The 144,179-nt window shown below is 40.3% G+C and overlaps 1 protein-coding gene and 2 long non-coding RNA genes across 7 annotated transcripts; 2 read left to right on the forward strand and 1 right to left on the reverse strand.

Annotated features, from left to right (window-relative positions):
- Positions 1-26,706: 26,706 nt before the first annotated feature.
- On the forward strand, positions 26,707-32,482 carry LOC138106672 (uncharacterized). Its single transcript, XR_011149062.1, has 3 exons — positions 26,707-26,791; positions 27,540-27,623; positions 32,395-32,482. It is a non-coding gene; the product is annotated as an uncharacterized lncRNA (long non-coding RNA).
- STAC (SH3 and cysteine rich domain) lies at positions 29,607-100,890 on the reverse strand. 2 transcript variants are annotated; one of them, XM_069007655.1, is made up of 11 exons: positions 100,641-100,890; positions 77,148-77,421; positions 57,757-57,857; positions 55,522-55,603; positions 53,988-54,103; positions 49,566-49,647; positions 45,294-45,358; positions 44,299-44,387; positions 41,023-41,074; positions 40,760-40,897; positions 29,607-32,611 (listed from the first exon to the last, which is right to left on the reverse strand). In XM_069007655.1, exons 1-11 carry the CDS (start codon positions 100,755-100,757, stop codon positions 32,513-32,515), a joined length of 1,215 nt encoding a protein of 404 aa, XP_068863756.1. In that variant the 5' UTR covers positions 100,758-100,890; the 3' UTR covers positions 29,607-32,512. The 2 variants fall into 2 exon arrangements, with proteins under 2 accessions (XP_068863756.1, XP_068863757.1); XM_069007656.1 differs by lacking the exon at positions 100,641-100,890 and adding an exon at positions 83,389-83,667.
- Positions 83,812-86,633, forward strand: LOC138106671 (uncharacterized). Of its 4 annotated transcripts, none has more exons than XR_011149058.1 (4): positions 83,812-83,934; positions 84,499-84,625; positions 85,506-85,726; positions 86,004-86,633. It is a non-coding gene; the product is annotated as an uncharacterized lncRNA (long non-coding RNA). The 4 variants fall into 4 exon arrangements; XR_011149061.1 differs by having other exon boundaries at positions 85,522-85,726; XR_011149060.1 differs by lacking the exon at positions 84,499-84,625.
- Positions 100,891-144,179: the final 43,289 nt, after the last annotated feature.

Here is a 144,179-nt window from a genome sequence, read left to right on the forward strand (position 1 = left end):
GCATCTGGCAGGTGCCAGCAGAGTTAGAGAAGGGAATAAAGCTGCTCTGTGGAGGTAGGTACCCAGATGTTAGGCAGTGAGACCTGGATTCCCCTCCACAGCTAGAAGGAAAGAGGATGAAAGGATGAGCTGGCAAAGGAAACCTCCTGGTGTACAATGTGCCTGACACCTGTGTGTTTCCGAATGTGGCCGATTTAACTGCCTGCTAGACACTCTCCACCTCCTTCCTCTGGGTAACAAATCAGGTTAAGACCTGGTTTGTACTGCCATAGACTGGAGTGAGAGAATTTGATACTGGTACCAAGAAAAAGAGAGTTAAAAACAAACACCATTTAAGTTACAGTGATGTTTTTAGATGGTATATTTTTTTGATGGTGGTAACCCAGATGTCTATTAAAAAGTAGAATATAATGCTCTCTAAAAATACCAAGTAGTCAAAACTATCACACTCACTGAATTACATTACTAGTAGCACCCCACACTACCATTACAATACTTGCCACGAAGCTGATCATACATACACTTTAATAACTATTATTATGTCTGCTACTGAAACTCTAGGCACACTGTGCTTATACTGGAGTTTTTTAATAAGGTTGAAGAATATTTGAGTCATTCAGAGCAGACATTCTGTACTAACTGTGGAGGAATTTCTAATGAACTGTTTCCTGATGAAACTTGAAGGCTTCTAACAAACAGACATTCACACTCTCTGACATAATTTTATAACTCCTCAAAACTTCTCTGTCATCTAGGCAATGGAGAACACTGATCTGGTAGTGTTTACATTCTTTATTCCCCCCTAACTGAATCTTCTGGTACCCATTTCATCTTATTCCAACTCTTAGCTTTTTTTTTTTTTTCTTGATATGTGAATGGAACAGTCCAGGAAAGCCCTAGAGATGGATCTTGGGTCAGGCACATGCTCTGATAATTTTGGTACCGTCAGTAGTATTGTGAACATTTTATGCTTTTCCACTAATGCATCCTAATTTACTGCATGACTGACATAAACTCCTACTCTCCACCCTCTGTTGAGGTCATCAGTAGGACTCTTCTTTAGCACTGGTTTTATTCTTATTAGCTGGCAAAGTCTAAAATTCAAGATTCCCTTTTAAAAGATTCCCTGCTGTTTTGTAATGATAACAAAAGCCACTTGGGCTGTAGAACCAGAAGATTATGTGACAATGTACTACAACCCAGACCCAGACAAGACACTGGTTGTTGCTCTAACAACATCTGAGACTCTCCACCTCTCCAGACTGACTGTGTGGTCTTACATAGCATTTGTTTCACTTATTCCTACTAAAGACCCAAAGTCAGATGTATTTCTCTCAAATGCAAAGCATTCAAAACCCTTGGGAGACTAAATCAGGGATCTAATTTGGACACTGAACACAGGCCAGTCAGAGGAACCATTAAGTAAATGTCTCCTCAGCACTCCATGGAACCAAAATCCAGCAAAGATGATGGAGAAAAAGTGTTAAAAAAAAGTCTCCATATTTCTTTTATTGGACCTAATTCAATGTCTACTTTTGTTTCCAAATTCTAGGTTAAGACAGAAGAAGAAACAGTAATGTGGGTGTGGATAAAACTCCAGATTTGCCTCTGTTCCAGTGGGTACTCAAGCCTGTTTAAGACAAAGTTGTTTCCACAAAACACTTATTATATGCTCCAATAACGGAGCAAATGCAGCTGCATTAGTGTGGTCCTTTGTCTGGGTGAAATAGTTCTGTCAAGATTAGCTTGGGATCATATAATTTCAGTGTTTACTGAACCTGGGATGAAGGTAGGAAATTGCCTCCATGCTGCTCCTTTGCCCTGTATGGCCTTTGAGTTGTGCTCTGTCTTCAAGGTGTAGCAGCTTCAGGCTCTAATTTCCCTTCCTGCCCTTGCTTGACTAAAGCTTGGCCCTGATTTAAACAAGGCAAGGTGCTGTCATTAATGCAGCTGCCTATTGATGTCGATGACATGGGTAGTTTATTCTGCAGATGGTATTCAGAGTGGCATTGACTTTTGGTTTGCTCTCAGCACCCCATCCATCAGCTGAGCACTGCATCAGCAATGCTCTGACACTTACTAAATTTAGAGCTGTTGGGATTTTTTAGACAACTTCATCTATTTTGGTGGCTTACAGAAAATATGCTTTTGTCTTACCGACAAAACAACTACTCTGTTTTTGTCTGCTTGAACATCTTTGGGAGGAGGAAAGGGCAGGACAGGATTGCATTCTTAGGCAGAAGTACACAGGCCAGGTGAGTGAGACAGAAGCCAGATTAGTGCACCCCATTGATGTTTGCCTGTCTTAAGGCAAGAGGATTGTGGGGTAAAACTTTTAGAAGGTCTGGATATATCTCTTGATGACTTGACTTCAAGGTGAAGAGAATTTTCTAAAAACTGAGGAATGGAAATAGTTGAAGCCAGGGAGATGCAGAGATGTAGTTTGCTAAGCAAGGAGAAGGGAAGCAGAGCATGAGAGCCTTTTCTGTAATTTGAGAGTGAGCTTAACTGGATCCTCTGTTTTAGGATGAAGCCTCCCAAGTTACTCAGTGACAGCTTTGCACTAGAGATGCTCTTCTTTCCCTGACTCTTTCTTTCTTTATGTGCTTTCCTTATTTCAGTCAGAAATGACCAAAAGAACAACACAAGGTCCCAGGCAAGTAAACCCTTGAACAAATCTATGTGCCAGGCGGTACCTGCACCCCAGCCTCTTGTGCCGCTCCTGGAGCTGCATCCATGCTGCTCCATCTGTTCAGCTGCCCTCTGACAGCCCTTCTCTCTTCTCATGCTCATCCTCCCTGCTGCTCAGTGGCCTCGCATCTGTGCTGTGTCAGTCCCGCTCTCACCAGCAGTCCCCCAACAGATGTTCCCTTTCCAGTTTGTTAGCTGGGGTGGGGAAAGGTCACTGCTGCGGCAAAGCAGGGAGGGAGACAAGGGATGTTATCTCTGACAGCTGTCCCTGCTTCTCTTCTCTATGGGGTCTGGCCAGTCAGGACAATGGGAAGAGCTGTGCATCTGGGATCAGGCAGCCAATCCACCTGTCCCTTTCTCTGCCTTGAACATGGGTTAGCTGAGGTCTAGGAGACAAATATGCTGTTGGTGCAGGCACTGGGATTGCTGTGAACAGAGAGATTTGTGGATTTCCTTGCATGTGCCAAAGCAGACAACTGAGTCATTTCTCATCCTGACTTCCCAGCCTTTTTCTGCCCCTTTATTACATATTTTGTAGGTTCTCCAAGCGGCCAACCTTCTTTGGATATACACGTTAATGGGATGGCATCACATTCTGGCTGCAAGTGCCTCCTATCACAAAGATTTGCCCTCTTCAGTTTAGTCCCTATGGAAATGAGTCTGTGTGAGCACACTCTCAGAGGATGTGTCCGCCTACCTAAAAATTCTGTGCCAGCATCAGTCATATCTGACAGAGGTGTATTTGTCTCAAAGATCAAAATGTCCTACAAGACTTATGAAAGTGTCTTGTGGAGGAGAGTGGTGCATTCACAGAGGAGAGGCTTGTGCTACACTGGCATCAGAGATACACTAAGGTAAAGAGACACTGGAAACACTGTTCATGGGAATTACTTCTAGAGTGGAGTCACTGCCATTTAGGCAAGAGGGGGTATTTCCTGATGACATGCTTACTTTCCTCTGCATTTATTTATAATATTGCTTATAGTAGTTACTTTTGTTTTGGTGTTACAAGGTGGCAAAGATGGAAGAACGCATTTTCAGTGCTGTTTAAAACCAAACACTAAAACCAAAGCACTCATGGGCTAAAGTAATACAGGCCTTGCATGCTCCCTGCAAAGGCAAGTTTGGTTTAATGGAACATTCAAACCGTGTTTGGTGTGTTTTATCTAAATACAGGAGTTCTGCAAAGGAGCCCACAGACTAAGGCATGAGTATAACTGGGAACAGCTTGAATTCAGAAGCTTGTGGATAGCCCCCTCTTGCATCTGTCATCTGACCGCCAGTTCTATTTTTTCTGTAACATATAAGGTGATCTACTGCATTGTGGCTTAGCATCTCTTTGACTTTTCAGGTCATCAAAGACCTCTGCCAGCACCTCTGGATTATACAGATGAACCAGGGAGCACATGAGCCTCCTGGTGGCTGGTGCTACAGAGCGGTCATGCATTAAATAGGAGCTTAATGGGGTTCCTATAGTCTGTACGGACATGCAAGAATGTAACACTGGCCTTCTCTGAGTGCTTTGTGCATTATGATCTGTTATTAATTTTTCCATCTGCCTGACTTACCCTCATGAGACCTCCGGCTCCCTGGCCCTCCTCCCTGCTGTACTGCTCTCTAGCCAAGCACTGACTCTCAGGCTGTGCCATGTGGGATCATGTCCACCATGAAATTGCAAGCATTTGGGCCCAGCACCAGGGTAGGAAGGTGAGGACTGAAGAGGAGACCAGGACAGAAGGCTGTGTTTCACTCCTGGCACCGGTGCAGATGTGCTGTACCTCCAGTGACACATTTTCTCCTTTGCCTTGCTGGGGAGACACAGTGCAGTGGGTACTGCTACTGTCTCTGGGAAGGAAGATGTGGCTCCTGGGATGTCTGATCCAGCTGGGATGAGGATCCACAGGGAAAGTGAGAGCAATGGGGAAATGAACTGCAACTCCAGCAGTGCTCAGTAGCAGCTCAGAAGAAGCAGATTTTCCTTCTCACATAAGCTGCATACGATGTGTGCCTTTCCTTTTGCTAACTGTAAAACAGAGAAACAGAGAAACAGAGAAACAGAGAAACAGAGAAACAGAGAAACAGACATTGGGGATTGCACTGATTCTCAGTTTGACAAATTCCCATTTTCCAATGGAAGCATATATAATTCCTAGAATTTGTAACCAGCTGCACTGCTGTCTGCTATTTTCAATTTCCTTCCCATGATGTGGAAGTGCACCCTGCAGATGTGCTTTCATCTATTCCTTAAAGTGAGTGAGTATATCTCACTGTAAATTAGCCAGACTTTTTGCAATTTGTCTTTTGGAAATGATCTTTAGTCTTTTATATATGGCCCTTAGCTGCAAAACACTCTTAAATCTTTGTCAAATAGGTAATAATGAAGAGAATACATTTTTATGGCACATGGACCTTCTGACTGCAGCACAAAGTTATCTCTTACCCTCCAATGTTCCTGCAGTACATTGAGCTGTCAATCATCAAATGACCTGAAGAGAAAAAGGGAGACAAAGAAGCTGAGGAAAATTCTGATACATCAGTGAAAAATGTGCTTAATGGCAAACTAAATTAACAGTATATGCTTAATTTGGATCTACTAAAATTGATGTTTTCCAAAGACACATCCCTGCATTGAAAAATTCACATGCAGTAGAATCTTCCTCTTTTTAGCTGTCTCTACAGGTGTACACCTACATCCTTATCCATCTCACAGCTTTAGTGTCCCCTTGGACATTGTGGATGCTGTGGTACCCGTGGAGAACAGCACAGCACATCTCCACAGGGTCTGCCTTCACCTGAAGAAGGTGTTGCAGGTGGGAGAGGCACCAAAGGGGATGTGCAGAAGCCAACAGCAATGAGAGCATTCATTGGTGTTGACCAGCTGGTGGCTGCTGAGGGCTGCAGCAGCCAAAGTCAGCTGAGAGCTGCTACGTGTGGGTGGGTATTGGGGCTTTGGCAAAAGCATGAGGCAGACAGATGCTGACAGAGATGTTGAGAACAAGCACGGATGTGCCTGTTTCTGACAGAACACAGATTTTTAGAGGTATTGCAACTGGGCTTTATTTCCAAGCACCAGATTCAAGATAGTCTTGTCTCCAAGTTGTCCAAGAAGGACTTTTGCAGGACTGATTTTGGCCAGTGAGTGAGGCAAATGAGAGGTGTTGAAACATCCCAGAACAGGTTGTTTGTTTTGGCTCACATTAAGGTGCCCTGCTGTTAATATGAAGGGTCATCCCATACCTTTCATGTCCTATTGGGAATTTCACTGAAGAAGCTGTGTTTCTGTGAAGATGAGATGACCATAGAGCACTTCAGACCCTGTCTTGTGATGGATGCTCATTTTCTGAGTGTCCACAGGAGACAAAGAACCTCTTCATGCTCCACAAAAGTTCTGTGCTGGAATTTCCCTCTTTCATCTAAACCAGTCTGATGCCCTCTTGACAGGCTCCAGAAACAACCTGAAGTCCACATCTGGTCAGTGAAGAGGAAGATCAGCAGTTTCAGCCTCCAGGTCTCTCAGTAAGGTGCACGAGTGGGACTTATTTTTCTCTTCTCAAAGTGTCATATAAAATGTTTCTCACTCACATGCAGTATTTCATACATAACTCACAGTTTGTACATATGTCAGTAACCCTTTAGATTCCCAAAACTGAAATACATCTTTTTCTGACAATGTGTGCTGCCATCAGTACCCTATTTTAGTATTGTAGGATTCCTCTGAAGGATCAGTTCTGTGGAAAATCTGGTTTCTGTGTTTAAGAAATCACTGAAGCACGTGCTGTGAAAGTGCACACATTATTTCATGGGCAGGAAAACAGGGAAGGAAAATATTAGCTCACACTTTGAGTCTTGTAGAGAAGTCGGCCTGTGGTTTCCTTCTCTTTGCTCGTGAACCTGACTCATCTGTAAGTACAAAGTTAATTACTGTCTTTATATGGACAAGCCTCAGATCAATCTCTCTGTTCCAGACCCATCTGCTTGTGTCCAAATGAAATTTCAGCCTGTCTGTCTGGCATTTCCTCTCGATGTGTCACCCCCGGCTCCAGTTCAAGAAAGCTAAAACTCAGCTGTTCATCCTTCATCACAACTCTTAGCTGTTATCAACAATCTCTCCCTCTTTTGGGGCAGCTCTGCTGTTTGATAGGTTGCCTATATCTTGTATTTTTCCAAATATTTTGAATTTTCTGCTTGTTCTTTCCATCTTCACATTTAGAAGATACTTCTTAAGCATCCAGAAAAGTGATCTTTAATCTTTTGTTGAATCTCCCAATAAAACTCTCTTTTGTAGGAGGCAAAAAAACCCCTCAAAAAACCAAACAACAAAAAAAGGCAAGCACCTCATGAATACCTACAATTACTAGTGCTTCCTTTCCTAAGCTGAGGTTCAAATTATTCAGATTTTTTCTGAAATTTGCTAATATTGCTGTTTGAGCAAGAAGCTGGCACTTTTAAAAGCAGTGTGGTTTGGAATGGAGAACAGTCCCATGATTTTCACTGTAAATCCAACTACTGTTTTGATAGCAAGAGGTTTAATTCCTCTTCAAAGGCCTCCCATGGCAAGAGTTTGTCTTTTGGATGGCAACAAAAGCACAAAATCAGAGTGCAGAAAACAACAGCTCCCCATCTGAAATCAGTCCTTCAGATCCCTGCACTGAGCTATGATTTGGCATCCTTCTCTGGCTGGGCAAGGGAGCTCTGCAGTTGTATTAGATCTGTGTCGCGTGCCTCTGAATTTGTATGTTTTTTCCTTGTATGGGGCTTTGTGGCTACAGCTACAATTTGCAAAGATCAGTGTTTTCTAATTCACTAATTTGCTTGTTGCTGTTTCCATGGTGCTCTCATTTGGCAGGCAGGGAGCACTCTTAACAAGTGCACTGAAGTCAAGCTGGAATTAATTTTTGCTTCTCTCTGTTTCCTTTCCTTATCCCTCCAGTGGAGAGGTGTGGAAAGGGTCAGCAGAGTATTTATTCCAGTTTGATGGGAAGTAACTGAAGCTGGAAAAGGGGCACTCCTGCCTTCGCCAACACATCCTTTCTCCCATCCTACAGCAAGCATGTCCTGGGGTAAGAAGGAGGGTGAACCTTCCCACACTGACCTAATCCTGATGGATGAACTCTGGTGATGGAGAGGGAAGGCACAGCAGAGGTGGCAAGAAACATGTCGATGAGGCATGGCAGACAGGTGTGATGTTGATCCGGAAAACAAGGAGGTGCCCCTGTGAGCACAGACTCAGGGCAGGAAGCAGACACAAGCCCCTGCCCCCAGAGTGTGTCTGTGCATCTTCTGGGTCTGAGGTGGTCCCCCATGAGTCTACGGAAAGGCAATTAAGACAACCTGGTTAAGAAACCTGTTTCATTCCTACTGTTGATGTCAGAGCATTTACCCCCTGCAAAGGTTATTTTACTAAAATGGACATTAAAATAATTTTTTGCACACAAATCCTGAGTTTTCCAATTACAGAACAAAATAAGGTGTAATGCTGTCATACTATCAGAACTAAAATACCCACTGGTAAGACGACTGCAACAGATCTAAATCCCTGTGCTTTCATTCTGACCAATGTGTATATTTCTCCTTAAGTACTCTTTGCTCTGTTTCCTCATTGACCTTTTTTCCTTTTCTCTACATCTGCAAATACCATTTATTTTTTTTCAATCAAACTTCTAAATTCACTTCTGTAGTACACTGCCACAGTGTCCTGGCTCTCAAAACACCAGATATGGGCAGAATCTGCCTGGAAAGCTATCTAATGGAAAAGAACAGCAGAGCCAGGGCAGTGATCATTCCCTTGCACTCAGAACTGGTGTGGCCTCACTTTGAATCCTGTGTCCAGTGCTGGGCCCTGACTACAAGAAAGACATTGAAGTGCTGGAGTGTGTCCAGAGAAGGGCAACAGAGCTGGGGAAGACTCTGGAGAAAAAGTCTGATGAGTAGAGGTTGAGAGAGCTGGGGTTGCTTAGCCTGGAGAAAAAGAAACTCAGGGCGACCTTATTGTCCTCTGAAAATACTTGAAAGGAGGTGGTAGTGAGGTGAGGATCTGTCTCTTCTCCCAAGTAACAAGCAACAGGACAATAGGGCATGCAGCTTGAGGTCAAGCTGCACCAGATTGGATAAGATTGGATATTAGGAAAAATTTCTTCACTGAGAGGCTGCTCTGACATTGGAACAAGCTGGCCAGGGAAGTGGTGGAATTGCCATTCCTGAAAGTGTTCAATAAATGTCTATCTGTGGCACTTAGGGACATGGTTTAGTGGTGGACTTGGCAGTGCTGGGTTAATGGTTGACCTTGATGATCTTAGAGGACTTTTGCAACCTTAATGATTCTACAACTCTGCCATCTCTCAGCTTCATGTTTCTGCTTGCTGTCGTCACCCAGAACTCACAGCTGGTTTATCAAGTTTCTGTCCAGGTGACAGTGCTCACATCCAAAGAAATTTGAACTGACTTTAACAGTGAGATTTTGTGACATGGTATTAGATGCTTTGCAAAATCACTGGATATCAGAGTTGCTCTTCTGCCATCTTTCATACAATTTTTAAAAAATATTCCTTTTTATCTACTCTCTTGATTATTCTATTTGCCTAGGGTCTTCCTTTCCTTCCTTTCATTCTTCTGAGACCTGCCTTGAGGTTATTGTAAGTGTGGATTCTCTGCCCCTCCCTCACTTGTTTTAAAAGAGTCAAATAATAATGACTGTGTTATGTTATAACGTTTATTTGTTTAATAAATATATAAGAGAATTTGTTAAATACACAGTACATGTTGCTAAGTCAACTGCACACCTTGTAGCACAATCCTTAATTATGTAAATAATCACCCCACAAATAGTCTCTTTGGGTTCAACAGCAGTACATGGACAACGGAGGATTTCTTATTAAACATTTAAAATTGGGTCCAATGCACAACATAATGAGACTGTATTATGGTAATGATGCCTGCCAAGGTAAAAATAGGAGAGGCAGATGGTAGGGAAGAGAAAAATGCTGAATATTTATCCCATTAACAGTGTGAACCAGTTTGAGTCTTAAAATGAGGGCAGGGAGAAACAGCATTGTAAATCTTTTTCCTTGGGGGGATCAGTTTCAGGTTTTCTTGGTCATTAATTCCAATAGCAGCAGTATCTTCTCTTCTATTATGAATAATACCACATGAATGCTTACAGGTTCCTATTTTCAGTTTAGTTCCTATGATCAAATCTCTATTCCAATTCCATGTACTTATTTCTATTAAAAAAAGCGAATCAACAGTGAAGGTAACTGAAGCCTTCCATTAAGAAGCTAGCAATATAGCCCTTTCTCTTGCAAATTTGATTTTCTTGATAGCAGTCTCCATTCTGCTGCTCCCTTCTTGAACAGAATTCTTCTGGGAGGTGGAGAGGAGCCAGAGAATGACAACTCTCTTCAGGTTTTCACTTTAAGATCTCATTGAAATGGGATTTGTGAAGTTTATGAGATACTCAGTTAATTTTCTGGGTTGACCAGTGTCACTCTGCAAGTAATGTGGTCTGTCTAGCCAAGGTAATTAGTTCTCTGTACAGGGAATGAATATGAAACTTTGAAACCCAAGCTCTAAGCAGAGTGCAGGATCACTGTGAAAAGGAGCAGTGGGGATATATAATTTCACTGGACTGTATTACTTCAGACAGCATCAAATAAACTGATGGTGAGAAACACAAGACTGAAAATGGGGTAACCTCATGGTATGCAGATCTCAGATGGAGAAGAGCAAGAATCTTGCCTTGTTTTCTTTCATGTCTTCATGAACACTCAGACTCCTGGTTCTTCTTTCTGTTGCCCCTTTTAAATTGAGTCTTTGTTGTAATGCTAGGTTTAGTTTAGCAAGCTGCAGCTTTCCCTGAGAGCTCAGCGGAGCTGCTTAGGGCAGTGCGACCATTTTCGCTCTCCCGTAGTCCTTTTCGGACGGCCCCATGGTTTTGCTCCAGCAGCTATCAGCCTTACAACACAGTGATGGCAAAGGAGGTGAGAAAGGTCTCCCCATGAGGGTTTCAGAGGATCTTTTAATAATTACATCTTGTCCCAGAGACCCCCAGAGGAAGAGAGATCTCTTGGTCAGGGAGCAGGGGGGGTTTCTCAGGGCGCAAGGGTGGTGCATGGGCAGAGTGGGGGTACAGGAACCAATAGGGAGAGCGCAAGGGAGTGGCCAGGGCTAGGGGCAGGGGAAAATGGTGTGGGGGGGAAATGTGAAAGGCATTTAATAAATGAATCAGTGTGAAATACAACACCACAAGTCTTCTCCCACCCTGTGATTATTGAAGAACTGCATTGCCTTGTGCTGCAAAACAGGGAAGATCTAACCTCTTCTGGTTTCTGCCCACCATTCCTGGTCAGTTCTTCCCTTTCAACAAGCCAAGTGGCTGCACTGTGACAGAAGCCTCTGACAGAGCAACTTTTGAGTCTCCTTTTCCAATAGGACTGCTTGGTTACCTCTATAGAGTTTGTTCAAGGTCCAGCAGGTGCAAGACCTGTTAAAGACTGAGGATATTCACCACAGCACAGTGGTTTAAATCCAACAGTCACAGTGCCTGAGAAGAATTGATGTGAAAGTTTTACCAGGATTTTGTCTGAGCTGAAGAATGTGAAATTGAAGGGGAGGACAATTAATAGGTGTTAGGAGCATTACAACAATAATTAGAAATATTAGAAGCCCTGTACAAAATAAATGAATTGACACTATACCAAAGATTGCTTTTAAATCAAACTGTTTTTTATTAACTATATTTTAAAATGTATCATATAGCAAAAAGTGTGAATCTGATTATTGTATAAGTGCCATAAATAACTTTCAGTTCTTGAAAGCTGCTCAGTTTCCTTAAGTGAAGTATTCCCATCTTATTTCAGGAAAATAAAGGTTTCCATTTATTTTTTTATCTCTTGCTCTGTAAGCTAGATTTTCTTCTTATTTGTGCAGATGCAGGTCTATTGCAGTCAGAAAGACTGCATTTTATCCAGAAGTATAAAACAGTTGCATTAAATGCACTTGATAGTAAAAGAAAGCTTCTGCCATGCCCTGTCTGTTTCCATTATCTTACACTCTCCTCTCTATGGTAAAATAATTTCTTGACTGCACATAGATTGTAAATATCTAATATATTCTGCACTAACTTACATCTTCAGGGATGTAATTTTTTTTCAAAAGCATTTTAGGGAAAGCAGGGATGCAATTAGGCATACAGTTTGATTGTGACTGAGTGACTTAAAGTGGTCAAATTTTACAGTACCTAATGTCTGTGTGAGGCCAATCAGCCCTAAATTAGTCCTTCTGTGGGACCTTTCATGCCAAGATTAGTCTTAGAGCAAGTATTTATTTGTTCCTGATCATCTAAAAGCTTACGTGCTTTCTCAGTAGAAGAGGCCGATAATGTTGTGGACCACAGCAAGGCATGAAGTTTGGCTCCCTGAAAGGGTCTGGGAAACTGGAGACTTGGAAACTTTAAGGTGAATTGCTGGTTTAGAATTTTTTTCAATGCCTTGGTCATTTGAGACATCACTTTATCTCCCTTGCTTTTTTTTAATTTCCTTTAGTCTCCCTCTCTTTCTCTTACATAAAAGCAAAGGAAAAGGGCCACAAAGGGCTATGGCTCAGTTTCTCGATGAGGCAGGTTGGATTAACAGGAGAAATGAAAGAGCCTTGTGCCTTGTTCCTCCTTTTCATAAACAGCTGAAAATTAAATCACACGTATTCTTGGTTTTCAATAGCCAAACCTGAAATGACAGATTTCCATCAGGCTTAGTTTGTTTACTGGTGCATAGACCACGATGTTTGGAGGTCATGTTGTGAACAGACTTTGCCTTGAAACTGATGCGTATCTCACACTCACTGCTTCTTTACAGTGAAGAGATGGAAGATCAGCATTTGAATTGAACAATGTCTTGTATTTCAAGTAACCCTACCCTGCAGAGAGTTTCTTGTCTGTATTTCAATAGGCTGATTATTATTACTGAAGGCTGCCAAGACAGTAAAGTTTGTGGATGTGCTCCTGCTTGTCAGAATGAAAGAAGAGGACCATGTTCCGCTTCCATTTTTCTAGGCTTGTACTATGGCTCACAGTGACACAGACACAGCGACTGAGATATTTGGAATAATAAAATAAGAGAGTGTCAGCACCAGGTCACTGGGAGTGGGAGACTGTGTTGCTGAGGGGTCTTATGTACAAATTCAAGCAAATGTTAAGATCTGAGGAGAGATGCAAATATGTACTCAAGATCTGTGTATGACCTATGGCATGAACTGAGCACGTAAAGAAAATTCATGTTATAGTTAAGATCCCAAATTCACTGTTTACCTACTACATGCCAGCATGCTAAATGTTATTTGCTATTTGTATGCAAATATGTGATAGAACACAGTGGTGCAAGCCCATATGATCATGGTCTAATTGTTGTTAGTCCAGGGTCTCTAAATCTTGTGAATAAAACAGGTTAAGTATAATTTCTAATTGTTTTTGCTGTTGCCCCATGAAGTAGCCTCTAGGAGCATTAGGCTAATTTGTGCTATCTCCTATAATGGACAATGAAGTAAATTTATGGGTAGAAAAGCAGTCCTAGTTTGACTTCCCTTCCCTGAATGCAACATTCATTCTTCCTCCCTTTCAGGAGTGAAGAACAAAGTGCTGTACAGCAGCTTCTTGCTGATGTCAGAGCTCACAACAGTTATGTCTGCAGCCTAGTGAGGCAAGTTTTTTGTCCCATTTGCACAAATCCCAGCTACTAAGGAAAGGTAAGATAATGCTTTAATTATTATTATGTTATATTCAGAAACACCTCTGTTAATAGAAACAAACTGAGCCAATGTGATGAGGGAGATACAAGACAAGATAAGCCTGGTAAGTCACAATGATCTTGTTTCTAGTCGTGTTTCAAAGATTTCTGTCACTGTGAACCTGAAAAGACACATCTATACTTTCAAAGGCTTTGGATAAAGGTCGGGTCATGATGTCAGAAATGTGTGGGTGTTTCAGGGAACCAACACAATTCAAAGGACACATTAAAACATGTTTTTAACTATGTGGGACCTGCTTCCCCATTCCCATATGTGTAGTAGATCAATATTAGCTCCTCTACAGTCAATAGAGCTCACTGATGTAAAACTGCTGTGTGCATGCTCTTAATGATTCATAGTTTTGAATCCTGGCCAGTTCTATAATTCAACCCTCGCAAAAGCAAACAACCTCCTGCCAATCTGCCCTTTCTTCTCTCATCTTGTTATTTGTTAGGCGTCTGTAGCCCATTAGCTGGCTTACTATGGTATTAATAAGTGATATAATTATTCATAGCCAGATCTGCTGATAAGAAATCAAAAGCTCTGGTAAACAACTGACTATTTTTCTTCCATGACATCAACAACAAAGTCAAACAGGGTACTGGAAAAAGGATAATTCCCAGGACCATGCTAAAAGATTGCATAGCTATGTAGAGGAGGAGAAAAGCTGCTTTCAAAGTATTGATCAGGGATGTTCTGTGACAGGATGTTTCTGTCTGAAAAGCTGCTTTCAAAGCATTGATCAGGGATGTTCTGTGACACCACCGTGTCTTCTGCTCCCACCAATGACATATAAACTCATATGGCTGATCACTCCATGCCAGGTCTGGCCAGCAAGGGAACCTGTCTGATCCCACCACTTTTCCTCCATAAAACCAGTGCCTCAGGGTATAGGAGAGTACAAGTGTCTACTGGATTAATTTCTGGTACTTCCCTCCAGTGCCAGTCTTGCAAGTGCTTGCTGCCCCTCCCTGGCTAGGAGATTGCATTTTGGAGAAGCTCTTTGCATATTATAGGACTGGCTGAGCAGGTGTCTGTCAGCACCCAGGGCTGCTTCTCACAGCCACTGACTCATGTGCCACTCATGGTGTCATGGACGCAATCCCCACAGTTAGAATATGTGTGGTTTGAAATACGTGTGTGTTTTACATCAGATATGCTTTACATTATTGTGATTTCTCTGGTTTTGTTAGGGTTGTGTCACCAAACCCTTCCCCTCCTTCCCTTCCTTTCCCAATGACTGCCTGACTATTAACTGGTTGCAAGGATGAGATTAACTGTGGTTAGACAATTAAAAGCTGTCGTTAATGCTGGTGTAGCGGGTTCAGTTCGTAAACTGGGCAGAAACACCAGTTAAGTGTAGTGGTTTGGTTCAAAATATCCGTAACTTACTTATTTTCCTTCTGTGAGATAAGAATTGGGAGAAAGCAAAGCAGGCACAAAACTTAAAAGAATATAAAGAAGTTTATTAACAGACCTAAAAGAGAGAAAAAAAAATCAGACCACACCTTCAGAACACCTCTCCTTGCCCCACCTTTCTCCCTTCTCCCACTAACAATGTAAAAACACAACACTTGAGATTTTCAGTCAGTTTACCACCTCTATAATAATCCCTTTTTTTCAGTTCACTTAGGGAGAGGAGTCTCTCTTGCTCATGCTATGGAGACATCTCCACAAGAAACAATTCTCTCATGGCTTCAGTGTCACACTGAGACAGTCGCCTGGGTTGGTTCTCTGCTCACGTGTGAAAGTCCCTTCCCTCGTCTTACAGCTTTCCCCACAACTGCTTTCGAGGGTCCAATCTTGAGCTAATGGGGTACCATTTTAAGGATGAGCTGTTCAGAAGCAAAAGGTTCTCTTCATCTATCTCTGGGAGCGTCTTCATCTCTAGGAACAGAGGTCATCTTCTTCCCTGGGAGCAAGGGTCTTCATCACTTTCATCTCTCTCTGTTCAAGCTTCTCATCAAATCACAGCTACTTCAACATTTGCTTGTTTCAGCACAGGTACTTTTGATCACAATTGCAATTTGAACGCTCCACCCCCCATGCTTTTATGATACTACAACGGGTACTCTGATGTATCATAGTCCATCACCATAGCTTTACAACAGAATGTCAGCTTCTAGGCTTGAAGCATCTCCTCTTTCTCCTCTCTCAGGATTTCAGCTCTTCCTTCTTCACTGACTTTGGTGTCTTTATGGTGTTTTCTTCACGTGCCCTCACCCTTCCTTTTCTTTTGACTTGGTAGAGGATGGACGTCTGCAGGCTTCATCTGTTCTGGAGGAAATTTACAACACTAAAAGGGTTAATCTCACCCGGGCCCTGCAGCTGGAATTCGCTTATCGCTCTTGGTCACACGATCTTTGCAGGGCAGCGGCCTCAGATAAATTTCAGCCGCACTGGGTGAGGGCCGGCCTGGCCGAGCTGCGCTGCTGGCCCGCCTGCATGGAGCAGGGCCGCGGATGGAACAGGGCCGTGTGGCTCTGGGGTGGCTGTTTCCCAGACGGCCCGACCTGCACTGAGGGGGCTGCACCGGGTGTCCAGCGAGCAGAAGCGGCTGAGATCTTCAGCCAAGCCGCGCCATGGCCGACCTGGCCGGGCTGCGCCGAGCAGGGCCCGGCCTGGCCCTGCTGGGCCGTGCCGCGGGCCTTCCCAGTTACCTGTCCAAAGGCCGGAAGCAAGAGAGCTTTTCCGGGCTCTGTTCATTCTTAAATGTGGATCACAGAGGCATGTCAAGCTTCTTAAGTGGCTTTAAAAAAGTTGCCAATATTCAAACTAGCCAGTTGATTGGTTCTATTGTGTCTAGAGGAAGCTGTAATCACCTCTTTGTAAAGAATCACTTCCGTGACTGATGGAGCCCTCTTTAACTAAAACCCCAAACTGTGCTAAACCATGGCAGCTGGGCACTCTTGGGCAGCTTTTCTTGACAAAGTAAGTGCCATTTTTAACATTTAAAATCATTTAAACTCCTTGTTCCTTTTTGTTTCTTTGAATGCTCTGAATAGCATAGTGCAAAGACACTTACAGGGAAACACCTCTCAGTGATTGACTCCCATTTTATGTTTCAGGTTAATAACAGTGATTTTCAATAATAGGTCAGAGGTTAAGTTCTGACATGACCCTTACACCATGTCTCACATTTCCTAGGTTATTCGTGGTCTTGCAGTGTAACTGCTTTTTTGAGGCTAGTAGCTTCTGTGCAGAATGAAGATAGTTTTCTAAGTCTTCTCTTTGTCAAATTCTATCATTCTTCTGCCATCTTTTCCAATCAGTCAGTTACCCTTGCTTCTCAAAACATAGGTCTGAATTTTTCTCGTCTTTGAGTTCTTCATGCTTTTTATGTCTTCTTTGGATGAAAGAACTTGTCACTGGCCTTGGCCTTGCTCTCTGAAAGCAAAAACACCAGGTGAAAAAAATTACTCAGAAACCATCTTTTTGATGAGTTTCTGAGTAACTGTCTTGCTGAAAGTAATTTTTGATGTGTCTGGCATCATTTTTTATGCCTTTTCCAGCACTAGGTTTTTCAGCACCTAAATTGCAACTAGTTCTGTAGTTGGTATTCAACTTCTCTCTGTTGCGTGCACAGGTAGCACAATCTCCCTGATAGCAGGTCACATGCTTATTTTTTAAATGTGTCCTAGGATCTATTATTAAATCCTTAGGGCTTCCTGCTCAAACTTCTGTTTTGCTAGGTGGGAAACCTGTAGAACTTACATTCTTTTCAGTGAGTTCTAGGATATGACTGTCCTGATCTGAAGGTCTGTGGTATCTCTAAAGGTATGTCTGGGAGACATCTTGTGTCTGTGGGCATGTTTGAATGGGTCTGTTTCCAGGTGATTCACCTGCTTGTGAGTATCTTTTGTCATGACTTTCCAAAAAGATTAGAGCTGTATTTGCCTAGTACTGAACTGGGACTTCAGCATCAACATTAGCAGTTCTTAATAAAACTTCTGTTGAACAGACATACTCTGAAAACTCCTCTCTCCCAATCCTGACCATCCTAGATCTTAACCTGGTATCTTCAGCACAGAATTTTCATTTACAGAACATAAAAAATGAAAATCAAAGGATAAGGAGAAATCTAGAATAACTTTTTAGGTGTTGTAATTTGTTCCATGTCAGTTTCTACTAGTTTCTAGTTATCCGTCTGTTAATATCAGCAAGTGCATCCTTTATTGGAGAACCAGAGGGAGTACTTAGCAAAGGATTGCTTTCACTTTGTTGCACTATAGTACCTCCATAAACAAGGACAGAGATTTGATGGTGTCCTTGGGCTGGCATCCTTTTTTCCCAGAACATATCTTCTCCGATAGACCTGACTTGTAAACGCATTCTTCTCTAGTGACAATCTACACAGCATCACCCTCACCCTGGCTGTAACATCTTAGGTGGGCATATATGAACTTCATTGGGTACAATATGTTTTTCTTTCAGGAATAAATACATATGCATTCACCTTAAACATTCTAATTATTAACGATGATGTTTCATTAATGTATCTCTTCTCGTCTTGAAATTTTAAGCTTTTTCGCAAATGCATGAATCTCCATCTCTTCCTTCTCTGCCTCTTCCATCGTACCTGCTTTGAAAAATAAATTTCTTAATCCATCTTGTTTAATTCTTGCTCTGCTCTTTAACTCTTTTCAATGCTATAACACAGGCAGTGAGAGGTCAGATTCTATTCTCTGTGAGTGTTTCAGCTGTCATCAAGAGAAGCAGGATTAGGACCTGTTTAGTCTGAACCATGACAAAACTTTTGCCTACACAAAACCCTGATGGCACCTCTGGGACTTCACTCGATGGGGATGAAGGCCATCATATTAAAAGTAAGGATGGAGAACAAGTATTTAATTTATTCCTCTCGGATTCAACTCTTCAGGAAAATAGAGGGCATTGTCAGTGTTATTTTTGCTCTCAGTTGTTTCAAGGGTGATCAAAGCTGAAGTGCTATATGCACTTGCTCAGAGAAGAATATAACCTGTTCTGTGGGCTTTTCTGTGGTATTGATTTAACAAAAGATGTCTGTCAAGTGGGAGGGTGAGTGGGTGGGCCAACACGAGATGACTTTCCTGGGCACATATATCCTAGCATTTCTGAGAAGAGTTTTTGCAGCTCATTTCTGAGTATGAAAAACAAGGCAGAATGAAAGGGCACGTGGCCTGCCCAGTGAAAGGCATATATGGCTAAAGATAACAAACAACGTATGAGTTGCCTGGGTTTAGGCTTCAATGTTGTGGCAATTTGGGTGTGAAATCTTATCAGCTCTTACAATAACATCTGATTATTTTTTTCTAGAAGGACACTTATGTTCTGGAAAAGCCATTATGAAGTTATTGTTTTATTTTAATTTAATTTAAAACTGTCCACCCTTTTATAACATCAGCCTCTGCATCTTACTACTGAGTGATAGTCATTTGGGAAAAAAAAGAGGCCTGATAATTAACTTAGTTTTGTGTGTTTATCTACAGAGCCAGTACAGCAGCAAGAGATTTGAGAGGACTGTTCCTTCTGTTTGTTTGCCTTCCACTTGCCAAACGTGCCATCTCTTCTGTTGTCCAAAGGAAGCAGCAGAGGTGGTAAGTCATGCTCTGCTCAGCTCCTGCATTGTGCTCTGCATGTTTATTCCATTCAGTATGAAATACTGGAAGTAAGAAAAAGTCTTTTCCTTAAAACAGGGCAAAGTTTGCACAAATATTTATTAGTTGTAAGCAGTGCTTGAAGTAACGTGATGCCATAAGAGACCCCACCTGACAAATAGGAAGTTCATAGTAAGAACTTCGAGATATTCAGTAAAAAAACCCAAACAAAAAAAACTATCAAAAAACAACATTAACAAAGTTGTGGTACTTGTACCACAGATGTCTTTACTGTGGGGGCAAAGCTGGACTTTGGCTTTCCTCCCCAAGGAATGTGTGTGGCAGGGCTTGGACCCACTACATCCAGAGCAAACAGGAGGTTTTCTGGATGGGAATGGGTTGCAGTGCTGAGGCCTGAATCATAGTGGAGTTGCAGTGGATGTTTGTCCTTGCAGGATGCAGGTGGGCAGAGCTGGCTGGTAGTCTGGGACTGCTTATCAGAGGACTAAAGACAAGTGGATGGTGGAAAAAAAATACAAGTCTCAGATCCTCAAGTACCAGCCTACCTGCACTTGGTAACAGGTGGCCTCATGCTGCTCTTTAATTATTTGACTCTTCCTTGAGGATGCTAGAAAGATAAAGCATGTCCACAACCCACTGCCAGGGGTTAGACAACAGGCTGAAACTTACCCTGAGTCATCTCATTTGTATGCTCCAGCCTTGTCGGTCTATTGCATTATTTATTCCTGTGGCTTTTCCCCTTTAATTTCACTTTTCAGAAGCTCAATTTTCTCTAGCTATCATTCTGTGTTGTGCTGTATCATGAGTCATGCCCCATATACTGAGCAGTAATAGTGCATGTGAAGAGAATTGTACCAGCCAACATATCCGAAGAAAACATCATTTTTGAAAAGTGGAATCTGCCATGTTGCAGCAGAGCTAGTTTCAAGCTCCCAATCTTAATGAAATTGCTACCTGAACTTTTTTTCCCTAGATGTATTTGCAGTTCTTTGAGATTTATTTCCAGTTCCTGAAAATGTGATACATGTGATTACAGCAGCCTTAAAAGACATCACAGATCATTGCAGAACAATTCTTCTCTGAAGCCAGCAGGACTGTAATTTGTATAATGTCCACTAAATGACAGCCCAGTGTGTGTAAACCTCAGTCACAGCTGCTTTGGGTGTTATCACTCTTTCAAGACTTAGAATGAGCCAAGTCATGCATAAATGGTGTTTATCTTTGCATTGCAAATATATCTGAGAGCTTATGATGAACTTCTCCAATTTCCTCAAGATGGATGCTTTAGATCAACCTGGCTCCACATGCTCTAGCCTAGGAGCTGAACAGGATATTTATGCAAAAAATTATTATTGCACCAAATACTGAACTTTGAATAGAAGTCATCAAAGATGGATCAAAATTGGTCTTTTATTCAGCAGGAATTAAGAAGTCATAGCTGGATTCTTCACACATGTAGCAGAGGAACCTCTTGTCAGCTCCAAGAGGTGGGTAGATGCCTTTTTATTAAGCCATTCACAACTCAAAGGGGACCCTTTCAGTTGCTTTTTTTTTTTTTTTTTAAATGAAGGTGAAAGGGAGAGTAATGACTAATTTACCTGGAAACCACCACTCTGGGACCAAAGTCTGCTCCAAGAGGTAACTTTCAATAGGCCCTAACCTTTTGATGGTTGCATGCAAGGATTCACTAAGAGATGCACATTCAGGACACGATGAAGGTGAAAAGATGAACACTTAGTCGTGGTTGCCTCTACTCTAGTTTAAAGACTGTGAGTTATTCAGTAACAGGCAGGAGAGAAATTCTGAAATTGTGGCTGTCTCTGAAATAAAATTTCAGTCCTGTCTCCTTCTTTCTTCTAGTTAGAAACAATTCATAGTCAGCCGATAATATTAGTGAATTTAATTTTTCCTCCTGGAAACCTTTCCCTTTCTCAAGTTTCCTCTGAGACCAAAGGGGGTTTTTTTTGGCAGCTGCTTCAATGGAAATTTTGGATTGTGACTGCAGCATAGTGTGTTTTCCCTGTGTTGCACCAGACCTTGGCTGAAAATTCAAATAATCTTCACAGGGAAGAATAGCAGACCCTGCAAACATACACCACCTAACCCTGTAGCCCTACAGCATCTTTAAACATCTAAGAAGCAACATCCATTTCCATGTTAATTTTTTTTTAATGCCATGTTCTTACAGAAATGGCACTTTGTAGAAGCTGAAGTTGGGATTTTTTGAGCTTCCAACTCAAAATATGCCATCGGGAAATTTTTTGCATTTTGCAGGGGTATGGTACATCAAGTTTATGTAGTAGAGAATGTATTGAGCTTAATGAAGAGGTAGAAGTAAGCCATGTGAAAACTGATTGCAATTAAAATATTGTATGCTGGTCAAGTCTTATCTCCCAATGACTTTTATGAATGCAGGCTTTTAATTGGTGAACATGGTAAAAAGCCTTTAATCCCCAGTTGTTCTTAACGTAAGATTTTTCAGAGGAAAGGCCTCATAGGAATCTTTTTGGTATTTTTAGATTGTGGGCAGGTTTTATTGTGTTGTGTTGGCTCTTCAAAGCAGTCTGTTTCCTCAGTTTTTTGGCACCTCCTTCAGAAAGGACATAAAAGCAGGAGGTGTTGCAGTCATTTTGCCTGCCCAGTAAAAACCTCACTTTGAGTCTGCAGCAAATCTGGGAGAGGTGAGTGGTCAGCAGGAGCTGCCCAGTGCGTCCTTTATACAGAGGAAAGCTTGTGTGAAGAGAAGGATGGTGGAATTGTTGACAGCTGTGCCAAAAGCATAGGATGAATAAAATCAGCAAAAGATAAAATGAGAGCTCGTGCAAGTCAGCAGCTGCAGAATTCCAGGATATATACCTGCAGTGTCTCTGGAGTCTAACTGGAAGAGAAAACTTTGTCGCAGACGTGCATAATGCAATTGCTGCCTGAAGCATTCTTCTTTGGGAGCCTCAAAATGCTGCTGTTTGGCTCCCACTGCTTTACCTGTGTAGTACTGACACAGCTAACAATTAGGAAGAAAGGCAGAGCCAGAGGTTTCCAGCTGAATGAAACAATAAATAAACTGGGATTATCACAATAAACTTTTTTCTCCATTCTTTTACTGTGTTTTCTTTTTACTTTATAACTAATTTTCTACTTTCCATCTTCATCAGCTAAGATTCCTCACTCAATTTTTCTTAATACCAGTCCAAATCTGTCGCCTATCACCTGCTACTTACTTTTGAATGAAGAGTCTGTCCCTATTTTACTCATTTCAATTAATTGTCATGCTTAAATGATCTTCTCCAATCCTCTCTAACCCCAAGGCAACTCCTATCTGCTGTCTTGAGAGGTGATTAATGACTTTCCATTCCTGGAACCAATGTGAAAGACAAAAGAGAAATAAGACAACCAAGAAAAGACTCTCTTTTCTAACCTTTCTTTCACCTCAATCATTTCAGGAAGGAAGACAAGAAGGGTAATAAATGTTTCACTCTTCTTCAAGGAACATCAAATCTGTTGGTGCCCAGTGTTAATTACTTGAAAAAATATTTAAATGAGGGAACACAGCTTGGAAAGGTAAAGTTCTTTTCTCTTGTCAAGTTGGACTGGTAGCACAAAACAGATTTCTGTGCCTGTTGACACTGTTAACACCACCTTCTTTTAAGCTCTTATGTTGCTCCCCACAATCCAGACAAGCCTAAGAGCAAGAGCAACACTTTTTGTGGGTGTAATTTTAGAGACAATCTAATTCAGTCTACAGTGATTTATAGAGCACTAGTTGCTGCCCAGTGTCTGTCTTGTGGTAGCACTTTGGACTCTAGAGGTACAACACTCAAAGTACTTTACAGTCTTAACTCACTTACCTTGTCCCATGTTTAATGGATTTTTATCACCCTTGTCCACAGCCTTCAGTAGCATGGATGATCACAGATCCAAACATCACACAGAATACAACCGTTGTTGTGATATTCCACACAGGAAGCAGGGAATTAAATTGATCCATCAAGTCTTCTTGCTTCCCTTCGTCTTCTCTAGGGCAAAATCAAGCACCTAAACAAATCCTGCCTATTTTAGTGATGACCTGTTATGTTGGGTATTTTTGCAAGTGCTTGACTGTGATTTGACAATCACCTGTGGCTTTTACATACTTGAAGGCTCCTTGTTCCGTTCCCTCTATGGTGAGAGCTGCCTATGTTCCTCAGCACCACATAATCTGATCGGCTGAATGTCAGCTGGGCCCTCCCTCCTACAATAAACTCAAACCCATGGTTAACTAGCTTATTTCTCGGCCTGCAGATGAGCAGAGAATCACCATTCCCCAGCAGCTCTGTTGTCCTGGGGTGATGTTACGAAGCCACTTTATTCCTTAACCATCCGCTCAATGCCCAAGGACGCTGTGCCTTTAAGCTGGACCCGGGGCCAGGGGAGCGAGTGCGGGGCACTTTAATGGCTCAGCCCAAGGGCTGAGGGAGTGCGCCGGGAGCGCCGTGCTGCTCTTTGGGTTTTTTTTGTGATCCGGATAGCTGGGAAAAGGTTCTATTGGGTTTTTTTCTTGTTCTTTTTCCCTTCCCTCTCCCTTGCCTCACTGCCTCCCTTCCCTCCTCGCCGGTCCGGGGAGCCTGCGGGGGTGGCCCCGGCTGGTCCGAGCCCGTGTGTCTGTTCCCTCTCCGGGAATTTGTTTTATTTTTATCCTGTTCTACCCTGTTTTGTTTGTGTGTTAACAAACTGTTTGTTTTTTCTACTTTCACTTGCTGTGACCCGTTTGTCTTACTGGTGGAGGAAAAGGGGAGGCCCTTTTCCCTTCGGAGCAGACACTCTGGAGTGTTTCCTCCTGAAGTTTTGTCTCCAAAACTGAGACATCTTTGCAAAACTGGTGATTCTGTTTTGGGAATAAGGGACTTGTGGTGACGTAATATATTGAAGACAGATTCTCAGAATGCAGGAATGGCATACTTACTTTACTTAAGAGCCATTTATGTCCCTGTTTACAGTTCCTACCACTGTGTAAGGGAAGCCTCGAGCATGGCTTTGGTATCACCTACACTTATTTGATTTTACTCAAAACAGTTCTTTTAATATTAGTCTGTATCTGGTGTGCTAAGGGGTGGATGACATAAGCTAGTTAATAGGTGTCACTAATAGAGCAATGAACCCTAAAAGTAACATCTGTCTCATCCTACTCAGGCTCTCAGATGATAATTACATCACCTGCTACATATCTCATTAGCACTGTCAGCTCTTCCTTCCTTGGCTCCCAAGACAGTGGGGGTGGGGGGAAGGCAAGGCATTTATCCTATCTGTGTTTGGATTTCCACTAAGCGGGTGCTGAGTCTTTATCTTTTTGTAGGGAGACTCAGCGACTACAACATTACATTGTATGCTGCTCTGTCTAATTGTCAGGTCCTTGCTTGACTGGTCTGAGATCAAGACCACGGTGACATTGCTTAAAAGAGGGTGAAATCTTACTTACAGAAGGGCAGTATCTTTGAAAGCTGGGTGGTATTACTCTGAAGGGCCAGGGGGTATCATCCTGATCTTTAAGTGAAAACGTGCAAAGACCACTACCTGCTGATGCCGGCTTTCAAAAAAGGATTTTCAGGGGCTGAGGATGATCTGGTTTAGTCTGGAGGTGGAACCACCATGAGAGCAAAAATGTCTGTTCCTACTACGTTTACCACCCAGTGGTGCACTGATCTGGCAGGCAGAGTTCACTCACAGAGACAGCGCTGAAGGCAAGAGGCTCCTTTGATGCCTCTGGCCTGCTGCAGATTGTTTCATTAATTGCTAGCATTAAATGTGACTAGTGAGCTAAATCTATGAGGGGTATAATTGGAGCACTGAAGCAGGAAGACTTCTTAAAAAGCACTTAAAACTGAAGAAATTAAGGTGCTTCCTTCTCAGTTAACAGACTTCATGTAGCTGAAGTTTGAGGGGTGAGTACAGTGCAGTCAGATAAAGAACTGTGTGTCTGCTCCAGCATCTGATCCCTCAGCTGATGGTAATTGGGTTTGTGTGTTGGGGGTGCATTATGCAGAGAAGCAGACTATTTTTACAACTTTTACTAATGTCACATGAGCTAACATAAAGGCCACTGGGATTTTTGAGAAACCAAGCTATAGCATCATGACCTGTGAATACAATATGGGCAAACCTGAGTGGGTGCTGCCTGACCCCAGACTGGGAAGTGGTGCTTTCTGCACAGCTAATTGACCCCGCACTCCAGCCCTGCTGCAGGGTAGCTGAGACCTAGCCTACAAACAAGGCTTTGTTGTCTGCATGTAGATACAGGTAGGCCCAGCCTGCCAGCTTTTATTTGAACAAATTGCGGGTAAGAGTGCAGGATACAGAAGTTGTCCCAGTTAACATTGCGTGCAGGCTTGCATGTCCCATTGCAGTCCTTGTACTTGGGTGGAGAATCAGCATAGGTTCTTTGTGGTGTCTCTGGGATCTTCAGAGAGCAGAGCCTTGCAAGTGATGTGGAGGATAGCAGTGCTTTTGGTGCTGCAGTCTTCAGGAAAAAAATGTCCCTATTCCAGTCTGGGTATGTGGGAGCTTTTGCACTCCTAAGGAAAACTGTAAGAAATGCCTTAGCATCCAATGAAGATTTAAATACAGGAATGGAACTAATTTTCTGTTCTTTCCATAAAACACCTGTGAGTTAGTTCGGGATGTCAGTAAAGCACATATGCCTGCCAGTTGTACTAATAATGTGTATTACAGTAACCTCTAGAAGCCACAGGACTGTATGCATCTCTACAGGAAAACTACAGCAGGCAGTTTAAAAGCTGCAGGTATAAGATGAGGGATACGAGTAAGCTATTAATTTTGTCTTGGACTATTTTTGTGTATTTAGCATTATATTTTACATGGTAAAATGCTACAAACTAAATAAATACCAATAACACTCCCCCCACCCCTCCTTGCTCCAGTGGGCTTTTCTAGACTGTCACACCACAGTAGTAGCTATCAGTTTAGCTAATAGTACTTAGATGAATTACTTTGTCCATATGGCTGTGCCAGCCATATTCAGCCCTGGCTGAGATACAGGTACACCAGTGGGGCTGGATGATGTTGCTGTACCTTGGGTAATATATGCAGAAAGCATCACCTGTGGCAGAAGGAGAAAAGCCAGGAGGGGAGACCTTTGCAAGACTGAGCAGAAAGACACAAGGCAACAGCTGATTAGGATGTGGAGTGAGTGAAGGAGAAAGCAGGAGAGGTTTGCATTCACTTTGCATTTCTTGAGCCAAGATGTGGACATAAAGTACTTTTTAAAGAATGAAGTACACATAAAGAACGTGGATGGGCTAAAACCAGAAGTTGTTCTTCCATGTTTACTATGATTCATGCAACGCTTGGGCTTAGAGACACAGACTTGTTCCAAAGGCTCAAAATAAGGTAGGTTTCTCCCTTCCATCCTTCATCATGTGGAAGTGGACCCTGTCCATCCCCTGTGCTGGTGGGGATGGGGCTCACAGAAGGCCCACATCCCTTTGAAAGATGCTTTTTCAAATGGTTCATAGATGTCTATGTGGGAAGGCTGCTGAGCCAGGGCCAATGCCAGACTTGCCTTTCTTGGGACAACTAGCTTGACAGCAAATATTTAACAGAGCAAATGCTTTGCAAGGGCCTGAAAAGTTTTTCCTGGCAGGAACAGAGTGGGACTCGTTGGGTGTAAAATGAGGATGGCTGGTGAGAAAGGTGCTGGAACCTGCCCAGACAGAGAAGGACCAGCAGCAGAAGAGGTGAGTGACACCTCTCAGGGAGGCACAAAGAACAACCATTTTTTGCAGTGCGGTTTGCAATACTGTAGGGGCATGCAGGAAGGCCAGACTCCAAGGTTTTGGAGACTGCTGCCAGCAACTGAACTGGCTTGAAATGAAGAGTGGCTGGAAAGACAGTGGCTGAAACGAAGAGTGGCTGGCTCAGTTGGCATAGGGTGGATAGTCTGGAAAGAGCCCAGAGGTCTGCTTTGTAATTGTGCCCATGCACCTGCAGTGCTGCCTTGGAAGAGAGCAAGGGGTGGGATGTGCTGCTGTGGCCACCCCGACTGGCCCTGCTGGGGAGAGAGGGCTACATGGAACAAACAACACGCATTGAAGGGTTTGCTTCAGTACCACTGCTGCACTGTTTCGGTTAAACATTGAATTTTACCTACGGCTATGTCTCATTCTTTCCTGTTTGTGATGCAAAGCTGAAACAACTCTCTCGGTCTCTCAGTTTTGTGTTGTCAGCCTCTGACCCCATCAGCAGGCAAACTGCTGGTAGCATAGTAATTATCCAGACGTTGATTTACTTCATTCTAACGAAGGTGGATTTAGGCGTGCTTCTCACAGTGTGCATGTGTGACTGATTAGCACTTTTTAAGGCCTCCTGGCTTCCTCTCCTTCAGGCATCCCAGGAGAAGTTATTCCTTATTTTCAATATCTCATTATTGTGAGGCACCTGGGTCAAAGCAGTATGATTTACATGATGTTCTGACAATGTTTTCAGGCTGCTACTTTGTACATGGCATGCAGTCCTCTCTTTGCCTGATGAACGACGTGCACTTCAGTGAGCATCTAGACTCTGCTCAAGGTATTGCATTATTTCTAGTTCAGCTGCTGCAACTCTGGCTTTCTACATTATTTACGTTGTCTAAAACAGATAAAACTTCTAGACTTTGTCCATCTAGCTGCCTGTCTCTGTACTTACTGGGCACCATCCACCACAGTAACTTGGTGCTGAGCACAGTAAGATAAGGAAAAATTCAGTCATGACAGATTTTTTAAGGGCATGTACTCTTGCAGTTGGGTTGATGTTAATGAATGCAAGATACACGTATGTATTTACACATGCATGTGTTGCTTTTATGTGCATGAATAAAATAAGAAATTAATTTAATCTTATTTGATTGAGCAAATGACATTAATGTAGGCAAGTTCTGTGAGGAGTTTCTTGGGCCACTCAGGAGATGGATGTACATGCTGACCTGCAGCAGTCCTACTAAAGTTTTTCAGGGCCTCTTTTGTATCAACCCTGCCAAGTGTTCATTCTCTAGGCACATAACCATTTTCTATATAAAGGATGGTTTTAAAAATAACTCTCATGTACCTCTTAGATCCAGATGCTCTTTTTAGCCGTGGAAAACTCAACATTGTGGTGACACATATTCCCACTGGGGAAAATATTTATTCTCCTTGCTTTGCAAAATGTAGTGTGCAAAATATGGATGATAATTTGGGACCACATTTATTATGAAATGGCTCAAATATGAAATGAAACACTTGTGTTAGTCTGATCCTATTTGTAGTAGAGCAAAGTACAGAAGGAGTATGCATGGGAATATCATTTGCACTCTTCCCTCCTTTTATTTTATGTGTGTTATTTAGGAAGCCACCCTTACCCACCAGCCAGTAAAGGAAATTCTATAGATAGAAAAAGGGAGAAAAATGCACCTCTTTTCTTATTTCTAATAGTAATCATGACCAATAACTTCAGAGGTACTGTAAAAAATATGAGATATATGGCAGTCAGATGTTATCTGGTACAGATATATAACTAGATCAGACAAATTACATCATAGGTTTTTGGGAGAACAGTAACATTGATTAACCTTTTGCGAGATAATGATCTTTAGTCCCTGTGGCATTCAAGGATTCTTTTTTCCTTTGGATTTAAATGGGATAAGATTGAGATGGCATACTCCATTTATTCAGCATCCTTTATGGAAAGAAAGATGTCTTTTAAATGCTCAATAAATCAGACTTGTCTGCACATATTTAAAGTAAATGAGTTGGGTTCATTTTACAAAGACATCTGTCTAGTTCCATTTTAGAAAACCTACATGGTCTCCAGTGGCTTCTTTAGAAAGTTGCAGCTCTTCCAAATCTCCCATGTCACTTTCTGCTGACCCTGTGCAGGTTCCTCTGATGGCACCGAGTGCTATATCCAGTCAACTGAATCTCAACAAATAATTAGAGAAAAGGCCTGTAAGCAATTCTAAAGGTATCCAGTGTTTGTAGGCATAAGTGTGGTAGTTCCTCTGGGGCAGTGAATCCATAGCTGAATAGTGTTGTGCTGCAGCACTCATCTGCAGATGGAGTGACTGAGTCAAAATGGCCTGGTGTAGAAAGAGGTCATAGCAAACTGAGATACTGTGTTATTTACTGATGGGAGAAGATCATGATTCAGGCAGCTCATTCTCAGTTCACATTGGTCAACTGTTCCTAGCACTTATGAAAATGTTCTAGAGCCAGTTTTATGCTGTGATGAGATGTTGAATGGGTAAAACTACTTTCTGATATGCCTGAAACAAATGTTCAGGGTGGCCCCACCACACAACTTCCCTCTGAGTTACATGTTACATGTTACATATATTGCAGGAATACTTTAGAAATGGTTTGCTAAATGTGGCAAATGCAAGTGCTGTAAATTTTAAATGGAAATGCTCAGTAGCAGCTATTGCTGATGGGTTTAGTGAATGTTCTTCAAAGTGGGTAACTGAAGATTCCATAGTCTGATGCAAGAAAGCTAAGACACATACACTTCTATTCTCCTTCCAACTATCACATAGTCTTTATTGAGCAGAATATTAAATTAAATCTGAGCAGCATTTATCTCCTAAAATTCAATTTTTCTGAGCATATGTCAGATAAAATCCATTCCATCTTCTGTCTGATTTTTAACTGCTTGCTAACACAGTACCTACTGCAAACTGCATATGGTAGTAGAAAAAGTGATGAGATACTTGTCTGGATTCAGAGTAAGGCATCCAAAATAAATTTGAGTAAAATGACCTTAATTTAGCAAAGTACTTCAGCTTTAAGCATGGAAATAGCCAATGAATCACATGCTTAAAGTAAGACTCACGTATGATATGTGCTTCTTGCTAAATTAGGCATAAATTACATCTACATATTGAACAGCAGCAAAAGCCCAGTAAAAAGACATAACCAACCAACCAAAACCACAAAGAAAAGATAAACATGAAAGCTTTGGTTCAGAAGCAATGGTTCCTCAGATATAATGCAGTCCACATAAGGCCTGTTTTGTTTTTACTCAGTCACTTTATTATTTATTGCTCAGTATCAAAAGGAATCAAACTGACATTGATTAAAGGCCATTGTGATTTGTAGGTAATATTCATATAATTCTTTGAATAGTATGATGCACATTGTAGGAATAAATCAAAGTCATAGAAGACTGAAAAAGGGGGAATCACAGTATGATGCAATCATGTAAACAGTAGCACATATGTATAGATTAAAATAGATTTTCTTTTGTCCACTTGACAGGCCTGATCAAAGATAGGAAATACTTTAATTGTAATAAACACTTGAGTTTTTCCTTTGAGCGGGTGAATATATTAAAAAAATAATCCTATAAAGCAGAGTGGATTAATACGTCTCTACTGCTTTTCCTCCTGATCCTTAAGTCTTATCAGAATCCTCTCCCACTGAGTTTATTGGTTACTTAGGAAAATGAGCTGAGCAAATGTTGTTTGAAGTGGAAAAAAAGCCTGCTGATATTCCCACAGAAAATATGAAATCAGATACTTTTGATCAGCCAGGAATTTGTCAATAATTGGTATGGACCAGTTACATTACAAAGGGCCATGTTTCAGGAGCTGACAGCCCTGCAACTTCTTCTGCAATTAAATCATACATAAGAGCTGCAAAACATATCTTTAAGAGGCTGAAGACCAATCTGCTCTGAGAACTTCTGGTCAAGGGTAGAGTTCCCCTGGATTTTATAAGGCTTTGAGCAAGATCAGCTATTCAAATAGGGCAACTCAGCTACTGAGACCTGGACTATGCAACACAGATTCCAACTGCCTCAATATATGGGAAAAGGACCAGTAACTGCTTTTTTAGAAAGAGCATCATCTTTGCAAAGGCCTATACTAGCCTGGCATGCAGTATCAGGATTTAGGACACCAATTTGTGGTTAATCACAGAAAAGACAGGCATTCAGTTTCAAGCTAGTCAAAGAAGGCATGAATTCAGCAGGGAGCTTTAGGATAGGGCTTAATCTCTACGTCATAATACATGCTAAGCTGTTTAAGTGTATTTGGTGCAATTACATCCAATTAAATACTTGGAAATTAGGTTCCCTGTCTTCAAATATCATAGGGTTCCTGCTCTACAGCAGAACTGGCACTGACTGACTTGTGTAATTTGGTCAAGACCCACAGGTCTTACAGACTGCTCCCCAGTACCAAAAGGTTCCTATGCCTGAAACACGTTTGAAGATGGGGGCTTATATGGACAAAACAGGGATGTCTGCACAGTCTCACTAGCATAGAAAAGACTCAGGGGATGACCATGGTGGTTTATGCCAAGGAAGAATTTATGTTGGTGTATTTACTGCTGAATCTGCAAAACTTCTGTTTAGCAAATAGAGAAGGGAGCTTTGGTGTGTGAACACACCACAAAGACACTCAGTGCCTTTCTGTCAGAAGTTCTGCGTTTTGATAATTACAGACTTCAGTCCTGTGTGCAGCCTAATGTCCTTTCCTAACATTTTCAGTCTTCCAGTGGGTTAGATAACTGTTTTATTTTTTATAAATAGGATTAATATATAAAATGTTTTAAGTGCAATAAACACAGAAAAATATAAAATGTTTCGAGCTTGTGGCTGTCTCCCAGCACTTTGCCCATTTTCTGTATCACCAGATAAAGGTGAAGGAAACAGAGAGCGATGCTTCCAACCAGGCTTGTGAATCCAAGGACCAGCTATTTTTGTGACCTATGAGAGCAGCCAACACACACCCAACATACGCTGAGAGCTTTTGTTCATATACAGAGAAAACAAAGGACACACACGTTCGCTACTCTTTCCTATGGGAAGATTGCACAGAAAGAGAAAGTTGCCAGCTTCCAGGGCACAGTGCATTTCTTGAACTGACATTCACACGGTGTATCCAAACTGATTTGTTATGAGACTAAACACCAGGACTAAACGCTTAAACTTGGTTGGTATTGGGGACAAAACTGTAGAACCACAGCCACACTTTACTACAAGCATTGGACTGTAGTACAAGGACAGTTTGAACTGTATTTTCCCCCCTCCCCCAAAACACACACTTCAAACAAGAAAGCAGTCCAACAGTTTTCTAAGACACAAGAACAGGACGCGAGTTTAGTCCTTCAGAACGAGCTGTCTGTCTCCATCAGGGCTGTAGCAGCCATCTTGCACCAGAGATCAGCCCACGCTTTTTCCCCCCCCTTACCTTATTCCTGTTAGTATCCAAGGACCTCTCATTTCCCTGGTGTTTTCTGACTACGTTTTCTTTCAAACATTCAACTTTTCTTATTTTTAGTGTTGCTGTGGCAGTCTAAATGTCTTTTTCTTCTTGTTGTTGCAGTTTTGTCACTATTTCCCTGAACATCTGCAAGACAGCCCATCTGGGTTGACACAGTGTGAGATGAGCAGACAGGCATTGCCAACAAAGGGCTCCTACTGCAGTGAGTGGGCTGTTGGAATCAGATGTTTTCTAAGACATCTATGGGAACAAAGCCTTTCTTCTTCCCGCTGTATACTTTGATAAAGCCATCGTGTTCCTTTTCAGAAGTCACACAAATCTGAATACAAAAAAGATATGAAAATGTTAAACTCTTTGCCATGATCAAAGAGACAAATTATTCCAGGGTATTTATCAGGTAGGTTAGACATCCCGCTAGTTATTTCTGTAAGTAGAACAATCCCTGTTGGACTCTCACTACTTTGATAAGAATCTCAAACTCATATATTTAGAGAGTTACCTTTTCCCTGTCTCCCTGAAGTGCCACATATACATGAGAGACATTAAAATTGTGAAGAACTTTGTGGTGGATAAAAGATTTTGAAACTTGAATTATGACTTCAGCCTACTGTAATGATCATGCTTTAGTTTGTTTATGAGAGGAATGAGTATTTCAGATCATGAGCTATCTGACTCCCTCAATACCTGGTGGCAAAAAGTAATTGTGTGTCACTTGCAGCGGCTGACCTGAATGCAGGCATATTCTCTTTTGCATGTTAAAGGCCTCGTCACTTCTCAGATGGGCAGAGGATTATGTTATTTACTCAGCCCTTGCACCTACAGGTGCCTGTTTTGGATACCAAAATGTGTGACCTGAATCCAGCTCTGTGAGCATGTTTCCATAACACCTACTCCACAGGGAAGCAGTTGTGAAATCATGTGGTCTTTATAATAGCACAAATATTACATTGTGGTAAAGGTTTGCATTTCCTCATGACCTTTGTGATTTCAGGCATTTCTGCTTTAAGGCCCTTCTTGAAACATCTGGTAATGGCCGAACCATTTGAAAGCATAGTGGCACAGGCACTTTAGACTGGGCACAGCACCACACCAAATAAAGAATTGTTTTCAAATGTCTGTGCCAAAGAACTATATATTTCCTACTAGTCAAACAAGGTTAAAATATAGCTGGAAAACTGACAGTCCTATTGAGACCACTCCACAATCTGATTTCTCATGATGTCAGTGCCAGCCCTCGATCTAACACTCATCTCTGTCTGATAAGTATTTGCAATGTTTATTTACAATAATTCAGAGGATATGAAATGAACAAAAATATCTCCAAAGTGTTCTTGGATAAATCCATTTCAGCATGACTATTATGGGTGACACCTAAATACCACATCTAAATTCTGGGCCAGCTTGTCCTGTTGTTGCATACATAAAATTTATTAGCAACACTAGTGTTGCCAGAGGGAAATGAAATGTCATAAGAAGGAGGTGAAGCTGCTTCATATTTGCCACCTCCAGTATTTGGAAATAGGGAGGTGGATCTCTTTACCTGCAAACAAAGTTTTGGAAAGTAAATGGACTCATTAATTTTCTTACTTAACCTGCGTACTCAACACTAACTGAATTGGATCCCTGGGGCAGAATGACTGAGCACACCAACAGGGCTGACATGCAATTAGAAAGAATAATGTATTGTTGTTTGGACTAAACCACATGGAAAGTGTGGGACCGGTCTAGAATTGATGCTGTCTAGTTTAGGTTCTGTTGCAAAACAGCCCAACTCATTTATGTCATGAATCCCCAGCACAGCATCTGCTTCCTCTGCAGTCACATCACCATTCAAAACAGAGAGGTGCAAAGCACATGGACATGGAACGGTGTTTCTAGCTACTGCTCCATGTTGGTCTCTGTCTGAGAAAGACACAATGAGAAAAGAAAGCCTGCAAAGGAGCACAAGGCTAAGGATGGCCAAGTATGGAAGACTAGCCAAGAGTGGGAAAGAGCACTAGATGAAAAGCTCCACTTCTCAGTTGATTCCTACTGCCGTGTGCCTTTGCACCTTCTCCTGCATCTAGACCTGGCTGGTTAATAAGAATGATTCCTATTAACACCACTGTGTTTTTCTCTTAACTGAAGATGTCTGCAAGATATCTAGCTTTTTGATAGGATCCCAAGAATAATCACATCTCCAGCAGGTCTACATTGCTCACTAACCCTGATGCATTTTTTTGCTTAACCTCTCTGGTGCTGTGCAGAACATATTGGAAGAATGGAGTGCTTTTCCCTGTTGTCTCATATTGTCAGCAGAATGATTTGTGGACAAAAGAAAAATACTGAGTTTTCTGAAAACTGTGTTTCTTTGTTTTTGGAGTGAAAAATAGGGCAGATTTCTTCTTTTTTCAGTGGTGTGGGGTATTATTATTTTTTTTTCTGTTGATGGTTTGAGTGCTCCTTGCATATCAATGAGAGTGCTTTGCTACAGCAATACATTTAGATTTTCACTGGGCATGAGGAGTACAATGCCTTTATGTAAGAACTCTCACTCTACATACCAATACATAGGTCTGAATTCTCCCAAATTCCAGCTGAAATTCTCTCATACTAAGACACGAAGCCTTTCATGTGCCAGATCCCAGATGGCAGAGTTTTTTCCCACTACTTTCCAAGGAAGGGGAGGGTTCAGGGGCAGAGTAAGCTTGGCCACAATATGCCACACTTTCATAATCCTGTGTGACTCAGGAGGTCTCCTGGGTCTGTGACAGCTGCTGGAACTTTGCAAAGCCCTGGAGCTGCTCCAAATTCTGCAGTTTTCAGAGCAGACTGAATAAAACACCATCTATGGCCACTTTTGCTCTCATCCCTTTATGAATGCTGCCAAGGATATCAACCAAAAGTTGTAGCCTGGGGATTTGGCTCTTGAATTTCTTACATGGGTGTAAATCCAGAGTAATCCCAGATGAGGGCATGGTAGCATCCAGAGTTTTGGATCCCACCCAATGAATCAGCTGTTGTTGAGGATCAGCCCTGATGAGAGATGGCAAAGATGATGGTTGTGAAGGCACGAGGTGCCACACGTACTGACAGGTGGTCATTGTTTTCTGTATAAAGTTGGAAACTGCTTAAAATGGCAGCTACTCAGGCTGGCATGTTTTGTGGGGCAGGCCACTGGCCTGACTAGAAAACTGAGCCAGAGCAGCCACTCTCCAGTGAATTTGGTAGGAACACAAAGGGGGAGAGTTGGGTTTTTCCCCCTGCATTCTGGCTCAAGAGATTAGTAGTGGAGTAAGCCACAGGATAAGAAACCACAATTCAGGCGGTTTCTCACTCAACAAGTTATCTTCAGAACTATCTGAAAGTGGGATCTAATATTTTAAAGTTACTTCCCCATTCTTTCGTCTCATTTTCTTTAAAAAATACTCAAAACACTAAAAACAGAACAAACAAATGTTCAGATTGTGGCTGTTGTCTGAACTTGTCAACATCTTCCCTGAGAATTTTTTATCTGTCAGTCAGCCCTGAAGCAGGTGGGGGAGATGAGCAATTAGGAAATTGTCCTTCAAGCTGTATGGTCATTAATACTTTCCTGTTCTTCTAAGTCCGGTGCTTTGAATTTGGGCTGAAGTGGCCAGTTCTCTTTTTCTGGGAGTAATTTTGAACTTGCTGTAACTTTTTGCAGCTGTCTTCTTTCCTCCACATAATTAACCTATCTGTCAGCCACAGACTGGTTCTGATGAAACAGGGCCTTGGTTATGAGGGCAGTACAGTTTCAAGAGCTGTCCTGGAGCCCGCAGACAGTGCCAGGTCAAGAGGTCTGCAAGTTCAAGTCTTCTGTTTGCAAGAATGACAGCACAGGGACACTGTGAGCTTCTACATCTGCTGCTGCCAGTGCACTGAAGTCCTTGCCTGTGTGAGCCTTGTGGATGGAAATGATAAGCAGTTCAGTTTCCATACCCATTCATTTATAGTGAAAACGGTGATGAACGGTTTTATGTCAGTTGTTTCACTGGCTTTTGGACCAAGAACACCGGTTTGTTTTACCTATGTCACTTAGGGTTTTAAAGAAGACCTGGACTGAAGTGCATGCATAATGATCTGTGCCCTTGTTTTGGACTCTTGCAAATTTTGTGTGCTACTCAGCATCCCTGAATGAATGGGGACACCAATCCTTTCTCAGTAAGACTGATGTCAATGGAAATCAGACATAGCTGGAGAAAGACCCTGTTCCTTTTCAGCCTGGCTGTGAAGTGCAGCACTTTGAGCTGGGGAGCACATGAAGAACTGCAACATCACTTTCAGTGCTGAGTTTGCCTTTTAAGTGATTTAATTTGAATGCGTAAGTCACTGTGATGAAACTGATTTTCAAAGGCAGCTGAGTCATGCTCTTAGAAGCTCAGCTTCTTTTACAGTATCCCAAAAAATATGGGGACATAAAGTAACTCCTAGAAGATGAGGTGAAAGGCCAGGTAGCAAAAAAGCATCCAGGCTAATCAGAAAACCTGAGAGACGTGGATTTCTGAGTCTGCAGACCTGTTCTCCAATCCTGCCTTATTAAGCCTAGCCTTGTGGATATGTGACATTTATAAAACACCCATCATGAAATGGATCTGTTGCACTGACTTTTATGTAAACTCACAGTGCATATCTGGATGAGGCAAAGGGTTCCTGATTCCCAGTTTGTTACAAATGCCACAGTTTGGGCATTTCTGTTGCCCATGATCACTTGTGCAATTTAAAATCAATTGTGTTTAATTACAAAAAGCCCATCTCTAAAGTAATTTGTATTAGTGTGACTGTAGATGTCAGATGCAGCCAGGAAAGGGTGTGAGTAGCTATTTTTTTCAAAGTAAAAGCAGACATTCAAACAGCAGATTATTCTGACTTCTTTAAAAGTGATGAACAAATACCTTAAAGACATTTTAAGAGATGCTTTTCTAACTATTGATGATGTATTAGATATTGTGATTTTTTTTCTTTTGTGAACAGAGGTCAAATCAGAGCCTGCTGTCATGCAAAGAAGTATTTGTATAATGTATGGTAATGAATTTGGGTAGTCTAGGGCAGAAGTTACAGGCTGGAGAAAATGTTATATATACAACAAATGTTATATATACTATATATATATATATATATATATATATACAAGTAAAATCAATCAGAGTTGGAAATTATGCAGTTCATATTGTTTTTGAGACAGCTTAAAAGTGTGGAAGGCTACAGAAACTGGCGGGGTTTGGTTTCCTTATTGATAATCTTGCTTTACTTATGTGAAGGACTATGCCTGCTTACCCCCTACAGATCCCTGATTGAGCCCTGTGGTGCCCAGTCATCTTCTGAATTGGTTTTAAGACACAAAAATCTGTCAGTGAACCCTAAACTCCAAGATGTTGGTGTCTCTGAAGCAGTACACTTTTTCTCCTCCAGGCTGGGTTTCATATTGCATAGTGAAATTTGCAAGGGATCCTTTGTGAAGACTAGCTCATGCACATTGCTCAAGATGGGTGAACAAATTGTGTGGTTATTCTTCAGCCCTCTCCTTGAATATTGGCTTTGCCAAAAAGGTTTGCATGAAGCTGAAACTCCAAATGGTATTTCCAAGGCATGAAACTGCCAAACGATTCCAGAAAAATCTCACTCACTGTGCCTCAAACTTTGAAAATATCTCTGCTTGCCTAAAACGGCTTTTCTTCGGGTAGTCATGTGGCTTTGTTGGTTAATGTATTGCCTCTTGCCTTACGAGAGTAGACTCACTCTCTACCCGGAAAAATTCACATAGGGCATTATGGGGACAGAGACCTGAAGGATAAACCATGGAAGGTATCAAGCAAAATAAAGAAAATTCATATTATTGTCACTGGATAAGTTTTTCTGTTAGTATATCATCCTTGTCTTCGTTGTCAGAATGGTTCTGTACTCTTGTTAGATTGCACAGAAAGTGACTCAGTGAAGTGACTTTGCCATACTACCGTCAGAGGAATTTGTTAGACCAGTTAATGAGTTTTTCTAGCTAAAGAGAGATTTGACGGGAATTAGTAGTGATGAATAATCTCCCCTTCTTGCTAATCTGGAAGAAGTCAGTGCTTTGCACATAGTAGATACATTGCACTCACAGCACTCTGAACACTGTGCCCAGAGACAGGTAAAATGGCTGATGACATCCCACAGAAATTCCCAATAGAACAAAGACAAACAAAAATTCTGCCAAAGTTTTCCCACAACTCCCATTCAGATGACTTTTTTGTTTCATGCCTTCCCCGATTGCACCTCTCTTTCTGCTTCACATGGAAAACAATGGAGAACTAAAGGACGGAAAATAAGAGAAATGGCTGAAGAAAGAAGAAAGGAAATTTGACTTTGGAAAGATAAATTTTTAAAGTAAAAAATTCCCAATAATAATTAAAATGTTTTTCACAGCAAGAGTTTTTCCACAGTGAAGGCAGAGTTGTTCTCTTATAAGAAAAATACAAAAAATTATGCCCTATATGGAGGGACAGCAGGAAGCAGATGAATGCCCATGGCCTCACTGTGGCCATCCCACCTGGAAATTACCCAAAATGGCCTTCAAGCTACTTAAATGTTCCCCTTTTGCATAATTAGTGTGAGAGTGGGGAAGGGTCTGTTTGCTGTGCTACTTTCCTCTCATGTCTCTGCATTCATGTGTTTGTGCAGTCTGGTCTCTGCCCCCTGTTTCACAACAAATATTTATTTCTTTCTTCCACTGTAGCCTCTCCCACCTCAAACGAGCACCCGACAGCATTCATATTCGCCTCAGCATTTCTGCGGGCTTGAGATAGAGATGAAAAAGTTTTCTAAAAAAAAAGGAGATATTAGAGAGACAGGCTAGATTCATCCCTTTCTTTACCTCCTGTCTTCCCAGAGATGATGAGGCACCCCTGACTATGAGATCCCTTTGTGAGGTTATTATGAAATAGGGACAAGAGGAAGGTCCTTGTGTTTAGATGAAGCTGCCAGACCTGCCCACTTGGAAACTGTGGTTTTGTGAGAATTGAGGCAAGAAAATGGGCTCTCCCTGCTTGCAGCAGTAGCCACGCTGACAGAAATGATCTGGTATGCCCACTAATGAGAAGTGACGCAGATCTTGACCATTCCCTCATGCTGGCATGCCATATTCCAACACTACCATTTCCTACCTTTGCCCTTGTGTATTGCTTATTTTAGAACACAAAGCCTCCAAAGGCTCTTGTTCTGCTTTGGTAATATTTCTTTTGTCTGTGTGCACAGACAGAAAAAAATTAAAAGAGATGTTGGGTTAAAAGAATGTAAGAACTTTCTTTCTAGCAGCTGCAGGGCTGCCCAATGTACTGTGTGTATAGGGCCAGCTAAAATATATTCTGGTCACTGTTTTTGTGTGCCTTCCTTAAAAACTGTGTGCGTGCACCCAAGGATTGTTAGCACTTGTATGTTTTGCTATGCCACAAATCAGCAGCAGCAAAGCTGTAAGTTAATCTTATCCTCCAATGGAGTGAAGTGTTAAAGAAGTTCTGCATGGAAAAATCCATGGCCCAGAAGTCAGTGGCTGTCCAGGTGCTGTAAGGCAAACCCTTTCTGGTGATATGACACAGTTGTCACAGGAAAGGAAAGACCTAATGATGTGGAAGAACATTAGGCCTCACAAGATGCAGTGAGAAAAATCTACCTTTTTACTGCATCCAGGTGTCAGAGAACTCAAGCTGTGCATCACCCTTAGTATGTCATCCTCCTATTTACATGAGCTTATGCCACAAATCTGTCCCTTAATGCATGTTTTGAGTCTTAGCTTGTGCCTAGTGAACCCACCTGAAGGACACAAAGTAGAAGGAGCTGCTCTAAATACACCAGGGTGAATGGACCCTGCAAGTCCTCATTGTATGTGGTGTTCTTTAGCTCACAGGAGCACTTATAGTTTAGGATATAATATGGCCTGTAGAGAGGGTATGGAAGTGGTGGCACAAAAAGTTAAGGATTAAATATACCTTGCAACTGGCGAAGAAGAGTTACATTTAGGATTTACAGCTTTGTGTGATGCTGTCTTAACTCTGTTCCTGTTGAAGCAAAAACAACGGGCTGTGTTTAGATCTTTAGGTAAGTTAAGGTCTGAGGAGGGAGCCAGTGTCTTTTATTAGATTAGCTCTAATAGTGAGGAGAAAACCAGATCATTTTTCAGGCACACAAGGTCTACTGCTAAGACTCTGTGTTCATCGCTTTTGAAGTCAGGACGAGAGTGTGAAATATGTAAATTATCACTATGAATGTCTGTGACACTGAAAATTCAGGCTATGTTAGGAATTGAGTATGTGTTTGCACAAGGCAACCACTGCTCTTAACTGTCTACTAGACACTGTTGCCATACAAATAATAAATCTTGCAAAATTGCAGTGAAAAAATCTGCCGGTCCTCATCTTGCACAATTTTCCCTCCAGTTATTGGTAAGACTGCTGGATGCTCTAGTCCAGTGAGGGTCCAGCACAGAGGATCTTACCTGGTTCTCTTTCAGAGTTATCTGTCCCTGTTCCTTGCAGCCAATGAATGTCCTGATACACCTGTAAATCTTCTCATTTTGTTGCACTCTCTGAACAAAGTTAGCAGGAAAAAATCCAATTCTGTCATCAATTCTCCCCTGTGAAGAAAACATATTGATAGTAAAAGATTGCTAACTGTAGCAGCTTTAATACAAATTCAGTATTGAAAACAAGATATTTTTCCATGTGGAAAGAAAACAGATAGAAAATGACTAGCACATACCTTCCACCAGTCTTCATTAGAGTCTTCCAGAAGAGTGATCATATCCCCTGGCCTGTAATTAGAAAAGGAATAATATGTAAGTTGACTCTTAATTGTCATGTTGAATCAGCTTCCAAAATTCCCTTCTAATAGGAAGGCAGTCCTTCCATGGTTATTTTGTCTGAGCATTCATGGCAGGTAGGCTCAATAAGGTGGCAAGGTGTACTTCAGTCACACATGGTAATGTAGAAAGAGAGCCTCTGTGTCTTGGGGCTAGATCTTTATTTTGAGGCAACATCTGTGAACTGGAAGTTTTGCTTCTTGTTTATTAAGAGGCTGTTTAAAATACAGTCCCTACTTGTTAAAGGCATTATGGCTTGGCTTTAAGACATTTCACACTGTTGGGACACACTACTTCATCATCTGTGTTTTCAAGCTGTGATTGCAGAAGGAAGGCAGCAGGAAAATATTTTACTGACAAAGGCAATTAGTCAGCAGGGATATAATTCTGCCCAAGAATGTATTTTTGATTTGAATGGGACATATTTACCTTTATAATGTGTGGTGCTGGGTTGTAATTGCCAAGTATCAGCATCCAGCTGACTAGTTCCAAAGCAGACCTAGGAGGATAATTTGACTGGAAACACTAATAGCAAAATTTGCTAAGCTGATTTTGTGCAGGTAGTTGAACAGTTATTTGACCTTTTTCCCCCCACTGGTGGCACTTCATCAACATTCCTATGTAATTATTATAGTGGTATGTTGTAGAAAGTAAGTGGGAGACCATTTCCAAAGGGATTAACTCCAGAAAGGTCTGTCTATTTGATAACAGACATTTCTTGGACCTTAATAAAATTAATTGTTGACCCCTATTTATTCAGCTTTCCCTGTTAGGTTCACTGTAGTGTTGAGGTATCAGCAGAAGAGCCTGAAAACACATCTGGAGCATATGATGTATAACAGGTCTAATTTAACATGCTCCTTAAGAGCATGCATAGAAAATGTGGCTCTTTCTAGGACATCATTGGAGCCCTTAGACTGAAAGGAAAACCACTTTCAACAAAAAGGATTAAGAGAGCCTTGTCCCCCAGTAGTCTTCAGCCTGGTTGTTAGAAAAATAACCCAGAAAATATAAATTCATTTGGCTGTCAGAGAAAGATGTCAACTGAACCTAAAGTCTCTCCCTGTCACTTGTCTGAGCACTGAGAACTGTAGATTGAAGACCTGCTGATTTTGCTGATTTTTTTTCTAGGAGAGAGCTGATATTGATGTCTTTAATCTCCAAAAAGATTCAAAATATAAATCCAAGCTGGACCTGTTATTCTTGCTGCCTAGATTTAGGCTACTAGTCCACTTGGTTCTTTCTACTGGTTGAAATCAGTCAGGTCTCATCTTTTCCTTCTGTAAATCACAACCCTGGATAAATTGTCTGCTCTAATTCAGTGATCTAGATTTGAGGAGGTGGCAAGATAGGTGCTCGTGTAGGTCCTTTCCAGCTGTTCTGTTGTGTTCTATTCTATTCATTGCAGTGTCTGAAACATGGGGTTGCTTGTCTTCAGGATTCTCTATTGTAATAATAGGCCATCTCTTAGAATAAGTGTATTACTGCAATGCCCTACTTTACTAATGCCAGAGCATTGGAAAATCTGACTGGCTCCTCCTGCTGTTAGGGAAGAAATCCAGGTTGTGGTAAATTCGAATTTCAGCTGAAATCAGGGCTACACATCTCCACTGCAGTAATCTGACATGGTATCCTCTCAGAGATGAGCCGGGAACTGCAGAAATCTGCCCTAATTCTTCCTCTCAGCTCAGGTCCTTCCCCTGCTATTTGCCTTTGTTATGATGGAGCTGATCAATGCCTGGCTGGTTACCAGCTCAGGTTCCCAGGACAGTACTTGTCAGTCTTGACAACACTGCTCTGCAGAACCCACCTCCAGCACCTCAGCTATGTTAAATGGGAACTCCTGCAACTGAGCTGAATCCTGCCTAGCTCTGCAGTAACAAAACAACATTACCAGCTATTGGGTATCCCTCATGGAACAGTGTTAACACGTACATTACTGAATTTCTGACCATGGGATGACAAACAGTGGTGCTGTGGCTGAGTAATGCCAGTTTAAAACCTAGCTGGTATCCCTGGAAAGAGCCTGGTATCCCCTGAAACAGCACATTTCAGACCACAGGCTGCTTTTTCCCCTAAAATGAGGGACAGGAGAATTTTGAAGGATGATGTATTCTCTGGATTTCTGTGTCTGGATGAGGATGGTAGTCCAGTTCAGGCTTGTCTGAGAGGTGTTCTATTTAATAGAAGAAATGTGCAAGATGGAATACACTCCTAAAGAGCAGGATGCAAAATGGAATCCCTCAAGCAGAATAGCTGGCAAGTTGCACTAAAGGTTACTATATACTGTGGTTATTTCCTAAGGAGCTGACATTCCTAAAATAATGATCAGGAAATGCCAGCAAAGCAGAATGATAGGAGAACTTTTAATTTCTTAATTGCACCCTTTAGTTCCAGAGCAGTGAGAAGGCACAGCTGGGAACAGGAAAAAATACTTTCAGTGTTGCAGATGCAACAAGAGGAGAGGAGCATTTCTCTGGCAATTCCCTAAATTTTGTGGCACATACATGATTATTTTGATAGAGAGGATGCCTTGAAGATAGCTGACATTTCACAGTAAGAACGCTAGAAAGACCATTCAAAATGTGAGTAGCATGAGCAAAATAATTTCAGTGAAAGAAAAGCTGTCATTTTCCTTCAGCAGGCTTGGATTAAACCTTGTAATGAATCCAAGCAACTGATGCAGAACGGAGGAAGTAAGTGCTAAAAATAGCAATTAACAAGGTTATTTTGCAAAACTCTCATGTGAAAACACTGCCATCCAGCAGCTGGACATCATTCTCTTTTTTCAGACATAATTGAATAAGAGGGAGGATCAAACAGGACTGGTAAATCTTTTAGCAATAGCATGAGACCTGGTGGAGAATTCCTAGCTGAAAACTTCTGATTGAAAAACAAAGCAACTGAAAGCCAGAACATTTTATAGCTGAAAGCCATCTTGCTCCTAAAGTGATATAAGTGTTTTTGAAACTTTCAATCTATTGTATCCTTGCCAAAAGAATTGGTCATCAGTTTTTTTTAACTGTGAGAATATCTTTTGATCTATAAGTGGTTACTTCTATAAAAATGTGTATTGAAAGTGTCAGAAGAAACCCTCCCTTCCCCAAAGTCATATATAACCATATGACCATCAGTGCAAATGGGTCAAATCAACTAAAAAATATTTTGGGGTTTACCTCATCTCCAAGTCTTCATTTTCTTGTGGTACAAATTTGTACAAGGCAACATAGGTGTTCATTTGTAACGTGCTTTTATAAAATGGTCCCTTTAAGAAAAAAGAGAAAGAGAAAATTTAAGTATCTGCTCTGTAAAGGAATTTGGTTCGCTTTGTTAGAGACAGAGGAACCAGAACCTGATCTTACAATAAATTAGCCAGAATTATCTCACTGTTTCACAGCTTGGAGGACTGTGGCCCAGGTACATTGCAGGCCATTAAGGCAGTAACTATCTTAATTTAGAAATAAGATTATTTGAACTCCAAGATCAAATTCCAGGCTTCCAAAGAACACAAGCAGAAATTTGCATAGGCTGGTCTTTGGGATGAGGTATTAAAAATGAGTCTGCCTTTTCTCTCTCTGTGGTATGTATGGCTCTTATGAGCCCAGTAGTGTATTATTGGTATTATATAAGGTGTCTAGTCTACAGTCTTCATTACAGATGGAGTTAGAATTGTACAGTGCACAGGTCCAAATTCAGAGCAGGAGAATCACTTTCTTAAAGTGACTTTAATGTGTGAAAGCTTTTTGTGCTGGGTTTTCAACAGAGAAGACTGGCTACTGTTTCTCCTTGCTTTTTCCACTATTAATCTGGGGGAAAAAAAGAAAAAGCAGCTAAAACAAACACTAAATAATTTTCCAAATGAAGTCTGTGATTTTTGCATTACAGCAGTTTTATTGTAATTACTTGGCCTGCACACTGGATCTTTTGTGTTCCCAAATCAATTTGCAATAAGCAGAAAAACATAAAAGTGACCACAAAGGATAAACCAAAAGCCATCTAGTACTGTATATTGTGCTCAGCTGTGGCCAGTGTCCCAGAAATGGTATAAGAACACAACAGTCAGGTATCAGTGGTCCAGCAGACCTACTCGAGGTCCTCAGCTAGCCATAAAAACAAGAATTTTACTTGACTTCCCATTACCATTGCATCTTCACAAAATGTATGCTCATACCGGGGAATGTATGCTTTTTGGTTCTTCTCCAAAGTGTTCTGTTCCATTTTCGGAGTATGTAAACACTGAAATAAACAAAACACATGACATTTTAGGAGTAGTTAAAGACTCTTCACCTTAACAGGATCCCCTTGATTTTGTTGATCTCTTCCCTTTCTCCCTTATTTTCTTTGATTCCTTGTGGTCTCCTCTGAACCCTTCCACACCCAACAAAACCACATATGCCTTTGGCACGTGACACAATCTCTGTCCTCAAGAATTTAAAAGTGTAACAAATAAACCCTTTTGATCAGATGAATATACACAAGTACAGCACTACAAACAGAACTTAGCTACTAGAAGTGTGTTACTATTTAAAGTCCAGCTATTTAAAATGTGTTTTTCTCACATTGAGTGCTGTATTTTCATGTTTAGGATAAGCAGTATTTCCATGTTAAAGCACCTGAAAAAGCTGATGATCATATACGAGCAATACTGGGGAAGTTTGTATGCAAAACCCCTTCCTTCCCCTCTTCAACCTCTATCTCTAAGCGTTTGATAGCCTTCTTTGGTCCCTTTCTCCGATAGTCCATGCCTGGTGTGCACTGGATACACTGCTTCTCTCTCTGAATTTACAGGAGGTACCTGAATTGCTTTTAAATCAGGATGGGTAAACTCAGACACAAGCCTGTAGATGTCAAAATTTGTTTTTAAGTTACTAAATCAGAAACTCATGGAATAAGACAACAGTCACAGCACCTAACACACCTGATAGATAACCAGTTACCTGCTATTGTAATTCATTCATGAGCTGACTGACACCTGTCCTCAGTTATCTCCCTAGAAAAAACACAGTGGCTTTATCATTTTGACTGAATTCCCCCTTCACATTTTAAGAATTGCCCAGTGTTTTTTGCTTCTGGGTAAAGTCTGAATATGATTTTAATAGCTGGAGTCTTTGAGCAGCTAGAACCATCAGTGTCTTCTCCTACCATTTACCTCAATAGGTGTTTTGAGCAGAAGCTGAACTTTGTAATGTCTAACAATTTGGAAATCTCCAAAGTGGTAGTATCAGGCTGACTGGGGGCATTTTCTTTTTGTTTCTCTGTCATACAGTTACATGCATTCAGGGGAAAAAGTATCCAGGGAACACCAAACTGCTGAATTTTGCTCCTCTGCTCTTTCACTCGCTCATCCTTTCTTTTATTAACACGTATTTCTGGGACTAGTCTACATGGTAGCTGACAACCTAACAGAGTCTGTGGAGAAGCTTTTTGAGGGAAATAGTAAGGTTCTTTGATAGTAGAGAGTTGTACGTGGATATTGAAAAACAAGACAGTGTTCTTGTAACAGATAAAAGACAAGTGAAATGGCAGCCACAATATGCATGAGAAAGATTTTGTGCAAAGTGACAGGCATTCATGGGCACACACATCTTCTCTGACAAAATAGAAGATAATCTTGTAGTCATAAAGTTCAATGTGTGAATGTGAAGGGAGCATGTGAGCTGATACCTGCCACATTTAACCTGAAAATGTCACAAGCTGTGTCTGGCTGTCCTGACTGCAGTGGACCTGGGGCCTCAATACACTCCTCACCAGCTCCTGTTGCAGAGGGACTCTGACCCTGCAGACCGTCAGATGTACCAGAAGGAAAAACTTAGAAATAAACCTAATTTCCTTTATCATTAATGCAGGGGTGTATATATATGTCTAGCATTGGTATGAAGGGGTTTAAAGTGCTGCTATTACGGCTTGGCAGTGTTTAAGTCCTACGCAAATCACTATGCTTTGTTTTTCATGTCCAGAGGAAAAGGAGTTAGAAGGCAAATTGAAGACATTCTGGTGAATACTGAGTTGGGTAATTAGGAATCTTTTGCACTTGCAAAAAGTCATTCACCAGATGAAGTAAATGTACTTCAGCATCATGTCTGGAGTAATTCCTGTTCGGTGACAGAAAATAAAGCAAGTTACTAATGTACAGCCTCATGAACTGTGGAGCTGACCCAGCACGCGTGGATGGAGCTGAACTGTACCCTTGTATGGCTGAGAAGTGCTCACCAAAACCGGGTTTACAGGGAGGACATCCCATATTTGACTCAAGGGGAAAGTGCTCAAATCATTGTTGATAACAGGCTCATAGATGTCACCTAAAGTACATTTTGGCTTTTGGGACTTCCGTTACAGATGGCAATTCACAGCAGTGAAAGAGTGTAACTGGCTTAGAGGAGGCTGAAGGGCTGGAAATTAGGTATGCCATCTCACAGTTGTAAACTGGGAAGCTTTGCTTCATAGGATTTACACCAGGGCCTGAATGAAAGTGTCTCCCCTTGAAGCTGTTGTCATAGGAGTTCTACACGGGCAATTACATGGCCACATGTGCTGGGTCCTTTCACCCTTCTGCAGGCTGTCTTTTCTGCTGTTGCCCTTTACTGAATAGCATCAGACATACATTTTCCTAAATACTTATTTGCTGAGGACAGTATTTTAATAGGAAAAAACCCAAAGAACACAAACCCAACTGGAAAGGACCTGAGTCATCAAGGCATTAATGTGGAACCTCCTGATAAAAAGGCAGTGGACAACTGAGGAGAAAGGAGTCATGAGTCACTCTAACAATATTTTGAATGTACTTTGTTAAATTTTTAATCTATGTTCAGTTCATGGTCTCTGGATGTTAATAGGAAGCACTTGAATCTGAAAGCCATAGAGGTATGTCATTCATATCTCCACACAACAGAAATCCATCTACTTTCATATTTGTTTGTCCTAGCAGCAGCAGACAAAAAAAAAAAAGGTAAAAACCAGGGATTTTTACACTTTGAAAAGGATTTTACCATTTCCATAGCTTGTGCAAACAGTGCAGGCAGTTTATTAAAAATCTACCAAGAGGAAATTTTTGGAGTGACTGATGCATAATTTATAGCCTGAACCTCTGAAGGATGGATTGTAAAAAAGCCAGTGCTGATCAAAGGAATCGTTAATGTGCCGCAGAAGTTATTTGGTGGTTTGACACATGCTGAGTTTTTAAACTAATCTCTTTAAGTAAGTTCCTTGAATGCCTTTCTGTGCATTCAGTGAATACAGATCTCAGAGAAAAAAAGTTTCTTTGAGTTTCAGAAATGAAACTATTGACTTCCAAAGAAATAAAAACTTATCTGAACACTCAAACAGGGTTGATTTAATCTCAGGTGGGCGGGATTAAACAATGTGGTACAGACTGAATTTTCTTTAACCAGGTCAGGTCAACTTGCACTTGCAAGACAGAAAACCTAACAAAATTTTCAGGAGAAATCAGATAACATGGATGAGATGTTCACAAAATGAGAGGAAGGAAATGACTGAACACAGTGAGGAGAGGTGATAGGACCAAGAGGGGAGGAAAGCAATAAGGAGTTAGCATAATATGTAAACAGAGAGCTGAAGCTGGCATTTCACCTACATGAATTGGTAGCAGTACGTAAGGAGCACGGGGGGGTGGCACGAAGAAGATAGGTATGCTCAGTGTGGTTTGTTTTTGTTCTGTATATCTTGTGAGATTCAGCAAAGGAGATTTCAAGTGCTGCTAGAGAAGCTGCTCTGATGGTTTGGGCCTGAAGTTGTGCTTAGCAATAATATTTTTGTTTATGACTTCCTCCACCATGACTGAATTCAAGAACAGGGTAACAAACACCAGCTCTTAGTGGCTGAGATTTCATTACTAAGATCTCGATGCTATGATGGTTTTCAAATCTCATCATGCCAATGCTGTAAGAGACATTACTTTTGTACTGCAAATCAAACAAAGGAATTGGGCCATTAACATTACTGGGCACATACTACAGTTGTATTGAGAAGTTGCAATTACAATCAAAATTCATTGTGTTGTATATTTTACAGACACACAGATCTTTTATGATTTGTTTTCTCTCCCAAAGAGATTATTATATACAAAATCATGCAGAAAAATCAAACATATGGAAAAGAAAGAAAGTATTACTTTTGTTCCACTTTGCCAATGTGGAAGTGAAACATGTTAAGTCTAGAGTTACAATCATGAAGTAAAGACAGGAGATAGGGAATGGACCTGAATCTTGTGCAGTGGCGGCTCTGAACACACCAAATTAAGAAAAGTGGTGGCTTCAATTTCATCTGAATGGCAAAAAGCATTCCCCAGATTCTTGCACCAACTCACCTCCTGCTTTGAAAACCAGAATGGCTGCTAAAACATGGACATGCCATAACCCCCCATGTGAAACAGGCAGTACACAGGCCTTTACACCTGAAGGTGCTGTTTTGGCTCGGCATCACTCACCACTGTTGCTGCGTTTCCTGCTCATGTCAAGGCTGCCTGCAGAACTATTGCCTTCCTCCGGAACTTCTACCAGGTCAGCTGTCTGCAGGGACAGAAACAGCAAATGAGATGGGATAAGCCAGAAAAAGGGAGTGATGAAGTGAAATAAAACTACAGCAAGGGTCTTTGGGAAATGCGGTACTTGAGTGGCGTCAGAGCAGAGCAGAGTCAGCCTAATGGGATGGAAGGAAACATTGGGTCTGGTGATGCACAGGACATACCTACTGCACAGTGAGCAGAGAAAGCCCAGAAAAAACCACCAGACCAAGTTTACAGTCTGGAGCACAAAAGATTTCTGCAGTATAAAATAAAGTGAAAGTTAAGGAAAAAAGGATTATGCTAAGCAATGTGGTTCTCTGTACAAAACAGAGGGGGCATGAGGGAATTTGCAGGTTCTGCAGGTATACTAAATAGCTATCTACCAAGGAGACTGAACATTAGTTGAAACTACTGACTTTTAATATATTAGTCCTGAATACATTATTCAGTAAGATAACTGTAATGTAAGGATCATTTTCATTTTGTTAAAAAGCTGTAAAAGAAAGAGCTGGAGTGCAATGGAGTTGATGAAGTGAATCTTTAAATATCTGTCCTCACTTTCTTTTTAAACAGTCATCTGGCCAGTATGGTTAGGGAAATTGAAACCTAAGTGTTGCTTTTAGAATTAGTATGATTTCTTCTTTGTACCATATTAATGTCAATCATGATTAGGGACCCAGTGTTCTAGGGTATAGGAAAACGTGGGATGACATAATCTTAAGCCTCAGAAGTATATCCTGCATATGGCACCAGATTCCTTGGCTGGGTAGTCAGCTTCTCCTTGTATAGCCCAACAGGAATGAGGAGCTGCTACAACAACTCTGTGTGAGTCTGACCTTAGCAAAACTTCAGTTACTGAGCTCTCTACATTTTTGATAATGAGAAAAAACCCAAAGATTGAACTCGAGTCAGGTGCTTTCTCTAATTTGAAGAACTGTGAATACTTACATTTCTCCTAAGCTTTATTTATTTCTAGTTATAACTAGTAATATCTAGTTAAATCTAGTTATTTCTAGATTTAAAATAATAAGAAGGATTTAATGTTATTGTATGGCACTTTACAATTGTACTGTACACATAGCTCGTTCTATTGCTTTGCAGAGCTTTGCCTACATCACAGGAACATTCACTGTTTTTGTTCAGGGAGCAGAATCTGAATTGCTTTACAGATTGTATACGTTGGGGTTTTTTTCCTTTTACAAGTATTGACAAAAAAGTTGTTTTTAGAAAGTACTTCCACAGTTTTATTTCTCCTATTTAGAACTTTCCTAGCTGCTTCTGCATCCAAGGAAACTAATGAACAAAGAGGTTGAAAGTAGATTTGTTCCATAGGTGTCTTGTGGCTATCTTGTTTCCCTTGCTATTTTAAGAACCCTCTACTTTGCTGCTCTGTTGCTCCTTGTTTTTAGACCCTGCCTTTTGCAGCAGGTCATGTTTGTCTTGCATCTTGCCCAAATAGTTCACCCGAGGATGAGAAGGTACTGCAGTAGCAAAGTTTACACAGAGACAATGTAGAGCATATCTATGGATTCTGGTTGCTGGGTGGAGAAGAGAAAGACTGGCTTTGTTGAAAAGAGTAAGTCCCAGCTATGTTTCAGCTCATTGCTACAACATATTCCTCAGTTTTCATAGACTAGCTTCGTTATTGCTGATTAGCAGTTAATGTCATTTTGTTAGGTTCTAGTGCATATGGGATGTGTTCTGACTGTCTCTTCAGTATGTACCTCATCCAAAACCTTCTGAGGTAACCTCAGTTACCCTTAATGATTTTTCACTCAAGGACTACATGACAAATGGTCTAATAGAAATGATAGAGGTGCAAAGGTGCTTTTGAGAGGAGCTGATCCACAAAAAGCTAACAAGAACTAGATTCACATTTACATCACCTCAAGTGCCTTTTTGTTTAAATGTGGGTTGCAAAAGCACAGTTTTGAAGCAAGCAGTAGGTAGTAAATCTGGAGCATATGGCCACTTTCTTTTATGGGAAATGCAGAATCCGGGCGGAAAAATCAGTGAGTACGTCCACACAGCTCAGTCGTGTTAAAAATACTTTGGCTAGTTTAGAGGAAGGTGGTTGTCTCTACTCTCTGCAGAGACATGAACTGTGTGCAGTATGGAAGCTTCATGGCTTCCTAGGCCAGTCACCTATGCTTTTCACCACCTTCAGCAGGAGCAGCTCTGCTGTGCTGACCTGGAGCAAATCCTTCAACAGCTTGCACACCACCTTCAAGGTGGAGTAGTATCCCAGGTGTCCCTGTGTCCCTGGTGTCCCTGGTTAGGTGATATGGCAGAACCTTGAAGCACATTCCATCTCCCAGGCCTGGGACACAGCATAGCCTCACAGCTGCATTGCTGCTTCTTCTTGGAGGGGAGCAGAGCAGCCCAGAAGTGAGGATCACTGGGGAAAGGCCTCAGTCCCTCTGAGTTACTAACTACACGTGCTTCTCAGGCCTCTGTGCCACATCCCTGTGGCAGTCACTGGTCAGTACCCACTCCCAGGTCACAAGTCAATTTTAAACCACCACGGCCCCATAATTTTGTTCAGGGTTGTGTCTAAGCTGTTTTTTATCCTTGTCTCAATCCACAGTCTTGTGCTGGCAAAATTTATGGTTTCTCAAGTCTGTTTATTCAATTCTATAATGTTTTCTATTTCCTGTATGCTGACACGTTATATTCTCTCTCAGCTTCAATACCCTGGAGAAATTCCTGTAATGAACTTGCATTCTTAAATTCTACACCCACACCTCACCTAGTTATGATCAGCTCCCTAGGGTAAACTGACACAGCATTAGTGATTTCTATGCTTGAGTTGTCATTTATAATTCAACATAAAATTTATTGATTTAGAAAGCAATAATTACATTTGTAGAAATTTTGTTTCAAAGGAAATTAAATAATTGAAAGAAATAAATGTAATAACAATGCGGCAGGTGGTAGAGTCACTTTGGGTTTTAAAAAAGAATGAGAATTAGCAAATTCCTTTTAAGACACAAATAGGGGTGGATAGAGGACATGTGCCTTAATAAATCCCTTGCAGATTTCACTTAGTTCTTGCTTAAATTAATTTGTCTTCTTTCCCATCTGACATGAATTGATGTCTGTTTAGAGTCCACCTGAGATTATAGGTCAGCCATGTGAGTGAGCATGCATTTAAATGCCAGAGAAATGTTGTACCAAACATACACAGATATTAGCATGACTTGATATTAAGCATATAAGTATTTGCTTTGAGATCTGGAGACCAAGTCTCATCATGTCTTTGTGCCTGGTGATTTTTATTCTGAGATGAGCGCAGAAGAGATTGTCAGATACTGTGGGTCTGATCTTTAGAGATGACAATCAGCTTTAGCCTCCAGTGGATTCAGGTGTGATTTTCTTTTTTTGTTTATTATGTTTTGGGGGTGGAGGAGGGGTGGAGTGGGGAGGATCTCTTGGGAATGGAAGAGAACCCCAAACATAGGCATAAGTGCCTGTTTATGAGAGGCTGAGAGGGTGGAAAATGTTCTTTCAACACCATGAAGGAGCTCCTGATCTCATGGATCCCAATACTGAGATAAATAACCATTTCTGTAAGGATGAAATTGGCAATTGTTACTGTTGAACAGGGTATGGATAGAGCAAATGCAGGACATAGCTTCCCTTTTTCTTCCCCACTTCTCCTGTCATGGTCCTGAAGAAAGTGACTTATGATTGGAGAGAGCGAATGACAAACATAGCATGAAGGTTAAAACATCCCTGTCTGCATACAACAACCTGAGCACACCTGTCTGTATTTGGGGTTTGAGAGAAGCCCCCATCTGTAATACCTCCCTCATGATTTTGCACTGGACAGGGGTGGAGGTCCCAGTCTATTGCCTTATGGCAGTAGCAATGTCTTAATTTTGTCTGGGCTTGTACTGGGGTCATGCACTTCTAAATCTAGGCTCTGAGGACTCCTAACTCATCATTATCACTTCTGTGAAGGGCAAATGGCCACCATCAACAACAGGCACTATGCATCTACTCCAGCCTGACAGTTCCATATCTCTGTTACACTTCTCTATGGATATGCAAAAAAAAAAAAAAAAAAAAAGATTACTATTTCCTTTTCCAATCGGATGAAAACGGCTTACTAATTTAATTAGTACTTTTCCCTTTTCCCCAAGAGTCATCTAAAAGATACATAAAACTTGAATTTGCAAAAATAACAAGTTTTCTGGTCTCTGTATGGAAGCTGAGAGTAAGATTTTAGGGTTTATTTTACAGTTTTAAATACAAATTTTGTGAACTCTGATACAAACTCATGTGAATGAGTATCTGTTGCTCCTCCAGAAAGAAAATAGAAGAAAGATGTGGGATACTTACAGAGTTTCTGTTGGGAGAGTCAGAGCCACTGCCAGAACTTCCCTTTTTGGTTTTCTGGGCTAAAGAAGTCCCAAAGCGGAGAGTTTCATACACGGGGTCAACCTTATTTCCACAGGCTGCAACAGAAGGAGCAAAACATGCATCAATCAATACCTTGAGGGTATTTCTGGTCATTTCCTGCATAACTTGGAGCAACACCTGCCTCTACCAACATGTACATATGCTTAGACACAAGTTGGGACACTATCTTGATAAAAAGTGAGTGTGGAACTTAGTGGAATTGCTATCAATTTTCTGTTGCCTCTCTACTCCCATAAAGATCATCCTCTTCTCATACTGGCTCTTGAATTCTTGGCCATCACCTTGTCTCTCTTCATCTGTCATTCTCCTTCCCTAATCATCACTGGTGCTGCCTGTGTGGAGGTAGGAAGACAAAGTACCAGGAAGTTCTAATTCATGTTTGTCTACAAGTGAGTTCTTGGATTGCTCTCAACAGCGGGTCTCCCTCATAGCTAGCCACAAAAATCATCTCCCATGAAAGAGAAATGGATGTCTTCAAAGGGCACATGCAAATTCAGTCCAAACTCTCTTCTATATCTTGCATTCTTAGACCTCAACCTCTCTCACAAGGCAGTGGGCATGTAGAATACGGTACCTTTGTAGCACTATGTAGAAGGAGAGAAGTTTTATCCAAAATCTGAGAAAATACAAGAGATTTTGGATTTTTATTAGAGCAAAGCACACCTTATCTTTTAGCCAGAGTTTATTCAAAATGTTTCTATTCTGATAAAAATGATGGGTGTTTTTTAGAAAGAGAAACTTAGATGAAATCCTTGTAATTAATTTTTTTTTAACTGCTGACAGTAACAATGCAAATGTTATCAGACAAGTAGTTTTAAACTGCCTGCCTAGTTTTAGCTTTCATTTTTTGTACTTCCAGCTTTGCCTGGTTAGAGTATCGGTGGGTAAAAATATTTACGAGAATAAACTTAACTTCTCCATTTCAAAATGTTTATTTTCAGAAGTTTGGTATTACAGTGAGGAAAAAGTGGTCTCTCAAGTACTTAGAAAATGTGTAGACATGATAAATAAGGAAAAATATGAGGAAAGTAAAAAGTGTGGATGAAAAAGGACAGGAACCTAGCAGCATCCCTCAAAAGCCAGACCAGTGATTTGAATGCCCCCTGCTGTTTCGATGTCCCTGTCTTTTATCGGTTTCTTCCCAGCTCTGACCTTCATCTCAATATTCCAGTGTTTCTCCACTTCCAAGTTCCTACCTTGATCTCAGGTAGTTGTTATTATAAACAGTGTAATTGCTAAGAGGTATGTGTACAGGGTTTTGAGTGAAAGATACAATAGACACACCCTCTCCTCTTCCAGCTTTGTATCTTTGAAGGGGTCCTTTCCTGAGATGGAAGAAGGGCATCCAGTCACCGAAAGGAGCTGGAAGGCTGCTGACCAAGGTTGGAGTCTGCTGCTGCTGTTGCAGAGCACTGCCAAAAGAATACTGAATGGAAAAGCAATCAAAACCTACCAATAGGCATCACTTCTTTGATGCAGCCAAACTGTTCATGAATGAGTAGTGGTGAGCTGTAGTACCGTCGAAATCCCTTCGGCTGGAGGGAGATAAAACAAAACCAAATGAAGTGCATTGCATGCCTTGATTGATGAAGTAGAAATAGCCTCAGCTCTTTGGTTAATGGTGGAACATTGTGGTGAGGCTGGAAATTTGCCTCATGTTGTTCAGTCACTGTGAGGTTTAGAGATCAGAGATTTATTTGATTTTTCTCCTAGAAAAAACACAATTACCCATATTTATCTGGGAGGAGGGGCTAATTTTCAGCTCCCCTTTTTCTTTTGTCTTACACAAAAGCAGCCCTCATTAATTACAGCAGAAGTGCTGAATCATTAGAGGTTCTGGGAAACTTCCCTCTCCCTATCTTCTTATATAACGTGAATTTCATTGTGTTGTATTAGACATGTGATTATCCTTCCCCACCCTAACTCCAAATCCTCATGTTCCCACACAAGCACTTGTGAAACCCAAGGAATTTAAAACCTTTCTATAGGTTTTTCTAAGGTTTACTGCTGTGTGACTGCAGCTTCCACTGCTTTATTTTTTTTCTGTCTTCTAAGGTCAAAAAACTCTCCAAGCTGTTACCAGATATCCCCACAGTGTCCACTTGTAGAGAAATGCACTGTAACGACTCAAGCTATACCATTAAAGAATACCAAAATATGGCAAATAATAGTGGCCCATACCACTCTAAAAAACATATATCAATTCAGGCAAATGCTCAGTACTCAAAATGAATGCCTTTGTGGCATTGGAGCTGCACAAATGGTCTCTCTGATTTCTAATGTCTGCAGGCTGTGAGAACTTCTAGTCATGATGAGAAGCAGGGAAGATTCACAGAGATATGTGTATTTTCCATATCCTCATTCCAGTGTACGTCGAAACCTGATAGACAACTAGTTCTTTAGGTAAGGATCTGCAGAAAAGACTAAAAAAGAATGAGATGACTGATAAACTTGGAGTCTTAGAGGAATAAATTCCAGATTCTTCGGCCTTGGTTTACCCCCAAGCTAGATTGAGACAGAGTATGAGCATGAGCTCACAAAACTTCTGACTTTGCTGACAACTTCCTGATGTAAATTTGGTCTCTACTCTTCTGTTTTTGTAAACTGGTAACCACAAGAGCTGAGGCTGGAATCAAGAAATGCATGAATCGATTAACACGATGTAATATTTGCCTTGTCCAGGGCTTGTCATTCAGCTCTTCACAGACCAACTGTTTATACCAGAATGCCTCACACTAGAATTATGATTATGGTTTAGATACCTAAAGACTTGCCTCAGGGATATAAACAACAGTAGCTTTCAGTGAACACTCTTGGAGAGAAAAGATCTTTCCAGTGAAAGGTGAGGTTTGTAGCCATTTTGAAGTCAATGCCTGCGTTTTTCCATCACTTAACATAGTGAAACTCTTTGGTTTTAGCTCATAGTTGTCTCAAGTGCCTTCAAGTTGCAACAAATCTGAGAACATCTGCAACATGAATATATGTATTCAGTTTTCACATTCTAGCTGGTATTTTTCCAAGTTCCTTTTCCAAAAGTAACCAAAAAGAACCATATTCCCATAACAGTCAACACGGTGGGTTAGAATTGTCTCAGATACAATGTGCTGCCATTACCAGTCATGAGATTTTACTGCTCAGAAGGCAACCCAGGCACTAATGTGCTGTGTCCATACAGAGGCAGGCTCCTCCCAGCCCCTCCTGCTGAGAGATTACTTCAAACTCTGTAGTGTCTTACTGTGAAATATCCTTTGGTTTTCTTTTTAAGGGGAATTATGTTTTTTTATTCAAGCTCTAACAGTGGAGAAAACAATAAAACATAATTTGAAGGATTTTCGATTTGTTAAACTCCACTGAAATATTATGATTAATTTATAGCATTCTTTGAGAGGTTTGCAGCAAGCACAGTTGAAATCAAGGTAATTAAATCTGTTAGCTAGCTAAATTTGTATTCTGTAACTGTATTTTCACATCCGTAAAGCAGACCAGATTTGTGCTTTGGTTTTGTTTGTGTTCTTGTGCAGCAGCAATTGCCCAAATTCACAACAGGGCACCACCTGTCCTCACTTTTCCTGCCTCAGTAGAGTGATCTGGTGTGGGTTCTGTTAACGTGGCAGCTAAAGGCACACGTGGAGTTCAGGCACACAAAGGAAATGGCTCCAGCACAAGCTGCCCTGAGCTGCTCACTTACCAGCTTGCCCATGCAACGCTGCTGTCCGATACTGTCTGCACACTTGTGGTGGATGCTCATCTTACAAGCCTTACAGCGCAGTCCGTGCTTAGCGTTCATCCCTGGGAAATGCACGGGAATGATTGAATTAGACAAAATCAATAGTTTCCATCCATTTAAGCAAGTGACCTGAAAGAACTGATGAGGACAGTTGCAGTAGAGCAAATATTGACAGCATTCTTTGCCTTACCTAGTTTTTAAAATGCACATTTGTACACGCATTTTCTTTACAGCCTCTCCATTTTAGCCATTTGTCCCCCAGGCTCTTTCCCAGGCTGTTGGTGCCTTTAGATACGTATTAGATTATGATCTGCTCTATGATAATCTGACCAACAGTGTCTCTGCCTCATGAACACCAAGCAAAACCCCTTTGTCCTTTTGAAAGATCTTGGCATGGCTGTGCATGGCTGAGGGAGCCACTGAAGGAGCACCCAGGCTCTGGGGAGCCAAGCCATCAGTGGAGGCCCAGGTTGTGTGGGTGAGAGGTAGCTCCAGGGGTATGTGAGAGGGTTAAGCCAGCTCCCTTGCCATTGCCCACCCACAGGCTAACACATTCCTGTTTATGTGGTTTCTTTTTCCTGTGTGGTTACACTGGATTAGTGTGCTGTGAGGATTTTTTCAGTTCTAGTTTCTTCTCAATTACACATGCTCAAAACAATACTGACAATTGCTCCCAGGGACTGCTTCTCTCACCATCCTCTGCTCAGAGGGTGCAGGAAGGGCTCCTTGCATGTCCCTGAATGGGGCAGTGAGGGTGCCATGAGTTTGACTGTGCTCTCTTTCCTTGCCTGTGGAAGAGTTATTTGTCACAGGTAGGGGAGCTACAGGAGAAATTTTGCTTTACAGATGCGGATTTCTTCCACTTGGCCTACAGAAGTTCTGCATTATCTTCAGTATGGACCTACTTCTAAATGACAGACCCAAGACTGCTTGCTTGCAGGCAGGAACAGTCACTTTTATTCATACAGCCAGTGATGCTGCAGTAGCTCTTAAATCCCTACAGGACTGTGTAAACAGAACAAGTAAACAACAGATCTGTTCATTAGTATCTAATGTGAGAGTGAGTATGAAACAAGGTAGTAAAAAACCCCAAAAAACTCTCGACATTTTAACCAGCCCTCATTAGTCAGACATGACAGGAATATTAGTCAGAAGGATCCTGCATCTGAAAGTACTCATGTAGCTCATTGGTTATTTGAGTAGTCAACACCACGTACATGCTGCCAGTTTCATTCAGTGAATGCTACCTTCAAAGACAAAGAAACACTTCAGGGAAGGTTTCATCATGTTGGTGCCGAAACCCAAGCCTTAGGTTCCACTTTCAGAGGAAGGGGTGTCTGAAGTGGCCACTTTCAATCCAGATAAGGCAGGCTGAGGTAGCCACGGGTGGTTTCAGTGAACCAGGCTCAGCTGTTTCACTTGTGTGCTTCCTGTAGGATAGGGAACTGAGATCCTCCCCACCTTCTTATAGAGACTGCTGGAGAGATAGGGACTGAATGGGGTTGAGTGTGGGGTGTGCCCTAGGGACTTCCATAGACTGGGGTCAGTGCCTGCTCCCCACTTGTTGCACCTTTCAGCCACCTCTCAGTGTGTGCAGACATCCTTTCTAGCCTCTTTTCTGGGGTCTTTTTTCCTAGCTTTCTTAGAAGAACACATGCCTGTTTGTTGGGTTTCTTTTTCCTGCATGGTTGCACTTGGATTAGTGTGCTGTGAGGATTTTTTCAGTTACAGTTTCTTTTCAATTACACATGCCCAAACCAATATTGACTTCTGCGGCTTTGTGCTTTTGTTACTGATGATGAAATGATGAATCACCCTTCCTGGTGATCAACAATTGGCACTAAGAAAAGTAGTTCCCTCACAGTTTTTCATTATAATTATAGGGCAGAATGAAAAAAAGGAAAATGACATCACAGTTGGCCCAGTGCTTACACTGGGTCTAATTCTCCTCTCATGATGGTCTGTAGTAGCATAACTCTTACTTGCTGTACAAAATGACTTCTAAAATTTAGCTGTGAAAAGGCAGACAGTCTCACAGTCTTTCCTGCTGGCTATGTTATGCTCTTCCAGCTATTTTAGTGTTAACTTTACAAGGTGCATATTGGTCCTTACATGTAATAACCATGTGATCACAGAATACACACATTTGTCAAAACAATTGTGTGTCCAAATGATGAGCAAAATGAATGTGAAGCATTTGTGCTGCTTTCAAAAATCAGACCCCAACTTCTTCAGAATAATCTGTGGTCATGTGAAAATGAGTAAGAGAATTACAAATGAACCACACTGTATTTCCATTGCTGAATGCCATATTTTTTATGAGTAGCTAAGTAGTGGCTTCAAAGAGAAGAAAAGTATTTCAGTCACACACTTGAGTCTACAAGAAGTTTTTGTAAATCAAATTGAAATCCCTGTAACTACCAAAAGCTCCAATATTCAATCCATTTTCACTTATAACTACTTGGTTTATGATGGGACTAGCTTGGAAAAAAATTTCCTTGTGTCTCCCTGCCTCTCACTGAGGAATAACTAAGGAGCTCGGAGAAGAAGCATTTATGCTGTGTTTACACTTAACCACCATATCTCAAGCTCTGAAAATGGCATTTCTACAAGACACATCTTTTTTTTCCACAGAATAATTTTTTCTTCCATTTCTTATCCCTATTACACTAAATAAAACCACCTCGGAGAACCATGGCTAAGCCAGTGTCGAGACTGGTGCATGCCAGGAATCAGACAAATACATACTGGCAGTGTATCTGACCCAAAAGTTCCTCAGATTCAGAACTGAGGCACAATCACAGCTCACATCACGATGAAGAGATCACGTTCAGTACAGGTGCAAATGAGACCAGGGCTTGACTCATGGAACCAATTTCTGGCCTCCCATTTAGGCAGATGTCTGAATGGGGCTGGTTTTGGGAGACATCTGGGTAGTTTGAAATAGGAGAAAAGCAGACAGAACATGGATCTTGCAAGGAAGTTATTTAAAGCTGAGTGCATATAGTGAGGGTTCTACAGTCATGTACCAGTATAAGAGAATTATTTCATTATGCGTAAAGTAGTGGCACAGGATATAGCAATGTATTGAAACATTATTTTCCAATAAACTCCCCCAGAGAGCATAAGAAAGTTAGGAATTATGTCTGAAACATACATTAAATAATAGAAAATAAGTGGCATTAATGACTCATAAAGATAAAAAAAAAGGCACTGACAAAGATAGTAATAATAATAGCAATAGCTACAACAACACAATAGGGCAGACTATTTGAGGATAATTTCACTTCACTGCCATAGGGTACCAAGCCTTGTTTGAAGTTGAAAGCCTTTCTGTGGCGTGCTTATTCCCACTGGGTTAATCTTCCTGTGTATTGAAGCATGGGGCAGGGGAAGGGTAAGGAGAGAGTTCATATTTAAACTGACTGTCTGGACTGTCTGGAAGGTGCAGTGTTCCAATTAGTGAAGTCTCAGACACTAACACAGTCTCCTCAGGGACTTCTGCTGAACACACACTGATGACCTGCAAGCCTGACCATCAGTCTCTAGGTTGCTTCCTGTCTCCCTAAATAGCTGATGGCTTGATTGCAGAATACTGTTTATTCCCACCAGCAGATACTGCCCTATGCCAACCTTAAAGCAAAGCTGGAAGCTACTGATACTCACATACTGTACTCACTGCTATGTCTTAGCCCACCTGGAATAATTTCCGTCAGTGGTGGATCAGAAATACAGGAACTAAAGGCTTAACAATTGAGCTCCACTTGGAGTAACCTAACTACTGGTTACTGGTGTCTGGTTTTCATTCAAAGGGGGAATAGACTAACATCTTTGATGGACTTTTTGCTATTACCTTCAAAAAGTAATCCCTCCTACCCTCTTTTCCAAAGACCCTGACTAAGGTTGCTTAAGCCAGTTGTTAAATACTGAGCAGGACAGAACAAAGTTCTGCTCAGTCACTTTTTGGTTGCTGTCTGGGGATGTGATTTTCACTATTTTAATTCAAGGCACAATACCTTCATTCACCAAACAGGGCAGACAGTGTTTGGTGAATGGGCAGTTCTATCCAACATTTCTTTTTTACTTTCCTCAATCAATGTGTGTCTTTAAGCAACATCTCTTGAGTACCACATTAGCCTTACTCTAAATACAAAGTAATTAATGGCCTCATGAGCTTTCTTTTTGGGCTCACGGTCTTGTCTCTTGCCAAAAGTTGTATGAGATGGTTCTCCTTTGAGGGACTAAGGGGTAAAACTGTCAGAGGTTGCACTAATACTATTTTGGCCCACATGCCAATGTTTAAGTTGTAAAAGTTGCAAACTCTAAAAGTGAGGGTTTAGAATGGAAAGTACTAGATATGTTTAGCTGACTTATAGTGTCCATGAACACTAAACATGTCCTGTTCAGTGAATGAAGTAGTGTTAATGTAGTCATGAAATTCACATAGGGAAAAAACCACACAGATGTTTGAACAAAGGTCCTCTGTGTCCTAATCATTAATGTATTATTTATCTCCCAGTCTGTAGAGGCTGATATTTCTTTCTCAAACAAAAAAAGCCAAAACTGACGAAATAGTATTTCACTGGGGAAAAAAAAAAAAGAAAAAAAAAAAAAAAAGAAAAAAAAAAAAAGAGGAAATTTCATGTCAGAATACAGAATACCCAAGTAGCTCTTAAATAAACTTACAAATGAGGTTCTGCCCAGTCATTTTCTTCAGATATCAGCTAATGTATCCAGGCACCTAGGTCTGGAATGATGCATTGTTTTGAGAAGCAGGTCATGTTTAATAACACCTTGCCAGAAATACTCTATGACTGGGTCAGCTCCCATTTGAATATCTAAACCAGTGGCTAGGTTTTCCAGAAGAGTCATGGAAAATTGAATCTTAAACTGTTCTGATAATATGACCTTAAATACCACTAAAAGGACACACTGCATCACTTTTTGTAAATCTAAGTCTTTTTCGGAGGAAGCCTAAATGGAAACAGAACACCTCAATATAGGTGAATGGAAATATTTGAAGGCAGAGAAAGGCAGAGGGAACAGGGCAAAATTTGATTCCAACTCTTTATGTCTGTGTTTCCTACAAAAGCAATTTAGTAACTACTGTGCATTTCAGGAAAGTCACATTTTCCTAAGGAATGCAAATGAGAATCTGCTTGTCACACGCATGCAAAGGGAACCTGTATCATCCTCTTGGCCAGCACAGCTATGGTCCCAGCACTGTTGGCTGATGCTTTTTGGCTGTTGTTTCAAGTCTCAACATAAGATTAATAGCTGGAGAGGGAGAACAAGCCCTACAGCCTGGAGAAATTTCAAAGAAAACTGCAAATGTTGGTAACAACATGATGTTATACTGGCTGTATAAACATAACTATATTAGGCACTTACGCCAAAGTGGGGAAAAAACAAAAAGGAGAGGACAAAAAGGTTCAAGTCTATAAAAGAGAGAAAGAGGAAGGGAAAGAGACACAGAGAGACTGTCACCTCCAGCTAATCCAGCTGTGACCACTATTTTTTATCATTCCACCTGAGAGGAACATACCAGTCAGAAATTGTTTTAATTTAAAACTTTCAAAACCAAATACATTTAAAACTACATAATTTCCATAAAACTTCAACTTCTGCTGTGGGAGGCTGATAAAAATAACGAGTGTCTTGCCCCTTTCTCCCTAAATGCATTTACAGTTGTCACCAGAAACCTGCATCCATGCCAAAATTTATGGGAAATGGAGAATTTTAAGCAAGCTGGGCCAGTCTTGTAGAAGTGAAGGGTTTAGGATGTGACCTTAAAAAGAGGAAATCCCCAAAATGGGACTGGTGCCTCTGCAGTTATCTCTGAGCCTTTGTGCAGTCTCCTCTCATGCCCCCTTCTTAGCTTTTAAGTAACGGGTTTTGCATAAAAGCTCTGATGCTGAAAGTGATGACTATTTTAAAAAATTCCTTTGTAGCTGCTTCCTGCCCCTGTGGCTGGCTGCTGCTGGACAAGCGCTCCTCCTTCCCCTGCTCTATCTCAATCAAGAGCTGTGAGAAGATCAGAAAATGGTATTTTCTACATGAGACATCCAGATCTTTCAAGTAAAAATCTTGAGCCTAATTCATCCAAACCACTAGGTTTGTAAGAATGAGCTGGGAAGTCCTTTTCTCACCCTTCCTTGGCCTCCAGCCTCCCCAAGTGTCTCCTGCCACCTTGGGAACTACCCTCTGTCCTAACGCCTGGCACCCTTCTGATTTTTTTTTTTTTAACTGATGCTGTCTCATCACTTGCCCCAGCTGACATTTTGGAGAGTACAGAGGTGCAGATCCTCAGCTGGTCATCAGGTGAGCTATAGATCAAGGCCTAAACACGGATTTCCCCAGCCACCCTAGAGGGCCGAACACTGGAAGTCATTGCTGCCTGATGCCTGATGGAGAATTCAAATTGATGGACACAGAGTTACTCTTTAGTAATTTTTTCTTTATTTTAGTATTTAATATTTTCTTTATTAAGGTTTGGGTTGGGTTGTTTTTTACAGTTAAATCTGCTAGCTCAAAATGTACAGAGTTTTGGGTGTGTTAAATCAATAATTTCTTGGGATGGGCTATACTGTACAGGGACATCCAACAACATGTTGGAGCTAGAGGAGGAACATCTGAACTTGGGACCAAGCTGCCAGGTCTTGACCTGATGCCTTGACTGCCTGAAGTGTCCTTTTCCCTTGAGTCCACCTTGTGTCACTCCAAACGAAACGGGGTGTGGAGAGAAGCTGGAATTTGTGTATTTACGTTCCATAGAGTAGGACTTGACTTGATATCCAAACGTGGTACCTATTCTGTCAAATGAATAAATTTTAGATTATATGTCACTGAGAGGTGTGGGTCCATTTGAGTGCCTACCCCAGTTTCTCCATAACAATATCCAATGTTTAAATAGCAAGAAAAGTTGCCTTGCATGTAGGCAGGCTACAAAACAGTGCATAAAATTAGAACTGACTTCCTAGTGACATAGTTTTCTTTAGAAATGACATGCTGAGAAAAAAATGAGGCAGTAATGGGCAGGTTTTTCTGCAAGACTGTTATAGAGATGAAAAATATCCCTGCTAAAATAAAGTCTTTTAAAAATTTGGCCACAAGAATTTTTTTCAAAATGCACTTTTCACATATTCAGCAGCTTTGCTATAAAAGTCTATCCCTGAAAGGAAATATCCACCTCCGCACTTCTTAAAATATCATGTCAGGTTTTTGATCGTCTAAATGTTAATTAGGATGCTGGAATGCCATGGTAAATAAACTAACAGCTATTATTGAAAGACAAAGTCCCAGTGCTCTAAACACGCTAAATCATGTCTAACATTCTTTGTTCTGAACAAACTGGCACTGATATATCAACAACTACTTTTCTAGATAATTTTCAAGATTGATGAGCCTGTGCTTATAGGTCTTTGCACTGGGCTGCTTTGCTGAGAAGGAAAATAGTTCAGGGAAGATAGGCATAGACTTGCCTATGGGAGGTGATGGTGCCAGAGCTGAACAGGACAAGGGAACATGGAGAAATTAGGCTTTATGCGTTATCTCAAATGAGGACAAGCACAGATGAATGGCTGATCTTCGTCTCCGCACTAGTAGTAAACATAGCATCTTAAGTAACTCTTCTTGAGGTGAATGAAGATGATGAAAGTCAGATTTCAAACAAGATCTCGGTTTTGACAGGCTCAGGTTATCTGCACCTGTGTTCTTACATGTGTTGAAATGAACAGTTGCCCAGTTGCAGCCTTTTTTCCCTGTGTTTTGAAATGCTTTGAAAAATCAGTTGAAATTCGTAGGGCCGCTCACATGTACCAAAACATTTATCTTCCAAAGGCCTTGCACCATTACAGAGGAGTTGGAAAACAGAAACCAGAAATCTGAACAAAAACTATGATGTGAAATGAAGACCAGGACTTTGAGCTTGCTGAAAATGTGGGAAAAGAATTACAGAACAAAAGAACAGTCTGTCCTCAGCAAAGGGATTTAATGTCCTCTCTGCTCTGCTAATGGATTTTCAACATAGCCTGTTGCTTATGTGGTTCCATTGTCATCAGTGGGCTTGAAATGAGAGACTGCTATTTGCCAGAAGATCAGGAAAATCAATTAGAACTATAAAATGTTTAGTTAAAAAGCTCAAAAAGCCCCATGGTATATATATAGCCAGTTGTTCACTGGCCTTCTGCTGTTTTAGACTTACTGAGGGTTTTGGCTCTTTCCTCCTGCAGTAAAACCACTCCCTCACCAGCGCAGCCTCCCAGTGTTGTTGCAGGTCTGTGTTAGCACAAACTGACTGGCAGTGCCTGCAGTGATGGGGCAAAATGCTGAAGGGTGACTTACCAGGACCACAGTTCCTCTTCCTCCCTCTTTTTTTCCATTTTACAGTAGCTAGTGATGGACATGGGAAGGGGAACAACAGAAGATACCTACATGTGGCTACAATCTAGTGCTTGGTCAGGATTTGGCCACATGCACAGATTTCTGTTCCAAACCCATTTCTTCCCTTGGATCACACATAGCTAAGGAGGACCTCATCAGAAGCTACAGGTGTAATTGACAGCACGATTTGCTTGGACTAGAGGGAGTTCACCATAAGTAACTGAGTAGTTACACCAGTTTGGTGGGATCAGTTTTCAGGGAAGTTGTTTCTACAGTTAGCCACAGTGTGCTTCTACCTTTCATAATTTTACAACCACATTTTATAGCAAAATGTGTTTCAGTTTCTTTTCCATGTGGGAAATATGGAATCACAGAATAACAGAATCAATTAGTTTGAGAAAGACCTCTGAGATCATCAAGTCCAACCTATGACCTAACACCATCCTGTCAACCAGACCATGACACTGAGTGCCACATCCAGGCTTTCCTTAAGCACTTCCAGGGACAGTGGCTCCACCACTTCCCTGGGCAGCCCCTTCCAATATCTAATAATGTTTTCTGTTAATTCTTCCCAATTTCCAACCAATGGAAAAACATTCAAGTGAAACCTTTCATACCAAGTGCCGGGTGGGGTGGGGGGTTGGGGGGGGGGGTTGTGTGGGGGTGTGTGTGTGGAGGAAATTAATAATTTTTCCCAGAAATAGTTACTGATTTCAGTGAAATGACACAGGTTGGGCAGTAAAAACACTTCATTAACTACTGTCATCTGCTCAAAGAGGCAGTCTCAGCCTTCACTGTTATGGTCTGAAAGAATTCATTACTTGACACATAGCAGTGCTGGCCTAAAGCACACCTACAGGTACACTTCCACGTGGCATCAATTACTAATTAAATGTGTAAGAAAAACTTCTGTCAAATGATTGTACAGAAGTTTATGTAGCTCAGCAAAGCAAAAATAACATTACCTACCCAAGGGTCAATCTGGGGTGTGAAAAAACCAGGGACATTAAGCTGGAGCTTCACTTTACATCTAAGTATTTACATCATTAAATCAAAACCACCAAAAAACCTCTTTTTAAGATTTTGTCTATCAACAGAAATAATTCAGTGCTTCACCTATAAACTGTCCAAGGCTAGACAGTATTTGCATTACCTAAATTCACCCTGGATTCCCGTAGGAACAAGCCAAACCAACAGAAGCCATACATTTTCTCATCTACAAATGTGGTTTGCACCAGCATGGATACATGGTTTGTTGTCCAAAAACCTTAATTAACATCAACCACAATTGTGCTACCACTATCAGGAGTAAGGAAACCCATAGGAGTAGCAAAAGTCTCGGCAGCTATATCAGTGTGTTGCACAGAGCATACAAAGCTATAACATATACCAAAAGTCCAGCAAAAAGCAGATCAATGTGCCAGAAGGTACTGGCACACAGCTAAATGTCAATACAGATATTAAGATTTAGGAGCTGTCATAGGTAAAGAACTGCTGAAATTGTGAACAGGAGCAGGCAGCAGGTAACTGCTCTGTAAGTGTGTGGGTGAATGTATGAAACTGAACCCCTGAAACTGAACCCCTGAACTCTCAGGCAGGAGGCTGCTACTTGCAAGCTGCAACCACTGTTGGCTGCTGGAAATGCTGATGATACGTAGACTAAAAAAAGTGGTGTATCCCAAATCCTTCAGTTAATAAAGAGACAGGAGACCAGAGCACTAGTTAAAAGGCTGATCATGTGCTGTTCTTATGCACATATATTATTTAGACTGGGGGAACTGGGAACCTGGTTTCCAGAAAGAAGATTTGGTCCCAAGAGATGAATTCCTGAAAGGAAGAAGTGGTCTCAGAAAGCAGAAGGGGGCCAAAGAAGAAAGTGAAGATCCTGGCCTGGGGAGGCATCTGGGAAATGCAGGAAGATCCTGAAGATGATGGACATCAATGTTGTACATCAGTGATGGACATCAATGCCAGGGGATGCCCAGGGACTGTGCCTGAGATGGGCAGCTGCAAGCAGCATCACAGCAGGAACAAACATGACTTTCTGTCCAATGCCACTAGTAGTAGTGACGCCCCCTGCAGGGAAGGGGAAACTTAGGGAATGAAAGGGTGGTGGGGAGGGAGCGAGTTAGTGTGAGAAAAAATAAGTAGGGTAAAGCCTGTAATGTCATTGTTTCTTCAATAAAACCTGGTACCCAGATGCTCCCCACATTGGAATTTATTACAGTGTAATAAACACTGCAAGACAGACAACATCTCACCTTGCTGCTGTAAACAGATGTGTAGGTAAACACAGATCACTCCCTGCATATTATAAAGGAAACTACAATGAAATCATAATTTTTAACTGCATGTCGTTTTTAACAGACCATGTCTTCAGAATTAGAAGTCAAGCCATATGTTTGCAGCATCCTTCAGTGTACAAGATAAACCTATGTCAAAGAGGAAAACAGCTCTGGGTTGTGTATACCTGGAAAACTAAAATTTTGGCAGTTCAGAGAAGAAGCATTGGTGAAGCTGCAGTTACTTGCATTCCTATTACCAAAGCAGCAAAACATGCGATGCTCCATGTGAGCCACAAGGATCACTGCTCTCTGAGACATCCTTCTATATTAAGGACAGCAACAAGCAAATGTGGGTAGGCATTTTACTCTACATGATGGCAGTGCTCTATTTCTTGCAAAAGCATTTCTGTTAAGTGCCTCATTTTAAGACTTCTGCAACTCATAGTAAGGTAAAGCTTCTAATAATTTTGCTTCTACATAATGCTTTTGTCAGCTATTCAGCATTATAATTATCCACATAACAGTGACACTCTGATAGACAAGGACTCTAAAGAGAAAAATAATGTTCTTACAAGAAGGTCAGCTCTAAAGAAGATGCACTTAATTTGCTTATCTGTAAACACCTGATGTCCCATGTGAGCTCTGAAAAAGTAAATAGCAGGACATAAAAACCCCACTTGCATTCTGCTTCATTACTTGGCCTTTAAAAAACCTTGAGCTTTCCATTATGTTATTCACTAGAGTTGATACCAGGAGCAATGGTACCAGGAGCCTACTCACTACTGAGTAGGGTGTTAGGTGTTTTTTTAATGTACTTTTTGGTTAAAAACCACCATGGCTAACATCACATTAAAATACTAATTGTAGATGTTCTAGAAATGTTTATTGTTTTCCATCTAATTAAACAGCAAATGTTGGTCAACATTTTTTAAAGTCTCTTTTGACTGAGGATTAACTGCAGTTTCATATTAATAGCAATTTCCCCCAAATTAAAGTGAGCTTGAAAATTATCTAGTAACAAATGTGAAGCATGTTTGATGCTGTTCAAGGACAAATTAGAATTTAAAATATATTTCCACCCTCTTTTCTCAGCTAAGCAGTTCTTGATTATCCAATTTACTGATAACATTTTTGCCTCATCTCAGAGGAGGAAGCCCTCCCAGAGGATAAAGAAACTAAATATTTGCTTTTCAATATTTGCTTAAAAGTGTGTTTAACTCTTTGTTAACAAAGCGAAATAATAATTTAATGCAGGGATAATGTGTAGCCCCCTGTAGCTTCTCTACAAATGTGGGGCTGTGTGAATTGACACTTTTTGTCATGTTTATCAAAAATAGGAGTAGAAGTAGATGGCGTACACCTGTACTGCGCATACCATATGTGTTTCTACATCTTTACATCTGTTTATTACCATTTTATTTATTTTAACAGACAAACCAGCCACTGTTTGGAAATTTTGGAGAGTCCAGATGACCATGTTTTTGTTTGCCCTAAACCTTAGTACAGCAGGTCAGAGATTACTTAAGCAATTCTCACTCACATTGACTCTGAAAAGAGTAAGAAGAAGATTTACGTGCCCAGAGCTATTCATTGTCATATACTGAAATGAAGTCTCCTAAATACAGGAGTAAATTTAGTGTAGGGAATGAGGAGGTAGAGACAGGGATTGTGGATCATTTGGTAATATATGGGATGGCACCTGGTACCAGTTATTGAAAAGGTTATACAATGGCACTTTTTCAATGAATCAGGCTGACTGGGATTGGAAGTGACATCTGGAGATCATCCTAGTGCAATTCCCTGCTGAATCAGGTTCTCCTAGAGCAGGTTGCACAGGATAATGGCCAGATGAATGCCTGTTGCCCCTTGTCCTCTCCCTGGGCACCACTGAGCCTGGCTTCATCCTCTTGAACACCCCCCTTCAGGTATGTATAGACATTGATGAGATCCCCTCTTAGCTGCCTTTACTCCTGGCTGAACAGACACATCTCCCTTAACCTGTCCTCTAAGAGAGGTGCTCCAGGTCCCCAGTCATCTTTGTAGCCCTCCAGCAGACCTGCTCCAGGAGCTCCATGTATCTCTTGCCCAAGGAGCCCAGAACTGGACACAGCATATGTGGCCTCACCAGGCCTGAGTGGAGGGGCAGGATCACCTCTCTTGTGCTGTTGGCAATGTTCTTCCTGATGCACCTCAGGATACCATTGGCCTTCCGTGCCACAAGGGCACTGCTGGATCGTGGACAGCTTGTTTTCCGCTGGGACCCACAGATCCTTCTCAGCAGAACTGCTTTCCAGCAGGTCAGCTCCCAGCCTGTGCTGGTGTCTGGGATTATTCCTCCGCAGGTGCAGGACCCTGCATTTGCCTTTGCTCAATTTCTGGAGCTTCCCCTCCATACAACTCTCCAGGTTGTCCAGGTCTCACTAGGTGGCAGCACAGGACCCTGGGGTATTGGCCACTCCTCATGGTTGTGTAATGCCAGTGAACTTGCTGAGGATGCATCAGCCTCTTCATCCAGGTCATTGATGAATGAGTTGCACAAGATTGGACGTGGTACCAGCCCCTGGGGAACACCACTAGCAATGAGTGTCCAACTAGACTCTCTGTCTCTGCCATTCAACCAGTTCTCAATCCACATCAATGTCCACTCATCTAACACTTCCTGAGTTTGCCTATGAGGATGTTAGGGGAGACAATGTCAAAAGTCTTGCTGAAGTCAAGGTAGTCAACATCCACCACTCTCCCCTCATCTACCCAGCCAGTCATGCCATCATAGAAGGCAGTCAGATTGGTCAGGCATAATTTCATGGATTTTCCTCACAATCAAAACAAAAGGAGTCTGCTTTTGAAAGCCTCTTTCCATGGGAAAAGTCTTAATAAAAAACACCATTCACACACAAATTGATATAGTAGTAGCAGTAGTTTGTCATCTGAAGAGTAGATGTGGGAAGGCTCAGCTGTGACTACACAAGTCCTGCTCCAGGAGTATGTCCTCCTCACTGGAAGATCTTTACCCTTCCCTACAGGGGACAACTCCCATACTGATGAAGCTCTTCCCTCAAGATCATCTGTGTTGGGAGACACTAGAGAGACTGGGAAGAGTGGAGGGCAGGACTGAATAAATAACATTATTTTTTCCTTCATCCTGCAAGATAAATAAAAATGCCCTTTTTTGGTTTTGGTTCTTCCAAGATCTCTGTCCAAAGAATCTTCCAAACCCCCATACCCTTGGGAAAGCAGTCAGAGTCACGCTTCCAAGAGTACTTCTACTTTGTCTAGCTGCCAAGAAGTGGTGATCCGTCTGTGACTGTTTACTGCACCTTTGTCTACCTGGATAATGCTGGATATAGGCAGGTTTGGACCAAACCAGAATGCCTACTTAATGAAGTGAGGCAGCAAGCTTAAAAAAATTCAAGCATATTTTTTAGGAGTGAGCTGATCAGACTGGAGGCAGAAAGCACTGTGTCATAGTTCCTGTGAAATTTTTCTATATTTAATAAACATCCACATAAATTACAGTTATATAAACACTTCCTCTAACCATGGAGTTTTTCCAGTACTTATTAGTCGCAGTTACTGATAGTCTAAGAGAAGAAATTCAAATGCAGGATCTAATACAAAAGGGGAACCATGGCTTCAATCCAGACCTCTTTCTTTCCTTTATTCCTGCATTTGAAAACCTTGCCAATTTATCAGCTTTGAGCCTAACTTTCTGGAGGATGTTTCAATACAGCTTTGGGGATAAAAGTGGTTGAAAGTTCTAGCAGCCACAACTGCACAGAGAAATAAAGAAATACAGGCTGCTTTTAAAAGATGAAGTGAGAAAGAATTATTCATGGTACTTTTTTGGCTGTCTGAAACTTCAGAATGACTGGCTAAACCGGAACAGACAGTGATAGGAGTGAGTCAATACTGAAGGGATAACAAAATTTCACTGCTTAAGCACTATTGATTAATAGACTGAAAGGAAATTATGCTACAGCTATATTTTGGTTTTATCTTTTTTACTAGCTTATTTGTTTTCCACAGGTTTCTCTAAGTGGAATTTGGTTAGTTCCCTGAGAAGGGAGGTACTGAGTTATTTACCTCCAGAGCTGCAAAGGTCCAGAGAATCTGCATCCAAACCAGAAACCTGGTTGCCCTGAGAACATCTATACATGCATATATCTCAGGTACCTAAGCCAGGGGTGGCACGATCCAGAAGGACCTGGTTTTGACTATTACTGGACATTGCAGACCACAGTTTTTTCTGGTCTTTCTGCAAGTTTGTTCCAGGCAAACATGCTCTGACATGTATGCCAAAACACCAGGTGTCTGGTTAAAATTCTGTACCATAGTTAAGGTTAATAATGGAGTGAAACAGCTAAGTACACTTTAGAAACACAAAGAAACGTGATGTTATAAATGAGCATCTATTTCTTTAAAACACAGCTTTAAAAGATTGACTTTAAAGCAATATATTCTTAAAAGCAAGGTGCCTTACTTTTTGCTGCATTACTTATATTTGACCAAGATGGGAATATATTAATTACATGTAATATTCTTGGAATATGTGGAAAATAACATTTTTTCTATGTGAATCAGCACAGGAAATGAGCTAGAAATGAGTAAAACGTTGAGAAGTCTACAGATGGAGGTTTTTCTTAAAAAATACACAATGTTTTTCAACTATAGAGTACTGACATCATGTTTTCTTCAACAGTGAAGTGTCACAGAGATGATTGATGACACACCAGAGACTGAAGAAGAGCAAGAACTTGCTTCTGATCAGCATAGTTTAAGACTGTAATCTGATGCAACATTAATTTAACAGTATCTATCTTTGCTGGTGCCAGGCAATTTTCCTCCCCTAACTTGCCATTGCCAAAGCTTACCACATTCTTGCTAAACACAGAAAGTGGTAGATAACATGAAGCAAACTCAGAGGTATTGTGATTTGGTTTTCTTTTCACTGTGTTGTGAAATAAAACCCCCATAAATCCAGTGCCTCCTAAATGATGATCTAGTAATACATTCCACAAGACACTTTGATTATCAAAATTTTCCCTTGCTGGGGTTAGATATTAAAATAGTAATAAATACTACTACTAAACCCAGTAAATTAATGGTTTTCTAAGAGACATACTGTGAGAGGATGTTCAAGGGTGGATATGTTTAGGAAAATATGTAGCCCTCCATGGAGCTGAAACCTCAGTCCTAAACTAACTGATGCTAGGCACTCACGGCAGCAAAACAGTGAGTGGGAGAGAGGAGTACAGAGTCTGCTCCAACACACTATTGATTTGGTCTGAAATTATGTGAATTATTACTGTTGAATTCATTATTAGAACTGATGATTTTATTGGAGTATTAGATGCTGTAAAATGGATTCTGCATGCACTCTTCAAAGCTCCCTCAAATAGGAAATTTCCTCCATTATTTCATTTGTCAGAAAATTACTGCTTCTGTATCAAATTTTTCTTCTGTTTACTGAGGTGGAACTTGAGTTCCAGTCTAGTACAGTTAGTAGGGACACTCCGACTCCTGCCTCTAAAGTGAGGTATGAAGCACACTATTAATACTCTTTTTTCTTTTTTGAAATCAAATCAATAAACAGATTTTCTTTTGAATATGTTGCATTGCACTCTGGGATGCATGAAAAACATTTGAAAGAGTAAATTTACTACTGATTATACTGCATCTCAAAGGCAATATTTGGCTCACAGTGTCCAGGAATCAAAGATGGTGCATGTATTTTTTTGTAGTAAGATAATGTTTCAAGTTCTTTCATTTGGCTGGGAAAAGAGCAGCACAAGGAACCTGCTGCCTGTGCTCCAAGTGTCCTGTTCACTCTGAAGCTACAGAGAGATTCTGTCACATGAGTGAGACTGAAGCAGTTGGTGCACATTCATGCTGTGCACTGTTCATTACACTGCTGCGTACCAAACAGAGCTGCTTAGTTCATAGATCAGAGAGCCATTTAAGGTGAACCTGGAATCATTCTTGGTGGCAAAATTGAAACCATCTAAAGTCAAGACACAATTTTCCTGGACTCTTTCCTCCAGTCTTCAAAACATGTATCTGTCTTTGCCTTTATTCTCATCAATGAGGAATTTAAAGTCATAGACTCATTGTTCTTAAATGTTACTGCCTGTGAAAAATAAAAATGGAGAGAACAAATAGACTCCATGTTTCAAGCATAAATTCAGAATCCCTGAACAGAAGTGAGGTTTTTTCAGTCTGTCTTTGGGAGCAGGCTTGACAGGGTTTTCTGAAAGCTGCCTGTTTTGTTTCACTATTCCTATAACCACAGTTGCACAACTTATATGGATTAATTGAACAGCAAACAGTAATATCTAAATCTACCATGCTGCTTAAAATACAATACAGCAAAACTACACATGACTGCAGTAAGGATCAAAGAGAGAAGATTGCAGGAATAGAGAAGACATTTGTCTATGAAAATCAGGGCATCTATACTCTAAGGCATTACAAGGTAAAACTCTCAACATCTTCTCTGCCTTACCTCCAAGCACAGATGAGCTGGAGGAGGTCAGAGCAATTCACCTGACTCAAGACTGCTACCAGACAAAATAGGTCACATTAGTTTCTGCAGCAATTATAAAAGGCTTCTTTAGCTATCGAAGTGGAAAATACAGAAGAGAAAAGTGAAGCTCTCAGCAGAGAGAACAGAAAAAAATTCAGAAAGCATGGGGGGGTTAAAGCTGATGTTTTGAAGCTTAGGGCTGTGCTTCAGGACTTTCCTATTCCAGGCGGACACAGATTGCCCAGCAAAGGAGAAGGGCATGGATGTTTATGAACTGGATTTACTCTCTGCAAAGTTTTCTGCCAGCAATAATCCGTCATGAGCAGCAGTATTTTGAAACAGTACTGCTGAGTCATGCAGATTTGTGATGATATTAATCTCTATACAACTTCACAAGAAGATGCCAGAAATTCAAAGAACTTATATTTGCAGGATATATTTGTGAAAATAAGCTTTGATAGAACATCCATCCACATTACTGAAGGAGACTAATTCTGGGCCTTTTCCCATATATAAACTAACTGCTCTTCCAGACTTCCTGTCAATCTTTCGACTGTGAACTTCCCTGATACTGATACTTTACTGCTTCTGTCTTTCATTTATTTTACCACTTCAAGTAGAAAAAAAACCTTAAAAGACTGGAAAATTACATGAAAAATTTGGGATTAAAATTCCTCAGTTTCTTTGGATTCAGTACAGCTGTGGTGCAGTGAGAATATAAATTAATTTATGGAAGCAAGATTGTCTTGCATGAGATTTAATGTTCTGTAGACAGCTGCCTTTTCCAAAGAACACAAATTCCTCACCCATGTGTGGAACACCGAGCACCCTCATCTGAAAAATCTTGAGCAGTCTGTTCAGCATCTTTCAAGAACTTACCATACTGTTACCTAAAAGGCAATGACTTCCATGCCAAAGGACATAAGTTTCTTACAGTAAACTACAGAAATTACTGGCAATATTTTAAAAAGACCTGTACTACTTCTACATGAAGCTAAATCAGTGTTTAACTCCTTGTCCTGCCTAAAAGCTTGGAAATCGTGTCACTCACTTTCACATTGGTAAACTGCCATTGAATTTATTCCTGCTCTACTGTGCTGGGACAAGTAGATGGTAAGTAAGCAAGAAGACCAAATCACGTGCACAGCACTATCCATGAGGATGTGAGTGTCTAGCATCAGATTTCTGAATAGCAACTCCTGCAGCTTCCCACTGTGGTGGCCATGCACGTTCTACACCTCCAGGCACTTGCACTTCTCTCTTGACATCTCCTTGCACAGCCCCATAGGTTATCTGCATGAAGGCTGGCTTTTTAGATCTTCACACTGCACTGAAAATTACCTTACAAGAGGGGCTCAGCATGAAGTTTTTTCTGCACACTAGAGACAACAACAAAATTAGCTCCTCTGTGTCTGTCAGTCAGTCAGTCCCTGGCAGGAACTTACATACTCATGGACAGTTTCAGAGAGCAGAGAGGCCTGTCTTTCAAGGGTATAAAGTTAGTATGAGGTTTTGTGCAGAGCAGGGATCAGGTAGAAGAATCCCAAGAAAGTCTGCAGTGTAAATTCAGCTGTTATATTTGGGTTTTGACCCGGTGTCCCAAAATATTCACCCTAGACAGCCAACAACGCACACACACACACACACTCTCAGATAAGAGCCTACCACCCCGAAGATGCTACTTCTTGCCCCTTAGGTCATACGTGGGACAGCTTAGGAAGGTAGGCATGGACACCACAGTGAAAGGGAACTGGGGGCCATGTGGGGTATGAGGGCAGACACGAGGAGCAAGAGAGTTTAAATTACTGGTGTGGAAAAGAGTGAGGATAGTGGCCATATTTGCAATATGGATTTCTGCTTCTTCTAGTGTAGCATAAAACAGAACTTGTGCTTGGTGCTCAGTATAACCTGAATGACAGAGGAGTTTGATTCCAGCTGAATCCCTCACCTGTAATTTGTGATAACAACATGTGTCTACACGGCAAGACATCTGTCAACCAATATAGAACTTGTGTTAGCCTGTGGCAGATATGACGTAAGTCCAGAACCTCTCTGCACAAATATTCTCAAGTAGACATCTGGGCTCACAGAAGTTAGAGAAAGGTCATCCTGCAAGTTCTACCATGGACACATAATGAGATTTAAAAAAAAAAGTTTCTTACCAACAATCATATGGTTGCAGACATCACAGAAGGTTGGTTTTTTGAAGATGTGCTCCTGGAAGATGTGAGTCTTGTTTTCAGGCAGCTGCTGGACTCTGGTGGGTGAAGACACCTGGGTCTCTGAGTTGGGGAGCTGCCCAGTGCTTGTGCTCACCTCAGGCATCAAGTCTACTTGCAATTTCACATCACTATTAGTCCTCTGGAAGAAATTGTCTGCACTTTTACTCCGCAAGCCTTTAGTCTTGAAGGAGAGGGAACGTTTCAGTTTCTGTAGCTGCAACAAATAAAACAGTTATAATTACAATTTTATCTACTTTAAAAGCAATGCAAGGTTGCTGGTTTTGGGGTGTGCTGTTGCCAAGTGAACCTGGGAGCTACCATCAGGCCTTGAACTACCTGAACAATAAAATTTAGAATTTAAATTCTAATTTAATGAAGTTTAGAATTTAACCAGCAATTTCCGAGCAAAACAAGACATCCCAATCAGAAAACAACCTTCCCTACATATATTTTCTGATGGACAATAAACTTGATAGCACTAATGAATTCTTCTTTTGGTCTCTATTTTCAGGTATGAAGCAAAGAAGCATTGCTGAAAGTTGTATGCATTGGAGAATATATCCTTTGTATTCAAGCATATGGGAACTTAGAGTATTATTCACCCTCTAACAGTACTTAAGCAGTCTGTAAAACCATTACAGGAACAGCTGTTATATGGTGGTACACGCCAACTGAATTCAGTAAATATATTTGATGTACTTAATTTTTTTGAATTTGGCAGAAAAAAAGATTATATGCATTTGATTAGCTTTGACTAAGAAATTCTACTTTCATTTATTTTTTTTAAAGGAAAGAAGTCTTAACAGCAGTAAGAGTGTAATTAGCTGGCCAATTGATAGCTAATGCATTAATTAATACTAGTTAACACACATTCACATATGTTCTTGTTTATTGTATTGTGTGTTGATTGTCAGATGATCAAGCACCACAATAAAGCATTACTAACTTTGAGTTGTTAGCTCAAACTCTTTATCTGTAAACTCTCTTGTGCCATATCAGCCATCCTCTCATACATCCTCCTCCCCAGTTTGGTATAAGGCTGCAAAGGGCACTGGATGAGGCAAAGAAAGGATTAGGAAATTAGCCACACAAATTAGTGGGTTTGTCAGCTCCAACATCCCACAAGGAGAGGCCAGGTAAAAGGAAAGCCAGCTCTGAGTCTGCTTCTTCTGAGTCTGCCATTGCCCTCTCTGAAGTGCAGTAATTCTGTATCACCTTTCACTCAGCATTATTCAAACCACTGCAAAATAATTTCAATCACCACTGCTATTCTCTGGGTGACTGTGATGTGACAACTGAAATTTTCCATGCTGCTCAGGCTGTCTGTGGTAACCAGCAGGAATGGTTTATATTAGAAACTGTTTATGTTAGAAGCAATGATTATTTGGAATCATAATTCACACTAATATAAAGGGAAGGAGGAGTTCACATGCTTTCCCAAAAAAGCATAGAACTGGTACGTCACACTGACTTAGTGGCCTCAGAGCACTTGCTCTCCCTAGATTCTGTTCCTGATCCATCTGTTTTCTTTATGATGTAGCTGACAGCATGCTGTTGGAGAGGAGAGTCAAGACACTCTGGGGGGAAGCCGCTCTTCCACCTTCAGAAACAAGCAGCTTGTTCCTGGAGAGGGAGACAACAGCTCTCTACCCAATGTTTCACAATAAAATCCCAGAGTCAAATAAATGGGCAAGGAGCTGCCATTTCCTCCAGTTAACAATGTTTGGGTTTGCTACATGGAAGTAAACTGCATTCTACTTCCTGAGTTGTTCCTCCACAGTGACTTTGGGAGTAGGGAGGCATCAGAGCCTGGAGCCCATCCCACATGCACCTACCTCACCCACAACTCACTCTGGATTCAGGGGAGGAGCCCTGGATCCAAATGAAGGAAATACCTATTTGCAGGAAACTCTCAGTCTCTAGGGCAATGCGAAAATAAGAGCAATTAAGTAATTAAATGCTAGCTATGAGGTAAGTGCAGTTTATGGTTTCTGATGCTCTTTCATCTGAAGCCTAAGACATGGACTGATTGAGCCCAAAACTCACTGTAACATGCACCATCAGAAAGCGAGACCTTCCCTCTTCCTCTTGAATGTTAAGTTAGAGGCTCTTGAAATCACTGAGGTTATTCAGTTCTGAGATTACTTCATCTCCCCAGTGATAGCCAGGACACAGCAATAATTCACCCCCTTGGTCCTGAAATGTTTCTCACTGAAGTCAGACCTAATTAGTGTAGCAAAACACAGAGAATTACAACACCACAAGGTGACTGAAATGGCATCCATTATTGATTTGCCATCCATTTCTACAGTCCCACAGGAAGCTATTTAAATTTCAAAATGCTACTCCTGCCAGAGAAGGAAACCTAAGCTGTGCAATATTTGTTATATCATGAAACAACAGTCTTGCTAGTTTGGACCATGTATATAGTACATTTTAAGAAGCTTTGCATTTACTGTCCTTATCCCATTCTCCTGTGCACAGCTATTTACCAGTTGAGGAATCTACCAGCAACCTTTCCTCCCCCAAGCAGAAAAGTCAAGTTTTCCAAGGAAGAACAGTCCAGAATTCAGGCCATACATGCCCAAACATAGACTCTACGCATAAACTCTACAGTGAGCATGAAACTGTGCATATTCTGTACATTCCCTCACAGAATGTACATAGGACACATATCCAAGAATGAGTTGAGAAAGTTACCTTCACAGATTTGGCAGGCATCTCTGCACAAGCTGATGGCCCTCTCTGAAATTCTTTGAGAACCATCCTGTGTTCATGCAGTTCAATAATTCCCAGACAAGATGGGCATCCTTGTCGTTAGCCAAACACAGATTTCATGCCCATTTGCATTCAGACTGGAAGACACCTACATGTTTGGCTTGCATTGCATACCTAAAACACCAGTGGAAGTCTGGGAGTATTATATCCCCAATAGGTTACTTGTGTACAGAAGTGACTCTGAGAAAATGAAGAATATTGGCAATATTTAGCATTTTGCACAGCTAATTACACACTTACTGTTAAAAATACCTCTCAGATCAGCATGTTTTGTGCCCTTCATGCGTAAGAGAGAGTATTCAGGGCCATAGAAGATTGGCATCAGGTTTTAAAATCGGATCCAACTTTCCTTTCTCATATTAGGCTCATGAAAGAATTTGAAATAGGGTAATGGTATGTGATTGTTTACTTAGGAAAAGTTGGCCCAAGCAAGGGCAAGGGCTGGTTGTTATACATATTGTATAAACGATAAAGCCATAAAAGCTTAAGTAATTATTAGACTACAGCTGAGTAAGCATCACTTCCCTTACTTAAATAGTACCATCTCCTCATTTTGAAATTTGGTGTGGATTATCCCTGTTCTTTTATGGCAAGATTTCAAATGTATGTAATAGGCATGTAATATAAATGTCTGATTTTGGTCTGCTGTAAACTGAATTAATGCACGTGTGATACCACAACTCCTAATAGAGTGTTCACCTGAGGTGGAAATCAAATCTTTCAATAGAGAGGAATGTATGCAAATTTTATTATTTATACTTTATTTCTGCAGAGTGAATGATTTCAAAGTTAAACCTTATGAAGAAACACTACAAAACTTTGGAAAAAAACCTTGCAGCTAAGGTTGTTCTACACTCAATACTTCAACTCTTCAGTGAAAAACCATGTATTGAGACTGAAACAACCCCTAAACCAAGCACAAAAAGGCTTTAAGAAACATATTTGAAATAAATCTCCTAAGACTTTCACATTTTCTCCACTGTAAGCAAGGCTGCAATTTAGCTTTCACTTAAATAAAAATAACATTCACAGAAGCACAGGAGGTTTTCTAGACTTGTGGTAGCATCAGGAGTCTTCACAATGTTGACACTTCAGAAACATGAATCTTTGATATTAAAGCCAGGATGTTCCTGTGGTTTGAAATTAGAGTAAGGGGAAAATCTTTTTTTCTAGTTAAAGGCTTTTTATCAGTCACACAGACTCTCAGTGACTGCACATACTAACCCCACAGGCAAGGTAGAGATAAGTGCAATAGTTCAATCTCAGAGCTTGATTAACCTTTTTTTCTGTATCTTGCAGCACAATCTCAATTTTCCTCCAAGTCACTGAATGTTCAAGCTTCAAGGGATCTGGAAGCTCTGTTATCAGCACTCCTCCATTCCTAATTCCCCTATACTACAACTCTTTAGCCGCTATAAGCAGAAAACAGGAGGCAGCAAAAGAACAGTTATTCAAATTCATTCCTGGTGTTAGCACCGTGCCACTGCTTTTGCTGTGAGTGGCAATTGCACCTGCCCTCACCAGGACTTTATTTGATGTAATCGCTGGAAGCACCCAATGCTTTTCTAGAATTTCTGTTTAAGAACTTCCCATGAAAATCAGAAAGATACAAGTGATTTGAGCTGTTTTATAATCCCTAGCTTTGCAATTACAAAGACATGTCCTAGTTGCAGAGTACTGTATTCAGGCTCCTAAGTGCTCCCTGATATCTAGGAACAATTTTCCCCTTGATTCTCCAGCTTGTCTACATTAGCAGTCAGCAGGGCTCAGTAGAAGCGGATGGGAAGAATGAAGCAGGGGCTGCTGAGCCCCCACCATGCACACATCAGGTTATTTCGCAACATGCTTGGTCTCGGTGCTTTCTTGGACACTATTAACCATCCCTGCCAGCAGCAGAGGCTCCTGTGCAGTGTAGGGCCAATGAGGAGATTGGTTCTGTACCTTCCCACTCTTAACTATTTTCCAGGAGAAATGAACAAGTGAGACACACTTCTCAACCCTAATTCACTGACCGACCATATAACCAAGCCCTCATTTTCAGGCATCAGTTGTTTGCTATATTGTTACTGTGCTAGCAATAAACAAACTATTGCTTGCTGTTCTCTATCCCTTTCTTTACACTGGTGTTAACAATATTATTAGATCTACTACAAGTAATACAGGGTATTAACAGAGTTGGAATGAGCCATCAAGCCAGTTTGAATCCTGCAAGCCTTATAAAATGTAGCTATTTTGTTTAGTGTGCAGACTAAAAATGCTCTGTCAACAGATTTCACTCTGCTGTGAGATAAACATCCACCTTCTGTAAGGAACCATTTCTTTTTCCTCGAAGTTTCTTAGAGCAAATTTCCAAATTATTTGACTCTTAACATTTCTGTAAAAGAAGGACTTCAACACACCTGGCTCAGATGATGTGTAGATTTGCTAGAGAAAATGTCAGGTACAGGGGATATTACCAAAAGGGACTCAGACCAAAAGCATTTCAAATAAGGGAGAGAACAAAGCCTTGATGAATGGCATCTCCTCTACTGAGTACAGTCCATTTTCTGGGTCAAAGAACATTCAATTTGTATTAACAACTCTCAGAACATACTTCAGTTGTTTACTAGCATTGTTGAAGGACTGGATGTTACCAGGGTGTAAGATACCCTGGCGGCATTTCTGGGCTCCAGCTAGCTGTGCTGGTCCAGAGCCAACAGGGAACCAGCTCAAATAGGAGTGCTTACTTTTTGTGAGCATGAAGGCTAATGATTTTCTTCTTAAAACTGAGAGATACAAAAGCAAGTGAATTTTGAGGACAGACAAGAGTGGGTTTTTTACTTGAGTTGAAAATGGTCTGCCTTGGCATTTTAATGAGCAAAAATAAGATTATAACATGCCTAAAGGCAGTATGCAATTTCATAAACAATATATGTGTTTGCCTGTTGATGAGAGGAGTACCATGTCTTATTAACAAGATAAAGGATCTTTCTAATTCTTAAGGGGTTGTATTGTTTATTGGCAAAGCACCCATGATAAAACTTGTAAGCAAAACTGATTTCTTTTCTACCATCTTCTTTCTAAATAATAAATAGTCAGAATACTCTGCTAGTACAATTAGCTAAACTGACTTCAATTGCAGATGATTTATACAGTCTGAGAATCTGGCCCTATCATGCAGTTGTGTTTGCTCTAGTCAGCTCTCTTGGAAGCTGTATCCTTTTAATCCACTACAGACAAAGAGGGAGTGTCCATTATTGCAGAATCTGCTACGTATTATGTTTGTGTATTTTCCCAAACAGATTGTATAGCTGGCGTTAGAACAAATTTGTTTTTTATTGTTGTAAAAAGCAAATAATTCAAAGTTTCTGGTTGAATATTGTACTGAAATAGTCAAAGAGGAGACATTTTCCATAATACTTACCAATAATATTATTAGTGATTCATTGGGTACCTACAACTACTCTGTTTGGCTCTTGCAGCTCTGATCATCGTCCTCAGATTCTCCTCCCTGTCTTATATTACTTTTTAAATCCACTCAGGGATTCTCAGGCCTATTTAGGATATAATCCTTTCCAGGCAAGGCTCTTTCTGTGATTTTGCTTCACACACAGAGTCCTAAACTACAATGAAATGCTCTGATTGACATGAGAGAGTGTAGCAGCAAAAATCCTTGAAAGAGCCTCAGGGTCTGAAAGCATGAAATCTGAAGGGATGCCCAGGTGTCACTGCTCCCACAAATGTCTCTGTGAATCCCATGTCCTCAGCCCTCTCCTGATGCACTACATCCTTGCCACCTGTGTGTTTGCATCTCTAGTTAGCGACCTCTGAATTGTCAAGAGGTCAGCCTGCAGCCAAACTGCTTAGCAGAGCTGTTCACTCTCTATGACTCTGGTTTGGTTTAAGCCAAGCTAAAAATGCACATGGTTCTCAACAATTTATCCTGCAGTTGGTTTGAACTTATCCTAAGGTGAGTCATCTTCTAACACTGAAAGGAACCAGGATTGGCAAATATGTGAGACAAACGTGAAATAAAGTACACAAAGTTCTAAGGCCTGAAAATATGAAAAGTCTCTTTATATATCTTCGAAATTCAGCATCAGATATGACAGAATAAAGTAATACAGTACAGGGAGTGATAATTTTGAGGAAACAAAATTTATTAAGTGTATCAATTGCCATCACATCTCAGGGAAATCCTTTTCTCTCTCTATTATGGTCAAAACTGTCTACTTAGTCCTAAGGCATAAAAAGAGAAGACACTCTATTAGATTTTAGGAAATTGTAACTTACCCTGTGCTCATGTTTCCTTCCCTGCTAAATTATATTTTCACAGTAACTTCAAAAGACTAACAGTCATTTAAACAGTTTAAAATATCTTATAAAAAGAAGGAAACATATGCAAAATAAATACCTGTATGAATGCAAATGAAGAAAAATATAAGGCTTTTTTAATCAAAAACTGAGTAAAATCCACACCCAAACTCTCAAATTTTATATCTAACACTATTTTTGCTTCTGTGTTTTTGAACAGCTCTATTTTGATGTATTCCTTTGATTTCTTTTCATCAAGCTTTGTTAGAAAGAGTAATCTAGAAAGAAAAAAGTGCATGCTACATTATCTTCATGAGATCTCAGTATTTCTTCAAACTTCCTAACAGGTTTGATTCAAGTTTATTTTTTGTGCAGAAAATCCTTATAATATCACTCAACCACGGTGTGCCTCCAGCCTGCTTCTAAGAGAGAATCTTTCTCAAATTTGCAGTATTTCAAGATAACAAGTCACAATATCTTTCAGAGAATCTGTACTGTAGCTTTCCTAAATTTGTAATCCAATTGACGAAAATCAGATTAACAGTCCCAAAGTAAGATCTACTGGGTTCATTGTGTTGAGCTCAATGATCATCAATTCTCCCTCCTTTGTCAACATGTGCATAAATCAGAACACTTTGCAAATCAAACTAAGGCACACTCCAGTCATTTTCAAATATCAGTGTTGCAAAATATTTTGTCTCTTTGATCTCCTCTGCTGCCTCACCTAACAAAAGACAGGCTGCTTCTCTCGGGAGCAGAGGCAAAGACTACAAATCCTGTACCTATATCCAGGATTCTATTCTCCCTGCTGCTAAATAACTGTTCCCACATGGGTGGCACCAGCTGCAGGACATCCTTTATAATTCAGGTTACAAAAGGTGTCTGGTGCAGACCTCTGTGTAAGTCCTGTCTCCCTTTTGTGGTCTGACAATTGAACTGTCTCCAAGTTTTCCTCCTGAAACCAAAAGGTATGGTTAGGAATAGTCCTTTCATTTTTTTTAAAAATCAGCCTGTACTTTCAATTTCAAGACAGGTAGGTGTTTACAACATCTTGTTTTATACTTTGGGGTTCACCTCAGGCACCTGGTTGCTAAGCAGCCAGTCATCTCCATACTTTGCCTCTATCAGGATGTTGTTATGTCTTGCCCCTTGGTGTAGAAGGCATTTTGACTGTTATCTCTGAGGTCCCTTCTGGGAATCTCATATTTTGCATCTCTTTTTGGACAGCTCTTTTCCATTTCAGGTTCTAAATGGAACACTGATTCCCCTTTGGTAACTCCTGATTCAGTCATTTACTAATCTTTGCTGAGGTGGAAGTGGCACAATGAAATTTGGAGATTAAAAGGCTGGGTTTCAGAGTGATGTAAATCCAGGCAGCCCTGCTGAGGTGAAAGAAGCTACTCTGGTAACTACCTGCTGAGAGTCTTCAAGATTGACAATAACAGGATGTGAGTTTTTCTTCTTTTCCTTCTCATGAATAATCTGGAGCAAATGTGATTGTGAATGTAAAATTAATCATCCTTGACTGTATCTCATGTCTGTACCTCTATGAAATGTGCATCTCCCCTATCGATCTTGTGCCTCAGTATGACACCCTTGGACCTCTAAAAAAAAAACCAAACCACAACAGTGTTCTGCTAAAAAAATGCTGGGCTACCTACAGCAGTAGTTTCCCCTAATATATTGTATCAATTTTATTTTTTTTCCTTTTATTTTTGTTAACAGAGCTGTTTCATAATACTTTAAATGGTAGTATATATCTTGAAGCAAATACGGAAATACATCTGGCAGAGAGGCTGATACTAACTGAGGGCAAATTAACATGAACACCACAACCCACATACTGAATTATCACATTTGTGTCGTCTTAAAACAAAAAGGAAGTCTGAGATCTGCTGGGAGTTGTTATAGTTAATATTCTGTCAGTGTTTCCACTCTTACTTCTGGGACTCAGAACTTACACTGTTAAAATTGCTTTGCAACGAAAACATGTAAGTACTCAGCTCTACAAAAAAGTTATTGTCACTGGTCCAAATCCTAAGGTCTTTGCTTACTGCTAACTCCCACTGACTTCAGTGAGCATGTATCCTGAGTAACAGCTCAGAGTTGGAGGGGTCGTTTTGTTTGTATATTTTGAAATAAAACTTTTCTTTTTATGTTTTACTCTGTGCATTAAAGGATTTCTTCATGCAGCATGAAAAAACACCTGGCCCCATTTGACATTCTATTACCTGGCTGACTTTATCTGACTTTTAAATTCCCTCCTCTTTTTCTTAAACGACCTTTGTCCTCTGCTGCTCCACAACCAAATATAGATAGATCCAGGAGACATTACACTTCTGCTTCTTCTGTCTTTCCTAGACACTTGTATCAATACATACTTTGTGTGAATAAATTCTGTCCAATTCTTGCTTAGCTACTGTGCTTTAACTTTGAGATTATATTACTTTGGTTTTCAGTCAAAGAAAGAACACAGGGCCAGAACTTGGGTGCTGTATGGCCTATTGGCTTAAAAGAAGCCTACAAGCAGATATTTTGTCTTACTTGATCCCACAGGTTTCTCACTCCCTTCTTTGCTGCCTGTTCACAAACAGAGATTCAGATCCAAATCCTATAACTTGTTTCCATGTTTCCATTTCAAGCCCTTCTCAGTGAGATATGGCATAGGAACTTATACACAGAATATTAGCAGTATTTGTTGGTTCCCTTCCAATTTTTCTTTTTCATAGTTCCCTTCCTCTTCTTGTGTATACTTTTGCAACCTGGTAGCAAATTTGCTGCCTTCCATCTTCCTTTTATCCCTCCTGAACACTTGCATGTCTCATCATGTGAACGCTGCTTCTTGCCAGCCACTCAGAAGGCCAGGACGCTTGGCCACCCTGGCAATGCTGGTTTAGATGCCACAAGTCTAACAGGATCCATGGTCCTGGTGCACATTGCTGCCCTGACACCATGCTGGCATGAAGTCCTGGATCTGGGGGCAGAGCTGATAGCATAGGAGGAGCAAAGCTAGTTAATCCCTCTGGGCTTCTCTATGCTTTTCCTGGGTACCCACAGGGTTTCCTTCATCTTGTATTTTCAATTCTAAAGTTCTATGGCAGCTACCTCATACATAAGAAATGCTGTTTCAATTAAAAGTTTTTTTCTACCTTGATAACATTTTCCTAGTCATTTGTTCTGCAGCCAGTTATCTTAATGTCCATCATGACAAAGATTGTTTATTTTCAGATCTGGTCCAGATCTGGTACATTTTCCATTATAGCTCTTCTCAAAGTGCAATTTACAGCATGCATTTATCCCTTTAAACAAATCTACTCTAGCAGCTCTCTAATTTTCAAAAAGCATTTCCAAAAACTTTTGGGAAAATTGTGCTTGTAGTACCAGTTTCCAAGGAATCTGTCACTGCTACAGAAAGTTTCCGTCTCACTCTGTCTTTTGTCTTTTTGTTATTACTTTTTAGTCATGCCCAGCAAAAACTGCATTCAATGTCCTACATAAAGAATAGGCCCATTCTCCACATGGAAAATCTGTTTAACTTGATGATGATATTGTCATACAGATGACACACAGTTACTTGGCACTTTAGGGAGATATTTGAAGGCCTAAACACTGCTTCAAGAAGTTGACAATGTAAATATGTATGTTTGGAGATGTTAGCAGGAGTTGTTAAGTATGAGATTTATGATCTGTTTTTGACTCCTTTTGCCTCAGGCTAATCCATTTCTTTTATATTTTTTCCTAAACCTCCAAGCTGCTGAACATATCTTTAGCCAGCTACTGTTTCAAGATCAACCCTGCAAAACAAAAACATTTTATTTTTATCCTCACCAGCTGCACAACTTTCCTTCTCAAATTACCTCTATCAAAATTTCAAGATTGACTGAACTGTAAAAATGTGGTTTCATACTGAGATAGCTGGTTTTGTGTAAAAAGATAGTTGCATACAGAATGCCATACGAAAAAAGAGAATTTAAGACTATAAGTTCTTCTTTCTGAAGAACATTTTTTTCTGAATGTTAAGAATCTTTTTTAAGTACATCAAAATTTTCTAAAGTCAAACTGTTGCTAATGACATCCTGCACACAAACACCTAATAATAGTAATAATGTTTTTGAAAAAAAGCTTGTAATACTGTCATGATGTTGTGCTCACCTAATAAATGGAGCTTCATAATTTTGGTGTTGCAAGAGAAAAGAGCTGTTGTCATTGACATAAATTATCAGTTATTTAATGTATTAGGAGTTACTGCTTTGATAGGAAAGTCAGGGATCTTGGACCAGTAAAACTGTGAAGCCTTGTCTGACAAAAATAGTATCAGTGACTTTAACAGGAACAGCATATTGCATGGGGCTGCAGGAGGGATTCAGGCAGGGAGGAAAGCAGGGACATAGAAGGAAGAAGAAAGGAAAGTCAAGTTAAAAGAGAATTTTAAAGAATGTGAATATGAATCCTGCAAAAGAGGGGGGATTTCCATGAAGAGTTTAGCTTTGTCTCATTTATTCTACAGTCAGAGTAGGTAAAATTCTTGATGTTAGCTGAGTAACACTGACTTATAAGGCATGTGAAATATTACAGCAGAAATACAGTTACTGCCTACTGCTGAACTAAAGATCAAATGTATTGCTAAATTCTGAGATTTATATCATTTTTCTCCCATTAGTTTTTTGTTTGGTTTTTTTTTTTTTTTTTTTTTTTTTTAATCTATGCAGCAGAGGCTATGAGTGTGACTGTACTGGAGGGATATTAACTCATGGAAAGGAGATTTTTTTTTTTTTTTTCTGGAATTCAGTAGCTGGTAGTAAAGATGAAATGACATTACCTCTATTGCTACTTCAGGAATATTGTATTTATTACAGTGTGTTCCCTACAATGCCAGAAAAAAAATAGGCTAGCTTTCTCATCTTGTTTAAAAAAGAACTGATGCTTCTTTGAGCAGACTGAGTGGCTACTTCTGGCCAGCATCTAGTCATAGTTGCATTATCCTCAAAGGAAAATCACTCTATTAAGATTTTTCGTTTAAGGTTTGACTGTCACTTTTTTGGACCTTTATGAAATGCTTTCAATTTGTTTACATTCTACCAGGACTCAGGTAGGTCTATTACAGCTGTTGAGATTCATGTTAGCTTTGATAATATCTAAGGAAGATGTCCAGAGCATTTTTCTTGGATGCCAGGCAGGAACTGTTAAAAAAGCCAGTGTTGTTGAAGGGCAGACTTGCAGCCTGGGGAAGTCTGTGGGAGCCTAAGCTTCTGGGGTAGGCAGGAGCTCAAAAGCCCTTCACCAGCACTGCACTTGAAAAGGGATCTTCTGAGTTGCATTGGTCCCCAGCTACCTACCCAGAAAGGAGGGGACAAGCTGGAGAAACTAGGAAGAGGGCTTTATTTCTTCTCCTTAAGGAATGTTTTGTATTACCTCATTGTCCACATTTTAAATTTGTGTATAGTTTCCTGCATCTACATACAAAGGCACGATGAGGTTACATCAAGAGATAAATAGGCATCCACACACAAGGAACAGACCACGTAAAACCAGAAAATGTGAGGAAATTAAATGCAACTGAATAATGCAAGTACAGCTTAAGTAGAGGTGAAAGGGAAAGTACAGTGTGGGTTTGCTTTTTTTCCAAGTATACTTATGGCATGAGTGTCTGCATCCACACAATGTTTATAAAAAGGCCTTTTCCTTAACAGAAGAACCACCATCCATTTTCTTAACAGAAATCTCTAAACTTGGCTAAGCTTGGAAATATGGAAGTTTTTCCTGTAAAGACTCATTGTATCAGAGAGCCTCATCATGGTTTGTCAGCTCATCAGCATTTGTGTGAGAATAGGAACAGAGAGGGAAGAAAGAAGGGCAGAGAGTGAGTGGGTGAGGTAGCAAAAAAGGTAACTGTTTGCCTGGATGTGTAACGGTCAGGAGGATGAAATCCATTTATCATTACAACTAACTACAGGAGGTAGATCTAACTGCTGTGAACCTGCCAAAGACTCCTGCGTGCCCATACTTCACGAAACTGGTACATGATTCATCTCGTGGCTACAGTTTAACAGCAGCACTTCACATTCTGAAGCCTGGATAGGCTCACACTTTTCTCTCTTTTTGTCATAGGTGAGTAGCTTTCTATTACAGGACCGGCTGGAAAACAGCAGTTCTGCTTAGCAGAAATATTCAAAGTTTGAATGATTTTGTTCCACGTATGCATAAAAAACAACTGCAGCTTTTCAGAATGTCTTTGAGATAGCTGTGGGCCAGAGAGGGAAAAGACAGACAGACTAGCCATGCAGGGGAACAGACAGCTGACCAGTCTTTGTAGGCAAGGTTCAAGACCTCGCTCTGACAGAATCTCAGTGGTGTTCACTTCACTTAAATCTGAGCTTTTAACTCAGCTGTAGCTGCCTGCTATGGTCAATGGAAAAAGAATTCTGCTCAGAGAGGCTAATTTAGATCACACAAAGCAGGCTTTTCCTCTAAATCACCTTTGATAAAACAGTTTTGGTCTGTGTTCCATTTATAACATAGGGGAACTTAACTACTAACTTACCTGTCTATAGCTGGTCTCTAATAACAGGTGAGGCTGTACAATATAACCTAGGATGCAATTTTTTTTCTCTTCTTTTCTCTGGAAATTTAACCTGCAGTCAGGGAAACCTCCCAAGCAAAAATTTACACAATCAAGAAACTGAACAATTCCTCAAGACCTGATGTTTTGACATTGACAAATAAACACTAAGTGCTTTTATTTAAAGCAATCAACAAGCATGCATTTCACTGGAATGCTCCTTACCAGAAATGTCTGGCAAATAAGTTACCTTACGTTTATTTGTAAATTATTCCTTAATTAGATAATTTAAATTAAAAGAGGATGTGTGAACATAAGTGAGAAATTATCTAATAACACTTACAAATAATATAAATAAGTACACTAAGAGGCACAACAAAAATGGTATATGCTGGGTCCTTGAGTTGACTGATACTAGCTGATAAGAGCAGATGCATTTTAAAAATGCATATGAGGCTGAAACATCTGAACAACTGGATTCTCAATTTAATTGCACAGAAGTTTACCATGCTGAATTTTGCCTGGAAGGTTTATTACTTGTGATCATGGAGATACCCAGTCCAAGGCCATTTCTCACCCTTTGTATGCACAAAGGCAATAGAGGCTGGGTCAGGGCTTTTAGACTCTCATTTCAATCTCAAAATAGTTTGATTTTGGGAACCACAGCATTTAAACTGGCAGGGAAAACACTGTTAAATCAATGATGAATAGTGCACCTATATAAGTGACATTTTAGAAGGTGACTTTTTTACATCATGCCAGAAATCTGACCCTTGGTTGACAAAAGCTGATGCCTCCCTTCACTAAGAATGAGCAATTTTTGAAAAAAAAAAAAAAAAAAAAAAAGAAGTCAAATACTGAGGTAATGGCATCTGTCTGTAAGATCTTATTTAACAGTATTTGCTACAATAATCTGTCAGGTTGACTTTGCCCTCTCACCTGTAGCCGTGCTTCCAAAGCATACATTTCTTTGTCTTACTCTGATGAATAAGTGAAAAAAAATACTCTAAACGCAGATTTTAATAGCTTTGTGAATACAAGTTTATAATATCTTGCTACTTTCTTCGTTAAGCCTAATCATCAGTTACTATAGGTCAGCTTCATTTTCCTTTTCTATTCAGAATACTAGACTGCTAAAATGATCTTTATTAATAAAGCAGTGCATGTGTGGCATTTTAATAAAGCTTTTAAATGGCACTCAGAGATGGAGCATATTATGTATACAGAAAAGAAAGGCATTAAAGTTGTTGCTGTTACTTGCCTAAAGGATTGCAGTTCCATATTGAACTTTCAGACTCCTGTGCTGGGAAATACCTCTCTCTCACAATTATTCATGCTATGGTATTTTTAACACAACTGCAGCCCCCAAACAGTAACGCTTCCATTTGACAGTACTTAGCAAACTACTCTCATCACCTAGAAACAGGTCAGCTAAGAAATGCTGACCTGTCAGGGAGAAATATTCCATGAGCCTCTAGCATGTTTATGTGAGACTACAGACATGAAACTCGTTTCATTTTAATAAATAAGAAGATGTGCAAGCCATTTGTCGTATTTAACTGCTGATGTCAGAGACTCAAGAAATCTCTTTTTCAGACATCCATTGTAAATACGTTTTACAGGATTCCTAAGTTAAATTCCCTGACAAGGAGCATTTACTCTATCAATAGGTCTACTGAATTAAAGGGAGTTTCCTCCAACTGAGGTGTATGTCAAAGGAAAACAAAGTCAAGTCAGTCACTCACACATAGATTTTTCATTTTCACAGCTGGTCCTCCTTGCTAACGAACGTGCAAAGTTTGCTTAAGCTGCAGCACTTGCCTTGGAAGTGCTCATTTAACACTGAATGACTGAATGACTGCTTGCCTATGCAACTGGAAGTTGTGCAGGACTGAGTACTGTGTTAAGAATATTCAACTCATGCTCACATCGGAAAGCCTAGTCCTCTGTCTGACAAACATGAGTATAAATTTATCAAATATGCAAACTTCTACCCATCAGGAGTATACAGCAGTGGCTCCTAGGCAATAGGCAAAATGCTTGTCATACAAAGAATTACAGTTTTCTAACAAGTGGTTATGATTTACTTACATTTAAATTAAATACAGTGCATGGGAAAAATGAACCTTAAGCCAGGTTTTGGATTTCAAAAATCCAAAATTGATGTTCTCCATTCCCTTGTAGAAATTTCAAGCCTTCAGCACTCTCAGATACCTAGAGGTATATTTTAGACTCCATCACTCTTTGGAGCATGGCACAGAAGGACCTGAACTAGTATCAGTAGGAAGGTATGAATGTCTCAGCAGTGGTCTGGAAAGCAGCAGAGCTGTCTTGAATGTTCTTGGATGTGTAAGGGACATAGAATTTCTTCAAAGCTGTAATACTAATACTAATGCTATGAAATGAAGATAAATAAAAAGGCTCTGTGAATGGGTGCTCTTGGAAAACTGCATGAAAATAGTTACCTCAAAAAGGAAATCTGGACTAAGAAAAGAGTCTGCAAAGAATGGTGGGGAGGGGAACAAGAGAAAGAAAATAGTAAAACAAATGGTATGGAAAAAAACCCTGGATGTTTCAAGCACAGTTCCTTAGGTCAAATGATATTAATTGTCAAGAAAAGCTGAGTGAGTTCTTTGAAAATATATTTAAGGAAATGTCAATGAACAGATTTGGGCTACAGAATGAAAAAGAAGAAAAAGGCTGTGGTACAGTAAAGACAGGGTAAAAGACTGGTTTGGAACTTCAGCAAACACTTCAGCTTACCTTCTTCTCAGAACCATGATCCTGGGGAAAAACAAAAGGAATAATAGGAAAGAGATTACAGAAATTTATGGCATGACATTAAAAAAGCAGTTTAATGTGTCTGTTGAGGTGAAAGGGAGAAAAGAAACTAGTTAAACTCTGTTATAAAATTTTACTTTGAAAGTCTAGAAACAAGTGTCCTTAACAAGCTTTATCAAGACAGAAATGATGTAAAGTGAAATGGAGGTCTCTGTCAAGAGGCAGAAAATGTGATCCCAGCAAATACAGATTTGTAGATCTGACCTCAAGAGAATTTGACAAAACCAAATCAAAATGAAACAATAAAAAAAAGATAAATCCTCCTAGATCAGTTGTAATGAATAAGATGAACAATTTTCTAGACAATTTTCTGGAAAATGTTTTAGGTCAAAGGTAGATTGTGTCTACTTGGATTTTGTTTAAATTATTGAATATGCTGCTGGAAGGGAATCTGTTAGCCAAGACAGAAAAGAAGGAAAGTAGTAAATAAGTTTTATGGAAAGTTCAGTGGGAGATGGTTACTGTTGAAAGGAGAAGTTGAGGGTTGGTTATTGGTGGAGTTCTTCAGAGAACAGCACTGACATAGGGTCAATATCGCTCTCTCTACTTTTATTACTGGATTTTTTGCAAAGATTACACGTCATAAGGCCATTTCCCTCTGACATTGTTGAGGAATACATTTAGTGCAGACAGCTCTGTGTGCAGCTGCAGACTGAGCTCTGGGTGGCAGGACCCCAGGCAAGACTGTGAACTGCTGACCCTTTGCATAACAAAGGGTGTGGGGACCTGCGGCAGAGCCTGGTGGCACTCAGAGACACTCCCACGCTTACCTGTAAAGGTATAAACCCCCAGGGTTTCCTTGGTTTGGGGTCCCTCCTTGGAGGCATCCACCTCAAGCTGCTATTTTGCTATTGTACCATGATTAAATTGTGTTAAGGATTGAAATGGTTGAGAATGTGCTATGGGAAATCTGGGATCAAGTGGGTAAGGAAACCTGGTGTGACTGTATGAGTATGGGATGTGCAGCTGGGAAGGGGCCTTGGTCCCAGCTTGGGTGGTCCAAGAGTGACTGTGCCAGAGTGGCTCCTGGATGGTTGGACAGGGAAGTTTCTTTAACGTGAGGTGGGAGGCATTTGTCACATGTGGGGAGGCCTGGATCTTGAGGAATGGGGTCAGGGAAATATGATGAAGTTCAGCAGCAGAAATCCAAACTTCTGTGCCTGAGACCTGATTCAAACCACTGTAGATGAGGACAGACAAATGTATCCTGCCTGGATGTCCTGGAAATTGCAGAAAAATAGAATGGAGACCTGTGGTTCACCAAGGAGTGACTATGAGACACAACATTAGAGGCAAGGTTTCTGGGAGTTAGTGATACCGTACAAGCTCTCGTAGAGAATGCCATGCACAAATTCAGTCACCCTTTTCCAAGAAAGATTATTCAATACCAAAATGGGGGCACAGCTCTGCTACTAGAATGAGATGAAGAATGGAGAGTTTATTTTATGTCAGTCCAGATTATTTAGTATAGAAAATAAACGGCTGGTAAGAGAGATGAAAGTCTATTCTTATGTGATGGAAACCTTCACCAAGAATGGAAAAGAGATCTTTAAGCTAAAGCAATATTATTTAAATTACAATGCCACACAAGCTGGCAAAAAATAAACATAGACTGGAATTACAAGAGGGTGAAGGCTAGAGGACATCCCCATGCCATTATTAGAGCATACAGGTGTTGGAAAGGCTTTCTAAAAGTAGCGGTAAAAGCTGAATTCAACAGAATTACTTTATGAAGAAGAATACAGCATAAGAGACTGAGACTGTGGACTGAACTCTCTTCCAGCTGTGTAAACAACTTGTTTTCTTTCAGTGAAAATTTGCACTTCTTTTAAAATCCTTTTTTTTTTTTTTTTTTTTTACCATACCAGATTTCAGTCAAGTAATTTTTAGTTGTTGAAGGGTAATAGATGTCTTCTCCATTTTGGCACCATTGAAAGTGTGGATAGAAGAGAATGAACTGATCACATTTCTATTTTGTCTTAGATATCCCAAAGTGCCTAGAAATTTATCTGACATATATATCAAAGTAAAAACAATACCAGAGAGTTTCAATCAGAATGAGAGTAAGAAAGAAAAGTCAAAATAAGTGTAAACAGAAGAATGAGTCTGCTGAAGAGACATTGATAGGTTAGAGTATTACTTTCCTGCTTTAAGGAAACCTTCCTTTATATAATTTGTTGCAAAACACATAAAAATACTTAATCTAATTTCTTTCCCTTAGTCTTACCTTCACAGCATGTACTCACCATTTTACACAGAGGCATGGAAGTAACACTCAGAAGGAGAACTGTTCTTTCTTCCCCTTTCACGGGATGTTTTTAAGCTGTTTGGTATTCCTTTGAAGACTACAGCAGTAGTTTACATGCTGGATATTTATCACTGGTGTGGAGAGTGAAACACTAACTGCACACCATACTCCCTGCCCTTTTAAAATATTGATGAGTAACCATCTATGGAGCCTCATAAAGTATTAACTCTTTAAGTGGGGAAGATCTCTGCTTAACAGCATAGCACAAGTCCTATGTGATTTAAATCCCACACAATCCAAAGAGTTTCAAGCTGTTTATGTTTGTTCAATATCCAATATTAACTCCTGGTTTTGAAACCTCATGTAAGCAATATTGCTCTACTGATCCAGCAGGTCTGTAAGTTCAATCTTCTTGATTGATGTGGGAATATTTATAAATGAAGTCTACATCTTGAACTTCAATGCTAAATCCTTTTATTGGCTTCCTATTCTTTTTAACTTCCATTTTATGTACTGCTTATCAGGTTAGCTCATGTTGGAACAACTGTGTTGCATCTCCTGAATTGCCATACCTGAATTTGAAGACAATGCATTTCCCTGAATATTGCCCACTAGGTGGTCAGTGTGTGAAAGTGTCAGACTGAGACTGACTCATTTATTTTTTGAAATACATAGTCCAGATACCATATTTATTTGGAGATCCAATTTATCTTTTTTTCTTCAGTTTTTTAGCTGTTCAAATTACCTAGCTGACCTGAGTGTAAGAGATTTCTTAGACCCACGAATTTGCAGTTCAGAGGAAAATTTTGAATCCTTCCAAAGATGCGTGACTACAGTACAACCCAATTATAGCTGTATTTTATTAAATAAAGTAGGTGGAAATGGCAAAACTGTGGGAAATAAAATTTGGTCTTCACAGAAATCCATCAATATTTTTAAATAAGTAACTTTTACATGATTGCCTACAATGGTAGAAGCAGGACTTGATACCCCTTCTGAGGTGTATGAGAAAGCCTGAAAGACATTTAACATATGGACATGAAACTAACAGCTTGAAGATCAGCAGTGCTAATCCACCCTAGTGGTACTAGCTCAGACATTGTAGATGCTCAGGTGTCCCCTAAAACGTAGAAGTGCTAGGGGAATTTTCAAAGATATACCCTGTTTTCCAGGAATACCCCAGCCATTACTCACAGAAGAGTGATAACAACTTGATTCATACCTAAAGAAATGAGCAGATGGGTTCTTTCCTCTTCATATACAAATGTCAGTGAAATAAAACAAGAACAAAGTTAAAATTATGTGCCAGCTACGCCAAAACATAAAGAAATCATGCCACGTGTAGGACCTTTCTTTGGACACATATTCCTTCAAATTTTAGTTTTCTTTACTAAATTCCAAGGTACATTTAGATAAAAGACATCAGAAATATGATCTCTGATTGCTGCTACTAGATTTCTGCTTATATTGCTAAGTTAGTGATTCAACAAATGTGCAGTGTGTCTTTAATTGCTACCACCAGGAAGAAATTTTCCCTCAGGATTCATTAAATGATGACTTCCTCCCTTGCTGAGTTGTAAATTTAAAAAAGTCTTTGGCAAACTAGTAATCTGCCTTCTTGAAAACCAGATGTAAAGGACCAAAACAGGTGGGAGCCATAACCACAAACACATGAATGTAATAAATTTAGCAATTACATGCATTTTTGTGGTACGCTCCTGAAGTAATTCTCCTAGTGAACTTTTAAGTATCCACTCAAGTCATACTAAGGTGTGAAATTAATGTTTTCAAGAGCCAATAAATTAATTTAATAAATTAATTATTAGTTTTGCAACATTCTTAGCCATTCAGGCTCTAGTGTTTTTAGCACAGTAGTTGTACCCATAGTACCACAGGATGGCTCTTTCAGCAGCCAGGGTGTTCTCACCTGCAACTATGCTCCTAATCCATAGGAAAAGGTGGTGGGAGGCTTTTACATGAGTTTAAGAGTGAGCTGCTTTCCTGCAACAGAGGTGTGTGACTAACACATGAGAGTCATCCTTCCAAATTTTGGCTGCTTGGTAGCAGCCTGAAGTTCTGCCTCTCAAACTCAGTGCTAGTCAGAAGTTGCAGTACCTGTTCCCTGGCATCTTCTAAGTACAGTCTGGAGGGTGCAAGATAAAACTAATTTCTGGACTTTATTGTGACAAGGGATTGTGTGCCACCCATGTCTATGATTCAGTTGGACTGGAAACAAGCTTGCAGCTATTAGTTCTACGTTATTTTTTCAAAATTGCTTTTCTGCTGAAGTGCTATCAAATGCATTTTGAAGGTTGCTATTATCCGTGTTGGTTCTGTTCATATATTTGGAATCATAATAAGTGGAGTGTTTTGCCACACAAAAAAATTGTCAAGGTTGGAGTGTTTTGCCACACAAAAAAGTCATTGTGGGGTAATTAGATCCTGCACAAACTGTTCTGCAGTAAATGCAGCAGATGAACTTGTTAACCTAAGCAGCAGAGAGTACCTGAAGAAAGCTTAGTTTTCTGTGAATGACAGGCTAGCTCCTTCAGCATGGGACACCACAGGATAAAAGCACTGACCAATGTTTCTGTCAGTCTCTAGTTTTTGAAGTATATCAATTATCCGAGAAAATAAAAAACCAAAAAACCAAGCACACACAACATCTTTATGAAATCACAGAATTTTTTCCATCTTCCTGTTTCCTTGGACCAAAAAATGAAAGCTTATTACCCCAGTGATCAGAAGACTCTTTTGACTCTATCTATTGAAATGACAATACATCATGCTATCTGATCATATTTGCAACTCTAAAATGTGAACACACAGATTATTTGTTTACTAAGAATATCTCTATCCAAGTAATGGCATCAACTGCATGGTCATAACTTTTGCCTATTCCAGTGTATTGCTTCAAATGCTCAAAAGACAATAGATGATGATAATGTTTGATTATAAACTAGTTTGTAGCCTATTTGTTCCCTGGCCAGATGTGCCTAATTCCTGTTGTCATCCTTGGAAGCACAAACAGCAAGAAGGAATCCTCTGTGCAGCTCTTCACTTTCTCTCAGTTTTGGATCCATGCCAGTCAGTTTGTTTTGGGAACAGCATTCTGTGATCCAGCAGGAAAGTCCCTCAAGCACCATTGTTATCAAGCGGCACATGGAGCTCCTTAACCATTCTGGCACTGGGCGAGGAGCATAGCTGGGATCACGGGGAGCACACAGCCCACCGGGCCCTGTGCACAGCCCAGAACACTGGAGCAGCTGGTGCTGGCAGTGCAGTGAAGGCTGCAGTTACTTTTGGGACCTCACTAGGGGCAAAGCTTCCCATTGCTGTGTAACAGTTCAGCAGTTCCAGAGAAGTTGACTCAGGGGAGTGGGATTTAGGTACCGTATCCTTTTACAGCCTGGGCTTATACCAATAATCCATTTGCTTTACATTTTCCATGAATCAGGGAGACTCCAGTAGTGCTAAATGTGTATAGTGAATATTGTATGCTATTGTTGCTGGAAGAGCTCTTTTCTTTTAAAGAGGGTGTATTACACAGGGAATACCTCAGCTCTCCTCCTTGGAGTATAGCATCTAAATAAATGCATAAAATAAAAAATCCCAAAGTCCACGTCAAAACTCTACCCACACAGACAGATAATTTCAACTCACTCTCCAGAAAGTGGAGAGCTATAACTGCAGAATAATGTAGCAGTCTTTCCATATCAGAGCCAGGAAGGCACTGCCTTTAAACTCAGGCCAGCACAAACCTTCCCTGTCTAGCAGCTGTTTTGCTCACACAGTACCTCCTGAGGCTTTACCCACCTGTAAGCCCCTAGTGACAAGGACCTCCCTATTTTTACCTGTTTACACAGCATCACTATGAAGTTCACAGAAAGATCTGTCAGGTGCTATCATGGAATCAATCATAAGTAACAGAGGATCAGTAAAAGCACATTATCCAATGCACAGAACTTTCATTATGTAAGGTTACTGCTTTACCTTTTACCTCTCTATCTTCCAAGTAACATCCTGGCAGTCTGAAAAACTTTTCATATGCAAGTCAATTAAAATTTCAGAGGCTATGCCATTTGAGCTAAAAGTTGATTTTCAGTAAGGTAAATTGAACCACATTGAAAAACTCACAAACAGAAAAAAGGCTGTGAAAACAAAAATCCTTTTCTGGGTGGTGTACATAACGTTCATTGTGATAAAACTGTCACTTATCTCCTGTTTTAACAGACTCATTAAACAGTGAAAGTTCACTTATGAGTCTGCCAGAGAAGGAAAGTCAGGTGAAATACCCCAAGCCCCCAGACAAAATTATTTTCCCTGAAGCTTTGAGAAAAATCAATTTTTCCAACCAAACCCTTTCAGTGATACTTGATGTGAAAATAGCTGACAATATCCATTGACAGTGATCCCCTCCCTGAGCTCTGTCACTACCCCAGGACATTACTGTAATGAGGAGGAGAAAACACAGGCAAAAATCCACAAACCCAAACATCTCAAAAGGCAGGTATTTTCCCAGCGCAGACTCCTGAGGTGACAGGGAGAATTCAGAAGCAGGAGTGTCGGAGCAGGCACCGCAGTCAGAGGTGGCTCATAGCACTCTGCTGCTGATCCTGGCACAGGGCTCCAAATGAAAATCAAAGCAATACATCTCTTTTCAAAACAAAGAAAGACGGAAAAAAAACCCCAACAAATCTCGTTCTCCAAGTACCTTTGATTCCTGGCTGGTAGTTGATGCTGGAGAGGGGGGCTGCTCTGTGCTCTCCACTTCATTCTCTTTCTCCACACTATCCACGCTGACTTCAGTCGTGCTGCTCGGAGGAATCATTTTACCTCTAAAACACTGCTACTATCAGGAAAAAAAGCTACAGATGGTTCTTTCTTTTTTCATTTAATGTCCTCTTTCTTCTCTGGTCTTCTAGAGCAAATGAACTCCGACCGCTTGGTTTCACTATATTTGCCAGACTAGAATTCTCTGGATTTTCTTTTTTCCCCCCCTTCTCCTCCTCCTTCCCCTCCTTCCTCCCTCCCCTTTCCTATGCAATTGTGCTGCGAGGGAGTAAGTTATCGATGGTTCTGTAGGTCAGTTGTGTGCCTGCTTTTCCCCGGTACTCCTCCCCTCCATATGAAGCCTGGAGGTGTGGAGCAGAGTCGTGACCGCCAGCCCCACAATCTGAGAGGAGTGAGCTGAAGCAGCAAGCCCAAGCCACGCACACACACACACACACACACACACACGGGGCACTGGAGGGAGGAGTTGTATTTCTAATGCTGTGAATAGCTTCGGAGAAGCATGTGCTGTCATAGTAGTGAAAGAAAGTAATGCGCGCATGCACACACACACACACACACATGCACGCACACACAGAGGCAGGCAGTGTATAGGAGGTTTGGAAGCATTTTACCTTTTAACAGGCTGGAGAAGACAGAGTTGAAGGGTGCCCTTATATTCTTTCATATCTTTTACTGAAGAAAAAGAAGCCCAGGAAAAGGGCACTAGAAAGAGGAGAAAAATGAGTCTTCCCGTTCTTTGTCCCAGAGAAGATTATTTAAAATCCTAGCTACTCAGTGTCTCTAAGGCTCCTACCTTGCCCACAACCCAAATTTGCTAGCAAATGATAGGACAGAGTCAGGGGAGAGTTACCTGTGGATCCACGTGTTCCTTGCTCCCTCCCAGGCAGGGAAGCCCAGCTCTGAGCCATGTACACGCAATCTGGGTCATCCGGAGCTCCCACTATCGTGCACATCCTATACCTGTAGGTTGTCATAGTGATAACACTCCATCAGGCAGCAGCAGAGCAGAGGCAGCCATTGGGAAGAGCTTGGTGTCTTCCCCAGTGCCGTCATTCCTGAGGATGCAGAACCCGAAGTCACGCTTGGGTCTGCAGTACTACCGGCAGAAGGTCAGCATGACTTTGCTGTCTGGCTCAGATTGCTTTATATTGCTTGAGGTTTTGCCTCTGATTTAAATCTGCTGCAAAGGTGCCTGTCAGCTCTCTTCCCTGCTGAATTAAGGTCTGTACTGTGAAAGGTTGAATGGATATGCTTCCCACCAGATGTGCTTTGCTGAGCGGGAGCCACTCCATATGGCTGGTGGAGATGACTCTTTCATTTAAAGAAAACAAAAAAAAAACAACCCAAACATGTTTCTAATAGCAATACTTACTTCCTGGAAAGTGAGAAGGAAAAAAAAGAGTTGCTTAGTGGATCTATACAGGTGTTTGGAGGTGATTTGCTGGAGTCTGAGTCAGAGATTATCTTTAGTACTTCGTAGCTCTGGGAGAGGACACCAGATTCTGCTCTGGCCCCATCCCTTAGAAGCACAACTGCTACTTGGAGCTGCCTTGCAGGCCCCCTTCACCTCAAATAATCAGTGTGTGAAAGTGAAAGCAAGTTTACAAGATAGTAGGGGTTATACAGATGAAAGCCAGAGCAGAAATTGCCCTGCAGCCTCTCTATTCTTAATAACTATGCAGAAGTCAGAAAAAAAAAAATCAGCTTTTCTTTGAATCCCCAGTGAATCTTCAGGAGTAGAACTTAGATGGGGAAAAGATCTTTATGTTTTTGAAACAGAGCATATAAGATACCAAAATCCTTAGCAGACAATAAAGATGAAATGCTGCAATGCTATTGGTACAGCTACTTCAGAACAAAAGAGTGTCTTAAGGGTCTGCCAGCAGAACCTATTATTTGGCCTGTAGTCACTAACACGATTACAGGGATCTAAACGACAATACTGCTTGCTCTTGAGGCAGTGGCAGTGACAACTGAGATTGAAGCAAGGAAATATAGAGCTCAGAGGGGCAGATTTGGCAGGTAAGTAGAAGAATTTATTTCCAAGGGTTTGCTTTCTAAAATGCAGCAGTGTCTTAGACCACTCCCTTCAGAGCCAGAGGAATTCTCCAGGTACAAAGGTCATTCATTCACTCAACAAGTAAGAGTTGGGCTTTGCTGTAAAATCATCCTCTTAGTAATGAACAGGGACTGCTCAGAGCCACAGTTTGGGAGAATTAGGGCAGCTGTGGTCAATGGAGATTTTGGCAGGGCATCAGCAATTGAGTGCTCCAGCTCTGGCAGTAGCATCCTTCCCTGATGGTCCAGCCTAGAACAGCCAAGCCATATCCAGTGCATGGCATCTGCCCCCTGCGAGGACTGTTCTGTGTGCCCAGCAACCTGACAGGTGAGAATCATAAAACTAAATTTTGTCTGGTTCCCCACTAGTGTTGTGATCTGGTCTTTCCCATTAAGAGGTTCACAAACACAGCGAACTTGCAGGTTACCTTTGAAATGGTTGTGGAGTGGCCGGTTAATGATTAATTCTCTAAGCGTTGTAAAATCCTGCACACATTTTGTATGAAGAGCTTGTAACGTCATGACTGTGTAAGTGACTATCATACCACTCTTTACTCTAATTGTTCTACCAAATTAGTACTAACACCTGCTGCACTCCCTCTCTTCTCCCAATTACTCACTTGTCAACCACGATGGATTTGTCAGTTTCTTGACAATTAGCTTGGGAAAGATGACTCAAACATAAAATTTTACCAAAAAAGCAAAAAGGAAAAGAAACTGGATTTGTAACATTTTTATTTCCTTCCACAGGAGGTGGCTATCGAAAATCTAATATTCAGTATAACAAAACAGACTGACCAAGTTAGACGAACCTACATCTCTCACCCACACTTTACTCCTGAGAAGCTGGACTTGTGATTACTGCCGACCAGTCTCTACGTGAAGGTACTCAGTGGAAATGGGAGCACTGCAGCACAGTGCTAAACAAGAGGAAATTGAACAGCTTCTGTAGTGTAGAGAGGAGTAGATTTCTGGAGTGGGGAAAAGCAATTTGGATGAATAAAACATGAGCACCAATTTTCAGCCCCCAGCTGAAGTTGTTTCGCTGTGTAAAGGCTGTTGAGCGTTGCCTGGAGTCCCTGCCAAGCATTCCTCTGCTGGTGGTCTGATGCTGGGCTGCATGGGTGCCGTGTCTTGTCTGCTCTCCTTCACTCCCATTCTCTGGTCCCACACACAAAGGTGACAGGGTATGGTGTGGCATAGCCCTCTACGCTGGGACTCCAGCAGTTATTCCTAAGATCTGGCTGAAGCCAGCATGGTAAGAGCATCCCTGAGGCTCCTGACTCCAGGAATATATAAATACACACTTGCTGTACCCCCAAGTCCTACCTGCTGGAGACCTCCACAGTGGCAAGATTAAGCTGATGGGATTTGACCCATGCTGTGTATTTTGCTTCCCTTTTTTTTTTTTGCTTTTTTGGGTATGGACATTCCTTTGAAATATTTGAGAACCTCTCTGCCGTAAATATACATGCACAGTGCTGGATTTCACTGAAGGAATGATAAGAAATCAGTACTTATCAAATATTTTATTTCTGTTTAGACTCCCATGTTACTAGAGAAAAAATAAGTTAAAAAGAAAGAGGGAGATATAATTATCAGCATTCACAGCTTGGTGCATGAACCATCCCGTGCTTCTGAGCAAAGAGGGTCTAAGGAAGCACATAGGGATGATATTGCTTAATAGATGACTCTGGTTTAAATCACTATGTACCACTCTAGAAATTCACAAAGCAATGAGGAATCAGTCTGGTTGCTGCAGCCTGGATTCCTCTAAAGCAGACTCTTGAAGGAAAGCAGAATTAAGTCCACTGAGAGTCCAACTTCCAAGAGGATGCAGACTGAGAGCCACAGAAATCTATTAGACACAAAAAACCCAGTTGTAGTTCTGGCACTTGCAGTGAAACTTGATCAGCATCACCCCAAGTCCCTCAGCCCAATTTGTGAGCATTCCAGGTGAGAAATAATTCTGTTTCTTTGTCGAATAGACTTTGTCATTGTGGAAACTGGCAACAGGATACCCATCTAGTGCCATCTGTGATGGGAATTTTACTTTTGGCATGGTGCTTTTGGCCAGATGTACTGCTTGATATCTTCACTGGACTCTTCTCTCACATATCTGCTTCACCCGCAGCTGGCTACTAGACTGCAAGGACCATTGCCCAGAGTATCTTTCATGTTTCCAAATTACAGGCTAGCGGGCTCTTCTCTCCAGCAAACACTGTACCCACAGGGAAAACAAGAATAAAATAGTATCACGTGGCTGGGGCTTTTTTGTTTATAATCACACACCCCTTGTGCTTACTATACAGTCTTGGCAGTTCATTGAGCAGCTAACATACTAACAAATCCCTGTGGATTCTGCTTATCTAAATGCCATCCCAGGGCTACAATCATCAGCTCATCAAGCTGGAAGCAAAAGCTGGTCAATGCTCTGAAAGCATTCCCAGTACTAATGGAACACTGGTGGTTTGCATTTTGACTAAATAATCTCAAAGTATTTTTTAGAGGTAAAGTATTAAGCCTCCCACTGCTCCAGGGAGTGTAGCGAATGAGTAACTGTGGAGGAAGCCAAACCAACAGATTTGTGCTTGTACTTAAACGGGAAAAAAACCGGAATCTCTGCCTGAGTATTAATTTCAAAGCCCTCTCTCCCTCCATCCACAACAATGCCACAGGGAGCAATGCAGAGATCACGCTGCATCTTGGGTAGCTTGAATATATCTTTTAGGGAGGTCATGATGAGATTGAAACACTGCTACACAGCATCTAGACTAGGAAAATGAAGAATGCTGCATCCTCTTGTGACAGCGAGAAATGTTTGAGAAGGGAAGAAGAGGATGTAATTATAAAAGATGGAATTTAGCCAAGATACAGCGTGTAATATGTTCAGTCTTACAAAAAGCATGGCAATACCTTTAAATAACCAGCGACAGTCCCGACCTGATTTTACATCTCTGCTGGCAATAAGATTCCTTCTCACTTTTTATAGGAATGTGATATAAAAAGAAGAATCAGTAGCAACATTTCCTGCAACTCACAGATGCTCCTAGAAATTCCTGCCTTTTAATAGCCATTTACTGATTTGATCCAATATGACTATAACAGGAATGACCTGAACTAGTTCAATGGGTTGATGCAGTGCTGTTTTAGCCATGTACTAAACCCTTTCAGGGTATCCATGCCACAAAAAATCTAAGGAGATAATAGGGTTATGATAAATAACATAATCTTCTCTACTCTTTCTAGACTCTGCTTCACTTCTGTTTCCTGGGATAGTCATTAAGACTCTTCCTTGTGACTCTCAGTAGCAGTCAGAATGGTCTCACAAAATCATACCATCTCAGCCAGGTCTATGTCTCTTTTATCCTCAGCATTTTCCAGGATGTGGTGGGAGGAAGCCCCAACAGGGTAACCATGCCGGATCTCAGGCTTTTTTTTTTTTTTTTTTCCTGAAAGGTTTTTAATAGAAGGGGGCTTCAATCACTTCTTTCTTCCCTAGACCTTCCTTGACCTGAATTGCTCCTTAAATTCCTTTGTCTGGTTGTTATCCTTTCCAGGCATGAGCTGGGTATTACAGCTTGCAGAGTTTTACTGGATTTGTTTCAGGTTCCTGTTCTTTCCATTTGCTCTGGTATTGAATACCATCCTCATGAGCTATTTCTTAACTAATGTCAGTGAAAACGCATTGAGAGCAATGTTTTGCTTAGACTGTAAATAGAATCCAAATAAGGTCTGGCAAACATTCCCAGCATAACTGGTGGTGAACACAAGGATCTATATCTATCTATATCTATATCTATATCTATATCTATATCTATATCTATATCTATATCTATATCATCTATATCTATATCTATATCTATATCTATCTATATCATCTATATCTATATCTATCATCTATATCATCTATATCATCTATATCTATATCTATATCTAATCTATCATCTATATAGTTTGCTTTTTTTTTCTTTAGATATCTTACGGGTATGCACCAATTTTTAACAGGCTGTGCATGCACAGTATTTCCTGTCTTAGGTAGTTAGAGCACGCTTATCGCTGTAATATTTAGGCACAAACATGCATGCTGAATGCAAAATGAACCTCACTGTTGACTGCAAACCTGCAACTGCTGCACTAACATATTTTGCTTTGGAAGAAAAAAAGATTTCTCAATGTGCTGATGACCTTGGTCAGGACAGGGGGCTTTTCTACAGGGTTTGTAGAACTCAGTAGTGCACAGCAAATCTTTCAAATGCCTTTGGACATTAAAGAATGAAAAGCTTTGTAGAAATAGAAGAAATTATTATCAAGATTAACATTTCACTCTATCAGATTAGTGCATGTGTCAACTGGAATAGAAGTGTGTATGATGAGGGTTGCCCACAATTATGTAACTTACTATAAAGATCTATCACAGCTCTCAAACAAGAATCAAGAAAGTAATTGTTCAGTCCCTTATAAATTAGATGAAAAGGTGAATACCTTGCAGACCAAGTATATTTGGTTTATTCCATGATTCTTGATAAGATGCAAAATTTGAAAGATATTGATGGTAGCTGGGTTTTTAGCTCTCCACATATTTACCAATTCAAAATAGAAACGGAAATAAAATCTTAATTGAGCAAAACATGAACTTTAAAAACACTACAAGAGGTTATCTATAATTATTTGTATTGTTTTATTTGAAACAGTAAAAAGTCTTAGAGCTCAGTGAAAACTGATAATAGAAAGGTAAGTTTGTCTTCTTAATAAAGAGAAGACTATCACAATCCCATGAGCCTATGAAATGTACCATTTTATAGTATTCAGGTCAATTTACATAGAAAAAATCAGATCTTAGTATTAAGAATACAAGTAGTATTTAAACCACTAAGTATTGTAGTTGAGGACCTTTAAAACTTGGTTTCTCCATAGAAATAACACCTACTTTTATTGTTCTCCATTTCAAACTGTTGTTTCATCTTGATGTTTAAAGCAATAGGAGAGGATTTGATCACTGGTGTCCATTTGAAATCTTGACACAGAGCATCCTGGAGCCATCACTTCTTTTGAGAGTTACATATCACAGCCTCTTATTATTCAAAGGGGTCAAGCTCAGCTGCAAGAGCAAATGATTTTACTAGCAAAGATATTCAGGATATTAGAAGAGCAAATGTCATAAAAGAGGAGAAATAAAAGAAAAATTAGGGGGAAATTTTCCAAAGTATGAGTGTCTTTACCTTCCTCATTCATAACTATTTATATTTTTCATTGGAATCAAGAAAGACTCGCTCAAGGTTTCCTTATGTTTGTTAGTCATACCACCTGCTGTAAAACCTGTCAATAATTGTCATTCTGATGTCTCAGAAGCTGTCTGAATTCTTCAGGCAGTATGGCATTGCACATCAGACACAGTAAGAGCTGGATCTCTCCTGCTGTTTCCATGGAAAGGGGTATCTAAAAAATTCACATGCCTAATAACTGAGGTCCATGATTTCAGACTTTGAATAAGCAGGGTACTGAAGTAAGTTGGAGATTTATCCATGTAATTGGTCAAAATGATTTTGGTAAGATAACTGAGACACTTAAAGTTACATGAATGATGATTTAAGTAATATATCTCCGTAATTTTAAAATTCTGTTTTAATTTTTAATCCATAATACTTCTGTGTCTTTTTAGCCTCTTTACCTGGACCATGAGGAAAGAAAAGATTACTGAGAAATGAGCATCAGGATGGTTGAAATTTGGCCAAAAGCAGAACTAACAGAACTGAGTGCAGGTTGTCGGACTTTCGTAAACTCAATAGACCAACAACTAAAGAAAGCAGAATTTTATAGCAGAAGGGATACCCATCATCTCCTAATGTAAGGGATTGTTTCAAACTAGGGCATTCCTCTGGAAGGCCAGACACAAGGAAATCTAGCTGACTCTGCAGTCCACATTCAACATTCAAGAGATGAGACATCAGGAAAAGATATTTTCTGTCAGAAAAAGGGTTTGATTCACAGGAAAATATGAAAAGGAAAGTTCTAGCAATCAAACTGGAATATAGAGGAGGTGATGTGATCAGCCCTCTGATATGAACTTCTGCAAACACAGAAAATTTTTATGTAAATTGCGAGCTCTTCCAGCTAGGTATTGTTCTATTTTGGGCTTGTACAGCAACTAGTAGATAGTTTGGGAATCTGTCTGGTCTTAAATTTTACACAAAACAAACAATCATTTTAAAAAGTGGATACGCGTTTACTCAATCCCAGTGGCGCTGTAAATCTAACTTGTGCAATAAAATGACCGTAGTTCAAATATTTTATCACCAAAATTTTCCCATTGCTGCTCCCCTCCTCTCAGTTTGATATGATGAACAGAATTCTGTTCTGCACTGGTTACTAGAAACTGGAGGAAGAAGTAGAAAACCATTTTTCTTTTTAGAAAGAAGCCCACTGTTGTTTTCAAACCTGATAGCTTAAGCAAAGACATTGAAATGAAAAGATGGAACCTAATCAGTAATTATATGTACACACCCATCCACGTACATTCACAGGCTGCATACTTATCACAGTAGTGGCTTCATGTATTGAAGACGTTGAATGATAGGGAGTTATGCTCAGGAGAGATGGGGGAAAAGAATCACTGCACTGAGGACTCCATACATCAAAAGTAGAGAACAATCTGATTTAGAAAAAAAATTCTGCTCTGTATTTGTTGACCCTCTTATGTGATCTTTGTGTAGGAAATATGTTTTTATCTTCCACATAGAAAAGCAAAGGACACGGAGTGATGTGGATGACGTGCTTTAGCTGCAGATAGCTGGTAAAGGTTTTGAATTCTTTGTGATCTATTTTTTTAATCCATTGCACCCAGTGGAATTATAAGCTTGGAACATATCTTAACAGCCATTTCTCCATGAACTGTAATAATGTACTCAGATCATCCCAGGATTTTTCAAAAATGCTTAATGGACCTTTCTCTTATGCCACAGATGTGAAACCTGCCTTCCTGTGGCCTAGACCAAAAAAGCTGGACCATAATCAAGCACTCAGCTGAAAATTCTACCACCACTTTGGTCCAAAACACTTTAGGCCTATTTTTCTGGCTGGTATTTTTTTGTTTGTTTGTTTGTTTTGTTTTGTTTTAATTTTTATTATTAGTCGCCTAAAAATTTCTCCTAGACCTCATGCTCAGAAACAAAATAAAAAGAAATATGGTGCTGGCTTCACTCGCCTCTTAGCCATATTTTTTACTTCTTAAAAAATCAGGAGTGAAAGCTTTATTTTAGTGAACCAAAACTTTATCTGATCTAAATGCAAAAAGTAAGTTGTAAATAGCATAAAAGACATAGAAACAAGCAGCTGAAAACATTTTTTCCAGTCCTTTATTGTCAGGTGCTGTTTATTTAGCAGCTGGTAAATAGGCTATTAAAAAAGACTTGGGGACAAGTTTCCAAAAGACATGAATGACACTCAAGTCCTGAACTTTGGTTAACAACAGACAGATAAAGCTAATATTTTAGTTTAAAGAGAACACATTTCCCTCACACCCAGAGAGGCACATTTTGAAAATTACAGTAAAAGCTTCTGTGACAATTTTAAGAAACATCTCTGAGCAATGCTTTGCACATGAAGTTTCAGTCCTATTATTCTACTGACATGGGGGAGTCATTCACATTCAACTAGCAAAAAAATGAATATTTTGAAGGATTATCTTAAAAGGAAATTTTCAGGATGCCTGCAAAATCCTGGGACCACTGAAATCAGTAAAAGGTCCCAGGATTTGATCCTTTCAAACAAATTGAAGTGGTTCCAGTTAGGCATGCCTGCTGCTATCTGTGGGAATAAAATGATTCCAAAAAACCAGGTCATAACAGTTATCTGGCAAACAGATCAGACAGTGCTATTATAGTCAGCATGCAAGCCATTTTCCCTGTTAATTATATGCGTCTAATGTCAGAGATCTAATTATCCAAGAAAAATTAAAATTCCTAAAAGAGCACAGAACTGAAAAAAACTGGAATACAGCCAAACATCCCTGAAGTTTTAACTCATTGAGATGTTAGCCAGAGTGATCAGCATCAATTCTGACTATGTTTTAACTATGTTGTTGGTTTTTTTTCCCAAGTGGAATGAAAAAATAGAAAATAAAATCCTTAGATTTATTACTCTCAAGTGCTTACCCCTTCCCATTCCTTTTTGTACCATCTGATTGTACCAAATTATGCTAATTATATTTTTCTTTCCATCCTTGTGAGAGAAGCATCTCCTGAAACATACAACATTATTTTGTGAGACAGAGTTTTACACCAGTGTTCATTTTATCTCTGACAAGACCACTCAAAAATTCCTAAAGGCATGGAAGAATGCAAATAACTGCTCTGTTGAATAGTTAAGCTCATCAATTATGATTAATACTTAAAAAAGTATTTAAAGTTAAGGTGAAATTTCTCCCTGAAAGCATACATTTTCTCTGCATAGATGTCCAGCTTGTTTCAAGAAATAAGTTAGATATTCTGATGATGAGTATTACTTCTTTCCATCTTCCGCCTAGAGGCTCCCTGGGCTAAGGACCAGGCCCCTTGGGAAACACTATCCACGTCAACAGCACATTTGCATTTGGCAACTTTGTCTCACTGTCTCCAGCTGAAATACCTTGTCATCCTCTTCAGTCGAGATGCTGTGGGACTGTGCTCTTCACACAGAAAATAGAAACAAAAGTGAATGGAAGAAGAGGGAAAATTCTGTGAAATGTCCAGGCATTGGGTTGGCCCCCCACTGGAAAGCAGGGGAGCCATAAACCAACTTGCATTTGAAGACATATGTGGAAGTTTCATTTTTTTAGATCTTATAAATTTTATTTTAGATCAAGCCTAAAATCTCTGTTCCCAAGTTTCAACTTCTCTACTAGCAGAGGGTATAATATGAGCTGAGGGCAAGTTTGTAGAAGAATTCACCAAAAGGAGGAACAAGTATTAACTTGACATTACAGAAACTATATTAACTACATCACCTGGGACCACAGAGGAGACACAAATTAATGGAATCATTGCTCTCATTTTGTAAGAATCTATCCACAAGGGAACAACTTCACAAAATATCTGTCACTATTTTAAACGACAAAGCCAAACCAGTTTGTTTTAGCTGTCAGACATTCCGATGCAGAAAGGACAGTCCCTGTTTTTAGCACACACATTCCTATTTTCTGTATTTTTCTATATAGTCTGTCTCACAAAGAAGTGTAACTATTCCAGTGCATTTCAGCACAGTTTAAAAGCCATGTCCCTATTTCAGCCTCAGGGGTTCCTATTAATTCCATTCAAATGTTATATGTTAATTCAGGAAGCATGGGTTTTCTGCTTTAATTAGTCACCTTAGTTATCAGCTCTCATTGCACTATCTGTCCTGGACATGTAAATATTTTATATATTCTCCACAACAGTAGCTTTGATATTGGGGGCCTTATCTAACAAATGGTTTGCCAGGTCTCTCCAACAAATTTAACCTACTATTTTTTCACTCAGGTTATACTACAAGTACAAATCTCTATTGGGATTTATTGGCAGATGTAAAGCAGCATGGTTGCCATCTTAGATAACCAGCAGGATAAGTTTTCCCAGTGTGGAGGAGGTGAATTGCTGCTCAGCAAGTGCACTGCTGGTATCCTGGCCTTTGTTAAGGACTCACTGGAGATCTAGAAGAAATCCATCAACTGTAAGCCTTCTTGGGGGACAGTTTCTAAAGGTATGTGAGCATGTCCCTTTGAGCTGCTGCTTGAGGGTTTTCCCATTTTCCCCAGGTGGGGAATGAAAGACCATGGAGTTACAGGGTGATTTGTCTATCAATGTGTTTGACAGAACCTGTGTGTCTGTGTTCACACCATGTGGACTCAGGAACGGACTGCAGGCAGATTTAAAAACATGTTTAGGAGAAAGCTAGGGTTTGGTCAGTGATTAGCTGATGGAGGTGAGAGGAAAAACTGCTTCCTATTTATTAGAAATGAACACCTATGCACCATAGGCTCATTGGCTGTTTCAGCTTGATGCAAGCATGAAGATCTGTTATTCAGACTGAAGAGGTCTTTTTTTATTCCTTGAAATTCTAATTCAACAATGTAATGTATCCTATCAGACTGTTGAGCCTTCCCTAAGCCCAGATATTCAGCTGTAATGCCTTAAGCCATGTAGGCATGAAGACTAATACCTATAATACTTATTGAGACACCAAACACAGCTCCTAACTCCCTCACTCTCAGACCAGTGCAAACTACCCTCTCCCACCCACAATCTACCTTGGCCTTTGACTGCAAGAGTTGTGCACAGTTTATCTCATCTCTTCAGACAAATATCTTCAGTGTTTAACATTTATGATGTGGACAAGCCCTTTCAAACCTGAGTCATTACAGCTTCGTCAAGTCTTGTGGGTGCATGACAGGAAGAAGGAGTGTGCTTGTGGAAATGCTTTGATTTCTTATCTGACGTGTGTCTGAAGTAAGACTTTTTCTAGACAACTACTCATGAGTAGTGGTCTTTCTATAAAAGGAGGTAATGCACTGAGAATACTGTGTTCAAATGAGCTTTTAATTCTCAATGCAAAATTCTTCGTGGATGTCAGCTGTACATACCAACGTACATTTGAAATGGAAAATGGATCAAATGTTGCACAGTGCTTCAGCTGTGACATCTTCCTTCTCTTCCAAAATGAAAAAAATTGATTTTTTTTTTGATCCCTTAAGAATAAACAAAGTTAAAAGAGCAGAATATTAACAACTCAGTTTCTGAAAAGGAATGTGGAGTTTAGTTTTGCTGGGTCAGATACATGGATGGTGGATTTACTGCAATGCTTTCAAAGCTAATGGCAGCACTCTAAATTTGCACAGCAGAACATCAGATTATGAAACACTCTCGCATGCAATCAAATGAAACTGCAAAAAGTGCCTGTGATTTTGATGTAAATCTGTCAGGTGGTTCATCTGTTTTAGAGGAACATGATTTCTGCAAAATTTGATGCACTTGACATTAACTGTTACTTAACCGTAGAACTTGAACCCAGTAGAGCACTTGATAGTTTCAGGTTTAGAGATATTTAGAGACATTTGCATCACAAGGTTCAACAAAAAGGAACATTTGCCCATATTAAATTCACAGCCCATATTAAATAGCACAGCATTCCTGTGACTGCTTGTCAAAGTCAATGGATAAGTTGAAGGCTGTAATATAAGAGCCATAGTTTCTTTGAGAGTAGAGCAATTGCACATTTAGGAGAGTTCAAAATCCAATTTGACATATATCTATATCTATATATATATATGAATGCTGCAAGTGCTTTTCTAGGCATGGTATGCTGAAATAATTATTTTGATTACAAAAATTACAGGCAACAGAGAGTTAGCTCCTGGGCCACCACTATGGGGTGAATAAATCTCATGAATCTAAACATCTCTAAGTTTAGGATATAAAAGATTAACCAACATCTGAATTCTGCTTCACACTATGCAGCCTCCTTCTCTCCCGTTTCCCTCCTGGCCTTGCAGCACAGAAGTCAGACAGCTCATTCCAGGCACAGCCCTGTCTCATGCTTCTTGCTGCTCCAGTGTAACTCATCATCAGCCTCCTCGTGTTCTCATGATACTCCTACTAGAAAAATCTATTTCTCATGCAACACTGGAAGCTGCATTTCTGTGGTCAATGGTCCTAAGCAAATGTCTCTGGCCCTGGAGGAGAATTGAACAGGATGACTGGGTTATGAAAGGGCTGCAAGAATTGGGGCCTAAAACTGTAGCAGCTGTAGGCTTACAGCCCCTAAAACAAGGATAGTGGGTTTTTTGTTTATACCTTCTACAATAACAGATTTAAAGCAATCTGGGATAGCCAAACTACATTTAAGTGGAAAAGGAGGGAATTCAGCCTGCACTAATCTCCATGTTTAGATCCCTGTTTTGTGAATGTCTCTCCAAATCCTTAATCTTTGAACTCCATTCAAAGGCTGTTTTTTTCTCTCAATGCAGCCACAACTTAAAACTAAGACCTCCAAGTATTTGTAGCATAGCTCACCCACACCTAATCAGCAGGATAGGTTTTACTTCTTCAGCATTACACTGGTCATGCATCTTTACTTCAAGCTGGCAGAGTGGCTCACAAAGGGCCTCAGCAAAGGTTCATTTAACACAAAAAAAAGCAGTTAGAAATAAGGACACTGAGCCAAGCACACCTTTCAATCAGGTTGGCTCTGCACTGTGAACCAATCAGCCTAATTAGATAGACGTGATGAGGAGCTACTGTCCTCTTTAGAAAGACCCAACTGTGCACAGAGCTGGCAACAGTAATCAGCCTTTTGTTGGAGAAAAGAAACAAAACACTAGTACCACAATTACCATGGACTGACACTCAGGTGCAGAACCTTGTCTGTCTGTGTGTGTGTGGCACTGGGGAATTTTTAGCTTGTGGTGAAACTCTGCTCCAGTAACTAGACTTACAGAGAAAAAAAGAGTAAGAAGAATGAAGGATGTATCTTAAGTTCCAGTGGAATTAATTGAAAACTGTCAAAACTGTGAGATGTTGAAAAAAAATCCAAAGGAGGCAATTATATATCTGCAGTTTTATGAAGTTATTTCTGTGTTAATACAAAAAGAATTGAACAAAACTTATTTTAAAATGTTGAAATGAGACAGAATTTCTTTTCATGCTGTTGTAGCTGCACACTTTTTTGAAAAATTATAGTTTCCAGTCCTTATGATTGTGCCTATAATGTAGAAAACATTAATTGGAACACTATACAGAGTAGAAGTGTCTGCAGTTACTGCCTGAAACAATAGCTTGGATGGATATGAATTAGTTCATTCATCTTAGTATATATTAACTCTGAAGACATATAAGAACAATACAATTACCATTTTACTGCTATTCATTTAATTTGAAATATCTAGCCAAAGCACACATCTCAAAAAGTCTAAGCATAAACCCAAGAATTGTCTCTATGCATAAAACCCTCCTGACTATATTCTGTGTAATCAAGCATGAACATATATTCTTCTTCCAACCTGTTGCGTTTTTGGAGTTCCTCTGACAGAAATGTTTTCTTCAGGCAAATGATTTCTTTCAGTGCCTTTAAAAGGGTCCATTTTCAACAAAATATGAACTTTCAATAAAGCTGAAATATTTTTTCTGGAGCTGAAGTTGACAAAGTCTGAATTGGAAGACGCAATTCCTTTCATATTTGGGTTACATTCCTTGCCTGAGACTCCGAGGACCTAGAAAGCTGTGGGTCACGTTTGCAAAATAGGTTTTAATTAAGCTTTGCTTTAAACGGTCTTTACATTCCTTCAGGATCTGGTTAACCTAGTTACAAGCTGCACCACGTTAGACAAAAGACAGAAAGCAGAAATGCCAGAAAACTTTTTCACATTTTTTTTCTCCCAGTAAAAGAAGGAACCAAAGTGAAAGGCTTTGTTTTCTTCCAGTCTAATTCTTCTTAGATCTCATCTACTAACTATCGTTAGTTTTTTCCCCCTCACTTACATTTTCTTTCTGATGCAGATCTGGAAAGCAATTCCCCGTTTCTAAATTTGTGTCACGGGCACAATGAGCCAGTGGGAGATGAAGGCCGAGGAATTCCACAGGCCCCCCACGGACACCAATTAAAATGAGGGCCAGAAAGCAATTACTCCGTGAAAATATATATATCTGCAGCCACCCGGGAGGGGTGGCATTAATAAAGAGTTTTAATGCTGTTACCTAATTAGGAGGAGGAGAGCTAAGGTTAGCAGTTTTGCATGTTGCAGTGATTCAAAAAATGACAAAGAGGAGTGAGAAATAGTACTTCTAAGGTAAAGAAAGCTCCACTTTCAAGCTCCAGGCAACTATCCTTTCATCTGATAACTGCATGACAGATGGAAAGAAAGAGTCTAAGAATCACAGAATTGTCTGAGTTGGAAAAGACCTCTGGGATCATCCAGTGCAGCTGTTAAGAGTCCATTACAGATTCTGGAAAGCTGCATCTTCAAGAAAAAGGAAATTCAACCCCATTATTCCTATTAGGAAAGGACTCATCTTAATTAATGTCTTTCTTTTGAACCACACTGCTATCCCATAATACCCTTCCTCCCTCCTCGTGTCCCATATTTGGGCAAATACGAACTCAGTGAGGGTGACTCTTCCGACTCTGGGTGATCTTTAAATTTGCTGGTGCTTTTGTTCCTTTCATCACTAAGTAGCAAGAAGTTCAGGGGCTAAAACATCTTTATTAATGTTACCTGGACCACTGTAAACTAATTTAAAAGAGGTCATCATCCTACTCTTGATAGTCAGCTCTCCCTCCTGGCACTCAGAGAGTGAACTTTATTGGTGGCCTGCCAGGCAGGTAGACTCCAGTCTCCATCCCCTCCTCTCAATAACACCTGTATGAAAAGCCAGATCCTCACCTCTTCTCGAGGAGGTCAAAGGAGGGTTAGAGACCAACTGTTCAGCCAAATCGAGCTCTGTTACAGGGTTTACTAGGAAACTTTTTCTAAGGGTGCTGCACTGCCTCCTCTGCTAAACTAGACTACCTTTTCCCGTGTGACAAGATGGTCTGCATCAGTTTACACAGACAGGTTCACTGGATCATGTTCAGTCTGCCTGGAAGAAGAACTTGAGACAGACATTATTGCAATCATCCTTACTAGAATGGATAGGAAACTCCACTCTCATGGCAGGGCATATGAGACTATGCTCTGCCTACTGTTCTTCAGAGCCTTTGTTTTGAATGTCACTAATCTGGCAGCACATCCAGAGGCAGAGAATCCCCTACAGCTAATTTGATCAATGGTGAATTTGAGGCAGAAGCACAACTATAGAATCATCTCTTCCTCCAAGGTTCCAGATTTCCAGGCACTTAGCAACCACCCTTATCCTATCTGTATCAGAGTTCTTGAGGCCATGGCCCCAATGACTATATGTGCTGCCTGGGCATACAGATCCAACAGGTTTATGTTGAACAATCTGTACTGTAGGCTGTTTATTAAAAATAATGACTTCTCATGTGCTAATTATTCACTTTGCTACAGGGGAATATGCAAACCCAATATCAACATAGAGCAGACAGCACATAACATTTACACTGAACTTTGAGTCCTTTCAGGTACTGCTGGAACATTTAAGAATGGGAATCATAGAAACAGCTACTACTCTCATATATGTAGAGTATGACCAGAACAAGTTCAATTGCTCTCTAATGATAGGATCTCGTTATATATGACCAGCAGGGTTAAAGGTGTTAAAGGTAGGTATTTATATACATTTTTTCCTCCTTTGCTGCACAATTAAAACAATGTACACAGTAAGACTGTACAAGTCCTTCTCCCCAGGGCTAATATAATTCAGAAAGATATATGCTCAAGTGCTATTATGTCTCTATACTTCCAATCAAAAAAGAAAAACCACCTCATCTACCCTTCTGACATCTCTCAGTTGTACAGTTTTCCTCCTTTGAACCAGCCAGTTGGGGAGGTCAGACAAGAGCAATTCCTATATTTTAGGTCATTCAGAAACTATTCTTTTACTGTTTCTGTCATGAAGGGGAAGCAGGAAGCTTACGGAAATCTGGAGAAGTGACAGGCCTTTCTTCCCTTTTCACCACCCACTCAACAGGTCCACACCCAGGACAAGGAGAGAGCTTTTGATGGAGACTAAAATCTTACCCTCCCACTGCCTGTGAGGAATTTGACACCAGGTCTCTGGTTTAAAAGCCACCATCCAGTTCACAGGCTCCTAAGTGCATGCCAGGGTTCCTGTTGTTAGGAAAAGTCCTCTTATTGATTTCAGCTGGAGCTCAGCATGCTTCACCTGTGCTACGTTGCTGGGCACTTTGTAGAAAACTCCTATAGCCAATAGTTTAGGTTAAAAACAAAGAGGAGAGAGAAACAAAGCAGTGAGGCTTTAAAATAAATTTTAAAAAAATTAAAAATCTTACTGAAATCAGAAAGATAGTGAGTATATAGAATGTGGGCATATTAAATGATGAGTCTTTCTGAGTGGCTTTCTGTGTACCAGGATGATAGCGGGGGAGCCCTGAGCCAGTACAGGTAGTCAGTGTGCCATGCGAGAGTAGAGAATGGTAGTGCTGCATAGCTCATGCTTTTTTTTTTTTACATTACACTATGAAGTGGGGACGATCTTATGATAAAATAACAATGCTACATGTACTCAGCATGTGTCTGCACCATGTGATTGTTTTAGTTCTAGTCTACCTGGCTTATTTTAGCTTGAGGCAAATGTTTCGCTACAGCTTTGACTCCATTTTGAAATGCTTGCCTTCTGTGCTGCTTGGTAATTCTCGCCTGAGCAGCAGACTCCTTACAGTGTTTCTGTGAGGATGTCACTACAGAAAGATTCCTGACAAATGGCTGTTAATGTCACCTATAAGAATGAAAGGCAGGGGTCCTGAATGTGCCAGAGACTACAAAGAAACAGAACAAAGTTCCTAACAGGGCATGCAAGACAGACTGATTCTTCTTAAGAGGAAAAGGGGAAAGATGAAAAGGAATTAGGGATTTCAAAATCATCTCTTTAACTGGCTGAAAAGGGAAAAAATATGGTGCTCAGTTCTGGTCTTAAATCTCCTGACTCAGTTTTCTACATTTCCTCTCCATTTCTCCAGTCCTCATTCTTTCCCAGCTGCATACGGGGCATTTTAGATGCTTGATGGAGACCTTTCCTTAATGCTACCGCTTTGTGGAAGTAACATATTTCCTCAATACACAGCTGAAACCTTCCCATCTGTAAGTGGAATTGAAGAACCATTCTCTCAATTTTTATCTTAAGGTTAGCATAATACCCATGGGTCTCTCAGGAAGTGCTGCAAACCACATCAGACTGTGGTGCATCATGCTTGGAAAGAAGTGAGTCATTATCTCCAGCCAGCATCAGTAGTAGCACAGCTTTTCCTTACTCATGTAGCCCACTACCAGGACCCTTTTGGCCTATGATCCCAAGTGCAACCTAATCCAGTACCTTGGGCATGGCTTATGCTAAAGCCCTGCCCTCACAGGGATGAGTTAGAGATCCGTATGACCTTGTAGGGCCAACCTCACTGTTTCTGTATCCACTCAACACCAGCAGCTATTTAGCAGAAGCAGAATACTTGCAGAGAGAAGGGGACTTTGAAGACAAAATGAAAAGATAGGAAGCAGAAGCTGGTGACTTGGTTACACAGCAGTATTGATTGTTGCTCATTACCAATAGTCACTGACTCTTTTATGTAACTTTATAATAGAATAACAAGGCCTGGAAAAAAGCTGGCTGTGCCTTTACTTACAAGTAAAAGACATCACAAACCCCTGTAACTTCAAGGAACTGAAAAATCCATCAAACAAAGCCAACCAGACATGCTGGCCTCCAATTAAACTAGAAGTGATAATGCATTTGCCTGAACATTATTTTGGATTGAAAAACAAGTTTTACTCGAATTCTGAAAAGTAAAATCTAGAAAACTTGATAACAAAGGCAGATAAACTTTCTCTGCCAGCAGAATACACAAGACTTGCAGTTCTGTATTACTGATAGGAAGAATTGGGTTTTCACTGAATATATTGAACAATCAATCCAGGAGTATTTGCAGTGCAACTTCCAGGAATTAGTGTCTGCAAATATAGGATGATTTTTCCAATTCTCTCTTCTCTTACCAAGACAAGTAACTTTTTTTTTTGCGTATGTTGTTTTGAAAACTAGAGAACTCTCAACATCTTACTGCTGTATCATTTGTGGTGGAATTTTAAGCATCTACACCATCTAGCTTCTTGAGCTCTTTTGAAAATCCAGCCTCTTAGCCTGGTGCGTAAATACTTACTGTGAATTAAACCAATTTGCAGAATCTGGCCTGGAATATGAGGACCACCTAACTTGTGATCAGATTAGATTCACAAACATCTAAAGAACCACTAAAACATGCAAGAGATACAACCACTTTAAAAATTAATTAATATGTCATTAAACCAATAAAAGGAAAAATAAAAACAGTCTGCCAGTTTAGATAAAGAGGGACTGCTTGCATTTCAGGGAAGACCATAATGATTAAACTTTTCTGTAGCTCTTTGCCAGAAAGAAAACTGCTTGAAACTATTAAGATTCCGTGGTTTGGGCTCAGCTGATGAGGATGAGAAGGGCAAGGTTCAGGTGTCCCAAGTGGTTGTGTCATGTTTGTTCTGTGGTAAGGGCAGTAGGAAAAGTACCTGTAAAAGGCACTGCTCTAGCAGTGTTGCCCTGGTGTTGCCACAGTGCCAGGGTTGCCCAGTAAGGCAAAGGGTGGTTGTCAGAGACTGAAATATTACAATTTATGACTTAAACATTTTCTTGAAGGACTTTTAAAACTGTGTTACAAAAGCTGCAGAGAAGACTACTGCACCCTGAATGGGGCCCTGACTGAGGCCTTACACCACTCGATGATGAAGATAAGATAAAGCATCAACTCAGAGCTGGGGACATTCACAGAGCACAGGCTTAGTGCCTCCAAGGTGGAGACCACAGCCCCAGGGCTATCAGCTGCCAGGCTCGAACAGACCCCCTGCACCAAAGGGTGGAGGGAGGAGAGGCTTTGGGTGCGTGTTGGAAACGCCTCTGGTGAGAGGCGCAGTGACCGCCCATCCTCCACTGTGCAGAGGAGCCCAGCTGAGGGGCCCTCACCCAGGGGGAGAAGCTTATCCACAGCAGAAGGGGTGACATGGCCCATCACAGGGGCCCCCCAAAGGGGTCCCCAGACCCTGCACCAGAGATGAGGCAACAGACCCTCAGTGTTGCAAGGGACAGTGTGTCAAGCCAGCCCCTGCAAGAGGAGGCACGTGGGCGTTCCCACCTGGCCCAGAGCGTACATTAATCCACGGGATTCTGCACTCTCTGGCGTGTGGTGTGGTGGCGTGTGGCAGCGTGGCCACGGTGGAGACAGGAGTCCCTCACCACCAGCAGAGCAGATGGAGGGGAGCAACGAGACCTTGTTGGGACCCTCGGATGGGTGATACGCTTCCACCTAACCCCTGTCACCGCTCCCTGTCCCCCCACCCCCCATGAACACTTCTTTTTTCCATTTCTTTCTTTCTTTTCTCTTCCCTTCTCTTTGCCTCTTTTACTATTAAATAAAATGCATCCATTTTTTGGCATCAACATCTAACCTCGTTTGGTTTTAATCTCATTTCTGGGAATATTTTGAAACTTCTAAATTCTTTCTGGTTTATGCACAGACACTTAGCTTGCTTTGCTTTTCTGGGTTTAAACTGGATCGTATCAGTGGTACAGCCCAGGGTTTCTCCAGGAACATGGTCTGTGCTCCGTGGCTGTGCTCCATGAGCGCACAGCCCTAGGAGGGAGGAGTTTCACAGATCACGGAATAATCTGAGTTGGAAGGGAGCCACAAGGACCACCAGGGGCCTTTCGCATCTGTCTTCAGCCATGCTGTTCACACCAGTTCCTATTTCCAGCACAACAGGGGCAGGTGCACCAAAAATATCCTCTGTGAACTCTCAGCATGCCAGGTGATGTGCTTGCCTGACAGTTCCCAGAATTTCACAGCAGGCAGACATCTGAGGCATTCGGCCTTGAACATGCTGCTGGAGATGTCTTCACAGGACTATGTAGACACCATCGCTACCATGAAATGTCAAAGTGCTTTTCACTTCTACAGATTCACAGCCACAAGGGTATAAACAGCAAAGCCCCAGATAAACTCTTCCAGTGTTTTGTTTTGTTATTTTTCTTGGGGTTTTTTTTGTCCCATTGTGAATGCACATTGGGTTTTTTTCCATTGGTTGGTTGGGGTTTGTTTGTTTGTGGGTTTTTTTTTTGTTTGTTTCTTTTGTTTTTAACCTGACAGCTAATTTCTGAGTAGATTAATTTCTCAGTAGACTGACGAGGAAATTATATGATGAACTCCTGTTATTGATTTTTTCTCTCTCTCTTTTTTCCAGTGGCCAAAACAATGTATTTAGTTGGACAAAAACACAAAAAGAAGATTAAAGAAACAGACTTCTTATTATAGCATTTTTAAAATCACTTCAGAATCAAGAACCAAGAACACTTTCTAAAATGGCATTTGTTTTCCTGAGGAATGTGATAAAACACATAGAATAATTAACCTGAACTTCCTGCCAAGAAAACCCAACATAAAACAACCCAGCACTATATATTCTTCCCTACAGGTGATTCTTCTTGGGAGAGGTAGACAGGAGGAGATTCTTTCTGCTCATGTGAAACAAGTTCATCAAAGGTGGCAGAATCTTAACAGCTGGGAAGCTCAGGAATCAGTTACAGCAGGATAAGGCCTTCTGAATATTTCTCTGAAGGTCTTGCAATGTTTTGGGTTTGGGGTGGGTATTTTTTTTGTTGGTGGTGTTGATGGCTCTTTTTTTTTATTTTGGTCAGCTTTGACAGGTTCTCTGTGTCTAGTAAAAATGAGTCACCTCATGAGTTTCTCAAACACCTCCTTCTAGTTCCATACTTAAAAGCAAGACAGTCAGCTTTCCTCCTGCAGTTTTCCAAATTCTGTATGAACACAGAAGTCCATGGTTGTAGGAATAATTAATGAAAGTCTTATATATGTTAACCTGTTTTTCATCATAACTCTTGGAAAGATGGAACTTCAGAAGTAATTGATTATTTTGGGCTAGTGACTGAAAGCATAAACCAGCCAGCAACAAATAAAACATAGTTTGCATAAGGTGCTTTCCTCCTCCAACTCATCACTAGATGAAAGAAAAATCGAAACCATTTTTTTTTAGAATTTAAAGCTGCACTTTTCTATTAGTACTGGGTATCTCTTTCTTAAATTTTAATTTTGTTTATCATGATCTAAAATGAGGATTTGAAGAGAAAATATTTTCACTTTGAATGTGCTGCAAGAAATATGAAAAAGAATATTATAAGATCCTCAATTTTCCAGAAGGAATTTTTTTTTCTGAACTTAGTTCCCCACTGGGAGATTGTTTAGGTCATGCAAAAATTGATTTTCCAGCTAGTGAACAATGTGACTGAAAACTTTTGCTTTAATCTAATATTCCATCCAGTTTTATCTAAAACAGTTCAGTGATCCTAACCTCATTTCATAGGTTACTTTCCAGATCTCCTAACATTTACTTAAAGATAGATAAAATCAGGTATGCCATTCAATCAAGTAGTAATTTCACATTGAACTAAATCATATGTATTTCAGTAACCACACGTTTATATGAAGTATATTAAAAGCTTTGGTCTTTTCTGATTGCACATTCCCTAGAATTCACTAGCACCCACTAGGAATTAAAACACTGGACCCTCAGGTCCCTCTAAATGTAATCATATCGTATCCTATATGAAAAATGTGTAATAATGGAAGAAAAAAACCCATTTCTCCATGCACAGAAATGTATTTATAAAACATACTTGCAAACAAATGCCCCCACTTAGCATTCTGTGCACTTTAAAAATGTGGTGATGTCAGTTAGAGACATTTTAAGAAGGTTTAAAGAATGCCAGGACAGAAAAAAATATTTACATCTACAAAAGTGTAGTGCTGGAGAAGATTGCAAAACAACCTCTTTGTAACAATGTACAAAAACATGTCTGGTTAATAAAAAAATTAGGAACAGGGTAGATAATCCCACTATGGCTGGCAGAGGAGGAAAAAACATTAGGAAGATAAAATGGAAAAATAATGTATAAGAATATTTTTGGGAGGATCTAAAGAAGAGAGGATAAAAATGATTATAAAACTTTATGTCCTGGCTCTGTGCTCTGTGGCAGGTACACCATAATGTGTTTCTCCTGAGAAAAACACATACACATATAAATAGATAATTAAATAGGATGACATTTCCCTGCCTTTACCTGAAGTTCACAGATGAAGCTGAAGAAGTGTGGCATGTAGCAGTAATTCAAATGCTCTACCATAGTCTTGGGGCCTACTGAGCTTTTTCAATGTAAATCATAGCAGTTTTTGTAGCCAGGAGAGCTATTTTATTTTATTTGTCCATTTGAAGATGTCAACAATCTCATTAAAACTGACTAGGTTGTGGCTGATGCTACCAAAATATGGAGGCAGTGCAAAAGAATCTTGATTTGGAAGGGCAGTTTCTCATTTGCCTTAATTATGGCAACTTAGATGCTGCAGATATAGCAGGCAGTGCAAGCAGAAGATACCACATAAGACCATGCCTGAAATACACACCCAAGTCATGGTCATGAGTGCCAGTGCTGATTGCATCTGCTGGGAATTAAAGAAGATCTGAATGCTTCCCAGGAGATGCAAGTGTCCCATTTTTGCTCTGCTAAACACTGAGTGGGAGAGAAGGAAGGCTGAAGACTTGCATTCCTGGGAGCAGCACAGGAGAGCTTTGCAGTTGAACACCCCAAACCACAGACAACAGCTTCAGCTGCTTGATGAGAAGGTGCTCAGAGGCAGCTCTTGCCCTTGCTCTCCATCTTGGTTTTGGAGTATTTCACCAAATTAGAATTCTGTTTCTACAAGCCTTGGGTTTATAGCTTTTTAGCCATAAATTTAACGGTGGCTGGGGCTATTGTTTTCCACTTGTAGCACATCTCAGTGATTCATAGTTTGAAATGATTCCTTTACAAACTCAGAGACATTCACAATGGATTATTTTTGGTAATGGCCAAATATCCAATCATTGCAATAGCATCCTGAGGAGTTACTTATCCAAAGGCAGAGAAGAGGACTGGCTGAGGGATCATAAGCAGCTGAACCTAGAGCTCTGCTACAAGCCAGTGCGAGGAAATGCTGCTGTGTGTATGTCCATTATCTGCTAATAAGAAACTGAAAAAGATGGTAAGCAAAGCAGTGATATAACTCATTAAGACAATCAAATTATTTTCTTCACCATCTCAATATTTCCCCATTAACTTTTCATCATTATTTTTTTTATTTTGTGACTAAAGTTTAAAAAAAAATAAAGAGTATTAGAGAATAGACATGGCTTTTTGATTTGAAAGGATTTTTATCTGAGTTTCCCTCAAGGTAAATAATTCTCTCTAACTGTTCCCTAACTAGCAACTTACACAAAACCCACTAGTGATCCATGCTGTTGGAGTTGGAAAAAAACCCTCTTGGTAGAGACGGAGCAAACCTTTTATTTCAAAGGGCTACAACTCAAAAGCCCTTCCTGAGTGCAATGGTTCAGTGCAGTGGAGTATGCTCAATACAACATCACTCCACTCAGCCCCAGGCAGACAAATTCTGCATTTAATGAGGGGGACAAGCTTCTTGCCCGATTCCCCACAGGATGAAAATATGAACGGGGACAGCAGTGAGTGTCGGAGTAGTCCTGGTTTCTCTGTCTTGTCAATAGAAAAGAGATAGCTGTTGGCAGCACAAAAGGGAAGACCACCAGCTTGTGAAGTAACCACCCTCCCTCTAGACTGAAAGGGAATTTCTCACACTCACTGCTTGATTTTAGGGCCTTCTCTATAGGTTTTTTCCCCCTGAGTAAGAAGCTGTGCAAAGTTACAGTACCTTCTTTACAGACTGCTCTGCAACCAAAAGGTGAAGGCCTCCCCGCAAAACTCTTCTCAAGTAGCCTACCTTAGCTTTACTATAATGCTCAGTGTGAGCTGATACCAACCAAGGAGATGCAGGAGTCAGCATAAAAGAACAAAACCTCATGAAAACTAATTCTTGCCCTGAAGAGGAGGAAGAATAAAATAAGAGGAATTTGCTCTATGCTTCCTGGTAATAAGCATCCTGGAAATGGATGTCAAGTGAGAAAAGAAGTTTGAAAGGCTTTGGAATACAGTCTGGATCTCTGTATAAAAACAGTTTTGGAGTGGAATGTTTTTTGTTTACATTCAGTTTCTGCAGCTAATCTTTTGAATCTTGGGTTCTCAAAAAGTTGCATTTTCTCATCATCTCATTTTCTATACATATCTACCTTCTCTGCGGGAAATCCATTCTCACATGGCAGGGCACATCCTTCTGTCTATGTTAGGAGCTCCTGTCAGTGAATAACATGACTTTCTGAAAATGGATTCTTTCTGGTTTCTTTCTTTCTGGCATGGGTCAGGACTCTTTTGACGTTACACAAATAGCAATTTTATACTCCTGGTGATTATAATTCTCTCATACTGAGTTTAGGAGTGACTCTTATGCAGTCTGTCCACTATCTATATTTAGATTCATGAAACTAACATCCTTCTCTCAGGAAATATCATGCTCGGATCTGTCCTTTTATCCTCTGAGAATTCCACCACTCTGCAATCATACAAAAAAGACAGAAAGGCTTAGCTTCCCCCTATATTTAGTCATGGGACAATATCATAGTCTGAGCTCTCTTTTTTTTCCCTAAAAATTACAGCTTTCATTAAGTGACTCAGCCGCTTTGCCCCAATCCCATTGGAAACTCTGCTGCTGATTTTAGTACAGGAAGAACAGTTGAATTTGTTACATCTAAATTTGATCAAACATGAATTATCTTTAGGATACCACAGTGATATTAATGTTATGCCATTATCTTTTTTCCACCACTGGTTGGCAGTTTGATATAAAGAAAACCAAAAATAATTATGATGTCATTTGAAAAATGCCTTTCTAAGGTACTGAATTTTAGAACTTTCCTGATACATTGAAGTTTATCTAAATGCAACTGGGCATTCTTTTTATCAGCTGAGATGGAACACCAATAGTTAAGTAGTATTATTTTGCAGTGATGAGATGGTATTTTCATTCTGGAGAAGAGTACAGTCTTACTCTCCACTAATTGTTTCCTGGGGTGCCCACAGACTTGCTGGAAGCTTCAATCAGGACCTAATAGAGTATCACCCAGGGTTAAATGAGAGTACTGATAATTAAGTGCAACATTGATTTTCCTGGTTTTAAGTACCAGTTTGTTGGGTGATTCACGCTTTTCATCAGACTGGCTGCTTAGCATATGACAAAGCATGGAATACACTCTCTGAACACAGGTATAAAAAAAGGTAATCACAAGAGGTGAAAGCCAAAGGCTCTCAGCTACAATGTAACTTGAGATAGCTATACATTGTGCCTGGAAGAAAAAACTTCTTACAAACAGAAAGGCAAACCACAGAGGAAGATGATGAAGCAAGAAAGATATTTAACTTGAAATATATTCATTAAAATAAGATATAGGATAATATCCAAGGCACGGATTGCAAAAGCTCTATGCAAAAGAGAGAGATGTGTGTATTATATGAGGGCTTTTTCTTAACCAAATGAGAAGGTTATTTATGGATTACTTTTAGGCATAGTGTAAGTACATAACCTATTTTTACACATGCACACAGCTGGAAAAGTACTTGAAGTAAAATGAGCATGAGCTTTCTGCTCATCATGTACTTTGTGTGACTCAGGTGGTTCTTCAAAATCTAACTTTTAATGGGAAGACTACATGCTGGAAGCTGAAGTTTGTGCTCAAATAAAGTCTTCTATAACTTGGGAGGCTTGGCAGAGATCATTGAATTTTGCAAATCTCCATTGCCCAGAAAGGACAATACTCTGATTTCCTGTTTATGCCTCTGTAGACCACAATTACTAATTTAAATGGATGAGAGCTCACAAGAGAAAAGGCAAGGCTGGACATTGGAGGTGAGATACTGAAAAAGGTTCCTGGGAAAACTGAAAGTGGAACATAAAAAGATACAACATTACAACCTTATCTCTACAAGAACCAAACTGAAGCACAAGGTCCAATGCATTCTCAGTGTGTCTGATCCCAATTGTGATCTTTTGAATCCAAAAGGATAGCAATCCCTTTGCACAGCTGGAAAAAGACCATGCCCAGAGAGATGTATTTGAATGATTTAAAACTTGAAGGTAGGAAGAACTGCATTTTTATTTGGTGCACTTGCCAAGAACATTTGGATTTACTATTTCTATAATAATAATAATAAAAAAAAAATATTACAGCACCTGTAGTAAATAAACAATCAGAAAACATGTTTGTAGGAATTGTTAAGTACCTAGGCACTTAGCATCAAGGAAAAAATCACAAAGAAAATAAATACATTTAAGCTGAGAACTCTGAACACAGCAGTTGGGAAACAACAGTTACTAGAGGACCACTTTGTAAAGAGTGAGCTGCATTCATCTGGTATTTTACTCAAGTTTTATCTGAAATATGAACACACACACAAAGTTACAATAAAAGCAGCAAGAAATGGACCAGTAATTGCTTTGTCAATATGCCACCTATCGAGACCTGATTTCTAGCAGATCTGCAGCTGAAGGGTGTTAAATGTGGCTAACAGAGACCAAACTCACCACCTCTCCCAGAGTGACACAATCTTGAGTCACCCTCTCTCACAGAGCTTGTTGTCATGAAAAGAAGTTCCACGTTTCTGGCAAGTTTGGTTAAGACTGGCTAATGGTATCACAGTTACCAGAGATAAGTGGAGGAGGGGAAATTGGTAGCCAGGCTTTTTTTGTCAACACTTTGTTGGCCTAGGAAATACGGCAAAAAAGCTCTGGAAAATTGTTCTCCAACATCATTTAATGGAGTTATGCATTAAGTTTAGCATTGCTGAGGCTGTGTTTATCCTTTGGACCAAAGTGATGGCAGAGAGGATTCTGCTAAAGCTCCAAATAAGGATTCAGTAGTATTATCACAGGGCATTAGACATCTTGGTCCAATTCTGTTTGCTTGTTTGCTTAACCAACATGGGAACTCTCACACTACCAGAAATTATCTTGGAAGAAGTTCTGTCAGCCCTACTACCTCGTTGTTAACTCTCTGATTGGTAAGTAACAATACTATAACAGTATCTGTTAGTTGAGAAAATAGGGCAGAAACTGGATAAGCAGGCAAATGCAAACCAAAGAAAGTGTGGTTTTGTTTTCAGCAAAGTAGAATTAGGGAGAGGACATCTCAGAAAATAACAGCAGCAGAACCAAGTGTTTTGCAGGTATGTATGAGACCCCACTATCAACTTTATTAAAGTGCTTCTTCAAAACACTGTATAATGCGCTTTGTTCAGAAGTAGGCAGACATAAGGAAGGAAGATGTGTTTTTCTAGAATATTGCAAATAGAAGTGAGGAAAAAACCCCTAACACTTAGAAGTATTTTAATGCCCCTGTCTCCGTGTCCTTATAGGTCCTAATATAACAAAGTAGAACAATTTAAACCCTAAGTGCCTAACCATAAATCAGCTTTGTTGGAACATTCCTGTATTCCTACAAAGTTATTTGGTAAAAATCTCAATTAAAATGCAGATCATTAAACTGTAATTATAAAAATTTCTTTCAATATTTTCCCCTTGCTGTCATGCAGGAAGCTGTAAACAAATATTTATAAAACCTACTGTGTCTGTAATTAAAGAGATCACAGTCTTGGTAGTGAGAGGGCTGAATGGGTTTACATCAAAGTGTTCCTCTCAGAGCCCTTATTAATTTAAGAGGCTAAGCTGTTCATAATTTATTTCCAAGTTTTTGAGCAAATCTGAAAGTGCTAGGAAATAAGAGGAAAGGCTCTTTCTTCCCCCTAAGCCTAAAATGGTGTAAATGCCAAAGTTTCTATTAGTTCAGTTAACAATCGATGTTAGTTATATTAACCACTAATATTTCCAGCCAAGGGTTTAAGTGAACCCTTTGTGCGCTTCATCTTTGGTATGAAACTCGACTTTGGTTCTTTTAGCACTGCCCAAAATCTGGCAATTTATTTGTTGCTTAAGGATTGAAAAGCTGCCTAAGGAAACGTCCCTGTTTTTGTGCTCAGGTAGAGAGCTTTGATATTGAAGTTTGGTCTTGATTGAAGACAGGAGATTTTTGCAATGCAGAATGGTCACCCCTTCTTTACCACTTCAAAGGGCACAAAGGATCAGTTGGACCTATGTTACAACGGAGCTGTTCTGAACCCATATTTTTTCCTACAGAATGAAGGTGAAAATTATAGCAGGGGTTTCTTGCATGTTGTGTAACAATCTTTAAATGCCATACAAATGTGCTCAAGAACTGTATTGGATACTTGAATGCAGTAAGTTAAACTAAACACCTCATCAGCCTCACAGACTAAATGTCCCATTCCCAGGCTGCCTTGCTGTCGGGCTTTGACACTGGCCCAACGCCAGGCACCCACGAGAGAGTCGAGAGCCATTCGCTCACTCTCCCCTGTCACAGCTGGGCAGAGGAGAGAAAGGGAAAAAAAAGTTAACAAAGGCTCCATGAGCTGAGATAAGGACCAGGAGAAAAAAGCTACTCCAAGGGAAAAACTGGCTTAACTTAAAGTTACAAAGTGAATTTATTGCTAAGAAAATCAGAGGAGGATAATGAGAAGTAAAATAAACCCTTAGAACATCTTCCCCCTCCCAGCCCCTCCCTGCTTCCCACCAACAGCACAGGGAGACAGGGCCTGGGGGTTTGGTCAGTTCATCACTGAGATTTCCTTCTGCTGCTCCAGGAGAGGAGTCCTTCCCCTGTGAGGCCGTGGGTCCCTCCCACAGGGGACAGTTCTCCCTGAACTTCCCTGGCGTTTGTCCACTCTCAGGAGCAGCAGCCCCACCGCCCCTGCTGCAGCGTGAGCCCCTCCCATGGGCACACAGCCCTCCTGCACTGTGGCTCTCTCTTTCCACGGGGTGCAGCCCTCCAAGGACAGGCTGCTCCAGCCTGGAAGCAGGGCCCTCTCTCTCCAGCGGGTCTCCCACTGGATCACAGCCCCCTCCAGGCATCCACCCGCTCTGGCACGGGCACCTCCCCCACGGGCTGTGGGTGGATCTCTGCATCCCCCGTGGATCCCCATGGGCTGCAGGGGCACAGCAGCTTCACCATGGTCTGTACCACGGCCTGCAGAGGAACCTCGGCTCCGGCTCCTGGAGCACCTCCTCCCCCTCCTTCACTGACCTTGGTGTCTCCATGTTGTTTTCCCTCACATGTTCTCACCTCCTCCTCTGACTAGAATCCAAAATCTTGTGACTTTATTTTGATTTTCTTCTTAAATATGTCATCACAGAGGTGTTACCAGCCTCTCTCACTGGCCCAGTTTTGGCCATTATCATATCCATCTTTCACTGCCATCAGAGACTGGCTCTACTGGACATGGTGGAAACTTCCAGGAGCTCCTCACAGGAGTTCCCCTCTGTGGTCCCCTGCTACCAAAAACCAGGCTGTACAAAACCAATACACTTGCCTTTGAAATCTGCATGAGAAAATGTCCCTAAACAGGAGAGCCAATGAATAAAAAATATGTGGGAGAACACCACCCACAACAAAAATGCCAACTTAAAGTACACACAGACTTCAGAAACTTTGTTGTGTGCTATGAAGATAAGGAAGGTTGCCTTAAAATCCTCAGCATGCATCCACATACTGCATGGAGAGGGTGCCAAGGGTTTGCCCTGCTTTTGTGTAGAATGCAAGCTGAGGCTAGAAACTTGCAGATAAACTGTGTGAGTCACTTCCCAAAGCTGAGAGCTCAACCTGGTGGCATTTTAACTCTAGCTTAGAAGAAGATATTTTCCTGCCTTCCATCCCTTTGCTGTGCTTTCCATGGAAATGGGAACTGGGCATGTGGGTCACAGCCAGACTGCAGAGCACCAGTCCCTCACTAGTCAAATAGCCACACCACAGCCTAACTGCTAAGCCTTCCTTTTCTGTGTCACATTCACCCCAAACTCCTGCCTGAGATAGCTGAGCTACAGCTGCAGCAATGTGCTATGCAAATCAAATGAGAAATCGCTTTAATATTCCCTTTTCATGAGCTCTTTTAAGTACTGAGGTCTCATTTTCCCAGTTTCGTGAAATTTGCTGCTTGGGTTTTTGTTTTTTAGGCTCAGTGTTATATGTTGTCCACAAGTGAAAAAACAACTGGTCTCTTCTTCTTTGTCCTCCTTTTCCTTAATGTGACATGAAGAAAAAAATTAGAAAAATAAACATTTTGACTGACTTACTCGTGGCTTGTTCTTTTCTGCCTGCTACAAACAATGTTGTAATGAGTTCATCTTAGTTCATTCCCATTTTAGGGGTATGATGAGTTGTAGCACCATCTCTGCACTTTAAATGGAGCACAATCTCTGGATCTGGCAAAGACACCACAAACATTAAAACCTTCATTTAATGAGTCCATTATATTTTGTACTTATATTACTTAATAAGAACCAGTGGGGAAATTTTGACTTGAATAACTTCTTGACAGAGATTTTAGCAGAAGGGGAATCAAAGTTTTTCCAGTATGAAAAAAAAATTGTTTTACATTCAGAAAATAAACTACTGCACTTTGTGCCTTCTTGGTTCAACCAAGAATATTTCAGTTTATCCAGTTCATCAAAAAGCATTAAGTGCATATCATGTTTGATAAAACATTATGCTGTTCCTCATACTACAGCACAGACTTGAGAAAAATGAGTGTAAGGTCTGATTTTTTTACCCATGGTGGTGGATATGGTACTTTTCCTTCCATAGCAAAAATGATAGAAGATATTTGACACCTGCCTGTTTCTGTCCTCCACCTCCCGTGCCATTCACTCAGAGATGGTGCTCTAACCTGGATCATTGGGCTGGGTAAGACTTTGTGCTGGAACCCTGTTTTTAATCTGGCTTACATTGTGGCCCCCCAAATGGATGCTCTGTCTGGAGGGAGATGCTGAAAGACCAGAATTTCTAAGGATTTTTTTTTCCTTTATTTTAAATTCACTCTGATGAGAAAATGTACTGTGATAAGTTACTCCAAAGTATTGTGTAATTTCAAAGGAATTATCCTTTGAGAATTTTAATTGGAACAGTTGAAACATTCCTAAATTGGATGACTTTTGAGAATTTCTACCTCAAAGCTATTCTGATTTTATCACTTTCACCAACTGACAAAATATCCTACACTTTTCTGTGAGATAGGAAACCTTTGGATGTTTATTTTAATATCATCAGATGTCATGTAGAGAAATATCTTATTAACCTTTGCATAGTTTTTTAAAGCTAGATAAATACTCAAGGAGTATAATAAAATTAGCTGCAAATGAAATAATTTAACAAAGCAATTTAACATATTCAAGGATTATACTCAGCTCTTCAGTTCTCTTTTGGTTAATTAGACTTTTCCAACCTTTTAGGGGGTATAAGAAAATCTCTTGCAAGAAAATACATTTAAAAAAAATATCTCAGAGTTCATCAAACAAAGTTAATTGTTTTCAGCATGTTAGTCACAGCAAAATACACTTAGACACATGAGGTGTTATCAGTTTGGAAAATGTCACTCCAAGAAGCATCAAGCAAAATATTTAAACCTCTTTTTCCCTTTCTATGCAGTTCAGCAAAATAAACAGGTTTGAAAAATGAATTTGGTCAAGTCAAAAGTACAAATTTTTTTTGGCATAAAGTAATTTAAATTTTTTTCCCCCTTTTCTACTCCAGCTATTTGGCAGTCAGTGCATATGGCTGATGCATCCAGTCCCAAGCGCAGATGCTGATGATTCACCAGCAAAAATGAAAGATGGAAATGGAAAACACTTGCCACACTCAGTGATGGTGGATAATTGCTCACAGTTCATAGTATTGCAAGACATTAATCTTATAATGGCAGAAGAATAAGTTTGATTCCTGCTGGGGATGTCGAAAGGATTATAGTTCTAGTCCTTCCTTTCTTCACGATGTTGGTAAAGAGGAGGGGTAAGCTTGGCTGTAAATCATCTTGTGCATACATAAGCTTAGAGAACTCATCAGGTTTTCACATAATGTGTCCCCAGGCATCAAAAGAAAATTTCAGAGAGAACTGACTATATTGCATTAGGAAAACTAATTACCAAAAGCACAACCCAATTAAGATAGGGCATTTATGGGACAGGATCCCAAGGCTAGGATTGCTAGGGGACTGTTAGTAAAACACTGTACAGGGAGCTTCTTGTGTGAAGTATCATATCTTCTCTACACCCCACATTAAACCAATGCTGTTTTCCAACAACACTACTGAGAAATCACTTCCCTGCTTGAGGTCTTATATGCTATGCAGTTTCATTATATAACATAATGACTCTAAAATATGTGTATTAAGCATAATTTATGGGTTTCCATTTCTACATCCTGAGGACCGATGTCCTTCTATTAAAAGTAATATAAGCCAGACATGAGCATGGGTATAGTACAAATAGTCTGTACAAAGCCAGTCTGGGTATGTAAATAATGATACTTTGCAATTACTCTTTAATAGCCTCCACAGAACCAGCTCAGTCTTGGAAAAAAATGAGAAATGAGCCATTTTTCACACTTAATCTGCAACACTCCCTAAAAAGCTCAGACACTCAGCTTTTCTAAAACTTGCTTCTCTCTATGATCTCCAGCTAGGTACCCAAGTCAGCAAAAATTTCACTCTTTGTAAATAATCATGCATCAAAATTGCACTTGAATAAATGAAAGAAGCGAACAATTAAATCCCTCAATATTATTATATTTTCTTTAAACTGGGCTGTGGTTGAGAAAAAGGTGAGAAGACTTGTTCAAAATCTCAAAGAACATTTGTGGAAAGTGGAGTTTTTGTCTAATTTCTATACTATGCCTTTAGCCACAGGACTGCCCCTTCTGATGGCCTCAGAGACACAGGAAAAGCCAGCCTGCAATGCTTGTCATCAAGTTGTGGTGTCTCACTGAATTAAGTGGCTCAAAAATTTAGCAGAAATTAATATAGTTAATGATAAAGGGTAGAGAGCACGAATCCTAGCACTTGCAGGAAGAGATACTTAATTAATTAATTAATTAATTATTGAATAAATGATTAAGAAAAGTAATTTCTCTTAATGTCTAAACCGAGACATGACCCAAAGACAGCATTTTTGCTAGCCATTTATAACATACCTTAGAGAGTTAAAAAAAAAAAAAAAAAAAAAGTGGCCAGGATGTAAAAAAATGTAAAGTGTCCATAAAGCAGCAACTGAGGAAGACATTATCAGACTATTTCTCCCAGTTTTCCCAAGGTTTGGTGGTCTGATTGTATAGGTCCTTTGGGACTGATTTACTGTGTATCTGGACTTTGAATATGTTGAGCATGGGCAGATGGATGGAATAGGATGACTGTAGCCATCCCCGCCAAAAATTTTTTTATGCAAAGTTTGGACAAACCGTCTTAGAAAAGTCTTGAAGTTGGCCTATGCTGTGGCAAGGTCAGTCTCCAGCCAAGAAGAGAATCACAGAGCTGTCAACAACTCCTCTGTTGCTTTTGTATTTGTTGACAGAGGATATTTGGGTCATGCCAGAGAAACTGTCTCAAGTAATTAAAAACCAAAAAACCCTAAAACAAGTGCGGAGGGAAAGTTGTGGTGAGAAACTAAGGGAAGAGGGAAAAAATATACCTGGAGACTGATTTTACTATTTATTCTAGTTGATAGATTAAAAACCTATTATGCATCGGATACTTTAACTGTAAAACTGAAATACAAATCAGACTGCACAGGTTACTTAAATAATGGTGCAAAATAATAGAAAATCAAAAATATTTCAGGCTTATGCCATCAATTTATAATAAGCCATAGCAATCAAGGACAACACTCTATTGATTTTTTTTAAGGTCATTGTCCTAATATAGTTCATATATCCCCCAAACCTTTTCCTGAGATACTCTTCCCTAGGGTCACACATAGTACTTTATGTAACTACTTTAATTGTCTCTCAAACTCTTACTGCTCACAGTAAGTGCCACTCTTAAATATTGCAGTTTGTACATGTTAATACAGTTTATGCACTGGAGAAACTACAGCAAATGAGCTCTAATGGGCATCTGTATACTGGAAATCATTATGTTTTCTGTGGAAATATGGAATATAAATGATATTTTGCATGCTTATGAGATTTTGCTGAAGTTTGAAGTCTACCGAGATATGAGATTTACTATCAAGATGACCTAGCAGCTACCTAGTTTCCATGACATTTTTATAAGTGGGCTGAACTGAAAACTTTGTGTGTAAGCAAAAGAGTTTATTTTTAGAAAATAATAAAATAAAATAAAAGCAAAGTTTTTTACAGGGTACAGCTACACTTTTATTCTACTTCAAATTACGCCTACTTGGAGTAATAGACTGTTAGGAAATGAAACTCCTGCTGCCAGAACAAAACCCCCAAAATCATGATCAATTAAGTCAGCAATTCAAATAGCCATATCCCTTTCTGAGAGAAGCACAGTCTTGATGTGTTCCTAGTGAGAATCCCCATGGAATGCCTTTTTTCCCCCCTAGTTTATTTATTTTCATTTGTCATCTTCTCTCTTTTTGTGATACTCCATTATGGTTTGGTCTTGTGACAATTGGAAAAATTATTTCCCTTGCTTTCAGTCAGTTCTTTCCTAGCTTTTGCCTGCACAATGCTTTATCTCAAATTTTTTACAAAAGGAAGTATGTAACTTCTTAGCCTGCATTGCTGGCTTTCACTGCTCCCCTGGTAAATATGAAAATAATCTTACTGTGTGCTTTCTGCTATTCTACATCTGAGGGCTGGGAAGAGCAACCTATTAATAACTGCAGTATTACATTCTTATCCACATCCATGGACTTCCCTAAAACTCTTCAAAGGTTAAAAAATGGCATATATTAGTGTCCATTCCTCTCCTGTTTCCTACATATTCATTACTAATCTTGAGTATTAGACCACAGGTATGCTATATGCACTCGTCATCATCCATGTATTTCTTTGCATCTTTAAAATTGTCTTCATCTGTCTTGCATTTCTATCCTAAATTCTGGGGGAAAAATATTTCCAACTATTTATATAGCACATAAAATAAGGTGAGTCTAAACCATACCTTGAGATCCTAGCCACATGAGTTAAAAGTAATATCCTTTGGTCACGAAATCTCTTCCTACACTTAAATTACCAACTGCAACAACCTCTTTTACACAGTGCTTAAAGATTTGAAATCTGAGCTTTCCATGTATTTCATAGCAATTCAACAGCATCCTATATAGCAAAAAATGGCAAAAGGCAAATTATTTATTAGCAAAAGCTAAGAAGTTTACCTGTTATAGCAACAGTGATAAAGAAGTATGAGATTATACCATAGTGGATTCCTGGTGGCAACTTCCTGTTAACCCCTTTGGGTAGCTCCCACATTAATTCATTGATGCCTCTGGGAGATGCCCTTTGTGAACAAAAGTCAGCCATGCATCTCCTCTCAGCTTAAGATTTCCTGTTTTCATTTCAATACTGAAGTGAAACACACATAGATTTGATTAGCTCTTTATGATACTTTGCAAAATTGATCACCTAAACTGGAAAGATTTTAGCAGACATAACTGGGGATGAATTTCTTCAAGGTTTTAGCATTCATTTAGATGCCAGAAAAGATGGCAAGCTTTTCAGAAAAGCAAATCATGGTAGATACTGAATCAGCCTAGAAACATAGCCCTTATTTATAGATGTGAATAAAAAGTTCTTTTGAAATCTTGCTGTGAGCACTTTAGAACAGTTTTTATTTAAGATGGGTGCATTCACAACTTCTCAAAAACTGAGGCTGTGGTACAGTGTTGCTTCAGGTAACCCAGACTAATACAGAATGAGGATAGTAGTAGCAGAATAGTGAAAGAACACCAAATACACAGAGAAGACTTAAAACCTATTATTTTAAAATAGTTATTGCTATCCACAATGATGCTACAACATTATTACTATGTCATGAAGGGATCAAACACAAGATACAAGTTTTCTTTAAAATAACTATTTCCAGCAATTAGCAGGAGTGGCTAAGATAAAAAAGAAGAAGGTGCAAAGTAACTTTAAAATAATAAAACTCTATTTTTATGAGCTAAAACTCTCCTTGAAGCTGTTGTAATAATGCACTGAAATAATGAGCCCAGGAATAGGAACTTCTAAAAATTTCTGCTTCTATGGAGAGCAAATTTGGAAGCAAAATTGTCAAAATCCTTTAATCATTAACTTAAGGGAAGCATAAGAGCAATTAAAGGGCCAGCTTTTTACTGACATTATCTTCACAGACAAATACAGCAACAGTGAAAGACTTAATGTTTTCACCACAGCTACAAAAAGATTTTTCTCTTGAAGGTTTCCTGTGGGAAGGATCCAAACTTGCAGAAAGGTCAGAGAAGATAACATACAAGAGGAAGAACCACCTCTCTTAGACCTGGAGTAAAATTGAGGGAAAGAGATTTCAGAGTAGCTCAGCCCAGAGAAATACCCAAGGTAGCTGATCTTATAGGTCCTCAGCACTGTGCAAAACCATGTTGGTTATCAGCCATGGCTCTTCCACCTAATTGGTACTTGAGAAAAAGCATTGCTACAGCTTCAAAATCAAAGGCTGGAGCATGTTTTAACTATAAATATGGTGGAAAATATTGAACTATTTTCCTTAGAGAGTCCCACTTCTGACTTAAAAATAGCCATATTTCTTCATGTAAATATAAGCATTTCTTCATGTAATAAGCATAGTGGCCATGAAAACAAACCAGCATCTAACTCAGTATGTAACCAAAAGGCCTAAAAGCAATTGCAAAGTGCTAATTGTTTGTATACCTTGAGTACTGGAAAGAAATGAGAGCATGTAAAGAAAGGATGCAACTGAATTGGCAAACAATGAATGGTTGCAAACATAAGCATTTTGTGTTTCAAGTATTGGTCATGTCATTAATTTTTCTAATTAATGTCTTCCTCAGAGGACATTCCAGTCTTTTTTTTGCAAAGTTCTTTGGATTTTTGAAAATAAATAATTCAGGAATAAGAACCACAACAAATCACCAATTTAGTGGGAATTTGTTTGGGTTTTTTTTGCAATTATTGTAACAAAATCTGGTTAAAACACCTCCAGTTTCCTCATGGAAGATGGATGATAATTTCTCCTTCTTTGCAGCATGCACATGCATGCACACACAGGGACACACTCAAGGTGTCAGGCAACATTTCACATCTCATCTCTAGAAAGAGGCTGCATATCTACCAGGATGTTTAGGGACAGCGTTGCCCTGTTTGCATCATTCATTTCCACTCTGAAAACTTCAAGAAATTGTCCCTATGGTCTAATTCAAGTTTCAACAAATGAAGAAAGGACCAGCACAATAGATCAAATGGAACAAGAAAGGAACTATACATACTTGAAATAATATCAAAATATAGGTATTTTATCCCTCTGTTTGCTCCTAGGCCTTTCTACCAGTTGACAAATATTCAAACACTTGACTGTTTCTCAATGTGTAGGTTCAAAGAATTAAGTAAGAGTTAATAAGAATTTTAGTACAGTATTATCTGCTGTGTGATGCATGTGCTCCTTACTAAATTTTTGAGAGCATTTGACCAATAGGGTAAGAAGCTCATAAAAATCCTATACTATGAGATGGAATAATGTTAATTTTAAGGTTGCCTTTTTAGTTTAAATGATTCAAAAGCTTCACAGTGTACTGTTGAATTCTCATCTACACATCAATTGCATTAATGAGTTCTAGATCAGAGCAAACTATGTAACCTACATGGATTTTCAGTTCTAGACCTAATTTTCTCCTTACTTCCCAGGGGTTACTACACATCACATATTGCACTGCAACATATCCTCAGCCAAGGCATCTTTCTGCATCTAACATGAACAAGCTCATGTTTTGCAACAGGTGCTACCAAATCAAAAGTGCTTCTTCACAACTCTGAACTGAATTTGGGTTGATTCTCTTCCTTTCATAAGCAAATAAGCTGAAGACAAGATTTAGTGACTTGCCACAACTATCTGTAGATTCAGTAGTAGAGATCAAGTTCAGCATTTTGCTGCAACTTAGTACCAAAGTGCAGTGCAAAACTGGTGAAATCCCCATGTGTGCACACTTGCTTTGGGTTACAGCATCCAAGGACAAGAAGGGAGAAGTATCAGCAGTTGGCTGAGAAAAGGGACATAGTCTCAAAGTCCATGTTCACTCCTGAATGTTAGTGGGGCATTTTAGTTTTCATGTTGTACCTTTTTTAAAAAAAAGTTTTTCATCACAAAGCAAGTTAAAATGTTGCAAAAAGAAGACAGGGAATGCTTTAGAGAAAATGGCCACAAAATATATTTCTAAATTAAAACTCTTGATAGAAAAGAACAAACTCTTTTTAGTATAGTTGCTATCATTTCAGTCCTGCCAAAATATTTAAAATTCTCTGGTGGAAGCCACACTCACATAATTCCTTGGGTCCAGCTCAGTGCAACCAGCAATGCTGGGAATGCAGGTGAGCCTTTGTCTGGCAACACAACTGCATATGTTCCTTTCACGTTATTTTCCACAAGCAAGAGAGGTGAATCTTTTGCCTTTTAATACTTTTAAAGTGCTAAGAATCCTTGATGAGATAAATGCAGTGTTTTTCAGAGGGAGAACAGTTTAATCTTCATGAGATTACTCTAATTGCTTGGCAGTACTTTATTAGGGCTGGGTTTTGTCATTGTGAGTCAGGAAATGGATTGTTGGAATGCCTAGCACAAGATTTTGGATGCTGTGACTTTCTCAATTGAATACTTAAAAAAACTCAACAGGTTTGTTGTGTTTATACTTTTATTTCTTTCCCCATGAATTAATCAAGAGGCTGCAGAGTAGTCCGGAAATTGAAAAGACTTTTAGCATTAAAGCCATTGCAAATGGCTTCTGTAAACAAGCCCCTAAAAAAATCAGGGCTATCTGGACCTAGTTCTCAATTTCTTATTGTCCAATCAAACTGCAAATTATTTTCCAGTTTTCATTCTGGATTCAAAGCATTCTGCTGAGGTAGAATACATTTTCAGAAGAGGTCTGTAAGCATTCAAGAAACAGCTTGCAGGGAAAACACTAGGAGTAGAGGAAAGCCATATCAGAGACTCCCTCTGCTCTTCCCACTGGGACCTGCATCAGGCTTAATGTTGCAGAGGATTTCATCAGATCTATGATCACACCAAGATCAATTGGGACTGTCTCTCTACAGCATGAATTAATACAGACTAGGAGCAGCTTTGAATCCTCTGGGAGCCAGGGCTGGCCTTGACATAACTTTCTAGAACTTCCCTCTCTTACTCCTCTTCCCTGAGCAAGGGACGGAGCAGTGCAATCTCTTCCTGGGATGCTGGTTTAATTCAGAAGTACCAAAGTTAAAGCTGAGAAGAGTAGGGGATACAAGACCTGAATGACAAAGCTGCACCAAAAAAAGGACCCATCAAATTGCACATGAACCAGAACTCAAGTTTTCTACATCTAACTAAGGAGAGGAAAATAAAGTGACTGAGGCCTAACGTTAGGCTGCTACCTTAACGTGCAATAGAGCACTCTTTTCTATTTCTTTTTCTTTGTCCTCCATTTAAAACTGGCACAAGAAGCCAGCAGTAAAATTATTAAGGGATTACTTCCGAGTTTCAGACTTTGGAGGATTTTTTTCTGAACAAACACCATGGGTGTTGGGAGAAAGTAATGGGAAAGATTTTAACAATTAATAGAAACATTAGTGAGCAAACACTGTTTTCAGATCCCTGCTGGTATCACTGGAAGCTTGTGCACAAATGTGATGTTTTGTCAACTAAGGTGCTATGTACTGCAGATTCAAGTTATCAAATAAAAATAGCAGAGATAATTTCAGCTCCATCCACAGCAATGGGAGTTGGGAAGGGGAGGAAAGTGGAGGTGGAAAGGAATATTTGTGGAGTGGAAAAATTCAGAATTTTTGGGGGGTGAGAAAAGAGAAAGGAAGATTTATATAAAAGCTCTGCAAAAACTGCTGGAAGAAGAGAACGTATTTAATCTGGGCCTGGTCCATATGCAGCTTTGTGAGAGTCTGCCAGTCTATACACACAATGCTGTGTACCAAATACCAATATAATTCTGTGAACATGCTCACTTGGAAACATTTGTTCCATAGGCCTTTGCACATATACCCTCTTCAGTCAGACAGCCTCATCAGAACACACAATGGAGTTAGGAGACCTGTGAGAACTTAGACTTCAAAGAGACCAGAAAGCAGTTCCAAGGAGAGCTCAGCCATCAGGACTCTGAGGTACACAACTGATAGCTATGGGTTCAGCCAGCAAAGGGATGTAAGCAACTGGCACAAATTCCTAGATGGGAAAAAACATAAATCTTAGACATCAGAGTTCATCTATGTTAGGACACTCAGGAAAGTTCATCTGGGGTATTTCTTAATGTTGACTGGCCACACAATCTTAAAACTCATAGATGAGCACTCAGTATAAGAGTAGCCAACATCCAGCTTCTCTTAAAAAAAGAATAAAATGAAACAAGGTTAACTTCAGCCATTTGTTTCACTGATAAAAGGTCCACAGAAAATGTATGATACAGTTCAGATGTAATAGAATTATATTCTCTCTGAATTCTCTGCAGTAGAAATAGAAACCCCAAGGAGATAAGCCTAGACATTGCCAAAAGAAAACTCATACAAGAAGAAAAAAATCTCTCTCAAACAGATATCCATATATATAGGCCATCCATGCTAACAGTTTAAGAGCAATTTCCTCTTTTCAAATGAAAGTCTGTGACAAAATAACATATGCTGATTTATTACAAATTCTGAGCAAAGCAGATTTTCCTACACTTGATATTCATAAATTCGATGAGGCAAATCTTTGTATCACACAATCTGTGTTTTCAGCAGAATCATCCTTAAGGCAGCCAAATATGTCAATTTGTGGGGTTGAAAAAGTCTTGTGTATAAATAACACATACACATTCCAGGGAATTTTAGCCATTATCGACTCAGCAGGAGCAACATGGGATCTATGGACTGGTGATATTCTCTGTTCTCTCTCTCTCTTCTCCACCTTTATTTCTCTCCTCCCTTGCTTTGCCTGGGCAAAGCACAGTTCTCATATTCTACTCCATACTCTGTACTGAAGTTTATTGTGGGGCTGGGGAGCTTGTGGAAGAGTGTTTCGGCTTCTGAGCCAGCACATCTGAGAAATTCTATGTAAGAAGCTGAGAGCTTATTGAAGGCTACTGTACAGAATTAAGGGCTTGTTACCAACCACTTGTGAAAGTCTATTGTACAAACTTAAGGGCTTGTTAGCCAATGCCTTTTGAGTCTAAATAGTGGGCTGGTTGCCAGAGTTAGGCAACTGTACAACAAAGCACAGGAGTTCCCTGACCTGTGGTCTGGTGTCTTTGTTCAGCCTGATGAGAATTTATAACAAACGCCATGGCCCCTACCAGTGGGTCACAATACATGCCCTCCCCTCCACTCCCTTCCTTAATTGAATAAATTAAACAAAGAAAAATTAAACAAGAAAAAAAAAAAAGTTGTACAGCTGGTTCCCTGTGCTATCCAAAGTTTTCCCCCCTCTCAAACACTTGCTGGTGCCTCTTCCCCAGGAAAAGTCTTTCCTAGGAGACCCTCATTTTCCAGGAGAAGGTTGTTTAGAGAAGTGGATATGTGTGGCACAGTCCCTTCCAGGATAGCCACAGTTGTGGCTTTCCATGTCCTGCACTGGTGAAAGGTTTGTGACAGCTGTATTTCCTGAAGGTAATTCAGGTTTAATCCTGTATTCCCTGACCACCCTGACAGGCCTGTCAGCACAGACAGTCATGGGCTGTGTTTGAGCAGCCTGCTTCCCTGGCCTGGTGG

The sequence above is a fragment of the Aphelocoma coerulescens genome, chromosome 2 (assembly GCF_041296385.1).
Source record: "Aphelocoma coerulescens isolate FSJ_1873_10779 chromosome 2, UR_Acoe_1.0, whole genome shotgun sequence".
NCBI classification, from domain to species: domain Eukaryota; kingdom Metazoa; phylum Chordata; class Aves; order Passeriformes; family Corvidae; genus Aphelocoma; species Aphelocoma coerulescens.

Excerpts from the sequence above, each read along its gene's own strand:
- STAC (XM_069007655.1), bottom strand. The coding sequence starts at position 100,757 with ATGATTCCTCCGAGCAGCACGACTGAAGTCAGCGTGGATAGTGTGGAG. Across the intron at positions 49,648-53,987 it reads ACTCTCCCAACAGAAACTCT|ACAGCTGACCTGGTAGAAGT; the intron begins GTAAGTATCCCA and ends CTGTCCCTGCAG. Across the intron at positions 40,898-41,022 it reads CTAATGAAGACTGGTGGAAG|GGGAGAATTGATGACAGAAT; the intron begins GTATGTGCTAGT and ends TTTTCTTCACAG.